At 48.6% G+C, this 142479-nt stretch overlaps 3 protein-coding genes across 4 annotated transcripts; 2 read left to right on the top strand and 1 right to left on the bottom strand.

Annotated features, from left to right (window-relative positions):
- The first annotated feature begins 24601 nt into the window (after window positions 1-24601).
- On the top strand, window positions 24602-57306 carry CD5 (CD5 molecule). The gene is made up of 11 exons (XM_043970941.1): window positions 24602-24743; window positions 39875-39913; window positions 40676-40939; window positions 41681-41743; window positions 42972-43307; window positions 47048-47317; window positions 48046-48171; window positions 49823-49876; window positions 50565-50684; window positions 54544-54635; window positions 57083-57306. The coding sequence occupies exons 1-10, from the start codon at window positions 24683-24685 to the stop codon at window positions 54630-54632; spliced, it is 1422 nt and encodes a 473-aa protein (XP_043826876.1). The 5' UTR covers window positions 24602-24682; the 3' UTR covers window positions 54633-54635; window positions 57083-57306.
- A 535-nt stretch (window positions 57307-57841) lies between these two features.
- VPS37C (VPS37C subunit of ESCRT-I) lies at window positions 57842-85543 on the bottom strand. Of its 2 annotated transcripts, none has more exons than XM_043970943.1 (5): window positions 85332-85543; window positions 68841-68949; window positions 66045-66216; window positions 62919-63001; window positions 57842-62666 (listed from the first exon to the last, which is right to left on the bottom strand). In XM_043970943.1, exons 2-5 carry the CDS (start codon window positions 68931-68933, stop codon window positions 61926-61928), a joined length of 1089 nt encoding a protein of 362 aa, XP_043826878.1. In that variant the 5' UTR covers window positions 68934-68949; window positions 85332-85543; the 3' UTR covers window positions 57842-61925. The 2 variants fall into 2 exon arrangements, with proteins under 2 accessions (XP_043826878.1, XP_043826879.1); XM_043970944.1 differs by lacking the exon at window positions 85332-85543 and adding an exon at window positions 82942-83084.
- Window positions 85544-108482: 22939 nt separating this feature from the next.
- PGA3 (pepsinogen A3) lies at window positions 108483-117670 on the top strand. The gene is made up of 10 exons (XM_043970945.1): window positions 108483-108534; window positions 108979-108985; window positions 109196-109355; window positions 110167-110284; window positions 110613-110731; window positions 111927-112126; window positions 114113-114229; window positions 115080-115224; window positions 115334-115429; window positions 117518-117670. Exons 1-10 carry the CDS (start codon window positions 108483-108485, stop codon window positions 117668-117670), a joined length of 1167 nt encoding a protein of 388 aa, XP_043826880.1.
- Window positions 117671-142479: the final 24809 nt, after the last annotated feature.

Below are 142479 nucleotides of genomic sequence, written 5' to 3'. Positions count from 1 at the left end.
TCTAATTATATAATGCTATTATTTGAGCTTGGGTCTTATCTCCACACTATACTATAAGCCCCATAGGTTTTATCTAAACTTTCTATCTCCTCCAGGGCCTAGCACACAGAATATCTGCTTCATAAACATTCTTTGAATGAGTGAACATTTCCTACTCTCTGTGTTTGCAGTATTTTCAGTAGGAAGGGACCTTCCAGAACACTTGGTCCAAAGGTTTAAGAACTTTTCCAAGTTTAAGAAGAATCTGGTATCAGGTTCATGATTCTTTTCCACTTTACCTCTCAGTTTCCCTCCCTGTTAAATGGGGATGGTGAGGATGGCCAGACTCCATTGTTGTTCTGTTGTGTCTGACCCTTTGTGACCCCATTTGGGGTTTTCTTGGCAGAGATCCTAGAGAGGTTTGCCATTTCCTTGTCCAGTTCATTTGACAGATGGAGAAACTGAGGCAAACAGGGTGAAGTGACTTGCCCAGGTTACACATCTACTAAGTGTCTGAGGCTAAACTTGAACTCAGGAAGAGAAGTCTTTCTGACTCCAAGCCCAGAGCTCTGTCCATTGTGCCACCTGCCTGCCCCTACCCAGACTAGATTAGGGGGTCCTTAACCACTGTTGTGTGCAGGACCCCATTGGCAGTCTGATGAAACCTATGAGCCCCCTGCTCAGAACTGTGGTTTTAAATGCATAAAACACATAGTTTTACGAAGGAAATCCATTATGACGAAATACAGAGATCTAAATGCTGCTAACAAACGTTCCCATAGCCCAGGTTAAGACCCCCGGGTACAGACCAATCTCTTCATTTTACCACTGGGGGGAATCAAGACCCTGGAGTTGTGACTTGCCCAGGGTCACACGGGCAGCAAACAGAAGCACCTGACTATTCCACAAACTGCCTGGACCTTCTGCTTCCTAGCAGAGATTGTGCTTGGGTCTCATCTTTCTGACCAGACCGTCAGCCCCTGGAGGCCAATGACAGCGTCCTTAGAGACTGAGAAATGCAGGGGCCGTCCGGAGCTCATTTGGTCAACTCTCTTCCCTTTGCACCAAGGAGGCCTCTTAAGCCCAGAGAGGTCAGGAGACACGGCAGGGCAGGGGAGGGGACCAGGAAACCCAGGATTCTTGACTTGCAAAGAACAGCTTCTCAATCCTCTGAGTTTCCGGGCAGACTTCACTGCCTCCCAGGACTTTGCCACCTTTGGTCCCCAGCAGGGCCTTTAGGACCCACCTTTTAAAGGAGCCCGACTCCCATATTCAGAACCAGGAGGACAGTTTACAGGAGCTAATGTTCAGAGTGTGGCCGATGTCTAACCTCTTCCTCTTTCCCCCAAGAGGGATGCGCAGGGGCCCTGTCCCAGTGCCCCAAGGTGTCTCTGCCTTTCTCTAGCTCTCAGCCAACTCCCCCTTTGACACCCACTTTCTCTGTACTCACAAAGGCTCCCCGCCCCCCCACTTCCACCCATACTCACCAGTGCTCCCCAAGGCCTCAGAAGCAGCAGGTTTTCAGGGAAGAGAAATGTTTGATATAAAAACAAAACCCCACATGCCACAATGAAGACTGGGACTTGGGTGGGGAGAGGCAGAATGAGATTCAGAAGACATGGGAGGATCGGTCTTGGTCCTGCCACTAACTTGTTCTATGACTTGGGGACAATTGGTTTGCCTTCCTCAGCCTCAGTTTCCCCATCTGTAAAATGGCAGTTGGAATAGATGGTCTTTAAGGCCCCTCCCAGCTCAGTCTATGATTTAGCAGCCTTCTACTACTTCATCTCATGGCCTCCTATGATTATTTGGTTTTTGTCTTTTTTTGTTTTGTAGGGCAATGAGGGTTAAGTGACTTGCCCACGGTCACGCAGCTAGTTAAGGTTCAAGTGTCTGAGGCTGGATTTGAACTCAGCTCCTCCTGAATCCAGGGCCAGTGCTTTATCCACGGTACCACCTAGCTGCCCCCTCCTATGATTATTTATAATCCTAATCTAACAAAGCCATGAAAAACTCAGGAAAGTCTATCTCCCAGGGAACATTAGATTAATTAATTCCCAAGTAAGAAACAATAAAAACAACAAAAGATTTCTCAATCGCAGAGCCCCTGATTGATCAGGAATATTTTTGTATTCATATTGCTTGAAATAAGTGGGCCTCCCATTAATTGATTGGGGAACAGCTGAAGACATTACAGTTTGTGGATAGAATGGAATATTATTTATTGTGCTGTTAGAAAATGAGGACAGTTTTGGAGAAACCCGGAAAGACTTGTACAAGTTGACACAGAGTGAAGTAAACAGAACCAGAAAAACAACCTATATAAAGAGTACATCCAAAAAAAAAAAAAGAGTACATCAGTGTAAATAGGGGAAAAAGAAACCAAACAGTGAATAATCATAATGATGAAGCTAGGTCTCAAAGAAGGGATGAAGAAATGCATTTCCTTCCCTCCACTGGAGAAATGAGGGTCCCAGAAAAAAAATATAATGATATCAGTAAAATATTAAATCATTTTAGGACAGTTAGGTGGCACAGTGGATAAAATGCTGGGTCTGGAGTCAGGAAGACAGGAGTTCAAATCCAGCCTCAAACAGTTACTAGATTGTGACCCTAGACAATTCACTTAACCCTGTTTGCCTCAGTTTTCTTATCTGTAAAAATGAGCTGGAGAAGGAAATGGCAAACCATTCCAAATATCTTTGCCGAGAAAACTCCAAACAGGATCACAAAGTGTTAGACACGACTACAAAATGACGGAACAACTCTTAGTAATTTAGACTCCTATCTGCCAGAAACAATTTTATTTAATTTCACATTTATTTATATTCCAGTCATTTTGAGCTTAGAGAGAGCTAGCCAAGCTGGCGTACTCCCCCATGCTCTCTAGCATGGCTCTCTGCTCCAAGATTTCCAGTAACATTTATAGGAATTTTGAACAAGGAAAAGATATCTTAAAATATAGTCTGAGTTGACACTCAAGGACAGCTGAATAATCAAGTTGCCTGGACTGCTCAAGTAAACAAAGAGACCTCCTTCCTTTCACAGATAAATAGTATAACCCTTTCTCTACAGAGAGGGTGGGTCCCAGGTCCAACTGCGTCTGGTTGGAAAGCAATGAACATGCACAGAATTAAATTTGCTTATCCTTTCAGATCCATTTCCCCCCCAAAAAAGCATTTTTTGTTCTCCATCTCATGCCCACCTTTCCAAGGATCTTGGAAAAGGCTTTTTAGAGCAGAGAAATAGTGTTTCTTAACATTTCTAGAACAGCTAGACAGGAGATCTTAAAATATATATATATATATATGTTGTTCAGTGAGGATCTGTATGTAGGTATAGAGGATGGCAGATGTGGTCAGCCTCAGTTGATATGTTGGTTAATTTTGCTAAAATAGTTTCTTTTTTCTTTCTTTTCTTCCTTTTTAAAAAAATTTCCTTACAAGGGTTGGCTCAGGGGCAAGAGAGGATATATTTAGAAATGAAGCTTTTTGTTGTTGTTTGTCCTTCATTATCAAAGAGGACCATGACATGTCATGACTTGCAGTGAATTGGATTGAAGTGAGGGAGGACTGTGCAAAGTCACCAGTCTCACTTCCTCCAGAGCCATCTGGGTCCAGTGGCAAGATATGTTATCAGGACAACTGGAGATGGCCCCGGATACAGTGGGAGACCTTGGCAAAAAAAAGAAACAAAGAGAGAGACAGAGAGACAGAGACAGAGACAGAAACAGAGACAGAAAGAGGTGATAGCAGAGGAAAGAGAATGTAATTCTCTTTTACAATTTACAGTAAAAATGTAATTTTAAAAAGATTTGCATCTCACAAAGGATTGGTGAGATTTTCATTGTTGTGCTACTTCTGAAACCAAGAAGAAGCAGAGAAAGAAAAAGTGGGGAGAACGAATAAAGAGAAGACTCTTCTGGGGAAGAGCATCTATTTGGGAAATGAAGAAGAAAAACTGATAGCAAATAGATTTGGAAAAGCTGGTGATGAAGAGGATAAGGAAATTACCCAGCCTCTTTGCCCTGCACGTTTTCTCTGCCCTTGGACATCTCACACTGAGAGTACAATTCCATCCCTGTGGCTTCTTCCACGATCGGCTGGTGCCTGCTAGAGCCGCCATTTTAAAGAAAGTTCTCAGGCTATGTCTTCATTCCTCGACAGGCTACAATCCTGCTTCTCTGTACTTTGTCTAATGTCTTGTCTCCCTCCACCCCTCTCTCCCCAACTACCTTTTGTGTGCTGTTTTTGCCAATCAGTGAGGGCAGGGATTCTCTTTCTACTTGTAATGATGGTGGTGGTGGTGGTGATGATGGGGTTGGTGAAGAAGATAGCTAACATATAGGACTTACTATGTGCCAGGCAATGAGCTAAGCACTTTACAATGATTATCTCATTTGATCCTCACAGCCACCCTGGGGGGAGGAGGGGGAAGTGCTATTATTATCCCCATTTAACAGATAAGAAAATGGAGGCAAATGGAGATGAAGTGACTTGCTTCCCTAGCTTGTATTTGCATTTCCAATGCTTAGCACAGCAAACACTTAATAAATGTTTGCTGAATTGACTTGACTCAGGAGCTCATGGTGAGACCTTGGGTAGATCTCTTTCCCCTTCTAGGCTTCAGGGTCCTCCACTTTAAAACGGGGGGAGTGCACCAGATTATGTCTCAGCCCTTGACCAGCCATAACTCCCCGGGAATCCAGGAGCATTTGTTGTACAGGATTTGTATCCAAGAGTTATCCTGGATAGGGGCGTCTGAAGTGAATTATGTGGCTATGTTAAGTTATGTATATTATCTGCACGTACGGATGTATGTCTAAAGATGGAGACCGACTTCCTGGCATCATAAATACAAGAAACTGTGTCTATAGTATATAAGCATACCACAAATAGGTATGGGCACAGATTTTCTATCTACTCCTGTGAGGCCTCATGCTGCTTGGAGGATAGCCCCTGGAAGGGCCCCTAAGCCTATCCCGATGGAACTTAGTTTCTACCAATGCTGGAAAGATTCAACTCCAGTCCAGGGATGGACTTCACGTCCCTCATCAGAGGACCAGCCAGGCTAGGCCATCTACAAAGGCAGAAAGAGGTTGTGCTCTGCATCACGGGGAGAGGAAGGACACTGACAGAATTGTGGTTCATTGAACTAATGTTTTTGCATGTCACAGAGGCCCCATGACTAAGTAGAAAGCATGCTGGGCTTGGGGGTCAGGAAGATTTGGGTTCAAATTCTACCTCTGAAACATTAGCTTTGTGACCCTGGACAAGTCATTTGCCTCTCTGAAACCACAAGCAATGCCCTAGGGCTTACTCACTTAAGTCACAGAAGGATTTTTATCTGCCTTGGTGGGGGAGTTCCCACACTGACAAAATTTATAGGTCATTCATATATTCAATCCAACCATCTATCCATTAACAAACACTTCTTAAGCACCTGCTATATGGGAGGCACTGGGAAAACAAAGGTATAAATGACAACAATTCCCTCACGCTCAAGAACTCATGTTTGATTGGGCGGATATAGCATCTAAACAGATAAAGACAAGACATACTCAAAATAAATATCCAGGGATTGGGAGCAACACAAGGGCTTGAGGGGATTAGGAAAGGCTGCTATGTACATCTGTGCATCCATTTGCCAACTCGTATTGACATAAGTTCGTGTGCACAGGCCCAAGTGTGCATGTTTCTATAACTATCTGGGTACTACATAGATGCAAGCAGGCCAGGTCGGGATGTGTGATTTCACTTGTGCAGAGAATTCTCTCCTCTTTCTGCAGCCCACCTTCCAGCCAAACTGCCCAGCTTGCTAATCTTCACACACAACACTCCATCTCCTGCTTCCGGGCCTTTGCCAAGGCTGTGCCTCGTGCCTGGAATGCTCCCCCTCCTTACCATCACTGTTCTTTCTCCCTGGTAGGCTGTAGCTCCAAGAGTTCAGGGATTATGTTGCTTTATCTTTTAATCCTCAGCGCCTAGCAGAACGCCTGGGCCCATGAAAGGTACCTAATACTTGTCTGTTAAATAGGCTGGTATGTGTGCCAGTTTATGCAAGCTTTATAAATGAGGGATGTTGGGGCAGCTAGGTGGCGCAGTGGATAGAGCACCAGCCCTGGAGTCAGGAGTACCTGAGTTCAAATCTGGCCTCAGACACTTAACACTTACTAGCTGTGTGACCCTGGGCAAGTCACTTAACCCCAATTGCCTCACTAAAAAGAAAAAAAAATAAATGAGGGATGTATATGTATTTATGTGTACACATATGTGTATATATGTGTATATGCAAAGAGATATCATAAAGACTAGACTTTCCCAGGAATTGGGGGAACAGTGCTGTCTAGCTTGTTCTTTAGCCCCGCTGCTCCCCCTCCGGTGCTGTCCTCATCCACCCATAGAGGTCCCACATCGTGACTGGGCAATGAACCAAAGTCATCCTGATGGATGCTGGAGAAGTCTACCTAAGGCACAACCTAGACAATAGGGGGATAGAGAGGAGAGCTGACAGGGCCTGAGCTCACACTTGCCCCTAGGCCAAGCTCTTAGGGTCCTGCTGCCTGGGCTCTGTCTGAGTAAGGAGCATCCTTTGATTCATCTGATGGATGATGGGTCATCTAGACCAGAGCTGCCTGTTGACCATCAGCCCCCAGGGAATGCAGCTGCCCAACAGGGCTGTGGGCCTTCAAAGGCAAGGCTGTCTGTGCAGCCAGCTCTGGGCCTGGCTCCATCTGAGGGAAGTAGAGGCCTTGCTCAGCCTGCATCTGTGCCCCCAGGGCCCCCAGCACCTAAGCCAGAGGGAGGAATGGGACTAGGGAAGACAAACAGGGCAGGGTCTAGTCCTGGGTGTCCTGAACTTAGACCATAATTGGAGCAGGGACGGTGGGGCTTTCCCCAAATATTTAAGGGGGCGCATTTTCTCCCTACAGCAGCTATCTGGACACTGCTAACCAAATGTTTCCGTTCCCTTCCCTCCAAGCCCCGAAGGGGTCGAGGAGGCAGCACAAGGAGAAGGGGAGGTGGCAGGTGAGGCCGGTTGGACTGTCTCCCAGCATCAATCTCCACCCCGACCCACCCCAAGTGCCAACAGCCTTACCTGTGCCTCTGCCTGGACCGCTGCTCCCCAATTCCTGATCCCTCCCCCACTCCAGCTCCAGTACTTAGCACCCCCCCCCCACCTCCTCCCTTGACCCAGGCACTAGAGAACTCCCAATCCCTATGATGCGCTACAATTTACAAAGTAATTTCCTTGCTGCAGTCCTGAGACAAAAGTCGAATGAGTAAAATATCCATTTTACAGACAGGAAGAAAGAAACTCAGAAAACGTAAATGACCCGGCTGGTAAGTATTGGAGCCAGCTCCTACCACCAGTCAGTCATTACGCATTTATTAAGCCCCGACTGTGTGCCGGGCACTATGCAGCGTGGTGGGGATGCAGTCCCTGCCCTCCGAGAGCTTCCAGTCTGAAGGGGGAGACAATGTGGAAACAACTATGGACCAACAAGATACAGACAGGGGAAACTGGAGACGAGCAACAGAAGGCAGGCACTAGAATGAAGGGGAGAGACTTTAGAAGGGGCTTGAAGACAGTCACAGAAGCCTGGAGGGAGAGCATTCCAGGCATGGAGGACTTCGAGGGACAACACCTGGGGTCTGGAGAAGAAGGAGTGCTTTGTGTGAGAAAGAGAAAGGGGGCCTATAACAGAGAATGTAGGGGAGGGGAGGGGAGGGTGAGCTATAAGGAGACTAGGAAAGGGGGAGGGATGGGGACAGGAAAGAACAGTTTTCGGTGCAGTAGGCTTTTATATTTGGTTCTGGAGAGCCACTGGAGTCTACTGAGTGCAGGTAGGGTGCGGGGCAGCTAGGTGGCTCAGTGGTTAGAGTTCTGGACCTGGAGTCAGGAATACTCATCTTCCTGAGTTCAAATCTGGCCTCAGACACTGACTAGCTGTGTGACCCTGGGCAAGTCCCTTTACCCTTTCTGCCAGTTTCCTCACCTGTAAAATGAGCTGGAGAGGAAAATAGCAAACCCTTCCAGCATCTGAAAAGAAAACCCCAAATAGGGTCACAGAATCAGACGCGACTGAAAAGCGACTGAACAATGCGGGGGGCAGGGGAAGGGGTAGACATGGTCAGAAATGCATGTTAGCAAGATCACTTTGGCAGCTGAGGACAGGATGCATTGGAGATGGAAGAGACTACCACAGAGCCCCATCCCTCAGACACCCCACAGGAGGCACTTAACCACTCACCGGAGGGATGAGGGCATTTTAAAATGCTTTCAACTGAGCAACTGAGGGCTGACGCAAAGCTGTGAATTCATTTCTTCAAATTTAATTTGATGTTTTTTCAATGAACAAAAATCTATTTACTCTTTCCCTCTATTCCCCTCCCGCCCTGAAAAGAGAGAGGAAAACCAAGCCCCGGTCACGAGCAGGCATTTTAAAAGCTGTTTCCTCAGCACGGAGGTTAGAAACCTCTCCACCTCCCAGCCCCACCTTGCATTCTTAGCCACTGGCAGTGGTTGGGAAGGATCTTGGGGAGAATCAGAAAGCCTTTGCCTTATGGCGTCTTCAGAGCTAGAATAGTTAAATAGAATCCCAGCACCAATAGCCGGGGCTAGAAAGGACTGCCAAAGCCAGCTAATCCAATCCCACCATTTCACAGAGGAGGAAACTTAGGCTGAGGAGGGTGTTCAATGACCTATAGGATCAAAAATATTGAGCTGGTAAGAATTGGAAATCAAAGGAATGCCCATCCATTGGGGAATGGCTAAACAAGCTGTGATATATGATGGTGATGGAATATTATTGTGCTATAAGAAATGACAAGCAGGACGATTTCAGAAAAGCCTGGAAAGACTTTTATGAACTGAAGTATATTGAAGTGAGCAGAACCAGGAGAACACTGTGCACAGGGAGAGCAATATTGTTTGATGAACTGTGAGAGACTTAAGTATTCTCAACAATACAATGATCCAAGACAATCCCAAAGGACTATTGATGAAACATACTATCCACCTCCAAAGAAAGAATTAATATTGATGGAACACAGACTGAAGCATGCTATTTTTCACTTTCTTTCATTTTTTCTTTTATTCAAGTTTTCTTGTACATAATGACAACTATGGTAATGTTTTACATAATTGTACATGTATAACCTACATCTGATTGCTTACTGCCTCAGTGAGGGGACAAGGGAGGGAGGGAAAGAGGGATAAAAATTGGAACCCCAAACTATAAATAAAAATGTTTATTACTTTTTTTAATGTTAAATAAATAAATAAAATAACAAATAACAAATCAATTAAAATGTAGAGCCAGGAGGTACCTCAGAAGTCATCTAAGCTGACCCCTTCATGTTATAAGTAAAGATACTGGGTCCCAGGGAAGGGGGGTGACAAGTAAGAAGGTAAGCCCAGTAGAGAGAGAGTGAACCTCAAGTCTGAAGACCTAAGCCCATATCCTGGCTCTGGGACTTTGGATCCGTTAGTCAGTCAACTAGCATTTATTAAGTACCCACTTAAATGTGCCAGGCACTGGGCTAGGCTCTGGGGAGACAAAGAAAGGCAATTAACAAACCCAACCCCCAACTTATTCTATTAGGGGAAATAAAATATAAGCCAAAGTGGGGGGGGGGCCTCCGGCAGCTGTTAGCTGTGTGGCCTTGGTTCATTTTCCTCCCTGGGCCTGTTTCCCCATCTGTAAAATGGGAAGGTTGGGCAAGCTGGCCCCTGAGGTCCCTTCCAGCTCTAAGTGTGCAATCCTCTCTGGTCATCTGGCTCGGGACCCAATACAGTATCCATTGCCCCACTATGACTTTAAACCAGTCACTTCTATCGCAAGCTTGGCTACCCCTTCTGTGAAATGAAGGACACCTTAAGGCTGTTCGAAGGGCCCTTCCTCCTCTGAGGTTCCACGGACATCTGACACTTCTCATGCAGAGACCTTCTCCTCCCCCACTCTCCATCCCACAGAGAGAAGGCTCCACTTGCTTGCTGGGAGGTGATGCGCCCACAAGGCATCCATTATGAGAGCCCATTAAACCATCAGTGTTGCAAGCAGCCCTTGCAAACCGGGTGTGCATACCAGAGGTTCATGCATGCAGGCTGCACGCCTGGGACATGCACCTCAGACTTTGGCAATGCCTCACCCCGAACCCTTGCTCAAATGACAAGTGCTGGGTCTCAGCCTGGGCTCAGTTTCATGTTGGAACCTAGTCCTACCATTCAGGAGACCACAGAATCATAGAGGTAGTCTTGGAAATTACCTTGCAGGTCATCTAGCTCAATTCTTATTTTACAGGTGAGGAAGCTAAGGTTCAGAGAGGTTGTGACTTGCCTAGGCACACACAGCAATAGTCAGAAGTCTGGAACCCACATCTTCCTGACTGCAGTGGCAGTACTCAATCCACTCTGCTAAGCTCTGCTAGGGGCTGGCGTAGAAAGATCGATTTCAATGAACTCACTTTCAATCTGGCAAAAACAACCCCATGAATTATGTCTAAAGGGCTAAGGTGGAGGAATGGTCTCTGGCAGCCTCTCACTTTCTGTTGCTCAGATCTCTCCTCTAGGGAGCTGGATCCACATCCAGTTCTTAAAGTTTTCTGTGAATGTGTCATTCAGTAAGGCCCTACTCTGTGGTGTGGTGGACAGACCTGAGATGTGAAGCTCCGGGACCTGGTTTTGAATGACACCTGTGCCACTGACTACCCGTATGACCTTCCTACCTACCTGAAGCAAGTCACCTAACCTCACTTCCCTACATTTTAACCCTCAAGTCCCCCAAATGGATAAAACTCTAGAGTGAATAGACCATATCTGCGGGATAGTACCTGAAATTACTGAAAGTTTAGAGAGACTTGGATTCTAGTCTCAGCTCTCCTCACTCACTGTGTGGCTCCCTGCCTCTCTATGGGTCTCAGTTTTCTTATTTCACACAGAAGTAACATCTGTTCTTCCTCCCTTAGCTCAGTTTTTATTATCTGTAGTAGAGGGTCCTAATCTTTTGAATAATACATTTGGCTGGATGTATATGATATCATTATTCTATTCTACTGATTTCTCCCTCTCTCAATACTAATTTTGGTCATTGTAATATATTTTAATACTGTAATACATTGTAACATATTGTACATTGTGATATATTTTGAAGTCTGAGAGCGCAATACCAGTTGGCTTATTTTTTTTTTAATTGTTACCCTCGATATTCTTGCTCATTTGTTTTCCCATCCAAATTTCAATATGATTTTATTCAGACTTATAGAGAAACCTTCTGATATTTTGATCGTTATTACATTAAATGTCAATTATTTGGGAATATATTGACATTTTACCCAGACTGATCCAACCTATCCATGAACATTGAATGTACCTTGAATGATTTGGCTTCTTCATTTTAGTATTAAAGTTTAATCATTGTATCTATACAAGTCATATGTAATTTTCGTTAATTGATTCACAAATATTTGATGAGCTCTGTTGCTTTTATAAATGGGGCTTCTTTTATCATTTTTTATCTTTATGGCTTACAATTAAGAAAGTAGATTTAGAGTGGGGAGTTAATCTTTGGGTCCTTTGACCTTGCTGAGTTCATTTGTTGTTACTATTAATTTTTTTTGGTGGAGACATTTGGATTTTTCAGATGTTTTGCTCTCTTGGGTTTTAAAAAATATTTTGATAACTGTATTTTAATATTATTGGTTTGCTTTATAATCCTATACATTTCATTTTATCCCTTTTAAAAACATGATTCTGAGAAGGGTTCTGTAGGTTTTACCAAACTGCCTGCCCAAGGGGTCCAAGACATAAAAGAGTTAAAAGATCCTGTTGTAATATATTTGTCCTGTTGTAATTGTAAGAATTTCTATATGTGTGGTGGCCATCTGTTTTAGTGGGTATTACTAGGGAAAAGAGGGCAGCGGGATGGCAAAATGGATGGAGCGCCAGGTCTGGAGGGAGGAATTTGCTGTCCAATCATTTTCAAGGCCAGATTTGAATAAAGGAAGATGAGTCTTCCTGACTTTTGTAAGTCAAGAAGATCTAAACTTAAACCTAATCTCAGACACTTACTAGCTGTGTGACCCCAGGCAAGTCCTTTAACCCTGTTTGCCTGTTTCCTCATCTGTAGAATGAGCTAGAGAAGGAAATGGCAAACTACTACAGTATTTTTGCCAAAACACACAAACAAACAAACAAACAACTCCAAATGGGAGCACAAAGAGTTGGACATGACTGAAGTGACTGAACAACAACAACAACAAATTAGGGGCAAAAGAGATATATTTGACTTCATTTTTTAAAAGCCTCTAAAATAAAAAATTGAAAAAAATAACAGATTGGAAAATATTTATGGCAGATGTAACAATTAAACTTTTCAACAATTATAATTAAGGCCTTGAGATCTAAAATATATAAAGAATTGCTCAAATTTACGACTTTTAGTTCCCATTGGGCAAATGGTCAAAGGATAGGAACAGGAAATTTTCAAAAAAGGAAATATAAATTGTTGAAAAATGGACTTGAAAAATACTTAACCTTACAAATTATCAACAAATTGCAAATTAAAACACTTGTGAATTGGCAAAAATAATTAAAAACAAGAAAATTCAGGGGACCGGAGGAAGAAACCATACACTCATTCATTGCTAGAGAAATTGCAAACAAATAATCTTTTTGGAGAACCATGTAGCATCTCATAATAAAAGTTTTAAAAAATCTTATATTTTACCCCAAAAATAACAGTTGGGAATATGACCTGATAAAGGCATTTTTTAAAAAGCTATCTGTTCATCTGATCAACACAATGATAAACCACAAGTCCAAAAGAATGAAGATGAAAGGGACCACTCAACTCTTGACAGAGAGATGGTAAACTCGAAATGCAGAGCGAGAAATGTTTTCAGAAACGGTTAATGGGGGAGTTTATTTTGCTAGACTATGCAATTATGTATTAAGGGTTCTATTTATCTTTTTAAAAATTTCTCATTGGGGGAGGGAGATCAATTTTTTAAACTATGCTTATTAATTAACAAAGAAAAAAGCTACCTTTCAGCGATTTTTAAAGCAATGTTATTTTATTATCCTTTAGATTGTGAGCTCCTTGAGGGTGAGAATTGACTTTTGCCTTTCTCTGCACTCCTAGTGCTTAACACAGTGCCTGGCACATACTAGTCACTTAATAAATATTTATTGAATTTTTTTAAATGAAAAAAATGGAAGAAATCTAGACGGCCAAAAATAGAGCACTGGTTATATAAACTGTGTTACACTAATCAAATAAAATTATATAATGCAATCAAGACAAACAAAAGAAAACAAAAGACAAAGAAAACAAAAAATCAGGAAAAATCTTCGTGAAATAAAGTAAAGTGAAAATCAGAGCCCAAAGAACCAAGATCCAACAGGAAAGGGGAGAGAGAAGGAAGAGACAAACAAATAATCTTAAGGGACACTTAGAGGGAAACTAATGAAAAGATCCATTTTATGTATGTAAATTAATTAATTTAATTACTGTTAGTGTAATAACTGCCAAGCAAGTTTTGTCAGTTGCTTTTATGTTTAAATGAAATTGGTTCATTTAAAAAAATTTTTTTTATGTTTTTGGGGTTTTTTTATGAGGCAATGAGGGTTAAGTGACTTGCTCAGGGTCACACAGCTAGCTAGTAAGTGTCAAGTGTCTGAGGCTGGATTTGAATTCAGGTTCTCCTGAATCCAGGGTCAATGCTTTATCCACTGTGCCACCTAGCTGCCCTGAAATTGGTTCATCTTTAACTTTGTCTGCCCGCTGCCCAGCATGAGGGCCTGGCATGTAACAGACACTTGGTAAATGCTTGCTGGTTGATTGACTTATAATAAATTAGCAAAGATAAGTAGGTCTCAGCAGCACATATAAAAATTCCATATTTAACCCCATTGTGTCTGTATCCCCTTCCCTTCATTTTCCACCTGGAGACTCTCTGGGAATGCAAACTAAATTCATTTAGTAAGGGAAGCCTTTTCCTTAAAAAATAAACTCCCAAATCCAGCACAGAAACACCCTTGCTCAAGCTAGCCCAACATCTATAGCTCCTGATGAGTTGGCAAGTTATCAGCTTAGAAAGGACACTGTTCCTATGATCACAGAATGTTCGAGTCAGTGATTTAATCCATTCTGTAGCTAGGAAAAAAAAAGGAAAAACAACCTTCACAACATGCTCAACAAGTGGTCATCCTATCACGTTTAAGACCCCTACTTATGAGGAATTCACTGCTGGCCAAAGCAGCCCACTCCTTTAGCCTTTGGGCCAGTTCTCTGAGTCAAGGCATTCTCTGACATCAAGTCTGCTACCCTAGGTTTGTGCTCTGAGACCAAAGGATGAGAAGCTCATCCTTCCTCCATTTGTGGGATAAATGCTGCCTTTAGAGGCAGAGAACAGGGGTTCGAATCCCAGTTCTGCCACTTACTATCTGGGTAGCCTTGGGCAAGTACCTGCCCCTCTGGACCTCAGTTTCCTCATCTGTAAAATGAGTACATTCAATTCAATGTCTTCTCTGAGGTCACAGTCGTTCAGTCATTTTTCAGTCATGTCTGACTCTTTATGACCCTGTTTGGGATTTTCTTGGCAAAGATACTGGAGTGATTTGCCCTTTTCTTTTCTAGTTCATTTTACAGATGGAGAAACTGAGGCAAACAGGGTTAGGCGACTTGCCAAGGGTCACACAGCTAGTAAGTGTCTGGAGCTGGGTCTGAACTCCAGAAGATGAGAGTCTTCCTGATTCCAAGCCCAGTGCTCTATCTACCATACCCAGTATCCAGCTGTCCTGAGGTCCATTCCAGTTCTAAATCTATGGTCTTAGGAAATTCTCAAAGGCAACAGTCATGTCATTTCTTGTGCTGCTTTGTTGTCTTGCATCAGTGCTCACGTAGCACAATCTTAAAGGCCTTCGCCATTGTGGTTACCCTCCTCCCCAGACTATCAGTGGCCCCTAGAACCAAAGTCTAGAAGTGGTCTAACCAGGGTAGAAGACAATGGGACCACCCACCACCTCCCTGGCTCTAGAAGTGAGCACCCCTTTCCCAAAGTATTCACTGTCAGATTACTGGTGCACTGAGACCCTCTGCTCATTTTTACTTGTTTGTTTATTCCTATTTTTAGTGACATCTTTGTTTCTCTTTGTGCATTTTAAAATTGGCTATAACTTAACCAAACCCATCACAGTTAATTCTTCAGAAACCCATCTATTGTGCAAATCAAGGCTCTCCTGTCATGCCTTAGAAAACCAAATATCAACAGTCTTTTGAATTGTCCGAGATTTGGGGTTGTCTGGGTCACTGCCCTCCCCTGGGTGAGTAACCACAAGTCACCAAAATAATGATAGCTGACATTTATACGGTACTTTATGATTACAAAGCAACTTTATGTAAAAGATACGATCAAGGAAAAGGAGGTGGGCTACTCAAGTAAGAAAAGATCAGCCAGGGGCCAGGGGGCCATTTATACTGGTATCCATGGACTACTGAGAGGCCCAGAAAAAGCCCCACTCCCCCACCCCCAGGGAGCTGCACCCTGGAGGTTTGACTGGAGGGCATGGTCAATGAGCTCAGGGGTCTATCAAAGTACTGATGTCCAGTGATCCCTTCCACACCACACCTTTCCCCATGCACTTTTGATATACTGTAAGTCCGCATAAGAAATTAAATGGGAGTTTTGTGGAAGCCTCAGACAATACACAAAGTCCACCAGATGACTCAGAAAAAGTTTAGAAACTCAGAAATACATAAAATATGTGCATCGTATTATATAATATCAACCAAAATTTTACAATAAAGTGCTGTAAACATGCCCATAAAAGAATAGGAAAAAATGCAGACTTTTTCTGTGGTAGAAGGGGGAGCCAAAAGATTTAATTTGGATTTCCCAGATCACAGGAGTGGCTCGCCCCTAACCCTCTCAGTGTGGAAGGGATAACTGCATATCTTTTTTGAGCATCACAATGAATAGAATCCCCATTTTCAAGAGGGAGAAAGTGAAGCCCAGAAAGATATAGCTTGCCAATGATCACACAGAATTACAGAATCATAGAAATACAGAGTTGGCAAGGCAACAAGTCTGACATAAGTCCCCAAAGAATCCTCAGCACAACATACCCAATAAGTGCTCATCCAGCCTCTCATTAAAGATCTCAACAAGGGGAAACTGACTACCCTCCTGAGGCCGACTATTCCACTGTTGGTTGGGAAGTTATTTGGTGACATGAGTCTAAATCTGCCTCTTTGTGACTTTCCTCCCTTGCTCCTATTTCTGTCCTTGGGACCAGACAGAACAAACCTAAATTCTCTTCCAAGTGGTGGGTGGACCTTTACTTAGAGCTCCCATATCCCCCTGAGTCTGCTCTTCTCCAGGCTGAACCCCTCCCCACCCCCCAGTCCCTTCAACCAATGCTCATAACATGGATTCTATGCCAGGTCCTCCCTTATCGATGCCCTTCCTAAAGTCTGACACCTAGAGCTGACTCCAATATTCCAGGTGTGGTCTGAGCAGGGCACTGAACAGCAATAATGTTTCCTCCTTATTCCTTACTCCTGAAAGCCTTGGGCGCTGTCCAAGGTCATCTCAGCTTTCTTGGGCCACCTTCTCATACTGTGGCCTCATACTGAACTCAAACTCCAGCAAGAGTCTCACAGCTGGTGAGCAAAGAGCCAGAACTGCAATTTAGGGTCTATGCACGGCTGAACCAGGACTCTGTTGACTCCCATGATGCCACGGCTGATCAAAGCCCAAGAACATACTATGAGGATCTGGGCTCCCCAGAAGCCAAGGGGCACTGAGCCCCCTGAGCTATGGTTCTAGGTGCCACTTCCCTACCCTCATCCCCAGGGCTAGGGCTGAAGGAAGTGGACTGGCCTACCTCAAATTCACACTCACAGAGTTCCTAAATCAAGCTCGACAGACCAGCTCTCTCCACCTGGGCAGTGAAATAAGAGGCCCAAGAAAAACAAAGGGAGATGGAGCAGCACTAGGTGTTCCACCCTGGAGACATACCAGACAGATGGAAGATTAGAAAAGGGACTGTATCAGGGGAAAACCAAAAGGAAGTTTAGAATAGTGACTGTCTGAGCTTCAAGAGGACTTAGGAAGTAGAATGGCAGAGCTGGATGGGAGCTTAGAACATAGATCTTAAGGTTGGGACTGAGAGAGAACTTAGAACTGAGAACAGAATGTAAGAGTTAAGTGGGAACTTAGAACATAAGAAAAATAAATGTTGGAGATGAGAGGGAGCTTAGAACAGGATTTTCAAAGTTGATGCTAAGAAGGTGCTTAGAACAGGGAACAGACTTCAAAAGCTAAGTGGGACATGTAAAAAATATTTACAGCTGCTCTTTTTGTGGTGGCAAGGAATTGGAAATGGAGGGGATGCCCATCAATTGGGGAATGGCTGAACAAGTTGTGGTATTTGAATGTAATGGAAAACTATTGTGCTGTAAGAAACGATGAGCTGGTGGATTTCAGAGAAACCTGGAAGGACTTATATGAACTGATGCTGAGTGAGAGGAGCAGAACCAGGAGAACATTGTACACAGTATCAACAGCATTGTGTATTGATCAACTGTGATAGACTTGACTCTTCTCAGCAATACAATGGTCCAAGGTAGTTCTAGGGGACTCATGATGGAAAATGCTCTCCAAATCCAGAAAAAAAAAAGGAACTGTGGAGTCTGGATGCAGATTGAACCATACTATCTCTGGGGTTTTTTTTTGTTTTTCTTTTTTGAGGTTTCTCCTTTTTGCTCTGATTCTTCTTGCATAGCATGACTAATGCAGAAATATGTTTAATGTGATTGTACATATATTATCTATATGGGATTATTAGCTATCTTGGGAAGGGGGAGGGAGGGAAGGGAGGGAGAAAAAAATTGAAACTAGAAATTTTATAAAAACAAATGTTGTGGGGGCAGCTAGGTGGCACAGTGGATAAAGCAGCAGCCCTGGATTCAGAAGGACCTGAGTTCAAATCCAGCATCAGACACTTGACACTTAGTAGCTGTGTGACCCTGAGCAACTCACTTAACCCTCATTGCCCCACAAAAATTTTTTTAAATGTTGCAAACTATCTCTACATGTAATTGGAAAATAATAAAATACTTTTATGGGGAAAAAAGGCTAAGTGGGAGCTTAGAACATAAAACTGAATGTAGCAGTTGAAAGGGAGCCTACAATATACATAGAACAGAATGCCAGAGCAAAGAAGGGACTTAGAATATAGAACAGACTGTTGGAACAGAGAAGAACCATCAAGCTTAGAACATAAGAGGAAAGGGGAGATGTTAGAACTCAGAATCATATAGTCCAACATCATCCTTTTATAAGTGGAAAAACAGTCCCAGAAGGGGAAGATGACCAGTCTTAGTGATCAAATGAATTAAAAACGTATAAAGTTCTTCACAAACAGTGAATTGGCGGCAGATCTGGTCCCCTGGGACCTGGGAAGCATCCTCGTGCTTTCTCTGCCTACACCAGCCATATACCTTCCTCCAAACCTGCAAACAAATCTGAACCCATAGCATGCCAGAGCTAGAAGAGGAAACTGAGGCCCAGAGAAGAGATAGTGACTAATCTCACAGCAGATTCATATTTCCGGATTCAGTAATCCCGTGCTCTTTGCACTAAACTAGGCCTATCACTGGGCATTCCCCCCCCCTCCCACCAAATACATACACACACACACACACACACACATACACACACACCCCTTCACCACTTTCCATTGGGACACAGTCCTGGCCTTTGAACAATGTAGGCTCCCCTCTGCCCTGCCCCCAAAGCCAGGAATGAGACTTCCCACACACTGCAAGTGAAAGATCAAAGATTCAATTCTGGAAAAGAGAGACGCCCCCACCTTTAAAACCATAGCAGGGAAGAAAAGTCATTCTCTCTATCTTGCCTTCCCCCCTCCCATCTTGTCCTTGGCCTCAGGCTCAGCTCCCAGAAACACTTTGTCCTTCTCCAGTAGGTACCGAAATGCCTCTTTACACACCAAGATGAGCTGGGACCTAGGGCTTTGGAACTTGCTAAATACCCTCTCTGAGCCTCAGTTTCCCCTTGTGTAAAAGGGGAAGGTTTGGTGGCGGTGGGCACTGGTTTAATTAAACTCACCAGAGGGCCTCAAACGTCCCTTCTGGCTCTGATATGATGATGCCCCTGCAATCCCACCCCTGCCCCAATGCACCAAACTCTGGGTTAATTTTAAGCCTCTCAGTAGAGTGATTTTGAAGAGCCTTGTTGGCCCAGTGGAGATAACTAGGTCCAGATGAGACTAATCAGAGCCACTTGACAGAGGTTTGAGAGGCTGGCTTGCACAGTGGCAGCGGCACATTGTGGGACGAGTTCCCCCCTCAATTTCTCTTGAGGAGCAAATTTGGGGTGTTGTCTGCGCCACTTAATAGCCGTGTGACCAGGCCCTCTCTGGGCCTCGTTTCCTGCCTTTAGAATAAAGTCGTCTTTAAAATGAGAGAGTTTCCCAGGCAACCTCCAGGCCTCCTTGCACTTCAATTCTAGCCCACTCCCAGCTCCCCAAAGGGCAGATGTTGCCATAAGCCACAGTCTGACAGCTCCAGAAGCCATCCCCTCTTCTCTGAGGCCCTTCTTCCCCTCCCCTCTCTTTTGATTCAGCTGCTCCTCCCCCAAACTGAGGTCCTCCCTCCCCCACCCCTCCAGCCACCCCCTCCACATCCAAATGGCAGAGGAGAAGGACAGAAATGAAGAGACTTGCTGATTACCTGGGGCGGGACAGCAGCCACTGTCAGTGAGACCAAAGGGAGATTCAGCACCTCTCCAGAGGCAGCCAAGGCGATCACTGACAGATGAACCCCCTGAGCTCCTTACTCCCTCACCCCTCACCCCACCCCAAGGGGCCTCCACCCCAGGGCTAAGGAGGTTCAAGGTCATGGAAAATCCATCTGACTTCCTCTTGTGTCATGGAAAGTCTCAAAGTACGGAGGGCAGGAAATGCCCAGGAGGGACATGGGGTCTGATGAGGCCCCGCTGCTGATTTGGGGCGAGAGTAGGGAACCAGGCCCCAGATGACAGAGAAGGAGGGGGGATGGTGTGTGTGTGAAAAAGTTTGAGGATGTGGAGACATCTGACATCCCACCTTCCCAGTCTCACCTCTGCTGCTAACTAACCATCTGCCCTAGGGCAAGTCCCTTCCCTTCCCTGGGCCTCAGTTTCCTGCTCTGTAAAGTGAAGGGTTTCCCTAGGTGCCTCCCAAATCCCTCTCAGTCTAAATCCTAAGCACTAAATCCTGTGAAGTGGAGGAAAAAGGAGACTACAGAAATAAAGGGAGGGAGGTAAGAGAGGAAAGGAAGAGAGATGGAAGGTAAAGATGGAGAGAGAGATCCTGGAAAAGCTGAAGAAAGGAGAAAACTTGGGGGATGGGAAATGATGAGGCACACCAGCTGCATGTCCTTAGACAAGTCCTTTGCCCATTCTGGCCTCAATGGTTTCTCCTGTAAAATGAGGGGACTAGACTCCCACCTAATCTTTTCAACTATAGTATAGGCCAGTTCCATGGTAAAATACTTTTTGTTTTGTTTTGATTTTGTTTTTTGGTGAGACAAAGTGACTTGCCCAGGGTCACACAGCTAGTAAGTGTCAAGTGTCTGAGGCTGGATTTGACCTCAGGTCTTCCTGAATCCAGGGCTGGTGCTTTATCCACTGTGCCACCTAGCTGCCCCTCCATGGTAAAATAAATAAATGAATGAATGAACAGATGGACGAATGAATGGATGGGTGGATAGATGAGATAGATAGATGATTGATAGATGATAGATAGATAGATAGATAGATAGATAGATAGATAGATAGATAGATAGATAGATAGATAGATAGATAGATGGATGGATGGATGGATGGATGGATGGATGGATGGATGGATGGATGGATGGATGGATGGATGGATAGATAGATAGATAGATAGATAGATAGATAGATAGATAGATAGATAGATAGATAGATAGATAGATAGATAGATAGATGGATAGATAGAAGCCTCCACCACTTTAGACCATGGGCTCTCTCCCTCCCAGTTATGAATTGTGAAAGGAGGCAGATTAGGGGACAATTAGTAGAGCAGAAGGACTGACTGGGAAGAGGGTCATTCTCTGAACTGTTCCTGTGCCTTAGAAGACTGGGGGGGGGGGCAGCTCGGTGGCACAGTGGATAGAGCACCGGTCCTGGAGTCAGGAGTACCTGAGTTCAAATCCAGCCTCAGACACTTAACACTTACCAGCTGTGTGACCCTGGGCAAGTCACTTAACCCCAATTGCCTCACTTAAAAAAAATTTTTTTAAAAAGAAGAAGAAGACTGTGGAGGACCAGGCCTCTCAAAGCTGCCCTCCAGCCTCTCTCTAGCTTCACCTGCGACCTGAAGCAGCCCTCCCTGGCTGCTTAGAGTCACTCTTGAACACAATGATGAGATAAAGATGATGATGACAAGTGATGATGGGGGTGATGACGATAGTGCTAGCCACAGTTTACACAGCACTTTGTGGTTTGTGAAGGACTTTATATAGTTTTAATTCATTTGATCACAATAACCCTGTGAGGTGGGTGCTATCATTACCCCATTTTACAGATGAGGAAACTGAGGCAAAGAGAGGCTAAATGACTGGCCCAGGATTCCACAGCTAGTGAACATCTGAGGCAGGATTCCTGACTCCAGGTTCTGAGCTCTATACACAGTAGTACCACCTAATCACCTTAATCAATGCTCATCGGTTGGTTGGTTGGTTGGTTGGTTGGTTGGTTGGTTGGTTGGTTGGTTGGATGTCAGAGCTGGAAGAGCCTTTAGAACGCAGAACACAGAACAGAGAATGTCAGAGCTAGAAAGGTTGTTAGAACATAGAACATGAAGTGTTCAAGCTGAAAATGTCCCTAGAGCGTAGAACATCAGAACAAGAAGGAACTGGGAGGCCGTGGGACCCAGTTCTCCCCTTCTCCCAGAGCTGGCTTCTAGGCACTGTTGAGTGTGGGCACCTGGGTCCCACTCTTGGCAATGGAATTGTTAGCAGTGTGACTTTGCTAGTGCGATTTCCTCCTCTGAGCCTCTTTACTCACCTGTAAAATAGAGATGTTAGTCCCCAGGGATCTCGTGTGAGTAAACTCCTTAAAGAACTAGAGTAATTAGAGTTAATCCATTGTCTCCCCAGCCCTGGAGCTCCACCAACAAGCTCAAGACGGTCTGAGTCTCTTCAACAAAAGCCCGTGGATTGGGGCAGCTAGGCAGTGAAGTGGATAAAACACCAGCCCTGGATTCAGGAAGACCTGGGTTCAAATCCAGCCTCAGACACTTGAAGCTTACTAGCTGTGTGACCCTGGGCAAGTCACTTAACCCTTCATTGCCCCGACAAAAAAAGCCCATGGATTATGGGGGGCGGGGTTTGAGGGCAGGGCATTGAGCCCTGCTGCTAGCCCCAGGGTCCTGTGTCTGCCACCCACATGTCCCTCTTTACAGCCAGGCCACCCCTTATCCCTGCATGACAGTGACCATTGGCAGACTATCTTCTGCTCCACCCACCCCCTCTGGCCACCAACTGTTTTTGCTCAAGGTAAAAAAAAATAAGAATTTAGCTACAGCTCAGGCAGAGCACCTACCCCAGGGAATGCTGACTCCTTTTTCCTGTCGTCACCTCTGCCCCGTGATCAGGGGATGGCCTGGTGTGGAAGAACCTGGGGTCAAATTCTGCTTTTGCTACTTACTTTGTGACCCCAAACAATCCCCTACTCTTTCTGGGCCCCAGTTTCTCCCTTTGAAAAGGGTCTCTTCTGGTCCTGAATCAATTATTATACTGTCCCAGGACCTAAATTTAATTCCTGGCTCCCTTCCTTACTATCTGTGTGGCACTGGATGTAGGTCTGACCCTGTCACTCTCCCACTTCACTAACCATGCCTGGCTCCCCATTCCCTACAGGATCAAGCACAAGATCTCTTTAGAGCCTTCCACCTCCTGGCCTATCTTCTGACTCCCAGTGCCCCTCCAGTCCTCTGTGGTTCACTGACTTTCCTACTGTGGCTCAAACGTGAGCAACTGCTTTGTGCCTTTTCACAGGCCGTCTCCCCGTGTCTGGAAAGCGCTCACTCATTTCTGCCTGTGAAGCAGCCTGGCTCCGTGTAAGACCACTCAGATCCCAACCTCTCTAGAGGCTTTCTTGGTCCCCCCCCACTATCTTCCCTCAGGGACTACTTTCCATTATACTGTATTACATGGTGTATATACATGGTTGTTGACCTGTTGTCTCCTCTATTAGAATGTAAGCTCCATGGGGCAGCTAGGTGGCTCAGTGTATAGAGCACCGGCCTTGGATTCAGGAGGACCTGAGTTCAAATCCGGCCTCGGACACTTAATAATTACTAGCTGTGTGACCCTAGGCAAGTCACTTAACCCCAATTGCCTCACCAAAAAAATTTTTTAAATTAAAAAAAAAAATTGGGGCAGCTAGGTGGCACAGTGGATAGAGCATCAGCCCTGGAATCAGGAGTACCTGAGTTCAAATCCGGCCTCAGACACTTGACACTTACTAGCTGTGTGACCCTGGGCAAGTCACTTAACCCCAATTGCCTCACCCCCCCCAAAAAGAAGAATGTAAGCTCCTTGAGGGTAGGCCCTGCTTAATAAATGATTGTTGACTGACAACCATCTCCTTTTACAGAGAAGGAAACTGAGGCCCAGAAAAGTCACATTTCTTGTCCAAGGGCCCAACTATGAGAGGCATGAATTTGAACTCAGGTCCTCTGAGTCTAAACAGGTTTCTCTTTCCCCTCCATTTCTGCCTTTACGGGGCTGGGGGCCCCAGCCCCTGTTCCAGGCTCCGGTCTGCCTCCTCCCTCCCCAGCTCTCCAATAGCCTGAGCCCCTGCCAGTTCTGCAGAGAACAAGGGGATTGTTTCCTGTTTCCCCCAAGGGCAAAAAGCCTCAAACACCAGCCCCGCGGGGGAGATAGGAAGTCAGCCTTGGAGGAAGGCCTGTGTGAACCTACCAGCAGTCACACAGTGTAAGCCACATCGTGTCACATTCCCCATGATGATGGAAACAATACAAACACAGGCTCTTCACACGCAAGGTGACCCCCAGCCCTCCCTAGGTGTGCAGGGAGTGGGACTGCCTGAGCCCCCCGGAAGTCACCCTGAGGTGGAGATGGGAGGACTCAGATGAAACCACCTCCTCAAAGCAGTGAAAACGAGGACAGCTGCCCACAGTGGCCCTCGCTGGCACCCCAGGACCTCGGCTGGCATGTCCCAAGTCCCTGGTCCTCTGGACACACCCCTGGGGGGCGGGACAAACAGGGACCCCAGTCAGGCTCAAGGATCCCGGAGCCCAAGCTGGTGTAGGGGTCCCCCAGCTCCTTCACCCCACTGCTCCCAGCCCAGGATGGAGCCTGAGCAAGGTCAAAGTTGGCATCCACCCCAGCTGAGAGAGCAGGCAGCCCCCAGGAACGGCCCCAGGAAAGGAAGGCAGCAGAGAGCATGCTGGTCTACTCCATCACCCAGTGCTGGGGAGGGTTGTTTTGTTTGGAGGAAGTTGGCAGTTCAGTCTTCAAATACAAGTGACGCAGAGCACCACGACACCACCACATCCCCAACCCTGTCCTCCTCCTTCCCCCGGGGGAACAGAGCTGCCAAGCACCAGACACCCTGCCCACCAGTCTGCCACAGGTGGGAGAAGCATGCTGCCCATGGGGCTGTGTTGGTCACCACTGACTCTGCTGTGCCTGCTAGGGATACTGGGTGAGTTTTCCCTTTGGGGGAGCCTCTGAGATGTGGGATACCTTGGGGAGACACGGCAGGGTTAGAAAGAGGCAGACCAATAGTTGTGGTTTGGCCCCGGGTTCTGGCGCTCGGTAGGTCATCCTTCCTTGGGGCCAGTGAATGTGGAGGCCTGGAGGGGGCATGTTCCAATGAATGGGGTGCAGTGAAAATGAGCTCAGATCCTGGCGGCGCTCCTCACTGTCTTATTTCTTCGACCTAGGGAAAGTCACTTATCCTTTGAGGGGGTCTCAGTTTCCCCATCTGTAAGATAAAGGGGCTACGCTCTAAACTCAATCACATCTCTTAATCCTGTGAAAAGGGGTGAAGCAAAGAGCAGGGAAATGGAGTGAGAGGACCTCACAAGCATCACGGCTCTGTCATTTACTACAGGTATAACTCGGGCACGTCATTCACGCCTCGAGGCCTCAGTTTCCCATATGTAAAATGAGGGGCTTGGATCCACTGGTTCCCTCCAGGTCTAAGCCTCTGATCATAGGGCCTCATGTGCTCCCCATCTCCTCTCTTGCCCCAGCCCCACCCCTACGTCTCTCCTAAAATCAGCACTTCCCATTCATGACGGCCACCTCCCAGACTCTCTTTAGCTATTTGTTATCTGTCTGTCCTCATGGGAAGAAGGCAGGTCCCTTCACTTACTGGACTCACCCCCTTTTCTCCTGGCGTTGGAGATGCCTGACTCCATTGCAGATGGATGGAGGCCTGGGGTGTGACTAGAACAGGATGGGTGCTCAGGAGACCAGAGGCCGTGCTTGCTGTTAGCAAACAGCAATGTCTACAGTGTCCCTCATTGCAAGCCAGGCCACCCACCAAGCACAGCTTCCCAGGACTTGGGGAAATGCAGAGCACACAGTAGGAGAGGCAGCGCACAGTAGGAGGAGAAAGCACAGAGCTTACATTGAAGTCAGAGGGCCCAGGGTTCAAATCCCAGCTCTGTCACTCAGTCTGAGTGAGTCGGGGCAAGCACTTCCTTCTCGGGGTCTCATCTCTAACATGAGGGGCTTGAACAAGATGACTTCTATCCAATGTCCCTTCCAACTCTGGAATCTGCCAGGATTCCAGCAGATGCCCAATTACCCCCTGGTGGGGAGGAAGAGGTGGTTAGGGTCCAAGCTGGTTCAGGGGCATCTACAGGGCATTAGCTGAGGGTGAAGGGTGAAGCAGAGCTCAGAGGACCTGACTCCAAATACCTCCAGAAACACCTCATACGAGGAAGGTCAGAATAATGTCTGGCCATGAAGCCAAGCACACTCCTCAAGCGCAAGACCACTGGACTGAGAGTCTAAGGGTTCAGGCTTCTCTCTCTGGTGACCCCCTCCCTCCCACATCAGCACAAAGCCCTCCTCCCCATCCCTAACAAGATGCCTTCAGGCAGATCTGGGAAGGGAGGTCCACTTAATCTAGGCACAGCATGGACTGGGCAAAAGACAAGCAGTGGGCAGCTAGGTGGCACAGTGGATAGAGCGCCGGCCCTGGATTCAGGAGGACCTGAGTTCAAATTTGGCCTCAGACACTTGACACTTACTAGCTGTGTGACCCTGGGCAAGTCACTTAACCCACTTTGCCCCGAAAAAAAAAAAAAAAGACAATCAGTATTCTAATGCTGGCCCTTTTACTAATCTGTTCTGTGACCTTGGACAAGTCACTGCCTCTCTCTAGGCCTCAGTTTCCTGCATTTGTAAAGTGAAAAGTTTAGACTAGATGGTCCTTAACTAGATGTTCTTTCTGGTCCTAACAATTGATGACCAGGCCAACAGCCTGGGATCTGGGGTCCTCTCTCTGGCGTCTTCTTTCCTGGGCTCTGATTCAGACGGGGCCCCTTAGGGTGAACTGGGACCCCCTGAGCTGCCTCAGAACCAGCCTTGCCCTCCACAAAAGGGTTAAGGGTGGTCCTTGAATGACCCCACACACACATAACTTTGGCTGATTGGCATGCAGCCTTCTTAATGTGAGTGTCCTCGGCTGATGGAAAAAGGGGGTGAAGGTAGGGAAGGGACAGAACCTGGCTTGGGGACCATTGGGAGGACTCCTTGAAAATATGACCCTGGATCCAAAAAAGGCAAGGATGGAGGCATGTGAGCATGTGTGTGTGTGTGTGTGTGTGTGTGTGTGAGGGGGGGGGGGAGAGAGGGAGGGAGGGAGGGAGAGAGAGAGAGAGAGGGAGAGAGAGGGAGGGAGAGAGAGAGAGAGAAAGAGAGAGAGAGAGAGAGAGAGAGAGAGAGAGAGAGAGAGAGAGAGAGAGAGAGAGAGAGAGAGAGAGAGAGAGAGAGGGTTGGGAAGGAAGCTACTCAGGTTCATAGGAAAATCTCCATCCAGGCCATGGAAACAAAGAGTCCCATCAACTGGGGAAAGTTTGAAGAAGCAACCAAACAAGAGAGAGTATCAGAGAGGATGCTATGCCCGAGGCCTGCTCTGCCAGGGCCATGAGATGGCACATCTAATAGCTTCAGCCTGGGAGAGGGAGAACTGAGGACTGAGGGGAGTGAGTGAATGAATGGACATCTTGCTCCATCCAATAAGAAAGCTTTCAAGTCACCCTGTGTCAGGCACAGCACAGGGCACAGGGGTTACAGAGAGAAATGGAGGAACCTGCCCCTGCCCTCAAGGGACTTACACTCTACAGCTTACCATGCTGAGATCTATGCAGAAGGTCACGCGTCCAGGGGGCAGTTGTGAGACTCTGCCATTGGCTCTCCATGGCTCCTTTGCTTCAAAGGAGACATTTGGTCAGTCTGGGCAGACAGTGGAAGCAGCTGGCTGGACCCCTGTGTGGTCAGAGTGATCGAGGACTCCTCCATCCCTCTGACCCATATTCCCTCTCCTACAGTCCTCAGGGTGGGTGAGGCTGGTGAAGATGGGGCAGACAGAGGTAGATCTGAAGGAGGACGAGGATTTACGGGTCTTCCCATTTCTTTGGGCTCATCCTTGCTCAAGAAGTAGAATTCTGAGCTAGAAGATCTCACCACCACCACCACCAATTTATAGAAGTAGCATGGTATAATACAAAGAGCACCAGATATAGAGTCATAGGACCTGGGTTCAAATTTTTATTTCACCACTTATGACCCATTTCCCCAATATTCAAGTGAAGGAACTGGACTAGGTGCCCAAGAAGGTCCCACCCAACCCCAGAACCTCTGGCTCCCAAGTCCTGTGCTCTCTCCACTTGGCCACCCTACCTCTGCCAAACAAGGGGCTTGGGGAAGATGATCTCCAAGACTCTTCGAGCTCCAAATTCTGTTTCTTGGGCCAAGCCAAGTCCAGAGAAATGGGAACAATTACAACCCCGAGTCCTCCCTGCAGCCTCTCTCCATTTATGCCCAGCCCCGCTGGATGCTCACCTGGATACAAGAGAGGGAACAGGGGCCAGATCCTGGGGACTGACCAGTGGGAAGAGCTGTAAGATCGTCCTTACCACCCTCCCCCTTAGGATCTCACAGACTGGTGCAACCCTTTACAATTTACAAGATGACACACGTTTATCTTGTTTGAGCCTCAGCAACCTCACAAGGCAAGGACCTACCTGGGCCTTTTGCCTATTTAACAGATGAGAAAACTGAGGTTGGGGGGGGGGGTTAAGTAGTTTGTCCATGGGCACACAGTAGGTGAGCATTGGAGGTGAGATCTGAACCCGGGTCTTTTTGACTCTCATCATCTCATCACTATTATACCCTGAAGCCTTGTAGTGTCTGCCAAGCTGAGAACGCAAGAGGCAGGGAGGAAATGAAGCTGCTCTCCACAAAGCACAATAGGAGGCCCTCTGCTGTTGCTGCTGCTGCCATCTCAAGCTCATGCCATTTCCTTGGCCTAAGTGAAGTGACACCAGGCCCTCTCCTAACCCTGGGGAACTGGGGCCCCCACAGTCATTCTCCTGCCCAGGGGCCTGAGAAGTTTCTAGGGTGATCCACAGCGACCTGCACCCCTCAGCCTCTGCCTGGTTACCCTATAACATGGATGTCCATGTGAGGGACAAGCGGGCACAGTGCGCACAGCATGGGAGGGGATCAATCAGGCCCCCCGAGATCTGAGGATACACTGAGTAAGTCAAACCAGAAAGAATGGAGCATTTGGGAAAGGGGCACCAGGCCACTCCTGGAGCAGAACTTTTCCCCTCCCAATGCACAGTGGCACCAGCACAGTAACTCAGTAAAAGTCTTGGAGAATCAATGGTTTGTGACTTGTCCAGGGTCATATAGCTAGCGAGTCACAGAGGCTCAGTCAGAGTCAGGAAGCCCTGGGTTCAAGGTCTGTGTCTCACACATTCTGGCTGTGTGTCCCCTGGGCAAAGTCACTGACCCTCTTTCAGTGCCCCAGGCGGTCCTTGGAGACTCTAAACTGTTGGGAAGGTGTCAGAATGGGAAATTGTTCCCCTGCCCCAAGGGATGCATGGGGTAGGAGTCTGGGAGTAGAAATGGGCCTTACCCCACCAAGCCTCCCCAGTCACTCTCTGAAATGTTTTATTTCGGCCTCTTTACATATTGTCCTCATCCAACAGAGTCCTCTCCATAACAAAAAGAGGTTGTGTAAGCAAAAGAAAAAGCACATGAACTGTATGTTACAGCATATACCTCATTCAGCACCTGTAGTCCACCACCTCTGTCTGCTTCATCAGCCCCTTGGAGTCTAGATCGGGCATGACATTCATTTGTCTTCCCCCCCCCCCAGACAGTCACAAATTATGGCGTGTTTCTGTGAGATACTCTCTCCATTTTATGGATGAGGTGCCCGAGGCTCAGAGGTAGGGGTGCCCCATCCCCGGGAGTCCTAGCTCCCCAACCTGGAATTATCAAACCTTAGGGGCCCTGCCTCTCTCATCCAATAAGAGATCTGAGGGGGAAAAAAAAAATCCTTCTCTGCCTCAGTTTCCCCCTGCATCTCCCTATCCACCTGTCTGGATCATGGGTTCATAGACTTAGGGCCAGAAGAGAACTTCAGAAGCCACTAACCCAATCCCCTCATTTTACAGATGAAGAAACTGAGGTCTATAGAGAAGGGAAGTGACTTGCCCCATCAGTATTTCCCTTGCACTTCGATCTTGCCACCTTCTTTCTATTCATTTTCTGATCACTTTTCCTGGATGATTTTCCAATTAAATATTATTATTCTGTCAACTAACAAAATGTATTTCTTCCTCCCACTGCCCCTCTTCCAACTTTGAGAAAAAGAGAAAAGCATGACCCTTGTAACCAACATGCATAGTCGAGCCAGAGGGTGGAACAAATTATGGCATCCCGTGGCCAGGATAAACACTCGCGTTATAAGAAATGATGGAAAGGGCAGTTTCAGAGAAGTCTGGGGAAGACTCGTACGAACTGATGTAGAGGGAAGTGAGTAGGTCTTGGGTGATATCTTAGGTGTCATTTCTTCTGTTCAAGTCATCATTGGCAATATGTTTCTTCCAGGATTTGAACCCAGGTCCAGTGATGCCAGGGAGAGTGAACTAGCTCTGGCCAACTGGTAAAGGGTGGTGGTTGTGTGCCTGAGGTGCAGGGGAGGGGAGAGTTCCCAGGTACAGAGCATGCTTCCTTGGCTTTATGAACCAATGGGAAGTTGCCACGGTCTTGGCTTGATTGTGGGCCCAGAGTATCTGAAGACCAGCATGTGGGAGCGAGATGTGCAGAGGGGAGAACCCTAGAGACGGTTAGAAGAGCTAGCTTAGCACCCCAGGCCTGCCACTGACCTGGAGCATGGCAGAGGACTCTTGCCTTAGCCTTGATTTTTGTTATTATGAAATGGGGAGAGTCATCCCAACCACCATCTCTATATCAGAAGATGTAAAGTAGTGATGTAAAGGGAACACGAAGGCTGTGTGTGTGCGTGTGTGCACGGGTGTTGGTAGGGTTCCATCTTAGGGTGCCTGCGTTCATTCACTGATACAGATTGCAACCCTTTCACTAACCACCAATCAAGCATTAATTGCCAACCATGTGCCTGAGGCTGTGCCAAGTGCAAGGAATAGGAAGATCTCAGGGAGCTCATATTCCTCTGGAGCCAAGGGCCTGTACACAGAGAAGTCTGTTGTTGTTGCTGTTGTTGTTGTGTCATCCGTCATGCCTGATTCTTTGTGACCGACCCCCATTTGGGGTTTTCTTGGCAAAGATACTAGAGAGGCTTTTCACATCCTTCTGCAGCTCACTCTATAGACGAGGAAACCGAGGCAAACCGAGTGGCATGACTTGCCCAAGGGCATACAACTAATACGTATCTTCAGTCTAATTAGAGCTCAGGTCCTCCTGACTCCAGGGCCAGCACTCTATTCACTGCACCCCCTCACTGCCCATATACATAAGTAGGTGACTAGGGGGACACAATCTGTCCCCAGGCAGGGGCCATGCTTTTGCCTTTTTTAGTGTCCTCAGGGCTTAGCACAAGGCCTGGCACCCAGAAAAGGGCTTAATGTTTGTTGACTTGACCAAGGCCCCTCCAGCTTGACAGCACTTGGTAGTTCCTGTGCTCTGTCGGCAGAGCCTTTGAGAAGCCAAGAGGTCCCCTCCCAGGGGCAGCTAGGTGGCGCAGTGGATAGAGCACCGGTCCTGGAGTCAGGAGGACCTGAGTTCAAATCCGGACTCAGACACTTAACACTTACTAGCTGTGTGACCCTGGGCAAGTCACTTAACCCCAATTGCCTCACCAAGAAAACTAAAAAAAAAACAAAACCCCAAAAAACAAAAACAAGAGGTCCCCTCCCAAGGGCCTGATGCGGCCAGCCTCGTAGCGTCGGGATGAGGACGATTTTACTTTATGGCCCCTGTTTGCTCTCAGATTAGATCAGGCAGTCAGTTAACAAACATTTATTAAGGGCCTGCCTACTGTGTACCAGGCACGGTGGTGGGTGTACCGAGAACAGGAAAGCCCTGCTCTCAAAGGGGTTCCCAGTCTAATGGGAAAGCCTAGGATAGTGGAGAGAGGGCTAAGCAGGAAGTGTGAATCCCAGGCTCCCATCATTACTAGCTGTGCCACCATGGACAAATTGTATCATCCTTCTAAGTCCTGTCAGAAGCATGTGTGTCCATGTGCATATATACATGTATATGTGTGTTCTTATATAGAATTGTGGATTGATCTAGACAAACCTATCTGTGTTTTTAGAGAGAGACCATATCTGTGTTGATATATAGAAACACGTGTGAATTTATATATACAAACACTTATGTATTTATATAGAGAAACACATATATGCATTTATGTATAAACCAAATGTGTATTCATACATTGAAATCTATGCATTTATATGGAAATGTGTGTGAATTTATACATAGAAACACGCATGTTTATATAGAGGAACACACGTGCATTTAGATATGGCTTTATATAGAGAAATCCAATGAACTTTCCTATAAAAACATGTGCATTTATATATAGAAATACACATGTGTATATGCAGAAATATATACATTTATTTATAGAAACATAGCATTTACATGTGGATTTATGTATAGAAATATATCTATGTTTATATAGACACATGTGTATGTATATATCAAATATATGTATTTATATATAAAACATACCTATATGAAACATGTGCATACTTTATAAATACATTTTTTTTTGGTGAGGCAATGAGGGTTAAGTGACTTGCCCAGGGTCACACAGCTAGTAGGTGTCAAGTGTCTGAGGCTGTATTTGAACTCAGGTCCTCCTGAATCCAGGGCCAGTGCTCTATCCACTGCGACACCTAGCTGCCCCAAATACATATATTTATGTATGTAATATACATACACACATATATACGTACAGTAATGCCCATAGTGCCTCCTCAATAGGATTTCGAAGGGAAAGTGACTGGATCAATCTGTGAGTTCATTGGCATAGAGAACTTCCAGATCAGGAAACTCCCTTCGCCAGCACAGGTTGCTCCCTCCTCTGCAATTTCACAGTCTTCAGTGCTTGGGAGACTGAGGTGTTAAATGACTAGCCCAAAGTCACGCTGCCAGTCGGCGTCAGATCAGTGCTTGAACCCACGTCCTCCAGGTTTGGGGGTGGTTCTCTATGCACTAGGGCTTGCTGCCTCTCTCCGTTGTTTCTCCTGGGGGGAGGCTTAATTTAAAAAGGCTTTGTAAAGTGCTCTGGGCATTTTAAAATCCTTTAGAAGTGGTGAACATTAGTATTATCGTCCTGAGTGAGGGGCAGGGGTCCTATCCCCAGCCACCCATTGAGTCAGCTCTGCCTTCTTCAATAGGCAGACACTGAGGGCGCACGTAGATCTTTGACAATCAAATCGTGGGCTTGCATTTATTAAGCACCTACTGCATGCTAAGACACAGGCGCTCCAAAGACAATGAGTGAAACCATCTCTGCTGGAAAGTCTCGTCTGTTCTATCAGCCAGAGAAGGCTCAGAGAAGGGAGTCTGCGGGTCAGCAACCATTTATTAACCGTTTGCGATGTGCCGGACACTGTGCTAAGAGCCGGGCATGCAAAGAAAGGCAAAAACACCGCCCTAAGAAGTTCTCCTCCTAGAGGGAGGCACCGTCAATCACTGGGCTCACCCCAGAGGGAGACGGAGTGGATGGGAAGGAGGGATGCTCTCAGGGAGCAGACTCCTGCAGAAGGTGGGACGGAGCCCAGGCTCTAGGGAAGCCAGGGGCAAAAGCCGGGCTGGCAGGAGCTCCTCCCAGGTAGGACTGTCCCTTAGCACCCAGCGGTGTCAGCTCCTATAGTGGAAGGACCTTGGGATTGAAATGATTGTGAAATGGTGGAACAACGGACCTGTAGCTGACGATATTGGGCCAATCACTTCACCCCTGAGCCTCAGTTTTGTCATCCATAAAACGAAGCTAATGATACCTGCAGCACTTCGTTCACAGAACTGCAAACTATCCGTCCACCTGCCGTGTGCCAAGCACTGGGGGGGGGGGGGGGGAGGGGGAGGGGGGGGAATATTACAAAAACTAAATAGTCACTAAACGTTTGCTTAGAGCCCGCTACGCGCCAAGCACTGGACTAAGTGCTGGGACTACAAATACGGAAAAATAAGTAGTCCCTGCCCTCAAGGAGCTTACAATCTAATTGGAAAGATAGCCCACAAAAGGGAGCTGCAAAGGGAGTGGGAGAAAGGGGGAGGCCGGGGACCCCTGGCCCAGGCGCAGAGAAGAAGCCAGAGAAGTTCCGAAGTGAGAAACTAGAACCGGCGCCTGCCCCCAAGGGGCTTACGTTCTCTCAACATTTAGATACGAAGTAAATACAAGTTAATTTGGGGGTGGAGAGAGGGCACGGGCAGCTGGGGTGGGAGGTGGGAAGAATCAGAAAAGGCTTCTTGTAGCAGGTGGTCCTCAGCTGAGTGTCGAGGGGAGGCTGGATCTCATTCCTGTCATGGGACGGCGTGGGGGGGGCGGGCAGCCTGGACGAAGGTCCAGAGATAGGGGATGGAGGGTCATGGAGACAGACACGCGCTGTTGTCTGTGAGGAGCAGCGGGAAGAGCAGATGGGCTTGGTCATAAAGTGCCTTAAGGAGGGTGTGAGGCTCACAGAGGTGATGGAGAGGCTGTCCCAACATTTTTCATGAAAGCTGATTCAGTTTAAAGCAACACTGAGACTCTTGGGAGTCTGTAAATGCAGCACCTTCTAACTTTGAGCCTAGCGGCTGTGCTGAGTTCTGTTATGATCATTGTTGTTGTAGCCCTTGACTCATTGAGGCTTTAGCATCCTCGGGTCCACAAGGAGAGATTAGGAGCCTGGGATCTCTTCCAGGTGTCATATCCTGTGGCTCTAGGCCATGCCCGACAGGACAGGGGTACATGTGATTCAGGAGGAATGCGGGGTCAGAGGGGAGGGGATGGAGAGCGGGACCCTCTTCTAGAATGTCAGGGCTAGAAGTGACTATGGTCTAACCCACTTGCTGATGAATTGGAGCCTAGACAGGGGCAGTGATTTATCCAAGTTCACACAGCTAGTGGCCAGGCTGCCAGGATCTCATCAGGCTGGCTTGTGTGTATTTGCACCCTTGACCACAGAGCACCAGGTTCTGACCACCAGAGCTATGGGGCCCAAAGTGGCTCTGCCAAAGACCCTGAGAGGTTGGCAGCACAGAGGGGGCATGGCAGAGGTAGACACAGGGCAGACTAGAGGGATAGGGGTGATGCATTGTTAGGGTGCTGGATGCTCAGTCAGAGAACATGGATTTGAATCCTACTTCCATGACCCTGGGAAAAGCCCTTCCCATCTCTGGGATTCAGATTCCCCATCTGGCTTTCTCAGAGGCTTTCTCAGAAAGGTCCTTTATAGCCAGGGGTACACTGAGAAGTGTTTAACAACTGGCTCCCTTCCCAAAAATATATCCATGACACACTCAAGTTTAATCATCATTATTAATATTTCTCCATCGATTTCTTAAATCTAGGTAATCAATAAAACAGATAAAACTCTGATTTGTAGCTCTCATTGAGTTTCTAGGTATAAATAAATACTCACACTGAGCATTTAACAATCAGCTCTCAAAAGCACCAGCACAACCCATTTCTAATTTTAAATCTTATAACTTTGGAGGGGGCCCTAGCCTTCTCTTTGGTGCTCAAACTATAGCTCTTTCCTGAGAGTTAGAGAATTAGGGGACTTGCTGAGCTACTTTTTGTTTAAGATGTATTTTATTTTTAAATTAAACTAAATTTGGGGGGTTACATTTTAAGTTCTTTTTTTTTAATTTTTTTTTTAGTGAGGCAATTGGGGTTAAGTGACTTGCCCAGGGTCACACAGCTAATAAGTGTTAAGTGTCTGAGGTCGGATTTGAACTCAGGTACTCCTGACTCCAGGGCCGGTGCTCTATCTACTGTGCCACCTAGCTGCCCCACATTTTAAGTTCTGAACTGTCTCCCTCCCTCCCTCGAGAACACCACCATTTGACAGATACACATATGTATGTGTGTGTGTGTGTGTTTGTAAAACCCATACTAGACATATTCCTATATATAAGTTCATTCTCTGGAGGTGTACAGCATCTTCCTTCATAGGTCTTTTGTAGTTTATTTGAATATTTATAATACTCAGAATAACTCGGTTGCTTAGAATTCTTCTTCAAATGATATTGTTGTTACTGTGTACAAAGTTCTCTTGGTTCTGATCACTCCACTTTTCTTTATTTCGTACAAATCTTTCCATGTTTTTCTAAAACCAACCGGCTCATCATTTCTTATAGCACAGTAGTATTTCCATCACAATTATATACCACAACTTCTTTAGCCCTTCCCCAAATGATGAGCATCCCCTCAATTTCCAGTTCTTTGCCAACACAAAGAGAGTTGCTATAAATAATTTAGAACACACAGGTTCTTTTCCTTTTTCCCTGATCACCTTGGGAAACAGATCTAATAGTGGTGTTGTTGGGTCAAAGGTTAAACACAGTTTTAGAACTGTTTGGACATAATTTCAGATTGCTCTCCAAAATGGTTGTATCGGGCAGCTAGGTGGCGAAGTGAATAACGCACTGGCCCTGGATTCAGGAGTACCTGACTTCAAATCCGGCCTCAGCCACTTAACACTTACTAGCTGTGTGACCCTGGGCAAGTCACTTAACACCTATTGCCCTGCCCAAAAAAAAAAAAAAATGGTTGGATCAGTTCACAGTTCCACCAACAGTATTTTAGTGTCCAAATTTTTCCACATCCCCTCCAACGTTTGTCTTTTTCCCTTTTATTATTTTAGCCAATCTGATAGGTGTAAAATGATATCTCAAGGTTGTTTGAATTTGTATTTCTCTAATCAATAATGATTTAGAGCATTTTTTCATTATGACTATAAATTGTTTTGATTTCTTCATCCAAAAACTGTCTGTTCATATGCTGTGACCATTTATCAATTGAGGAATGACTCACATTCTTATAAATTTGACAAAGTTCTTTATATATTTGGGATATGGGACCTTTATCCAAGAAACTATATACCCCCCATTTTCTGTCCTTCTAATCAGCCCTGAGCTCTTAAAGGCAGACCTGGGGTTAGGAGTCACTGCCAAGAAGTACCCCCAAGATGGGGCTGGCCATACAGCTGTGAGTGGTCTCAGTCAGGAGTCAGGGTTGGGGAGGCTCAGATTTCTGCTCTTGCCAATGGTGAGATTCTTCCAGACTTGGTGCAAACTTCTTAGAACCAGGCTGTGCATAGGTAATCATCAGAGCTGCCTTTGCCACAGGCTGGGCCAGGAGATCTCTTGAATCACAGGACACCTATCACTGGATCTTGAGATGGACGGATGTCAGAGATCACCTAGTCCCACCCTGTCATTTAACAGATGAAAAAGAGGCCTAGATTTAGAGGAAATTATTTGTCCAAGGTCGTTCAGCTGGTGCATTATCGTAGCTCCCATTTCTTCAGTTTTTGAGTTTTACAAAGCCTTTTCCTCACCATATAAATCAATCAATATAGATTAAGTACCTACTATGTGTGGGGCACTATGCTAACACCCCTGTGACGTAAGGTTTCCTTCAGAAGGTAGTGAGCTCCCCATCATCAGAGGTCTTCAAGCAGAAGCTGGATGATATCTGGTCAGGAATGTTGTCAAGACAAAGGTACGGGGCAGCTAGGTGGCGAAGTGGATAGAGCACCAGCCCTGGATTCAGAAGGACCTGAGTTCAAATCCGGCCTTAGACACTTAACACTTACTAGCTGTGTGACCCTGGGCAAGTCACTTAACCCTAATTGACACACACACACACACACACACACACACACAACAACAACAAGACAAAGGTACAAGTTGTGTTACATGGGCTCTGTGGTTCCTTCCAGGTGAATTTTAAAAGCTGACCAAAAACAAAAAACAAAAAAACAAAGATAGGTTGGGCTGGAATTATCAGTAGAGCATGAGGGAGAGTGTGCTGGATTTGCAATGAGAAGATCTGGGTTCAAATTCTGTCTCTGCGTGACCTTGGGCAAGTCAGCCTCTCTGGGTCTCAGTTTATACATGAGTACAATGAGGAGGTTAGACCAAATGATCTCTGGGGTCCCTTCCAGCTCTATGATGTATTCCCAGGGGCCTGCAGATCTGGGCATACAGTAGGCACTTAATAAATGCTTGCTGAATGATGGATTAGTCATTTTCTGACTCTGAGCAACAAAAGGAAGAGTCTGAACTGGTGATGTCTGAGACTCTTCTAATCTTGTTACCGCCATCCTATAAGGGAGTAACTGAGGCTCAAAGAAATGACTTTTCCAAGGTCACACAGGTGGTAAGAAGCAGAGGGAGGCCACCTCTCAGTCAGTCCAGGAAGGTCAAAAGTCGAGTCAAGTGAACAAGCATTTATTAAACACTTACTGTATGCCAAGAGCTTGAAATACAAACACACTCAGGGAGAAGGAAAGTCCCTGTCCTCGAGGGGCTCACGTTCTAATAGGAAGACACATAAAAGACAGCAGAAGGAGGAAGGATGAAGGAACCCCCAAAGGGGGATGGGGAACTTTAGGAGGGCGATAAAAGCAGCAAGGGGTGGGAAGAGGCAGCAGAGAGAGAGAGAGAGAGAGAGAGAGAGAGAGAGAGAGAGCTTTCCAAGCACGGGGACAGGCATCTAAGGTGGGAGGGTAAGTGACTTGTCCAAGGTCACAAAGGCCCTGTCAGAGCAGAGGATCTGAACCCAGGTCCTCTGACTGGAGAGCCAGTGCTCTGTCCACTTGTGTTATGAAGTCTTCCAGGTAATAGTGCTCAGTCCAGGCGCAATCTGGTAAGACAGCTGTCCTCATCACTAAGGAGGCCATGTTCCTCCACAGCAGTGAATCTCTACTGGGGGCAGCAAGCCAGGCCTTCAAAGTCTCTCTCTCTCAGTCTCTGTCTCTCTGTCTCTATCTTTCTGTCTCTCTCTATCTCTGTCTCTCTGTCTCTGTGTGTATGTCTCCCTCTCTCTCCCTCCCTCCCTTCTTCTCTGTCTCTGTTTCTCTTTCTGTCTCTCTCTGTCTCTTTGTCTCTCTCTGTCTCTGTGTGTGTCTCCCTCTCTCCCTCCCTCCCTTCTTCTCCGTCTCTGCCTCTCTCTCTGAAGGCCCTGGAATCAAGCTAGGTGGGAGAACAGAGATGGTCATGATTCTCCTTCATGGGAAGCAAACATTCAGAAGGAAAAGGACCCCCTGGGTGTCAGGTGCCCCTTTGACCGAAGGTGCCAGTCCTGGGGACGGCACAGGCTTGCGCGCCCAACCAGCCAACTTAGTCCTGTGACCTTGGATGGCTGCCTTCACTTGTCCGGGACTCAGCTTCCTTGTCTACAAAGGGGCTCAGAGGACTCCTGAGGTCTCCTCGAGCTCCGGAGTTGGGGGCCTAGAAAGAAGCATCTGCTAAGCACCTTGGCTGGTGGTTGTCCTTCATTCTCTGAGAGGACCCAGATAACGCCGCTCTGTTCGGGTCAAGGTCCGTGTGTCTGGCTGTGAGCTCAGAAGGCTCTGCATGGGTCGGGCACAAATAGTCCCTGGGAACATCTGGGGTGGATTTTCTCAGTCTGCGCCTCTCACATTTCTCCTGAGTCACCCCGGTTCTGCTCATCGAGCGCAGCGCCTTCTCCGAGGCAGGCGCGCCATGCTGCCCGCTCTGTGCCGGGGTCTCCCGTGCCTAGCGATCCATCCCCAAGTTCTTCAGAGAGACCTTGAGAGTGTCCTCGTGTCGCTTTCTCCTACCGCCCTACGAGCACTCACGCTCTGTGAGTTCTCCACAAAAGAGTCTTTTAGGCAAGCGTAGGTTTGGCATTCGAACAACTTGGCACCTACTATGTGCTGGGCATTATTCTGGGTGCTACAAGCCCAAAGACAGAAATGGAACCCTCCCTCAAGGGGCTTCCATTTTCCTCAGAAGTGCCTCACCTGAAGACCTTTGTTGCAGAATCCTAGACTTGCTTCCAATACAAAATTCCATCCCCTGCTGAGCCTCCGTTTCTCCATCTGTAAATTGAAGAGCCTGGACCAAATGATTCCCTCTCCAAAATCACCCACGCTCTGCTTGCATACAGTCAGTGACAGGGAACTCACTACCTTTTGAAACAACCCATTCTACTTTGGGACATCCCAATACATTGAATATCGGGAAACGTTTGGGAAGGTTTGGGGGGGGCAGGTGTGGGGGTTGTTATTTCAACTAAGTTTGCTTCTGCCTCCCTCCTCACCCTCCTTGACTCTGTTCTTTTCTCTGCAGTTTCTTCCTGTCATGGAGGACCAGAGCAGACTCCCTCAGGTGAGTAGTGTGGGATCTGTAGTCTTGAGAAACTTAGAGACTTGAAAGGAAATTTGGGAGTGGTCAGAGAGACATCCTGTACAGTGTCACCCACATGTCTACACGCATGCCCCTGAGGCACTCACACACACACATAGGCACACACTCACTGGCACACACTCACACTCACGGGCATACACCCCATCTACAAACAGCACACACATCCCAACATAAATACTAAAGTCTTGCTCACACAGAGGTCTCATAACCATACTCACACATTCACGCTGCGTGGGGGTGGAACGCTACCCATTTTTTTGTGAGATGCATTGGGAAAACCAGGTATTCCTCTGGAGGGCTGCCTTCTTTGTGCCTCAGTTTCCCTGTAAAATGAGGAGCCTAAACCTGGATCTGGCCCTTCCCAGCTGTGTGAGCTTAGATAAGAGTCTGTGTGTCTCTGGGTCTCGTGGGTTCCTCATTTGTGGGATGGGGTTGAGAACATCTGTCCTTCCCACTGTGCAGGGCTCTTAGCATGTTCTAAGGAGATATATTTGTCTGTTAGGACTCAGAGGCCCAGAGGAAGGAAGCGGTCAGCCCCAGGTCACACAAAGCACAGATTTAGGGGTGAAAGGGGCCTTGTAGGGCATCTGTCTCTGGTGCTTCAGCCACTCAGAGAACAAGGACCAGAGAGGGAGGAACAGGAGCCAGGACCAGCTGCTGGGGGGTCCCCAGGGCCCAGAGATTCTCCAGGTCCACCTTCTAACTTCTTCTGCACCTCCCTAGGGTCCCCCAGGGACATGACTGGCCCCCAATGTCAGGTGTACCTGGAGGTCAAGCTCAGTGGCACCAAGAGCACTTTGTGTCTGGACACCCAGAATCAGCAGGCTCTGCCCGAGCTGTACAGCAAGCTGGGCCTCAGTGCTGGGAAGGCTGGCCATATCCCTGACCAGATGCTCGCCGAAAAGATGGCCTGCTCCTTCCAGAATCGTTTCTCCCCCCGTGTGGGCACAAATGTCTCCAATCCAGAGCTGCATGTGATCTGTCAAGGTGAGTCCCCGGCCCTGGCCCGGTGCTTCCCCTTCCCTGGGGAGAGAATCATGGCCTCCCCAGTGTAAGAGTGACCGCCTCTGCCAACGCATAGCCAAGAGGAATCCCCCTAGAATAGACGCCGCCTTGCGCATTCATAAGCACATGTAGAATAAACACAAAATAAAGATAAGATACTGGGGGGCTAGCACCTGGGGGGAGGAGTCAAGGAAGGCTTCACGTGGCCCTTGAACAGAACTTTGTAGGAAACTGGGGACTCTAAGACTTGGAGGTGCAGGGGGAGTTCATGTAGGCACTGGGAGCATTGCATGCAAAGGCTGAGAGGTGGGAGATGTGTGGAGGACCAGCAGAAGGCCAGTTTGGCTGGACTTGGACCGCACAAGGCGTAGGGGAATGGATAATGAATTATAGAGCATGTGCAGGGAGTCACCCCAGCCTGGTGGGACCTGTCAGAAGACAAGGGTTTTGGAGGGTGGGCACACTGCCCCTCAGGGGAAATCGGTCCCAGTGGCTATGGGAGGGAAGCCTGCTCCCAGAAGGGGCCTCTGCAGGGGTGAAGGGGTGAAGGGCTGTGGGCCCGGTGTGTGCAGTGGGGGAACCCCAGCCCCTCCTTGGCTCTACCTGTCCCCAGATGACTTCTACAGCCTGGGCTGCCCATCCTCTCTGAGTCTCTGCCCAGCTGGCCTAGGGTCAAGCTCCAGCTTCATCCCACGACTCAACTAAGGTTTCCTCTCCTTTCAGAACCACCTCCCAAGGCCCCTCCAACCACCCAACGACCCCCTGTGACCACAGCCGAACCCACGGGTAAGAGCACAGGAGCCCCCCACCCCCATCCCCGGCCGGCCAGGTTCCCCGGGCACAATGAGGATTCCAACACAGGGACCCAGGGGTTAGGCCGGCCTCTCCTAGGAGTTCACAGACCACGGGGCAGCAGGGTCCCTACTAGTCCAGGCGGCTTCACGGGTGTCTCATTGAAAGCAGAAGTGGGCACTGGACCTGAGTGTGAGCAGGTCTGGGGTGGAATCATGCCAATGTCCCTGAATTCAGCTATGTGTCTCTGGGCAAGTCCCCCTGGCCCCCACACCCCACTGGGCCTCTGTTTCCTCGGATGTTCGTAGGACACGTGGGACACAATAATTACAGGGCTGTCCTGAGGCTCAAACAGGATGGATACACAGGCCCTTTGACCGAAAAGGTCGAGCCCAAATACCGGGTGGGGACCCAGGGCGCTTGCATCCTTTGATGGACAGCTAAATAGGCGGGAAGAACTCGGCATGAGTCCCATGTCTGCCACCCAACGGGTGCCACCTCTGACCAGTCCTTCCCTTCTCTGGGCCTCCAGTTCCTCATTTGTAAAGTGAGCAGTTTGGACTGGAAGACCCTAAGATCTCATGACTCATCCCTCTGGGCACCACCCACTTCCACCTTGGCGGGTGTGAGCAAGAAGGGGGAGGGGCTTATTTGGATTATCCCTCAACCTGGGTGGAGGTACCTCTAGAAAGGGGCACGCTCTGGGCCCCTTTGAGCTTCTGCTCTTCCAGAGGATCAGGGCGTGGGCCTCTGTCACCCCCATGAGGCACCACAGAGCCATAACTAGGGATTTATGAACCTGGGGTGAGAATCACGAGTCCTATTCAGTTATGGAGGAGAAGGTAAAGGAAGCCAAGACCCCCGGATGTTGCCTCTCCTCTCCCCGTGCTGCTCTGCCCCACACTGACCCGCAGCCAGAAGGTGCCTTAGAGAGCACAGGCAGAGCAGAGATCAGTGGGGACCAGGTGGAGGGAGAAAAGGGGACAACTTAAGGCAACACAGAAGGACAGGCATCAGTGAGGGGTGGGCCGAGAGGTTGCATAGTCCATCATCAGGTCCTCATAGGCCAAGCCTCGGTTAAATCGTTGAGAATCCCAGTCTGGAACCTGCCGACAACTTCCATCTCCCAGCCCCGGTTGTCTATCTCAACCTGAGGAAGGGCGCTCCTGCCTCTTCCCGGGTCCTTCATCTCTCCCCTTCTCTGTGTTTGCTTTCCTCCCAGGCCCTTTAAGGTTTCGCCTGGTGGAGGGGAAGGAGCAACTCCGCTGTGCGGGTGTGGTTGAGTTTTACAAAGGAAGCGCTGGGGGGAGCATCTGTTACAACCCCAGCAACTGGACCAAGTCCCTGGGAGATAAGATCTGCGAGACCCTGAACTGCGGCGCCTTCCTGGACCATCTGGACACAGCAGCAGAGAAGACAAACCCAGGGAACCTGAAGGAACTAAAGCCCTTGGAGATCCTCTGGGAGGTCAGGAATCCCAAGAATGGCTTCCTGGGCGAGGTCTTCCAGAAGCAGAGGGGCTGTGCACAAAACCGAACCCTTTCCATCATCTGCTCTGGTGAGTGAGCCCTGCCCAGGTCAGTTTCCTCTTCAGTGAAATGAATGCAGTAGTTCTTTCCTTCATCCAATAGTTATAAAGCATTTACTGTATGCAGAGCCCAGCACAGAAGGAGGTATAGGACCTCACAGTCTATCGAGGAGCTGAGGAACCAAAATAGAGAATGATGCTCAAAGGGTGCAAACCAAATGTGATATGAACTCTAAGGGGGAGGCCTTTGAGATCAGGGAAGAGTGATGGGGGAATGACTAAACTGGGTTAAAAGCTAAATAAGCAGCAGGCAGAGTGGGACGGAGGATATTCCAAGTGAACAGCATTAATAAAAGGCCATAGAGGAAAAAGGTCTAACTTGGGGGAGGGGAGAGAGCCAAGAGGAAGAGAACTTGGCCAGAACCCATGACCCATGTGAGATCCATCTAGATGAGACAGTGCTGAGAAGCAAACCAGGAAGAGCCAAAACAGAGAAAGAAAATTAGAGACCAATTTCCCTGATGAATATTGATACAAACATTTTAAATAAAGTATTAGCAAAGAGATCGGGCTGGACCACACATGGTGGTGCTGAACTCGGGTTTGATGGTCCATGACTCCAGCCTGCACAGGGGTGAGGAAGGAGCATGAGATGGGAAATCTGAGGACCTGAGTTCAAATATTGTCTCTGATGCTTAGGCTTAGAGGGACATAGAGTCAGAGGGGGAAGGGACCGTAGCGGTCATTGAGTCCAATCCCCATATTTTCTATTTTTACACTTTCCTTTTTTATTGATGTATTTTGTTTTTACATTGTAAACATTTACAGATTCTTCTCACTTCCTGAGAGGTCTCTTATAAAAAAGTAAAACTAATAATACAGTGACCTCATCTGAAAGTGAATGTAAAAGTTCACATTGGTAGCACCTCTATCTCTCTATTTTAATTGTTTTTTAATTAACATATATCTATTTTCTCTCCCACCCCCTATTCCATTTTTTAAAAAAAGAAAAGAAAAAAAGCAAATTTCTTATAACAAACATGAATGGATAAATCCATATTATATAATAGATATCATATTTCTTGCCTTCTCAATAGGTGGGGGGATATAAAGGTATAGAGATATCAATAGATAGAGAGAATTTAGAACTGAAAATAAAAATTTAAATGAAAAAACCCAGATATTCATAGTCAAGCAAGCCAAATTCCCCAGTGTCTATACATAAATATATGTGTGTGTGTACATACACAAATATATATGCAAAAGTGGATATATGGGTATACACACAAATAGATGATAGATAGATAGATAGATAGATAGATAGATAGATAGATAGATAGATAGATAGATAGATAGATAGATAGATAGATAGATGATAAAGTATATAGTGTTTGTCTCATTCTTACCCCTAAATCCATCACCTCTCTGTAATGATGGTATGTTTCTGGAATCATGAATGGTATTGTATTATATCTTTTTCTCCTGGTTCTGCTCATTTGAGTCTTCATCAGTTTATAAACGTCCTCAAAATTATTCGTCTTTATAATATTGATGTTACAGTATAAATTGTCCATCTGGTTCTTCTCACTTCACTCTGCATCAGTTCATAGAAGTATTTTCGCATTTCTTGAAATCATCTATTTTCTCCTTTCTCATAGAACAATAGAACTTCTTCACCTTCATATACCACAATTTATCCAGCCATTACTCAGTTAATGGGCATCCTTTTAGTTTCCAGTATTTTTACCACCACACACACTCACACACATACACACCCCTGCTATAATTACATACATTTCTACATAAAGGACTTTCCCTCGTTCTTTGGTCTCTCTTGGGTACAGGACTAACTGTAGTATAGCTCAGTCAAAGGGCATGCACTGTTTAATCACTTTTTGTTTATAACTCCACATTGTTTTCCAGAATGGCTGTACACATTCATAGTTCTACCAACAGCACATCACTGTGTCTGTTTTGCCATAGCCCCTCCTTCATTTCTTATTCTCCTGTTTTTGTCATCTATACCACTCAGATGGGCATGAGTTGAGATTTCAGAATTGCTTCAATTTGCATTTCTCTACTTAGTAGTGGAGAATTTTTCATATGTCTATTCATAACCTGGGTCTCTCTCTTGCTTGTTCATATAAACTGCCCGTTCAGATCCATTTATCAATTGGAAAATGGCTCTTTTTCTTTTTTTAATCATGAAAGTATTTTGTTATTTTCCAGTTACATATAAAGATCTTTTTCAACATTCGTTTTTATAAGATTTTGAGTTCCAAATTTTTCTCCCTTCCTCCCTTCCCTCCCCCCTCCCCAAGACAGAAAGCAATCCAATATAGGTTATATATGTGCAATCAATCATATTAAAGATATTTCTGTATTAGTCATGTTGTGAAAGAAGAATCAGAACAAAAGGGAAACAACTCAAAAAAACAAACAAACAAACAAAAAGTAGATACAGTATGGTTCAATTTGCATACAGATTCCACAGTTCTTTTTTCTGGATGTGGAGAGCATTTTCCATCATGAGTCCTTTGGAATTGTCTTGGATCATTGTACTGCTGAGAAGAGCTAAGTCCATCACAGTTGATCATCACTAAACGTTGCTGTTACTGTGTATAATGTTCTCCTGGTTCTACTCACTTCACTCAGCATCAGTCCACTTAAGTCTTTCCAGGTTTTTCTGAAGTCAAATGGCTCGTTTTCTTATAAATTCCTATCAGTTCCTTAAATATTTTGGAAATTATACCATTATCAGAGAAACTTGCTTCAAATATTTTCCCTTTTTTTGAAAAAAAATTTCCTTTTATTGGAAAAAATATTTTTCAATAATTGTTTCTTTTTTAATCTTAGATTTATTTGTGCAAAAACCTTTAATTTTATAAAATCAAATTTCTCTATTTTATCTTCTATGACCTTCTCTGTTCCTTGTTTGGCCCTGAACTTTTCTCTGGTCCATAGATCTGAGAGGTAGCTTTTCCATGTTTCTCTAATCTGTTTACATGTGACCCTTTACATCTAGGTCAAGTCCCCATTTAAAGCAGAAAAGGTAGAACTGTAGGTCTTCTTGATACCAATGTAACACATAGACTGCCAGTGCGAGCAAGGAAACTGAGACCTAGAAAGACAGTGGTCACAGAGACAACAAATGTGTGTCCTCAGTCCCACCGACTCCCGTCCGTGGTCTTTTCTCCATAGCACACTGCCTCCATTGGTGAAAGACGGACAAATGGGGATGCTGAAGTGGAGGAGGACCTAGGTGGAGGTGCTAATTGAGAACCCTGGGGCACCGGCTCCGGAGTGAGGAGGACCTGAGTTCAAATCCAGCCTCAGATACTTACTAGTTGTGTGACCCTGGGCAAGTCACTTAGCCATGATTGAGAGAGAGAGAGAGAGAGAGAGAGAGAGAGAGAGAGAGAGAGAGAGAGAGAGAGAGAGAGAGAGAGAGAGAGAGCCAGAGCCTAGGTTACTAGATATAGAGGTAGACAAGACCTCAGAGGCCGTATACCTGTGCAGGGAAGCCATTCCGACAAATAGAGCCCATTGTTGGAAGAGAGGAAGACTTCCTTTTTGGGTTGCTTCCATCTCTTTGATGTGGAATGAGCAAACTAAGCCGAAGAGCCAGTGCGTAGCAGGATGGGCTTGGGGAAATGGAGACAGGGCTGGACAGCCCAGGCCCAGGGCTGCAGACCCCTCCCCTCCTGAAGACATCAGCCAGGCATGATTCTTCCTTCACGTTCTCTCCTTCCCAATTCTCCTCATTTCAGATTTCCAGCCAAAGGTGAAAAGCCGACTGAGGGGTGGAAGCAGCCCCTGCAAGGGCAGGGTGGAAGTGTACTTTGAGGGTCAGTGGAAAGGCCTGTGTGGAACCAAGAGGAACTGGGAAGAGGTGTGCCACGCGCAGCACTGTGGGAGCCTGGTCTCCCAGGTGGACATGTCGGCAACAGACAGAATGCTCTTCTGCAAACGCGAGAACCTCTCCCATTGCTACACGTTCAGTCAAGGACACCCATCCTGCAAAGGCGTGATGATTGAGTGTAAGCTGGGAGATCCGCCGCTGGCCAAGGGTTGTGCCTCAGTCTGGGGAAGAGGGAAGGGGGATTGAGAGCTGGGATTGCTTCATCCCTTTGGTTTTTGTCTGTCTCTAGAGCTTAGCATAGAGCCTGGCACAGAGGGTGCCTCAATCCAGCTCAAGAGGGTGGTACAGAATAGAAACCAAAGTAGCAAGAGTCCTCGAATAGATAACAGATAAGGATCGGATGGATAGAAAAATAAACGTCAGAGATGACGTCTGACATCGCAGGCACAAAGAGACTAGTGATTTGGCACCCAGGAGAAATTTCTCCTGGGACACAGTCAGGGTGAAAGGTGAGATCTCAGGCAGGGACCTCAAACCTCAGAATGCAAGATCTCATGAGAGGAGAAGCCAGGACACCGTTCCATGGTAACAGACATGACCCCCCAGGTACCGGTTCCCATGGACAGGGACTGCTGAGATAGCCAGCACCAGGAAAGGGGAGCTGGATGGAGAACGCTTGGGGCACAGCTTACAAAGAGAAAGAAATGTTTTATCTAGTACCTTTCTGTTTTAACAAATCGCTCATGCCAAATCCTAGACTCAGTGGTTTTCTGTCTACTGGAGGGGTATATGTGGAACAGCCTTTAAATTTCAGCTCCCTGAGACAAAGACCCATTTGCCCTGCCCTAGTTACAACTCTACTCACTGAGATCCAGATTCAACACTAACACTGTTGCCTTCTCTTAGGCCAGGACCCAAATGCATCTGGGCCTGGGGCAGGCACTGTGATGAGCATCATTCTGACCTTGATCCTCCTGGCAATCCTGCTTGTGGTATGTGGGCCTGTGGTCTACAAGAAACTAGAGAAGAAATGTAAGTAGCAGATTCCCTAATCCCAGGCAGCTTCCTGTTTTCCTGAGAGAGAAAAAGAAAAAGATGAAGGAGAGAAAGGCTGAAGCTGAGACAGACAGAGACAAAGACTGAAACAGAGACAGAGAAACAAAGACAGAGACAGAGACAGTGAGACAGAGAGACAGAGATCGACCCCATTTCTGGCTTTCACTTTTCTCCTCTGTCCAGTGAATGAGACTGGACTAAATGACCTTTAGGGTCCCTTCCAGTGAGTCGCTTCTCTTTGGGCCTCAGTTTCCTTCTCTGTAAGATGATAATTTGATCTCTCGAGTGCCCAACAGGTGCTGACATTCTGTGCAGAAGCCTGCCATGCTATAGCGGTCTGGCATCGAGCCCTTGGGAAGAACTCCAGGCCTGGTCAGTTGGCCAATTAGTGGAAAAGCGTGTATGTAGTACGGGCTATATGCCAAGAACTATGCCAAGCACTAAGGATGCAAAGAAAGTGAATGAGCCAAAATAAAAATAAAAATAAATAAAACAAGGGGGCGGCTAGGTGGCGCAGTAGATAAAGCACCGGCCCTGGATTCAGGAGGACCTGAGTTCAAATCCAGCCTCAGACACTTGACACTTACTGGCTGTGTGACCCTGGGCAAGTCACTTAACCCTCATTGCCCCACAAAAATAAAAATAAATAAAAAGAAAAAAAGAAAGTGAACAAGCCAGGCCCTACCCTTAGGGGGTCCCATCCCAATGTCACCTGCCAGTGACCCAGGGCACACAGTCTCTGCAGAGCAGAGTGCATGGGAGGCCATCCCAGAGAGAAGGGGGGGAGCGTGAAGGCCACCTTCGGGGGGGGGGTGCTCAGGAAGGCCACCTGCAGGGGAGGGGGGCAGGAAGGCCACCTGCAAGGTGGGGGGGTCTGAGGCTTGGAGGAGGTCAGGGAAGCTGGGAGGGGCAGGCAGGGAAGGCACTCTAGGTGTGGGGCACAGCTAGGGAAAAGGCATGGAGGAGGGAGACTTGGGCAAGGAGCCACGGGCCCACTGTAGAGATTCTAAAGACTGTGAAGGGCTTCAGATGCCAAGCAGGGAGGTTTTCTATCTGGTCCTGGAGGAATGAGGGGGCCGCTGTCCTTCCCTGAGTTCAGGAGGGAACAAGGGCAAACTCACACTTGGGGAAGATGACTCTGGAGTGGAGAAAGTTCTGACAGTTACTGGGCTCCATCTGGGGCGGGCACATGTGACATCCCTACACTAAGGAGGAAGGAGGTGGTGCAGACTGGGAGAGCCCGAGGCCCCGAGGCTAACCCAGGCAGGAGTCCCACCCACTGCTGACTCCCAGAGATGCTGCTTATAAATGGGAGCCTTAAGGTGGAAGGGACCTTGGCAATCAGACAGTCCAGGCCCTCGTTTTACAAGCGAGGACACTGAGGTACTTGTCCAAGGTCAGGATTTGAACTCAGGTCCTCTGACTCCGAGCCAGCCACCAGGTACTATCAGTGATCCCTCTCTGCTGTGGAACCAACAGGTACAGGAAGAATCCTACAGCAAGGTCGGGAGCAGGATCCTGGGCCCCAGCCTGGCCCCCTCTCTGCTCCACAGAGTAGCCTCCTTTGGGAGGCCTGGATGCTCCCCAGCCTCCAGCCCCTAACCCCTTGTTTCTCTCTGTTGCTCAGTCCGTCAGAAGAAGCAGCGCCAGTGGATTGGTCCAACGGGAGTGAACCAGAATGGTAAGAGGCCCCTTCGAGCCAGCTCCCCCTGCTCTGCCCCTCCAAAGAAAGGACCATGAGGCCCTGAATGAGCTTCCCATTAAGGAGGAGGAGGAGGAGGAGGAGGAGGAGGAGGAGGAGGAGGGAGGAGGGAGGATGACTGCTCTCAGCATCTGCTCCATCCCTTCAATGGCCACCACTGCTGTGGTCTGCAGAGGCTGTAGAGGTTTTCTCACCTGGAGGAGAAAGGGGTCTCAGAGGCTTCCTGGCCAGGCGGGTGGTTAAGCAGCCTGTAGCTCTCACCACTGCCCCTTGTCTCCTCTCTGCTGTGGCCTTGGCTCCGGGCCTCTAGCACACCACAGCATCAGGCTGCTGAGGCTGAGGTCAGCTCTGGCCCCAGAAATGGTCCCAGCTGACCGGCTGCTGAAAGTTGTCAAGTCCATAGTCCAGGCTCACTAAGAGCCAGCCTCCTGACCCATCCCCGGGGATTCTAGCTTTCCCTAAGGCTTTGGCCCCACAGCTGAATGATTACCCATCCAAAGTCTCTATAGGAATTAGGGCTTCCCTAAATGTAACACAGACTGAAAGGGAGAGGGGATGAGGGGGGCCCCAGGGGAGATCACAAAAGGGGACCCACAAGGGAATAGCAAGAAGGGCCCTCCACCAGAGGTAAGTAGAGGCCTGACTCTTCCTGTCTATGATCATCCAGTGTCTTTCCATCGCAACCACACCGTGACTGTCCGGTCCCAAGCGGAGAACCCCAGGGCCTCAAATGTGGAGAATGAATACAGCCAGCCTCCCAGGCATTCCCGCCTCTCGGCTTATCCAGGTAAAGGGAAGCAGGATTCCTAGGAATAGGGGTAGCCAGGGATGGGATCATAGCTGAGAAATCCCCAGCTGGATCGACCTTCCCAAGGGAAGACACGGGGGCTCATATCGTGTCTGCCCCTCAACAACCCCAGTGAGGCTAGTGATGCAGGGGTCAGTGCCCTCAGCTTGCAGATGAGGGAACTGGGGTTCAGAGAGGGAGGGGAAGGAGCCTGTCCAGGGTCACAAGGAGGAGGTGTGGGATTCGTGACGGGGTCTCTTTGGCTATCAACAGTGTAGGGATCCATTTTATTTTGCTTTGTGTATCTGATGTAAAGGTTCCTTTCACTTTGGGGGAGGGAGGACAAGAGGGCTAGTGATGGGATTACCCAAAATTTTTTTAAAGGAATATTTTTTCCATATAAATATTTTATTATTTTCCATTTACATGTAGAGATAGTTTTCAACATTTGTTTTTATAAGATTTCTAGTTTCAAATTTTTCTCCCTCCCTCCCCTCCCTCCCCCCTCCCCAAGACAGCAAGTAATCTGATATAGGTTTATATATATATATATATATATATATATATATATAATCACATTAAACATATTTCTGCATTAGTCATGTTATGAGAGAAGAATTAGAACAAAAAGGAAAAACCTCAAAAAAGAAAAACAACAAAAAACAATAGAAATAGTATGGTTTGATCTGCATCCAGATTCCACAGTTGTTGGTTTTTTTCTGGATTTGGAGAGCATTTAAAGGGAAATATTTTTTTAAAGTGAGACATTGAAGCATTTTCTGATGCAAAGAAGAAAACAGCGCAAAGGTCAGTAGAAATCAGACAACCAGAAGAGTTTTGAAAAGAATATGTTGAATTCATTATGTCCTTTAAAAGAAGGATTTGGGGGCGGCTAGGTGGCGCAATGGATAAAGCACCGGCCCTGGATTCAGGAGTTCCTGAGTTCAAATCCAGCCTCAGACACTTGACACTTACTAGGTGTGTGACCTTGGGCAAGTCACTTAACCCCCATTGCCCCGCGGAAAAAAAGAAAAGAAAAGAAGGATTTCTAGGGAAATTTCAAGGGATTCCTAATAGATTCCCAGCTTTATTTACCCCCCCCCCCATTTAATATTGCCTCAAAAGAAAAAAATATACTGTTTATAAGAGAGATTTACAGTTTATATGCAATTCTTTTTTCTGTTATACTTTGCATATGGAAATGCTCGTTTACTTGGTGTTTGTTTACAAATATTTTCAAATTAATAAAATCAGGTGGCCTAGAATTCCAGATCTAGAACAGGCCAGGAACTCAGAAAGTATCTATCTAGTCCCAGCCCCTGCTGCTACAAATGAGGAAAGGGAAATGGAAAGAGGTTTGCTCCGAGTCATAGCGCTAGTCAGTTTTAGGGCAGGACTGGAACTCAGGTCTCCCTGATTCTAAGTCCAGGACTCTACCTACACTTCACCCCCTACCCCGACTCTAACAAAGAAAGGGGGTGGGGGCACGGGGAGCACCCCCTCCGCCGACCTCCCCCCATGCCCACGGACATCCCAACAGTACTAGAGGGTGTTTTTGCTGGACCAATGGCAGAACCTCGCGTGGTCTGATCAGCCACGGCAGCCACACTGTACCTTGTCCCCAACAAGGTGATGTCGTTCTGGTCCTCTTCCAGAATACAGAAGCGCATTTGTGGGAGGCAGGCACGGAAGTAGGCACAGCCCCAGACAACGAGGTGCCCCCGGGGAGACAGAGGCCTGGGCAGCCCCCAGAGAGACAACCTCACTTACTGTGGTAATGCATCCTGAGGCCATTACCATCACCCGGACATCAGGGCCAGCTGCTCCCCGAGACCCCAGGCCAGCCCTGAGTGCCCACTGCTGCTTTGGCCTCTGTCTCCTGGGCCTCTTTGCAGATACTTAGGAAGGCACCACCCGTCTTCCAGACTAGTTGGGGACCGTATAGTGGCTGCAGAAGTGACAGGCAGACTGGGGAGGGACAGGGAGCAGAGCAAAGCCCAGCAGCTTTAGAACTTGATGCTTTGTTGTATTCAGAATGTCCTGAGCACTTGTCCATCACAGGCCCACACGCCAGACGCGAGATTTAGAGCAGGAAGTGATGTTAGAAGCCATTGAGACCAACCCCCTTCACTGATCAGAGAAGAAAACAGAGGTCAGGTGTGGAAGGTGAGGTTCAGTAACTTACTCAGGCAGGCAGTAAGTGGCAGAGTTGACCAGATCACTGGACTCCAAGTCTAGCTTTCTTTCCTCCTCCTCAAATTATCATGTGGATATTTTGCTGCCCCCTCCCCTTCTATAATATAATCTTGAGGGAAAAGACTATTTTTTTCAATTTTGTCTTTGTACCCCCAGCTCCTAAAATAACGCCTCGAATATAATGGTGCTTAATGAAAGTTTATTAGGTTGGATGGGAGTTTAAGCTGAGTATAAACAGATATATCTCAAAGATGGGGAAAGCAAAAATTAAAAAAAAAAAAACAAAGATGGGGAAAGCACTCTGTTAAGCTCCTTTTATAAAGCAAATATAGGTCCAATACCTAAACCAGGGAAGGATAAAACAGAGAAGGAAATCTATAGAGGAAGATCATCAACAAAAATGTTGAAGAAAATCCTGGCAAATAAGAGCATGCATCTGAGCCAGGACTGGACAATGAGGATTCACCACCTGCCCACAACACCTCTTGCTTCCCCATTCTAGCCCTCTGCCTATCCTGTCAGAGACCTAGTTGATGCTCAGGGCTTTTCTCATTCCCAGATTCTTTTTTTGCCCCACCGCTGCCCATTTCTAGATGTTTGGGCATCTGGAAAACAATATTCAGATCTTATCTTGCTCCTCTCTTTACCTCACACTCCCAAAATCGTAATGGACTTGGGAGGCAATTTGGAAATAAAAATTGTGGGGTAAGTAAAAGAAAAAAAAAACAACTATATTGCATTCTACCCTGTCCTCATTGAAGAAGACAAAAGGCTCCTCTTTCTAAGAAAAGGATGAGGAAATAAATAAATAAATAAATAAATAAGTGAGTGAGTAAATAAATAAATAAATAAATAAATAAATAAATAAATAAATAAATAAATAAATAAATAAATAAATAAATGAATGAATGAATGAATAAATAAATAAATAAATAAATAAATAAGATGAGGAAACTGAGACCCCGAGATGGGACATGTCTTGCCCATATTCCTACAGGTCAGAAGTGGCAAAGCCAGGATTTGAATGCAGGTCTCCTGAATCCAAGGCCCCCTTTCACTAAAACACACTGTCTTGCATTAAAGGATTTTTATCCACACCTAAGATGAGCCACTAGGTGGCGCCATAGTGCACAGAATGCCAGGCCTGAAGTCAGGATGATTCACTTTCTCCAGTCTAAATCTGGCCTCAAGACACTCACTAGCTGTGTGACCCTGGGCAAGTCACTTAACTCTTCTTGCTTCAGTTTCTTCCTCTGTAAAATTAGCTGGAGAGGGGCAGCTAGGTGGTGCAGTGGATTAAGCACCGGCCCTGGATTCAGGAGGACCTGAGTTCAAATCCGGCTTCAGACACTTGACACTTACTAGCTGTGTGACCCTGGGCAAGTCACTTAACCCCCATTGCCCCCCCAAAAAAATTAGCTAGAGGAAGAAATGGCCAACCAGTCCAGTGTTTCTGCCAAGGAAACTCCAAATGGGGTCCCAGAGGGTTGGACAGGGCTGACAACAACTGAACAGCCACCCATTAGGAGCCAGTCAGGACAGAGGCATCCACCTCTTCCAACTGGTCTGAGCTCTGGGTTTAGGAAGAGTGTGGCCTGGGGCTCCCCGACAAGCTCTGCCCTCTCTAGGTCACTGAGAAGCAGCCTCTGCTTTCTCTCTCCAGCTCTGGAAGGAGCCCTGAATCGGTCTTCCAACCCGCCAGATAACTCCTCTGACAGCGACTATGACCTGCACGGGGCCCAGAGGCTGTGACAGGTGAGTCCAGGGGCCGCCCAATTCCCCAGAGAACTGAGGATGCCAGCCTTGCTCTCCTGCCAGCCCGGAGAGCCTGGCACCGTGGCAGACACAGGGGACAAGCATTCTGCCCGCAGAGCCTTGTTATACACCAGGAACACAAAGAAGGGTGAAGGATACCCTGTGTTCCCAAGGAGCTCCACGTGTAACGAGGGAGCCCACCTGGCATCCACTGTGTACAGACCAGAACTCCCGGGCATAAAGTGGGGATGATCCAGAGGCAAGGCACCAGCAGGAAGGGGGCTTGGGCAAGGCTGCTCCTGAACATGGAGTTTTAGCTGGGACTAAGGGCACGGGGAGCCACAGCTCCTGGAGGGAGGGAGCCGGCTCTCTCCTGGGGACCAGCCCCCACAGAGGAAGTGGTTTCACTGATGACGAATCATGCAAATGTGGCCGCAGCCTCGAACAGTGGAAAGAAGGGACCAGGGCAGGGACTTGGTCTGGATCCCAATCCTGCCTCAGGCACTTACCACCGAGGAGACCGCACCAAGTCACTTCACCTCCCCGGCCTCTGTAAAATGACAGAGTTGGACTGGACAGCGTCCGAGGTCCCTTCCCATTTTCCTGGGTCTCTGGCCTACAGCTTATGAGTCAGAGGGGGCAGACATCAGAGATGATAACACTGGGGACCGACCCGTCTATACCAATCTGGGGTCTGCAAAGCACTTGGTGTTTATTGTCTCATTTGATCCCAGCTCCCGTCTGTGAGGTGGGTCCCCCAGCATCATCACCCCGACTTTATGGATGAGGGCACCGACTTGGCCTGCAGAGAGGCCCATACTTAGAGATCTCCCCGTGACAGGGAGGTGGCCCTCTCTAAGCCAGCCACATAGCAAAGTGGAAAGGCTTGAGTGAAGTCTGGCTACTGCAACAGAAGGGCCACCAGACAGCCACCTGGTGGGGTGTTTAAGGTTTTCAAAGCCCCTTATGAATCTCTCATTTGATCCTCACTACACCCCGTCATCTCCATTTTATAGATGAGGAAACTGAGACGGAGAAGTCTAGTGACTTGCCCAGGGTTCAACTGAGCTAGCATTCAAACCCGGGTCTCCTTCCTCCAAGTCCAGTGCTCTTTCTACCCCATCTTGACTCTCAAAGGGGAAGTGATTCAGTTGCTCAAGGTCACACAAATACAAGCGTCAAAGACAGTATTTGAACCCAGATTTTGTAACTGGGGGGTCAAACATTCCCATTTCTTCTTCTTCTTCTTCTTCTTCTTCTTCTTTTTAGTGAGGCAATTGGGGTTAAGTGACTTGCCCAGGGTCACACAGCTAGTAAGTGTCAAGTGTCTGAGGTTGGATTTGAACTCAGGTCCTCCTGAATCCAGGGCTGGTGCTTTATCCACTGCGCCACCTAGCTGCCCCTACGTCTGCTTTTTTTTTTTTTTTTCCCTGACAATGCCACTCGTGGACACTGTGTCTTGATTCTCCTCCTCTCCTCCCTGCCTCCTTGGCACCTTCCACCATCTCCCTGTCCTCCAGAGCAGGGGCTGGAGAAGGGGTCACAAGCCTGAGCACTAACGGGCTCTCAGGGCCCGGCTCTCCCATTTTACACAGGAGGACAGAGTCCCAGAAGCAGAGGCAGCAGATCTGGTTCCGAAGACGGCATTTTTTCTATCCCAAAGGGGCGCTGACCAGCCCCAGCAGCTCACACCGAGGTCTCGGGGCATCTCGGCAGTTTAAAACTGCCCAGAGGCTTTGGTTTACAAAGAGCTGTCCGCCCTTTAGATGGAGACAGTGCAGCAGCTAGGTGGTGCGGGTGGATAGAGCACGGGCCCTGGATTCAGGAGGACCTGAGTTCAAATACGACCTCAGACACTTGACACTTACTAGCTGTGTGACCCTGGGCAAGTCACTTAACCCTCATTGCCCCCCCCCCCCAAAAGAATGCTTCTTGATTGACTGGTTTAAATAATTGCAGAGAGAGGATGCAGGCGTGGGGAGAGAGACCGGGTTCAGCATGGAGAGAAGATGACTGGGTGGGGTTGAGGCAGCTTGGGGAATAGATTTGATGTCTGAATGTTTAAAAGGCTATTATCATGGGGGAGAGAAATCAAAATTTTTCTCCATCTCAGACCAATGAGTAGAAACCACAGAGGTGCTGATTGGGCTATCTCAGTAGGTAGTGAGTTCCCTGTCAGTGGAGGTCAGCAAGCAGAGACTATGGCTGGGCTTGGTATCGTGGGAATCTGTGCTTCAGCTAAGGCTGGGTCCCTTCCAGCCCTGAGGTTACGGGGACCCATGGAGGGCTGAAGGAGCCGGGGGCATTGCCTCCGGGTGGAGTCTCCTTCTGTTCTCCTTGGATTGACTGTCATTTACTCGATCCTGCTCCCAGCTCACACCCGGCCTCTCTGGCCCAAGCCGATGATGTGATGCTTCCTGTTAATGCCTTGTTTTCTTATCGTCCAGGCTGACCTGTGAATAAGCCGTGTCTCTAGGCACAAGACGTCTTCCTGAGAACCTTCTGAAGTCCTAACTCATGATTTCCCGATTCTACTTCCAGCTGTGAAGGGGCAGAAGTAAAGTCACCACTACCATGTCTCATTGCCCTCCTTCCCCTGCAGGAGTGGCTCCATCCCTGCCTCCCCCCAACCCAGGGAACGCCTCCCCAACCCCCCCTCCCCCAGTCCTTCCCTTCCCATCCTTCCCATCTCTGTGAAATGCAAGGCCCTGCCTGCAGAACACAGGCTTCCCCTGGGAAAGGGCCAGGGGCTCCCAGAGCCACATCCCCTGGCCACAGGGCCCACAGCTGCCTCCTGACCCCCCCCGGGGCCCACGGCCACAGTGTCGCTGGAAAGGGCCGGCCTTCCCTGCTCCAGGCCTCCAACTCCAGACCCTTCCTCTAATGAGGAGCAGGAAAGAATTCACACTGGTATCTTTGGATGAGAATGTTTTTAATGTTTTGTGTAAATAATGCTTTCTATACAACCTGAGAAGTCTGAACATTCCCTGAGATTTCATTCCAGAGCTCCCGAGACAAGAAGGGATGCAAACGTGAGCAGGCTTGCCACGTGTGTGCGTGTACGTGTGCAGGTATGTGTGTGTCTGTGTTTGAGAGACAGAGATGGGGACGGAGATGGGGACAGGGTGAGACAGAGAGCCAGAAACTAGCCCCAGGACATTGGCTCCAGAGCCCGCTTGATCCCCCCACCCCTCTCCAGACCCATAAGCCAGCTGCTCTTTCCTCTCCTGAGATCTCAGGGCAGTGAGTGAGGACCATCAGCCAAAGGACCGCACCCCCACCCCCCACCCCGGATGAGTCCATCCAGGGCCAGCGTTTACTTTGATCTTGCTCCCAAAGAAGTTTGTAAAGCCCTGGCCCTGGTTTGGGGGCCCAACCCACTGGTACCAAACTGGAAGCCCTGCTCATGGGTCACCAGAGAGTGGGTCAGCAGCCTACGGCTGGAATGCCTCATCTGGCCAGACTTCTCAATTTCTTAGGCCTTGATTCTGTCCCTCAGATTCCTCTGGGAAGCTCCTCATGTCCAGATGCTCAGTCCAGCAGCCCTGGGGGCTGTTTGACTGGCAGAGGACTGGCCTCCTCAAGCCCTTTCCTGGGTCCATTTTTGCCCAAGGGCTTATGGGCATTCTTGGACCTTTCCCAGGCAAAGAAAGCTCACACAGTCACCCAGCTGGCATCTCTGGCCCTCACATTCTCAGTAACCAGGGAACATGCCAGAAAGAGCCGGCCGAACCTCAAGTCTAAATTATTATCCCAAAAGTAACGCTTTGGGCACCAGGCTCTCCCACAGCTGTATCATTTCCTGGCCTTCAGAACGGTGACATCACCACCATCTCATGAAGATAATGCGCGGTAAAGGCAAACCACAGAAAAGGGTTCCATGGAGCGTGTGCTCAGCAGGCCAGAGGAGGAAGCAAAGCAGAATGGGGCGCTCAAGCTCCAAAGCACCCAAGGGGTCCCGTCTCCCAACTCCTTATCTGGCAAGAGGCAAAAATGAGGCTGAGACATTGACTCAGCCCGAGTCCCTCGAGACAGTTCTGGGTTGGTCCCGGTTCAGCCTTCCTGGAGCGATACACTAAGTCCCCATCCCTCAAGGCATATGGGACCATCCCGACTGCTTGGCAGCTGAAAATGAAGCAGACACGCTTTGCCCACTGGGTAGAATCCCTCTTCCCAGATGGAAAATTTTCTCTTCAGTTAGAAATCACGATGCTGCAGGGTGGGCTGACTATGCTGTGAATAGCTTGGCTATCTATGTGGCAAGAGCCCTTGGGCATGTGCCCAAGGTGTCTCTAGAAGCGAGTGAGCATCTGGCATCTGAGAGGTAGCTGTCGGGGATGGGGCAAGCATCGTGTGAATATATGTGACTTTGTCGGAGCATAAGGAGGGGAAAGAGAAGTGAGCTTGCAGGTAAAGCGAGACGCACTAAGAAGTCTCTAAATAAAACCCTTTCCTGGTAGTATGTTAACATCTTATAAAAACAGACCACGTCGGCACCGATCCAAAGGACCACCTAATTCTGCTACCTACGGGGACGTTGGGACCTGCTTCCTCCAAAGCCGTCGTTTGTTCGATCCCCCTGGGTCTGGCCAGTTTTGTGTCTGCCTACCTCAAGTGCCCAGTAAATGTACCATGTAAGCTCATTATATTGAGAAATGTAGCCAAATCTCCTTGACTTCGCTGAATTTCTCATCGTAATGAGCTTGGATGGTGCATTTGCAGGCAGGCATCTGGAAATCTGCTTAGCCCCTCCAACTTTACTCTCAGTCAAGGGGTCAACGTGCTCCCTCATTTACAAGTTGCTCAGGGCTCTTTGAATGCACCCTGTACCTAGACAGCCCTGAGAGATAACAAGTTTATCAATTCATTATCTCACAGAGTATCACTGACTGCCTGCTTGTCACTGGGCTGGTGACATTCTGAGGTTAGCAAAGGACTTGCAACGGAGAGTTCAAATCCAAATTTGCTGCTAGACTAGGAGTTTCTGTTTCTGAGCCTCTATTTCCTTCCCTAAAAAATTAGGGGGGGTTCTCAGTGGCACTTGGGGTCCCTTACAGTCTACCTTTGACCTTGATGGTGGATAGTTCTAGCCCTTTGAAGCTACCCCTGAGAGGTAGGTGTTATCCCAATTTACAGATGAGAAAACCAGGGTTCAGAAAAGGGCACTGGCCAGCTTGTTAGTGTAAGGGTTGGAATTCAAACCTTTGCCTCTTCTGAGCCCAAGCTCTTCCCAAGCTGCCTTTCTCTGGGCTCCCATTAAGAATAGCTCACAGAAAACTTCCCCCTCATCCCAAGGGACAGGGGCCCTAGAACAGTGGGAGAAGCTAAGGAGTTCACCTAGGGAACAGCTCTCACACTCACGTATGATATGCCAACAGCTTTGAATGCCAATCAGTGCTTCAAAGTGGGGGGTGCCAGGGCAGGCCACATTCTTGTGTCACTCCAGCTGGTGGCAGGGTCACTTAGCAGCTAAACAGAGATGGATGGATGGGGCTGCTTGTGGGCTGTCGGGCCCTCATTGCTTACAAAATGGTGAGTTGAACCCAGGCATGGCCCAGAGTGCTTGGACAACAGAAAAGTATGGTCCAGCAGAGATTATAAGGGAAATATGAACGGTGAAGAAAGGAAACCAAGTCTGGGTGGTTAAAAGGAAATGAAGGCCTTACCAATGAGGCCCCAGAGACCTGGCCAAAGATCTGAGGGCAGGAGATGGATGGCTGAGGACAGGGCTTTATTGTTAAAGATGAAAGGAAGCATTTCCAGTGGGCAATGCTGCCCAAGATCGATCACACCTTCCAAGCAGACAACCCACCATAGCCGGGACACTGCACAAAGCGCATCTGGTTTTATTGTAGTGATTAATCATAGATGAGGGACATCATCCATCTAATCCAGAAGCATTCAAACCAGTAGAGCCCATTAGCAATTTCTCTTTATAAATAACTTATGGGAAAGCAAGCAGAATTTGGCAACATGTTGAGAAAGCAATCTGGCGTTTCCAACCCTTCATTTGGGGCACCAGAAATCAAAAGTGATACATTCCCCTCATCATTCAAGTTCTGCCAGAGGGTTAGCAATTCAGTCTTGGACAGTTCAAGGTACATTCAACTTTTACACAGACAGCAGCTCCAGCGTCTGACCGAGTGACCTCATTTCAGAAAGACCCCATTAATGCTCCACCCATCAAACCCCACTATGGTCTGTTCTTACCCCACCCCTTATTACTTAACAGGTCTCGTGCAACCACGATCTAATGGATGCGGCCAATAACGAAAACAAGGGATAGCGTAGGTCCCAAGAACAAATGGAGGATGCAGGAGAGATCAAATGACATATTAGTGTTGGGAAAGCACCATTTGGGGATGACTTTGTTTGCTAAGAGAAACAAGGAAAAGGAACAATGGAGAGGGAATGAGGCTACCAAGGTCAAAGGCACTGAAGGGCAAGGGGGTGGCTCAGAAGGAACCCAGGGCAACGTAATGAGGGCGACTGCCTCTATGAGCCCCAACTTCTACTGCAGCGGCTCACTCCCCACCCCAGTCTCTGCCAGAGGGCCCAGCATCTGCCCCAACTTCTCAGAGCTTCTGGTGCTTGGCCTGTCCCACCCACCGCCTCTGTAACCATCCAACGGTGCCAGTATCTGACTTCTGCCTACTAGTGTTTTATCATTTGTTATCTAAGTAAAAGATCTGGGAAAATATTAGTAAGTGCCCTGTGAATAACCTAACCCTGTGGGGAAGCCCAGGGCAGGCTCTCCTAGAGCAGAGATAGCCAGCTCCAATGGCTGTGTTATCTGAAGATTGGCCAGTGTCTGCAACAGCCAGTCCCCTGAGAGGGTGTTAACAGAGAACCACAGCAGGGGGGAAAGGGAGGAGCAGAGGTGAGGTTGTGTCACCCAGAATTCTTTGGGGTTTGGTTTCAATGTCTGTGTGTACCCAAATAGCTTCCACATCTTCCCCCCTTATTTGGCTAGCGCTTGACCAGCTGGTAGACCAGAAGACCATCACTGCAATAGAAATTCACACTGCGGGTCACTGTTAGCTACAGGTCTGCAGGGGTGACCTTATCCCTTCGTGTGTGAGCCAGGCCTTGGTTCTGAAAACACCCCTGCATGCCACCACAGCCACACCGTCCCCGGTTTATCAGGTGCCTGCATGGGCCAAACCTCCTTCCAAAGTCCAGGGGCAGGGCCAACAGCTCTTTAACCCGAATCGTAGGCAGCAGCAGTGGTGGGACCAATGTCTGTGGCACAGGTGGAAGTGAGGGGAGGCAAATGTGTGAGGATTGTGTCTAATACCCAGGCCAGACAGGCCCCTGGGGTGTGGGAAACCCATAGGGAAGACTGGGGCCTGTTGGGTAGGGGGCTCGCTGAGGCCCTGAGGGTCTAGGCTGCCTTGGAAAATTAGGCACTGGGGCCTGGGTTGGGTAGGGGGGGGCCTGGGTTGGGTAGGGGGGTCGTCCTCCTGCCGGGAAATAAGACTGCTGAGGGTACCCTGGATTAGGAGTTGGGCCTCGGGCCACGGGATATACTGGTCCAGAAGATGAGCTCCCAGGCTGAGACGAAGGGTATCCCGGTCCAGGAGATGAGTGTGGAGACCAGGGGCGCCCAGGGGCGGTCCCTCCAGGCTGGGCTGGTGGATAACCAGGGCCAGAAGGCACGTGGTAGGGGAAAGAGGGTTGGGAGGTGATGGGGAACGAGCCTGGCTGCAGAACCCCTTGGGCCGTGGGACCCACGGGTAAGCTCGGAGAGGGGCTGTAGGGGAGTGGATAGGGGGGGCCCGCTGCAGGCGGGGCAGGTGGGGCAGGCAGGGAGGGCGGGGCATCTGCCACAGCAGTGGTGGTCTCGATAGGTGGGCGAGGTGGGAGCGCGGGCCTGGCTGGCGGCTCTTTGGAAGCCCTAGGCTTCCGCACCAACTCCTGGAGCTTCTCAACTCGAACTCGGCGCAGATGGGACAGCATCCTCATGGAGGCGAAGCGCTCGAGAAACGTATCCAAGGGCACCTCCCCCTCCAGGAACTTCTCCGCCATGGCCTGCAAAGCAAGCAGATGAGTTCCCCGTGGTGGCCGTGGTCGCTATGGCAGCCGGTTCCCAGCCCACACGTGCCCCCAGCCACCGGTTGCCCTCCCATCCCAGGCCAGAGCAGGGCTGACAGTCTTTCCAAGGTCACTGCCTCCGCAGTGAGGACGTCACAGGAGGACATCCTCCCAACCCGGCCCCTGCCCCGGGCAGGCGGGCGCAAGGGTGGTAACCAGCTCCTCCCTGCTGGAAGAGACTCCCCCTACCTCCGACTCCTCTTCGATTTTCATGCCTTCCACCTGCAGAAGGTCCAGCAGGGTTCCTGGCTGCAGCCCCACGGAGAACTTCTCTGCCAAGAAAGGAGAAACGATCCTCCTATTCATTACCTCTCTACCCCAGTGGAGGAGTGAAGCCTTCAGGGAGCACTCACAACGGTAGAGCACGGTGCTGAGCCTCGGGATACGGCAAACACCCCCCATTAGAGTTCGAGCTCCTGAGGGCAGGGACTCTGGCTTATCTCTAAGCTCCAGCACTGAGCCTGGTGCTGGGAACACAGCAGGCACTTAATAAATGCCTGCCACCTGCCTGCCATAGGTGAGCTTCACAACCCCTGATCTCATTCCCATTCTACAGATGAAGAACCAAGGCCCAGAGAGGTCAGCACAGCTACAAAGTCTCAGAGCAAGGATCGGCACTGGAGCTGGCCACTGCCACCATCTCCCTGCCCACAGCACAGGCCCTGAGCACCCCGGGAAGAGCAGGAGGTGACTCCAGGACACTAGTCCTGCCTGCTTCCACCATAAAGTCCAATGACCCCCCCCCACCACCACCACGCTGCTACCACCACCGACCAGCTGAAGCCCAGAGGCCGGCAGCGCCTTTGACCACCAGCTCTCCTTCCAACCTGGTCCAACAACCATCATCCAGACAAGCAAATCCCACAGAAAGGTGCCCCCGGCCCGCCCCACATGCTAACCAATGGGACAGACACTCATGTTTCTACACTGTGCCAGGCCCTGTGCTGTGGATTCTACAAAGATCATCATGATCACCATTTTACAGATAAAAAAACTGAGGCAGACAGAGAAGAAGTGACTTGCCCAGGGTCACAGATTTGAACACAGGTGTTCCTAGCTCCAGGCCAGGTGAGTCAAATCACCACCACCTTCCCTTAGACCATAGGGGAGACAGCCCAGGACCCCAATTCCAGCATTTCTGAGAATAGAGTGACCATCAGGCCCCAAGTCCTGCTTCCAGCCCAGACCTCAGAGATGTTAAGGCCCAAGGCAGACAGCAGTTTTCTTAAATGTCACTTCCATCAAAATTCCTCTGCCTGGGGTCCCCCCCATTGGAAATCAAGTTCCTTGGACTCGGGGCTTGCCTGGCTTTTCTCTTTGTGGTCCCCCGGGCTTTGTACAGGAAGTGCTCAATAAAGGCGTCTTCATCCGCTCATGGACTTCTCCCTAGTTAGGAGGACAACCCCTCACTCTATAGTCTTCACTCAATCAACAAGCATCTATTAAATCTCTACTGCATACAGTCCCTGTCAGTGTTGCACATGGTTCCCATAGGACAGCTGAGTCTCCAGGCCAATGCCCTGTGCAGTCTGGTCCCCAAAGTCGGGGCCACTGGTCAGGGTGCAGGCTTCCTCAGTTAGCCGGGGTCCTGGCAGCCAGCAGGGCACAGAAAACTCCCGCCCTGTCTCTGGACTCTCCTTTCTCCAGTCTGTCCTCCCCAGCCTCTGTACCCCCTCCTCTAAAGTCTTCAGCCACCCCCCTTAGTAGGAGGTACCTCAGGACCACCACACCCTGACCCCAGCAGCCTCCAGGGCCTCGTTCCCAGTACTCTCTGTTCCAGCCTCGCTGTGCGCTCACCCCCCCATCACCAGCTGCCCCAGAGGCTGCCTCTTCTGCCCAACGGTCAAAGCTCAGCCCAGGGATCGTCACCCCTCCCCCACTCCAGCGCTGGGGCTCAGCATCACTTCTCCCTCCAATCCCTTCACAACCACCATGTCACAGCCCGCCTTGCAGCATCCTTATGTACACATGCTTGGAGGACACTAGGGGGCACAGTGGGCAGAGTGCTGGGCTGAAAGGGGGGAAGAGCTGAGTTCAAATCTTGGGGAAGTCACGTCACCTCTGTCTACCTCAGTGTCCTCATCATTAGAACAGAGACAGCACCTGCTTCCCAGGGCTGTTGCGAGGATCCCAGGAGCTGAGATAAGGATTCCATCTCCCCAGTTAAAACGCAAGCTCCCTGAAGGCAGGGCCCCTCCTGCTTGTTGGGATTGGTCTCCCCAGGGAGAGTTTGGCACGGGCACAGAACAAGCGCACCCTAAATGCTCTCTCTGGCCCTCTGCCCGCCCACCTGAAGCACCTGCAGACCTGCCAGGAAGCCTCTGTCTCCCTACAGCACACACATGTGTCTGTACACGTATGTGCGTGTGCACAAGTATACACATGTGTGTGTGCACGCAGGCCCAGGCAGGCCAGTCCCAATGAAGCCCTAAGAGACCCTCGAGGGGACTGGAGGCAGCTCAGGGACAAGTCAAAACGCCCCCAAGCCCCTCGACTTGACATGGCTCTCCCCTCAGACCCACCCGATGGAGACAGCCCAGGACCGAGCCCCAGAGCCCCCCAACCGCCGCACCTGCTTCTGGGCCATCCGCGCTGTCTTCACTAAGGGAGAAATGACCTACCTTCCTCATCCCCACCAGCACAACTGGGGACCAACTGCCACCACTGGCAGTTAGTCCAGGGGCCCTCACAGCTGTCAATCACCACTCATCATGGGGGGAGGGGGCCTCACCTGGCCATCCCCCAACTGCCAACCAACCGCCACTCCCTGAGCCACGCGGCAAGAGAGGGATGGGGAGAGCCCCAAGGCAGCACGTCCCAGGTGGTCCGACCACCTCGGCCACCGCGCCCAGGGGTCATCGGGCTGGCCCTGAGGAGCGACCCCGGGATGATGCTTGTCACAAGCTCAGAGGGTTTTGTCGGTGGCCATGACATTAAAGGGGCCTGACCGCCGGCTTGGACCCGGGACCTTTCTGGCTGACCCGTAGCCAAAACCTTCCCCATGGGGTCATTTCGGCCATGAGAATGGGAGCCCTTCTATGTGTATCCCCAGGGCCTAGTGCACACAGTAAGCACTCAATAAATGCTCGGCGCGCTCTTTCTCTTATCTAAGGGTTAGCAGTGGCCGGTGTTATCTGAGGACCCATTGGGTTCCCTAGGTCCACCACAGCCTCCCTGGGGACCATCAGGAGTTCAGCAGCTGTTTCTCCACCCCCCAGCCCCAAGCCTCGCACGGGGCACTCAGTTACTGGGGGCCAGGAGGGGGCTCATTTCTGGGGCACCGCCAGCCCCCCGGGAAGGGCTCCCTGAGCTCACCCAGTTGGGCCTTCTGCTCCCGGCACTTCTCCACCAGCTTCTGGAGTTCTTGGTACTTGTCCAAGAGGTTCGAGCGGCTGATCTCTAGGGGGGACTGGAACTCAAGGTTTTGCTCAGCTAAGCTCCGGTTGGTGGCGAGCGCCATTTCCCGCTCCAGCTGCAGGTCCTGGACCTAGGAAGAATGGGGTCCTAGTAACAGGGGCTACATCTCCCAAGCACTTGGAGGTGTGCTCGGGGCCACTCCCACAACCAGCAAGGAGGGGGGTACACCCTGCATTGATACAGAGGAGGAAGCCAAAGGGGAAATGACTTGCCCAGGGTCACACAGCTCCTAAGTGTCAGAGGAAGGATTTGAACTCAGCTCTCCTGACTCCAAACCCAGCACTGCTGTCCCCCAGGCTGTGCCGCCTCTCCTGGGAAAGGAAAGAAGCCAAGCATCGCCACTGCTGGGGGGGACTGAGGGCCATCCAGCGCAGCCTTCTGCCCGGCCCCCGGAATGACAGGGTGCGCTCGTGCCCGGTCGTGAACCTCCCAGGTGAACAGCTTCCCTTCTTTGGCCTCAGTGGCCTGTGAGGGCCCTCTCAGGAATGAGCTTAGTGGCTCTTGCCACACAATGGCCCATGGCCACGGCCCTGAGGAATGGACACGTGGCTGCCCCTGTCAGATCACGGCTGGAAACAGGGGTGCCCTAAGGCAGCTGCTCCCTTGGGTCGGAACTGAAAGCACAACGTCCCCCCACTGGGCCTAGGTCTTCTAAGCCCGTTTTCCCCTTCTGTGGGGCCGCCCCTCAATGCTCAGCCTTGAGGCCACCTCCTTAGAGCTTAGAATCCAAGGTAAAAGAGATAGGCCCCTGACCTTGTAGCCAAGCTGGCGTCAAGACCCTCTGAAGTCCTTCCAGTGTGGAAGAGCCTCCCTGCTCATACGGTCCCCGGGGGCCAGGCCCACCACTCTGGGATGCTATTGGACAACAGATTCACAGATACTACGGACCACCCACTCCCCCCACCCCTGACCACTCCAGCCAGTTCCTGGCCTCTGGTAGCCTGGTCTCCAGCCCATCCCCTTCAGGATGGGCTCCAGTGTGTCAGTGGTGCCCTCCTGGGCTCTGCCCATCCATTAATGCCACCCTGATCTCAGTTCTCCTGGCAGCTGAGGCCTGTTGCTGACTCCTGTGGGATTTATTTATAGCCAGCGTAAGCCTGCTGAGGATTTCTTGCCTAGGATCCTGACAAAGGCCTTCCCACAGCTGCCCTGGGGCCTGCACAGGACCCCAGAGCCCGAGCTCCCTCGGACCCCGCCGAGATCGCCCCCACTGCTGCCCTTTGGGGGCCCTGGTCAGTTTCTTGTTGGCACTGGTGACAGTTAAGTCTCCCTCCTGCGCTTCCTGTCAGGCACAAGACCAGGGGCACACGGAAGCATCGCACTCCTTTCCTCTCACCAGGACTGGGCCAGAGACTGGCCTTTGTTCTTCTTCCCTCTCTCCACAGTGACCTGCTCCCTGTTGGCACCATAGTGAAGTCCACCCGCAGCTGTGCCTTTTCCCAGGCCTCACTGGGGCAGGGCACCGAGGCCCGAGGAGCTGGGTTCAAATCCCACCTGGGATGCACACTTCCTTTGTGACACCAGCCTTCCCATAAGCCCTCTGAGCCTCAGCTTCCTCATGTCTGAGGCAGAGACAGTGACCCTTGACTTCCAAGGCCCGGGTGAGCCTCCACAGCACCCTGAGAAACTGGAGGCGAGCGGGAAGCGTCAGCGACTCATGGAAATGCCCAGACACAAATAGCAGAAGTCGTCGGTCGGGGCCAGCCCTGAAGCCCAGAACTTACTCCCAGTGGCCATCACAGCCTGGGGCAAATCTCCAGGCCCTGCGGGTCCTTCCCAGCTGGTCAGCCTCATTCACAAAGATCCAAGGGTCCTCCGCAGCCGTCCTGGCCAGCCTGCCCGGGCACCAGCGTCCTCTTGGGGAAGCCTCCACTTCCAGACCTCCAAAGCCAGGGTGGCGGGGAGATGCCCATCCTGCCCCCTGACCCAGGCAGCCCACTCTACTGCAGAATTCCCACGGGGAGCTAGTAAGGGCCTCCTCGGCCTCTGTGCCGCCCCCAGGGCTCCGCAAGCCCCTCCTCCAGGAGCAGAGCTTCAGATGCTTGAAGAAGCCCCCCAACCCAAACCCCTCCAGGCTTCTCTTTTCCAGGCTAGACCGTCCTCCTGTAGCCATTGTCGTGTGCCAGGGATGCAAGGCCTTGAGCCTGGCCCACAAGGCTTTGGGGCCTCGCCGGGAGGTCAGCAGGTATCCGGATCTCCCTAGAGGAGACCCAAGATCAGGAGAGGCCCAGACACTGCTGTGTCCCTGGGAAGGCCCCTGAGGCAGGTCTAGAGCCCTACTCCCCACATCCACATTTACACCCCCAAAACATCCCTTGGCTGGGGAAGGGTGGGAGAGAACATCAAAAGGCCTTTCTGCTCCTGCCAAGGTACAGGGGGAGGGTACGATGTGGTGACAGGCATCGAGTACTCTGTGAACCCTAAAGCACCACATAAATGCCAGGTATCGTTGCTGCTGCTGTGGCTGCTGATGCCGTTACAGTCATCTTTGCTCTGGGACTTAGAGTCAAGACAACCTGAATTCAAATTCTGCTTCAGACAGCCGTGTGACCCTGGGCAAGTCACTTCACTTCTGCCTGCCTCAGTTTCCTCATCTATAAGCTAGAGATAATAACAGCCCTCCCTCTCATTCAGGGTTGTCATGGGAAGTGCTTAGCACACCTAGAAACTCCACCCACATGGGACTCATTTTACCTCAGGGGACTCCATGACCAGACGGTCAATCTCCTCAGGGTCGTCCTGCAACTTCTCCAGCTCCTCCACCGACCGGTCTTTCAGTTCTTCCATCTTCCTTGGGGAACAACTGCAGAAGAAGAAGAGAAAGGGCTGAGAGGCGGCACTGCGGGGAGAGGGCTTCCCACGGAGCCCGAGTCCTGTCGGTCGGCCCTTCTCACGGCCATGTCTGCTTCCGCCAGGGAAGAGGAAGGGGAAGGCGTCTGAGTCGATGGAGGGGATCCCTCTAGCTCAGCCCTGGAGGCTCTGCCATGCACAGGAGGCGAATTTTACAGAGAGGGAAACCGAGGCAGGGGGTTAATTTGCTCGGGACCACACTAATACAAAGCAGGCCCGTCGTCCAAACCCAGGTCATCTCACCCAGCCGGCAGACAGACAAAGTCTCCCATCTCCTGAAAGCCCAGCTGACTGGGGTCACTGCAGGAGAGGAGGCAGCAGGGGGTCTGGGTGGACAAGCAGCAGCTTGTCCCACAGGTCCCAGACGTCCTCGGGGCCCTCACCCCCTGCACCCTCTGTGCCCTCATCCAGGCAGATGCTATTCCTGTCCTGGCCAGAAATCCTCTGACCATTCCCACCCAGAGGCATTTCTTGGCCTCGATCCCGGAGCCTCGGGCGGCTGTTCTGTTATATTTAGTCACAAACGCCACAGGTTTTCCCCAGGTATTCTTCTGGGCCTCACTGAGAGCCCCAGAAACAGTCGTGCTGCCAAATCGGAATTCTTTGCTGGGCTGTCTGGTGAGAGAAGCAGGCCCTGAAATGACGCCGGGGCAGTAAAGACGTGGCTCCTGCCACCCCAGATATGACTGTGGAGCTGGGGAAGGGCAGCCAGCCACATCTTCTGGGCCATGTTCCCTCTTAGGTCACCTGGCTTTGAAGAACATCGAAGCTCAGTGTGGCCCAGCTGGTCCAGGTCCAAGGAGGGGTGGCCAGGGAGAACAAGAAAGAGGGAGGAAAGGCCATCCCCCTTTGAAAGCCCAGCCTGAGGTCCGGTGGCCGGCGGGGGCAGGAGCAGAGCTCGGCCGGGTGGGTGACTCGTGCTGATGTGTTGGTGGCTTCGTGAGGGAGGCTGGGGAAGTGAAGACCAAGACAGCCCCAAGTGAAACAACCTCCCTGGGAAACGTGGCAGCCTCTGGGGCAGGGGAACAAAGCCGGCCAATTGTCCTGGGACCCAGCCGGTCTCCCAGGAAACCCTGGCCTAGGAAAACAATGAGCCCTCTTACCAATAATCCATTCCTCAGGATCTGGTGCCTCACAAGCTGAAGGGCAAAAGTGCCCATTCCAGAGGGCTTGGAACCCACCTCCAGGCTGCGGCTGCCAGCAGGGCCCAGGCTGCCACCTGGAAGGGGTTAATACTGGCCCTGGCATTGCAGGCTGACCAGAAAGCACTGCAACGTGCAAAAGCTACTACAAAGGTGACGGGCTCAGCTCTTCTCAGCAGTGCAATGGGCCAAGACAACTCCAAAGGACTCGTGGTGGAGGATGCTCTCCACATCCAGAAAAAGAAGCGTGGAGTCTGAACCAGACTATTTCTACTTTTTCTTTGTTTTTCTTTTTTGTTCTGATTCTTCTTCACAACATGACTAATGAGATATGTGTAATGTGATTGTACATATATAACCTCTATCGGATTGCTGCTGTCTTGGGGAGGGGGGACGGAGGGGAGGGAGAAAAACCTGGAACTCAAAATCTTATAAAAACAAATGCTGAGAACCATCTTTACATGTAACTAGAAAATAAAAAATACTTTTATGATTTAAAAATAAAATATATTTTTTTAAAGGAAAGGCAGGTTGGGGCCGGTGGTGACAGGTCTGCCATGCTGACCAGGGGAGCCAGGACATCCCGTGATTTGGGCCATCATGGGAGGATAGAATGGACACAGGGCAGGGCACATGGTGGGCAGCAGGAGAACCAGGAAGAGAAGCCCAGCTTCTGGAATCCCAGCCCTGAGCGGTCTCAGCTAGAGCTCCCGGCTGGCTTCCTCCTCTGTCACTTCTGTGCTGAACAAGGCAGACAGTTCCATTCTCCCGGAGGCTGGGTGCCATGGGAAATCTATTTAGCTACCTGAATAACCCCATGTTTCGACGCACAAATCAAGAATTAACCGACAAGCCAAAGTATGAAGGAAACTGCATTTCTAACCACATCGTGGTTCCTTAAAGACAGACTAACCACGAGACTCCGCTACCCAACTCATGCCAGGGGCGTCCTCCTAGGACAAAATATAAACTCTTCTGTTTGGCCCCCACCTACCCTTCCAGCCTCACTGAAGCCCACCCTTCAGTGAAGCCAGGCTGACCTTCCCTCTCTCCCTCACTCTCCTATCTCCACACCTTTGTGCTGACCAGTCCCCATGCCTGGCATTTCCTCTCTCCTTCCTTCAGGGAAGCCCTCTTGTCCTTTAAGATGTGGTAACACCTCACACCTAGCCAATTGGCTAATATGACAAAAACAGACAATGATAAATGTTGGAGATGTGGGAAAATTGGAACACTAATACACTGTTGGTGGAGTTGTGAACTGATCCAGCCATTCTGGAGAGTAATTTGGAACCATGCCCAAAAGACTATAAAACCATGCATACCCTTTGACCCAGCAATAGCACTACTAGGTATCTCTCGTCTTGGGGTAACCTCTGATCCAGAGCCCGGGCACTTGGCTCAGCTGGTGAGGAAACGTGGGAAGCTAAGAACTGCAGCCCAGGGATCCTCTCTGAGCCAATAGCATTTATTAGGCCCCTTACGGTGTGCCAGGCACTGCGCTAAGTGCTGGGAAGACAAACGGAAGCATCAAGACAGCCCATGCTCTCTAACAGGAGCGGAAACGTCCCCTAAAAGGGAGGAGCAGAAAAGCTGAGGGTGCAGAAGGCAGTTCAGAGGGTCAGGAGTCCAGGAGATCAAAAGCAGAGCTTGGAGAGGCCTGAAGGAACAAGGAGGGCTGGGGGGCGGGGCGGGTACTGGGAGGAAGTGACCAGGGTGGGCACAGGGCAGAGGAGGTGAGGAGCAGGAAGATGATCTGAGGTCCCTCCAGTTCTGACACTGAGCATTGGGGACGGTCATTCAGAGGAGGGCACTGTGAGTCCTTGCAAGCTCTGATGACGGGCAAGCCATCTGCAAGGCTCTGCAGGGCTGTTGTGGGGACAGGAAAGATTCCCGCTCCGCTGGGCCCCAGGAAGCAGCACGCCAGCACTGGGACCTCAATGGGAGGAAAAACTCTGTGACGAATCAAGCAGCCAAAAAGCAGCAGAGGCTGCCTGCCTCTGAAGGGCCTGTTGTGGCAGCAGTGGTGATGGTGACGGCGGTGGTGACAGTGGTGGTGACAGCAGTGGCAGTGGGCTCCTCTTCGAGGAAGGCTTCCTAGTGAAGCCGAATGACCACTCAGGCATGGGAGGAAAGGGATTCCTGACCCGATGGCCCACTCTGGGCTTCAACAGTCTACGGCTCCTCCCAGCTAAAATATTCCAAGAAAAGGATGAGGATGACTGACGTTTTACAGCATGTGAAGATTTTCAAAGCACTGGACAGACGTCATCTCATCCGATGCCCATAAGAGCCCCGAGAGCTAAGAAGCAATCACAGGTCTGTCACCCCCTTAACAGGCTCCTCTTCTCCACAGAATGGTCTATTTACAGATGGGCGGTTAGGTGACCCACCTGTGCTCACGTGGCCAGGACCCAAACGCAGGCTCTCCTGCCTTCTGTGTTCTAGGGTACCTGAACACTTCCCACAAGGCACCACCCCAGCTGAGCTCGGGAGGTCCCCGGGGATCTTTACACGAAGGCCAGATGGCCACCGGTCAGGAAAATCCAGAGAGGATTGCTTGGGGTTGGAGTCGATGGCTCTGGGATCTTTCCACAATGGCCAGATGGCCACTGGTCAGGAAAATCCAGAGGGGATTGCTTGGGGTTGGAGTCGATGGCCCTGGGGATCTTTCCACGAAGGCCAGATGGCCACTGGTCAGGAAAATCCAGAGGGGATCGCTTGGGGTTGGAGTTGATGGCTCTGGGATCTTTCCAACCCTGAGAGAGACTGATGGCCTTCAGTTACCCGGTAGGAATTTGGAGTCGACAAAAGGAGCTAAATCTTCAGCGCCACTGACTGAAAAGAAAGCGGCCGAGGACAGTCTTGGTGCTTATTTTGATAAATACCTTTTCTGTTCCCCAGCTGGGAAAGAAAATGAGTACGACAGCAAATCCAGAAGGAAACGCTTTTTAAAAATCTGGCAAAACAAGGCTGCCTCCCTGACATCTACTTCATTTCAGGCTCCCCAAAGGACCCACGTGCGTTTCAAATAATCCAAGGATGTCTCTCTACGGGTCAAGCCTCAGCAGAGTGACCTTCAAAGGTGTGAGACAAGACACTTAACCTCTCTCCAGCCTGCTTTCTCATCTATAGAATAGGAATAATAACAGTACCTAAGGTGGCTGTGAGGATGGAGTGAAATAATATATGCAGGGTGTTTTGTAAGCCTTAAAGCGCTTTATAGAGGTTAGTGTTGTTAGTAATAGTAGTAGTATCATAATTCAAAACCCTACAGTACCAGGCCCATGTCCTCTCAGGGCTAGTACAAAGGCCCTTCCTCTCTGGTTCCTGCAGATTCAGACCCAGGCCAGAGCCCCAATGGGGCCAACCTGCTACCTCATGGGCCCATTGCCTTGGGCCAAACACTTCCCTGGCTAAAAGCAGGGACACCATCCCCTTACTAGAGACCCTAATGCTCCTTTCCTCCAAGAGCAAAGCTCTTTGTAAATTCTCCCACAAATCCACATCCTCTTTGAGGAAAGGAGGGGAGGTGACTGAACTCTGCAGAGCAGATGTCTGCATAGCCCTTGGCGGGCTACAAACAGCCTCCCACCAGGGATTATCCCTACTAGATGGGGAAACTGAGCAAGTATCAAGGGATGGATTCAGGACTGGGGATAAGGCTGCCATTGGCCTGTGATATCACCGACACCCTTAGGGAAACTCCCTTTACCAAAGTCGGTCAGCACCTTCTTTTCAGCTCAGCGTTTCAGAGTTCTCTACAGTGGTGAGAGGAAAAGTCATTTACCCAGAATCACAGAGGAGGGAGAGAGACAGAGACAGAGACAGGGGGAGAGAGACAGCAGAGGAGAGAGAGAAAAAGGAGAGGAGAAGGAAAGAGAAAGAGGGGGAACAGAGAGAAGGGAAGAAGAAAAAAGAGAAGGAAAGGGGAGAGACAGACAGAAACAAAGAGGAGACAGAGAGGAGACAGAGAAAGAAAAAGAAGAGGGGGGGCGGCTAGGTGACACAGTGGATAAAGCACTGGCCTTGGATTCAGGAGGACCTGAGTTCAAATCCAGCCTCAGACACTTGCCACTTAACTAGCTGTGTGACCCTGGGCAAGTCACTTAACCCTCATTGCCCCACCCAAAAAAAGAGAGAGAGAGAGAGAGGGAGAGGAAAAGAAGAGAGGAGAGGGGAGGGAGAGGAGGGGAGAGGAAGGGAGGGCAGGAGAAAGGAGGGCATCCAAATGGTCTGGACACTAACTAATGTGTGCTACTGTATTCACAGGGTGTGGTCAAGATGGAGCCAGCATTTCCAAAGCATTCGGAAATGCTCACAGGGCAAACCCTGACCCCACTCCACATACACCCTTATTAACCTGGTTCTTCCTGTGGTTAATTCTGCCTCCCTGTGATGTGTCACCACCCAGAACCCACAGCAAGGCCAATCAGGCACCATGAGCTCGGCCACCCTCCCATCTCTAGGTTCCCAGTCTCTTTCAAGAAGTTCTGGCCTCCTATAGCTCTCTCCTCCCTGCCCACAACACAGGGCACTGAAGTTGGAGTTTGTTTTTTTTCCTATTTCACAAACTGCCAGGTGAGGATCATGGGAATTCAGTTGTCCAAGATCACATAGCAAGTCCTTACGATTCCAAAAAACTCATGATGGAAAATGTTCTCCACATCCAGAAAAAAGAACTGTGGATTCTGAATATAGATTGAACCAGACTGTTCCTACTTTTTGGTTGTTTTTCTTTTATTTTTTGAGGTTTTTTCCCCTTTGTTCTGATTCTTCTTTCACAACATGACTAATGCAGAAATTTGTTTAATGGGATTGTACACATATAATGTATATCAGATTGCTTTCTGTCTTGGGGAGGGGAAAGGGAAGGGGAGAGAAAAAATTTGGAACTAAAAATCTTATGAAAACACATGCTGAAAACTATCTTTACATGTAACTGGAAAATAATAAAAAACAAACAAAGCAAGTCATTAGTCATTGGAGAAGCCCCATCTGAAATCCACATTCTCCGATTGTTTCCCTTCTGTTACCTTGGTGATGGGTGAATCTCCCTTCTCAAAATTAGCCAATGGTGAGCTAAGTGGTTTGATCTGTAACCTGACTTAGGTGATTCTGATTCTGATGTGAAATATCTTATGGATTTGGCTTATAGAGAAGTGATCATGATGGAGTGGGCTGCCCCTCCCCCATGAATCAAAACGGGGGAAGTTGAGGGGATGAGGACAGCAAGTGGTTAACTGTGGGAAGTGAGTGAACCACACTGTCTCCATCTTGTGACTCAATTCTGGAGCCAGCTCAGTTCCCTTTCTGTTCAATTATGGGTCTAGTCCAATTTCTGTCTTGTGAGAAAATTTTATTCAATTGTGAAAATTGGGAAAAAACCTCATTGCATTGTTCAAGCTAGGCCTGTGAGGCTGGGGAGTTGGTCCAAGGACCTGGGTTGTGCCGATCAGAAACCAGTCAGATCCAAAGGTGGATGCAAGGAGTTTTCTCACAATTATACATCACAAGGAACCCATATGTCTTATTTAAAAACTGGCCCCAAGATGGTCAATCACTTGCTGTTCCCATGTTCCTCTGATTGTTCACAGCCACTCGGGGGGAGAGGGATGCTTCTTTTTCTGAATTGAGGGAATTGCATCTGTTCGCTCTCCCCATCTCAACTTGGAAAGTCCCTAATCCTTCCTCCAGTTAGAAATTAGATTGCCTAATGTTGTACTGTTTCCTTTTAATCAATTGGCTTCATTTGATTGTTTTTGATGTACACAAGTCTGTCTCCCCCTGCACTCAGGGTCCAGGCCTAAGCTGAGAAGGTTTGGCCCTAGTTTGTTAGGCAATTGCCACCTATATGTTCAGAAGATCAAACCTTTGTTTCCTCAGTCATAGCATCTTTCCACTGGACAAGCCCATTACCATCACAATAGGTCGCACTATGCATTGTTCCAGGACCTGCCCTAAGTGCTTGCAGGTTGCTTGGTCACATAACACAAACTCTAAAACCACGTGTGTCACCGTGAGCCACAACCTCTGAGGACGTCACACAGTGGATCGCAGCCAACAGTCACCACCAACTCTTCTTCTCAGGAGATGCTGACAGGCCACAGGCATCTGACCAGGCCCTTCACCTTGGTCACATTAGTATCAGTCAAGGAGGTGAAGGGCCCTCCAAGGCCATGAAGCACCCCTCCACCGTTCTACAGACAGGGGTTCTGCCTCTGCCTTCTCAGAGAAGTCAAAGTGCTGTGATGGGTGTGTGTATGTGCATGCGTGCGTGCGTGCGTGTGTGTGTGTGCGTGTGTGTGTGTGTGTGTGTGTGTGTGTGTGTACACAAGTGAGATGAGACACTGACGGGTTGACAAGGCTTCCAAATGACGCACCTGAGCCAAGGGGATGGTACCTAGACAGCGGCTCTTTGGGATCCTTACAGCTGTCCTGGGGGTGGCGAGAGGGAGAGCCTGGCTCCTCAGGAACCCTTGCTATCTAGAACAATCAGCCCAGCCCTTCTTATCTCTGCTGAAATGCTCCCACACGGCCTGAAAAAGGAGGGACAAGATCTCACAGCAGATACGGAGGCACAAGGGCTGATTACCAGTCCAAGTGCCAAGGACATTTAGGAGACTGTTGATGCCAATTCTCTCGATACCCGAGCAAGCGAGGCAAGGAAGACGGGGTGTGAAGCACCCGACAGACGGTCTGAAGCGGCAAACAGTCCCAGATAAACTACACTCCGGGCGGTCTGCCAGCTCAGCCCCTGATGTGCTTTTGGAGCAGGCAGCTTCTCCCCACCCCCAGCTCTTCCTCCGAGGGGCTCAGAAGGCCCAGTCTAGCACTGCCACTGCCACTCCAGGGCCATGTGGTGCTGAAGACGGTGGGGGCCTCTTGCCTTCTCGGCCCTCAAAACCTGCCTCTCCAAGGCCTAGGCCAAAGGCTCATAAAGCAAGACGAAAACAAGAGCCGCCATTTTCTATCAGTGACTCGGTCTGATCACAGACTAGACTCCAAGAGACCTGTTAGTAATGTGAGGGTGGGGCCTACACCAGCCCCACTTCCTGGGAAAAGCAGAGGACCACGAAGCAGAGTGAAGCCCCCAGGAAGGACGCAATATGAACTGAAGCATGATGCCTACCATCATGCAAGCGTGGCCCTAAGTTGGGGGACCTCTATGCTAGAGATAGGGCCTCACATGCGATCAATCACCTAGTTAAGGTTCATGCATGGACTGCCCAAAGGCAGCCTAGGACTCCCACAACGTGAAAGGACCTAGGGAAAGGGTACAGGAAGGGGAAGCATGCACAGGTTGGCAGCAGCACCAACAGTAGCTGAAGTATTCAAATACCTAGGGAGCTCAGATCATCACTGCTTTATGAGAGGGGTTGAGAAATAGCTACAGTGAATGGAAAGATATGGTACCCGGACCAGCACTGTGATCACACAAAAGAAAGTCACTTAACCTTCAGGGGCCTCACTTTCTGATCCACAAAATGGGAATAAAGAATACTTATACTGGGGCAGCTAGGTGGCACAGTAGATAAAGCACCGGCCCTGGATTCAGGACCTGAGTTCAAATCCAGCCTCAGACACTTGACACTTACTAGCTGTGTGACCCTGGGCAAGTCACTTAACCCTCATTGCACTGCCAAAAAAAAAAAAAAAGAATACTTATACTACCTATTACACAATGTTGCTTTGGGATTCAAATGAAATGTGCCCATGTAAAGTGCTCTGGCCAGCTGGCTGGCCCAGTGGATGAAGCCCCAGGCTTGGATACTTCCTAGCTGGGTGACCCTGGACAAGTCACTTCACCCTGTTTAATCTCAGTTTCCTCATCTGTCAAATGAGCTGGAGAAGGCAACGGCCATCCACACCAGCATCTCTGCCAAGAAAACCCCAAATGGGGTTACCAAGAGTCGGACACGATTAAAATGACTGAACAAAGCAGTGCTCTATCAATGTCGGCCACTGTGAGTGAGCAGCAAGGATCCAGCTGCACCCCCCAGAGACCATGGTTTGAATTCTCTCTGCTGAAGCCTGCAGCAGCATCCCTAGCCTTCATCTTCCAACAGCCACTGACAAAGGGGATACTTTTCATCTAAAATCCCACTGGAGAACCGGAAAGTCTCTCTTAGATTCCCAGCTCTGACCTGGGATTTCAGAAAAAGCTGCTGCTGTCCTAGCTTGTCAAGGCAAGCTGCTGCCCTTGCCTGGCCCTCCTCAGCCCTCCTGGTGACATCACAAAGACCTGGGGTTGCCCTGGAAACCTCCCTAAACCTCACTCCTTGAAGCTGAAGCGTCCTCACTTCCAGGTAGGCTCCAGGCCTGCACCCGGCTATCAAAATGCTGAACCACTTGATTTCCCCATGGAGCTAATAAATGGGCATGATCCTAATGAGGCTGGGGCCCAGCCTCCATGCCATGCCCTCTGGGCCCCTCCCTCTTCCCTTGAGCTGTCCGAGCCTCCCCCTTTCACGTCCCCCTTCCATGTAGCTTCCTTGTTTGGGGATGCCCGGGACCCCTTTATTAAGCACTTTTATCTAAAATGTTTTCTCCATCATCACGGCTCCTGAGAATCAATAGAATCAGCATTTCTTCCTCTGCACTCACCGCCCATTACAGAGACACACTGCAAACCATCGGGCTCTCATTTCAAGCCACATATTTGATGCTAATTTACTATCTGGAGTGAGGGTACGGCCCTTGAGAGTGCTAGGATTTCGATAGGCTTTGAGTAACAACTCAACAGGCACCGATGGCCAAACCAAACCCTACTAGGAGAGTGTCTGCAGGTGCACAAAGTCCTCTCCTCCCCACCCTTTGGCAGGTAGGCCAGGCATAAAACCACGTATGGGTAAAGACAGCCAGGCTTTGCTCAGAGCCACACCTGCTCTGAGCAGGCTCACCTGCTTCTAAAGCCAGTACTGATCCCCAAAAGCTGGTCCTAGCCTGAGGAGAGGAGGGAGGGGGTGGCTCCCAGACCCAACCAAAAGACCTTCAAATACCTCCCAGTGCATGCAGGAAGGGAGCAGGCAGGGCAAGTGAGAGACAGGAAGGCGTCCGGCCCATCTTACAGGAAGCTTCACAAACCCAGTATAACAGGTGGGCAACCTCCAATCCTTCTGGCGTGAAAGTTCCAGGCTGCCCCTCGACAAGAGCAGGGGGCTTTTCAGAATGGAGGGAAGGAAGACTGTGGCTGAGAAGCAGCGGCCCAAGGGACCGGGCACTGCCACCCAACTTCCTGGCCAGGAGGAAATTGAGAGGCACCAGGCGGCCTTCGACAATTTAGTTATCCTTCCCCATGGGCCAAACGACCCTCTGCGGGGAGGTGAAATAATGGCGTCACCTCTGATTTATAAACATTACCAGAAATGCAGACGGCTGGATGCCCCTCAGGGCTGCACGGTCTGGTCTCTGCAGACTCTCAGTCCATTCTCTCCAGTCCTATCACTTCCATCTGCCCCCAGTAAGTCACTGCAAACTCCACATGTGTGAAGTCAGGCCCCTCATCTCCCCCCCCCCCCAGAAAAAGCGGCTCTTCTCTGCCCTCAGGGGTCTCATCACTGCCTCACTTGGCCAGGCTCAAACCTCCAAGTCAGGGCAGACCCTGCTTCACCTACAGCCACAATGTCCAGTCACTGAACACTACGGTCTTCATTTCAGTTTGCTCTCCTCTCCACCCCTTCTTTCTATTTTCTATCTCGGTCACCTACAGTACGTGACCTCATCGATTCACACTGACTGGTGGAGCAACCTCCAAAGTGGTCTCCCTGACTCCAGCCTCTCCCCTTCTCACCCTGCATTATAGATGTCACATGGCCCAGAGGACAGAGTGCCAGGCCTGGAGTCAGAAGCCTCACCTCCCTGAGTTCAAATCTGGCCTCTGAGACTCACCGGCTGTGTCACCTGGGCAGGTCACTCCCCCCTGCTGGCCTCAGTTTCCTCACCTGCCACATGAGCTGGAGAAGGAAGTGGCCACCCACTCACGTACCTCTGCCAAGAAAAACCTAAATGGGGTCACAGAGAGTCAGACGCAACTGAAACGACTCCATAATCACCACAAATAATGGAAGGAGCCTAGATTTGGGATAAGATCCCACGGCACTGTCACTTAGTTATACTAACGATTCATACTTAACCAGACCCATACTTTCCTTAGCTATAAAATGGGAATGACAGCACCCGATAGTGTCATGGGAAAGGACGGCTGGGGGGGCGGGGGTCTCTCAAGCAGGCGCTCAATCCTCGCTAAATGAGGCGTCCAACACAAGCACCGAGTCCACCTTCGGAACTCCCCATCACTTGGAAGACTGCCGGCTCTCCTCTCTAGGCTGTGTCCATCAGCAGGGCACAGAGCCTCTGACCCTCAGAGGAGGCCCTAATCAGCTTCCAGAGGACAAAGGAAATGAGGACAAGTTTAGTACAATCCAAGCCAGGAATGCCCTGATGGCTCCTCTCCCATCGGCCAGACCAATAGCTCCCGCCTTCAGGCCCCAGCATTCCTCATCTCAGCTCATTTTAGGATCCACTCGTGTTCCGTCCCCTGGCGCTCTCTCCCGTCTCCACTCATCTGGCCAATTGCTCTTTCTCAGCATCCTCTAAGTCACATCCACTAAGCACAAAGTGGCCCCAAGGCTCTGGGCCCTCTTCTCACTCAATGCTCTTGCACACAGTGATCTCATGAGCTCCTGTGGGATCCCTCAGGATCACTCTGCAGATGATCCTCCATCTATGTTGTCATCCCCAGACTCTCTCCTGAGGCACAGTCACACCTCTCTAACTGCTACAACTAGATGCCCAGTAGGCATCTCCAACTGGACACGCCTAAAATAATTCATTATCCTTATTCCCAGGGGCATCAAGGTGGCTCAGTGGATAAAGCACCTGCCCTGGACTCAAGAGGACCCGAGTTCAAATCCAGCCTCAGACACTTAACACTTACTAGCTGTGTGACCCTGGGCAAGTCACTTAACCCCAATTGCCTCACAAAAAAAAAAAGAAGAAGAAAGGGGCAGCTAGGTGGCGCAGTGGATAAAGCACCTGCTCTGGATTCAGGAGGACCTGAGTTCAAATCTGGCCTCAGACACTTGACACTTACCAGCTGTGTGACCCTGGGCAAGTCACTTAACCCTCACTGCCCCACAAAAAAATAAACCAAAATTATCCTTATTTCCAAACCCCCCCCCCCACTCTCCCAGACTTCCTTGTCACTGCCGAGGGCACCACCATCTTCCCAATCAGTCAGATTCACAACCTCGGTGTCCTCCGAAACACCTTCCTCTCCCATGTATCCAACCCACCACCAAATCTGGTCTTTATGACCTCTCTCCAGTCACACAACTGCTACCTTAGTTGAGACCCTTATCACCTCCCATCTGAACTATTTCTCTCTGCTTTGAGGCTCCTAGGTGGCACAATGGATAGAGCACTGACCCTAGATTCAGGAAGATCTGAGTTCAAGTCTTAGCCTCAGACATTTATAGCCGTGTGACCCTGGGGCAAGTGCCCTAACCTTTCTGTGCCTCAGTTTCCTCATCTGTAAAATGGGGATAACAATGGCACTCCCCGCCCAGCTGTGAGGATGCGGCACTTTGCAAACCTTAATGGGCCACACGGGGCTGCTGCCATCATCCACTCTACCCTCCATCTGTTTGCCAAGGTGATGGCTCTAAAAAATGTGCTGACCAAATCGCCCTGCCCCATGAGCGAGGGGCTCCCTACACCTGCGGGCGGCAGGGGAGCTTTCCTTGGCCATTCTGGTTCTGTTGGAATTACAATAGGCAAAGGGTGTGGTGAAGCATGGGGGAGGGGCAGGGCAGGGAGGGAGAGGTCAGATCTCCCCTGACTCCGGCCAAGTGGCCTGGCCTGTGGACCCCGGGCCTCAGTGTCCCCATCTGTGACATGGGGAGGATAAACTGTCTGCACTCACAGCCTCACTGGCAGAGCCCCTTGTAGGCAGATGTGACTGAGAGCGTGATGATGCCTCCCGGGCCTCAGCTGTCAGGGTGGGGCCCCGCCCCCACCCCCACCCCCTGTGCACCTGCCCTTCAGCCAAGCACAGCAGGACCCACCCCTGTCTGAGGCCGGCTGCTCTGTCCCGAGGCCTGGGCAAAGACAGGGCAGCACCGGGGCTGAACCGCGTTTCTGGGGCCTCTGGCCACACTGGAGCCGTCAGGGAAGCGTTTCTCGCCAACGTCCTGCAAAGCTCCCATCCTCCCTGCAGGCTCCCGTCTGGAGTCTGCGGCCGCTGCTTCACTGCCCTGCTTCTCTCAGCCTGCAAGCTCCCTACTGACGGTGACCAGCACTGTCAGGGCAGCGAGTCGCCACCTGTGTCCGGGTGGTACCAGCCCCTGGCTGAGCAGGTGCCCACAGCAGGCATTCCGAATGGCAGATGGGGCATCCCCCCAACAGTCCCACCCTGCCCAGCCCATCAGACTGCCCCTGTGCACAACAGGGAAAGTGAGCCAAAACAGAAGCCCGGGAGGGGGGAGACCAGCGTGAAGGACAGACGGCAAAGGCCACCAGATGGGTCAGCTGGGGCTCAGGCCGAGACTCAAGAATGGGGAGAAAGGGGCCACTGGGCCCTCAGGCACCTCCAGAATCTCATTCATGAGCTGAGTGACCCTGGGTAAGTCACTGAACCCATCAACTATAAAGGAGGAATCATCCCAGCACCTACCTCCTGGGCTGTTGGGATGATCACACAAAGAGCTATGCAAACCTCAAGAGGCTACAGAACCACTGGCTACCATGACGGTCATCCCGTGCACCGCCATCCCCCCAGTTGTCCGGCGCAGAGGCCATACCTGTCCAGAGTCGGAAGCTTTGGACAGCAGCCCAGGAAAAGGCAGTCCCCGGCATGGTCCCTTTCTCCCCATCCCCAGCTCTGGGCTCCACGGGTCCAAGGAGAGGTGGCCAGGGTCTCGGACAGGAAGGGGGCCAAGGGGGGCAGCCGAGGAAGGGGGCCAAGGGGGGCAGCCGGGGAAGGGAGAAGAGCAGAGCTTTGGCCTGGGCAAGGAGCACCAGCAGAGGCTGCTAGGGCGGGGGTTCGGGGCCGGTGCCTAGGACCGAGCTCTGCATCCTAAGAAGCTTTTGTCCCCTGGGGATGACAGAGACGGGACCGCAGCAGCTCGGGATCCGTGCCAGGCACCTCAGCGAGCTGGCAAACACAACTGAGAGCGAGGGTGGCCCCGGCCCCCCCATCATCCGCTCCAATGCCCCCGTTTTCAGATAAGGCACCCGAGTGACTGGGTGAGGGGCAATAACACCCCTGGCTCACGGTATAAAAGGCAGAAAGATTGACAAAGCATTTTTCCTTCAAACCCTGGGAAATGCGCCCTTCTTCCCACTTTGCAGAGGCGGGCACTGAGGCCAGAAAGGAAAAGTGAGTTCGCCCCAGGTCCTGCCAGCTGCAGGACAGCACGCAGGGGCCCCCACCGGAGCGGCCTCCAGCCCCACCTGGCTCACTGGCTGCAGACCCAAGGCAACACCGTCCCCTGGGCAAGTGGGCGCTCCTCCCAAGGGATGCAAGGAGAGAATCCCTCCAGGATTTCTAAGCTCCCTCCAAGCTCTGGCTTTCTAGGTTCCCACCCAGTCATTCGGTCAGTCAACAAGCATTTATCAAGCACCTACTGCATGCCAGGTCCTGTGCTAAGCTCCAAGGACACAAAGAAAGGCTCCCAGTCTAATGGAGGAGAGACATTGGAAATCATCGGCAGCAGAGGAGCGAAGAATTAAAGGGGGCCCAGAAAAGCTTCTTGTGGGAAGTAGGATCGGGAAATGAGTGGAGGTGAGGACCTGGAGCACTGGGGGGGGGGGGAGGGGGGGCACTCTGAGGGGGTAACGCCCTGGCAGGGAGGACAGCCAGGCCCCAGCTGTGCTGGACGCCTTCAAGCCTCAGCTGAAATCTCTGGGCTACAGGAGGGCCTGGCCCCACTCCCCCAGGTCCCCTCCAAGTTACACCTGAGGGCCTTTCTATGGATCCCCAGCTTCAATACAGTGACTGGAATACAGCAAGCACTTAATTGATGTTCACTGAATGAGGGCTGACTGAGATTCCATGTCCTAAGGCCTTTTCTAGCTCTGTTCCAAGGCCCCTCCCAGCCCTGACATCCCCTATTCTAAGGTCTCTCCCAGCCCTGGCATTCCCTGTTCTAAAGCCTCTCTTACCCCTGACATTCCCTGTTCTAGGGCCCCTCCCAGCTCTGACATCCCCTGTTCTAAGTTCCCTCCCAGCAATGACATTCCCTGTTCTAAGACCCCTCCCAGCCCTGACATTCCCTGTTCTGAGGTCCCTCCCAGCCCTGACATTCCCCTCCCAGCTCTGACATCCCCTGTTTTAAGTTCCCTCCCAACAATGACACCCCCTGTTCTGAGGTCCCTTCCAGCCCTGACATCCCCTGTTCTAAGGTCTCTCCCAGTTCTGACATCCCCTGTTCCGAGGTCCCTCCCAGCTCTGACATCCCACTTCCCTCCTGAGGAACACCTTCCACCTAGCCAGCCCCCTTCCCACGGGTGAGCTCCTTGGGGGGATTGGGGGAATGGGCCCAGCCTTCTTTCAGGCTTGCTTAGAATGTAAGCTTCTTGAGGGCAGGGCCCCAGTCTTTTTCCTGTATGTTTCCCAGGCACCCGCAGCCCTAAGCCAAGGCTCCGCCCACCCGGGAAGGGCTCTGCCCCAAGGCCCTCCCGGGTCTGCATCCTCTGCCCAGGGAGCTTCCAGGTGCACAGGGATCCCCACAATCCCCCCCATCGGAGGGTCTGCCCTCTAGGGCCCAGGTTCCTCCCAGCCCTAACCGTCTATGCCCCACGATCTGGGTGTCCCCCCAACCCCGAGGTTTCTATGTCCTCTGTTCTAGAACCCTGGGTCAGTTTGACGTCCCACATTCTAGGCGTCTCCCAGCTCAGAGGCTTCTATACCATTTTGCACAACTGCTAGGGAGGGGGGGGCTGTCACGTGCGCGGGGCGAGGGGAAGGAGGGGTGGAGGTCACGTGCTCCCCTCGCCTCTCTTCCCCCCACCCCACCCCGGACTCCAGGCAACAGCGCCGGCGTGAGTCACGCGCCCCCTCCGCCCAATCACGGCGCTCCGCCAGGACGAGGCTGGCAGTGGAGGAGCTTTGCCCGCGCCCCCCCCAGACCCTCTCCCCAGTCCCACCCCCCCGCACGCAGCCCCCGGACCCGCCTCCCCGGCCACTCACCTGCGAGTCCGCGCAGCTGCTGCCACCGCCGCCCTCTGCTTAAACCGCACGCTTCCGGACCGGGGGTGGGGTGGGGAGAGCCTAGCCCCACCCACCGGATGTGACGTCGCTCAGACCCTGTGTCTCTCTCAGCTCTTCCCACTTGGTCCAGTTTCTGGTTTTCATTCTCTTTAGTCGCTATCACCCCACTCCCATATTGGTACGGTCCAAGGGTCCAGAACCGGCCCCCCCTCCCGCCCGAGGTGGTGCCGCCAGCCCCGCCCCCTCTCTGGGCCCGGCGAGGAGGCTCCGCCCCCCGAGGCAAGGTGAAGCGGAACTACGCCTGCGCAAACCAGCCCATCTCCGCCCCGGAGACCTCGCTCTACTCCTGCCCAGAGGAAGGCGGGGGCTGGGGCAGGGCCAAGGGCGGGGTCCAGGCTGAAGAGGACACTGGGTCGGGCACGGGCTGGTGATTCTCCCCCACCATGCCTGCCTGTGTGCCCAGGGCTACACCCGAGTTGTTGAAACTGCCGGGCCCAGCTGGGCTTCGGGTCACGGTGGCCAGGCCCCCTAATGGCTGAGGCTGTCTAGGCAGGCATTTATTAAGCGCCTACTGTGTATGTGACAGGCATCGAGTGCATCGCGCGGTGGCCAAGAAAAGATGGGTCCCTCTGCAAGTCACACCCTATGTGGGCTGCATTCTGGCCGCAAGTATTTATGAAGCGCTTTCTGTGTGCCCAGTGACACCCTGTCTGCACGATAGGCAGGCAGCAAGCATTTATGAGATGCTCACTGTGTACCCGGTGACACCTTCTCTGGGCTGTAGTCTGGCAGCAAGTATTTATGAAGCACTTCCTGTGTGCCCAGTGACACTCTGGTTAGCAGGCAGGCAGCACACATTTATGTGATGTTTACTGTATACCCGGTGACACCCTCTCTGGGCTGCAGTCAGGCAGCAAGCATTTAGAAGTGCTTACTGTGTGCTGCTCACCTGACTTCTCAGCACTGTGAGGCACAGAGATGAATGTGAACACAGTCCATGCTCTCAGAGGCAGACAAAACAGATTCAGAGATGGAGAGTCTTCTCAGAGGGAAGGCAGGAATGGTGGGGGAGCTGATATGAGCTGAGTCTGGAAAGAAGCCACGGAAACCTGGAGGTGGAGGAAGAGACTTCAGACATTTCTAGGGCCTGTAGAAGAGGGATCAGACACCTCCTGCTTGGCCCCAAAGGGCAGAAACAATGTATGGAGGTTCCCAACTCCAATCAACATACATTAGGTGCCTACTGTGTGCAAGGAACCCGGCTAGGGGCCAGAAATATGAAAACACGCCCTCAAAGAGCTTGCATTCTTCTGGGCACTAAGTATAAGGATTTGGGGTAGGGGTGAGGAAGAGGCTGATTTCACTCTCTGTGAAGCAAGACTTTAAGATCTGTCTCAACATTTAACCGTCTGTCATGGAGGGAGGGAGTTCCCCATCACTGGGGGTCTTCAAGTGGAGTGGAGAGGGCTCCTTGTCAGGACATTGGAGAGAAGCTTCTGCCCGGGAATGGGCCGGCTGGCCCTCCCGCCTCTAGACCCCGAGAAGCAGAATGATGTGATGGAAAAGGCTGGATTTTGAATTCACATCTTGACTCGACAGTCGTTAAGTGACCGGGTCGCAGCACTTCCCCTTTCCGAGGTCCGCAGGATCCATCCCCGGATTGTCACGAGGGCCGCCAAGGGGCTGAGTCAGAGGAGCCCGGCCTGGCTGCGGCCTCAGGCTCTTGCCCTCTCCTACCCCTCTGGACATCTCAGAGGAGGCCCATCAGGAGAGATGGACATCGCCCGTCCCGGCCGCCTGATTGGAGAGAGGAGTCACAGGAAGCGGGAGCGTCTGCCTGAAAAACCCCAGCAGATTCAGTGGGGAGTGCGGCCGGGAGTGGCCGGCACGAGGTCCAGGCGCTAGGGGAGGAGGCCCCTGGGAAGGAGGCTGTGTGTGGCCACCAGGGGAGCTCTGCTTCCCACAGGGGCCAGCCACATTTACATCCGTGTAAGTGGGTGGGACACGGTGGTTCTTTGATGTGGTCCCCATTAGACTGGAAGCTCCCTGAGGTCAGGGACTGTTCGCCTTTTTTCGAATTCCCTTCACACAGCAGACACTTAATAGATCTGATTGGTCAATTGGCTGACCGGGCTGTGGCGACAGCTGCGGGCAGAAGGGATCTTGATTCTCTTGGGACTCACAGGAAATTTTCCGGTTAAATAGACAAGTAAATAAAGCTCAGGCTCTGTGAGCCTGAGCGCTTGGTGGTAAGTGGGGCTGGAGGTCATCCTTGGGGGGGGGGGGCTCAATCCCGGTCGAGTTGGGGCAGCGACATAGAGAAGGGGGAGGCCCCCAAAGTCTGCCCAGTAGTTCCTAATGGGAGAGTACCAGGTGTAAATTCTGTCTGCCCAGAAGTGAGGGAGGCTGGCTGGTGCAGCGGATGCAGGCAGGAGGACCCATCTTCCTGAGTTGAAATCCAGCTTCAGACACTTAATAGCTTTGTGGCCCAGAGCAAGTCACTTAACTGCTGTCGGCCTTAGTTTTCTCATCTGTAAAATGGGGGTAAGACCAGCCCTACTTCCCAGGATCAGATGAAACAAGTGTACATAGGTGCATAGCACAGTGCCTGGCACAAAGTGGAGTGCTTAAGAAACGCTTCTTTCCTGCCTACATCGGGATGGGGCCATCGCAATGATTATAAAGGACCTTCAACCTGAATGGCTCCCCCAGTGCCAAGAGAGGGAATAGAGGGGCACCAGGAGGCGGAGCAAGGTAGAAATGGACAGGAGATGGAAGGAAAGGCCAGCTGGGTGAGGGAGGGGGCAGGAAGAGGAGCCTACTGCCTCAATTCCTTCTCTTGAGCACACTTCTCTATACACACACACAGAACAAACCACAGAAGCAGGCGACTGCCAAGGGGCAGCCACACAATGGACCCCCAGAAGAGATCTGCCCCCTACCCCAGCCTGCAGCAGCACTTGCAGCACCAAGAGAATCAGGGCTTTGGGGCCTGAAGGCTGTACTGTGTCTGAATGTCCAGAACATACATCACTTTGAGCATCTCTGATATACAAGGCACAATGCATGACGGTTCTCACATTGCAAGCACTCAAATGATTATTAAATAAGGGCAACACAGCTGGGAACTCCAGAAGACTTATCAACATTGTCCCAACCAGGATTGGATAGTCAATCAACTAGCACTTATTAAGCACCTATTGTGTCAGACTACAGGTTATAGACACTGGGGGGGGGGGCAGGAAGAGAGGAAGGAGGGAGGAAGGAAGGAAGAGAAAAAGAATGAATGAAAGAAAAGAAGGAAGGAAGGAAAAGAAGGGAGGGAAAGAAAGAAAGGAAGAAAGGAAGGAAGGAAGGAAGAAAGGGAGGAAGGGAGGAAGGAAGAAAGAGAAAGAAAGAGAAAAGAATGAATGAATGAAAAGAGAAAAAGAAAGGAAAGGAAGGAAAGAAAGAAAGAAAAAAGAAAAAGAAGGAAAGAAAGCATCCCTGCTCTCAGGAGCTTCCTCCCCTGGGGGAGGCAATATGTGCAACCTACCTGTAAGTACCTGCAGCATAAACAGGAGCAGAACAAATCTAAGATGAATACTAGGAGGGAGGGTGGACAGGCAGAAAGCTCCCCTGGGGCACGGGGTCAGTCCTTTCTGGGCTCCGTCCTTACAGCAGGTCCTTGGCTCCTGACGCCCACCCTGCTGTCAGAGGTCCCCGAGGAGAATGCTAGGGTGCAGAGGAGAAGACAAGAGCCCCCACGCCCTCCAGGCCCCTCTGAGCCTGCAGGTCCTCCGGCTGAGAGCAGTGAGGTGGGAAGGAGGCCTGGCTGAGGCCCAGAAGAAGCCTCCCCTTTCCCGGTGCTGCAAAGCCAATCTCTCTAATGGCCTCGGTTCTCCAGAACGCTAATTTATAGACCACCCTTGGGGCCTGGCCAAGTTTCTTGTACAATGTTACTACATTCAAAGCACTTTTCCACACTAAGTCTGAGGCCCACGATATCAACTGGTTGGGCATCTTATCAATTCATTTAAGTGGGGTGGGAGATGTGTAAATCAATCATCCAATTCTTACATTTTGAGGCAGAAAGACATAGGTTCAAATCCTGCCTCAGTCACTTGATAGCTGTGTGACCCTGATCAAGTCACTTCACTTCTCTCAGCCTCAGTTTCCTCATTTGTAAAACGGGAATGATAATAGCACTTATCTCACAAGGTGGTTGTGAGGATCAAACAAGATCGTATCCATAAAGCACTTAATAAACCTTAGTGAACCATGTAAATACTGGCTATTTTTGCTTACCTGCAGTACCCCTCTCCCAGGGTTCTTGGGAAGAACAAATGCAATGTGGTGCAGTGGAAAGTGCCCTGGACTAGGAGTCAGTCAATCAATCTGTAAATATCGATTGAGTGCCTACTATGTGCCAAGAGGGAAGAAGGAGGAATTCCTGTGGAATGGCCTGCCGAGGCCCTGGGTTCAAATCCTAGATCCTCTTCTCTCTTTTTTTTTTTTAGTGAGGCAATTGGGGTTAAGTGACTTGCCCAAGGTCACACAGCTAATAAGTGTTAAGTGTCTGAGGCTGGATTTGAACTCAGGTACTCCTGATTCCAGGACCGGTGCCCTATCTACTTCGCCACCTAGCTGCCCCTCTAGCTCCTCTTCTTATGACCATGGTGATGTGGGGCAAGTCCCCTGACCTCCTAGTTCTCAGTTTCCTCATCAGTAAAATGAGGGGGTCAGGCGAGATGACCTCTGCATTGCCCTCAGGAGCGTTGTGACTGTGCCTCAGCAGCTGAATCTCCCTGGGGGCACCTCACCCTCTCTACCAACCCTGAAGCCCCCTCTGCCATGCCAGTCCCCTTGCCCACTGGTGAGTTCTTCTCGCAGCCACCATTTGAGAAGGGGCCAAGGCCTGCCAGCTTTCATTCCTCTCCCGGCTCTACATGTCCCCATACAGAGACCCCCGCTCCCTTTCAGCAGTGCCTGACAGGTAATATATGAAGGCTAGTTGTTGTTATTATTGCTACTTTTATTATTTTACATGTTATCTTCCCATAATCGAATGCAAACTCCTTGAAGGCAAAAACTGTCTTTCCTTTGGCTTGCATTTTGTATGCTCACAAGGAATTGCAGACATCATTGCTGGGGTCCTGACCAATGGCTTCTCCCCATTCTACAACTTAGACAGTCGTATCATTACAGAGAAGAAAGCTAAGGCCCAGAGAGTTGAAGGGCTTTGCCCCGTGTCAGGAAGATGAGAAGGGCCAGAGCTCCAGGATCCCAGACAGCTCTCTCCTGAATTCCCTCACCACCAAGCCAGGCTGCCTCTTCAAGGGACTTGGCTAAGGTCATACCTGTCATAGATAGCAAAGTCAGGATTTGAACATGGGTCCTCTGGGATCCAGTGTTCTTGCCTCTCCAGCACAGGAGGCAGAAGAAGAATGATTTTTCTTCCCTATCCCCCATGGCGTGGGCCAGCACAGGGGAACCCTGTGAATTACCGTTCAATGATTTGGTTTATTGATAGCAGGCACTGGTGGAAGACAAGGAGATCCATCAATGTATGGCCAGGTCGAGTGCCCTGGTGCCCTGGCCAAAGTCAACAACAGCATTCCCAGCATCACCCATGTAGCCAATGACGGCCTTTGCTTCTGGGGCCCAGTTCTTGCTCAGTCGTCCAGCTGTGTCTGACTCTTCATGACCCTGTGGTCATAGTGCGCCAATGATGTCCATGAGGTTTTCTTGGCAGAGATACTGGAGCGGTTTGCTATTTCCTTCTCCAGTGGATTAAGGCAAACAGAGGTTAAGTGATGTGCCCAGGGTCACACACAGCTAGTAAGTGTCTGAGGCCGTATTTGACTCAGGTCTTCCTGACCCCAGGCCTGCTCTATCCCCTGAGCTGCCCAGCTGCCTCCTCTGGGACCAAGGCTATGACAATTCACACTGGATCCTTCCCAGTTCCCACCATGTCAGGAAGCACAGAACCAATGAGAAGTGGAGATTAGCTGATGCTTAAGGTGGTCCTGGAGCTATTATTTCATTGGTAAAGGTAACTTCCAGTGAGCAAACTCCCTCTACCATGATCTCATAGAAAGCATACAAATCAATTTAAAATGTCTCCAAGTGGAAACAGCAAGGAGTCATGGTGCACACGATTTCTGTCCACAGTGACGAAGGATTTTATCTGCTATTGTCAGAGTAACTGGTACAACAATTGGCAACTTCAGAGTCAGGAAGACTCAAGGTCAAGACTCACCACTCCCACATATCAGCTACATGATCCTGGGCAGTCATTTGCCCTCTCAGTGCCCCATGGGACTTCTCTAAAGCTGAAAGTTGTAGGGCAGGTACCACTCTACATTGTTAAAGAAAGTTCCTCACCCAAACTCCTACATGGATGAAATCAACAGTCTAGAAATGAGGAAAGGAGGAAAAAGGAAAGAAGAGAGGAGAAGAAAGAGGAGAGGAGAGGAAAGAAAAAAGGAAGGAAGAAAAGAAAAAAGGAAAAGAGAAAAAGAAGAAAAGGGAAAAGGAAAGAGAAAAGTAGAAAAGGGAAAAGGAGAGAGGGGAGAGGTAAAAGAGAAGGAAAGAAAAAAGAGAAAAAGTAGAAGAGAAAAAAGAAAAAGGAAAAGGAAAGAAGAGAAGAGAAAAGAAAGGAGGGAAGGAAAGGGGAAGGGAAGGGAAGGGAAGGGAGAGAAAAGAATAGTCACAGATGAATTTTATCAACTATTTAAAATACTATCAATTGTGACCTTCATAAACTCTGGGAGTCCTTATACCAATTCACACTCACTCTGGCAAGTGGGATCCTCAGAGGGGAACCCCATCTCCCCCTTAAGGGTCTGGGAGCACCTCTGAGGAGAGATGAGGCTTTCACTAATGCTATCATCTCAAATGCCCATTCCAGTGCATTCTCCCCAATATCAGTCACCAGCTATAGTTGGTATCTACACTAAGTCATCGATTGACCCAGAAAGCAGTGCCACGATAACATCTAGTCCAAAGCTTCTTAAACTGTGGGTCACAACCCCATAGGGGATCACCTAACTGAATGTGGGGGTCGTGAAAAATTTGGCAGTAAATGTTCAATTTGCATACCTATTTTATATACCCATATACCTGGGGTCACATAAAAATTTCTCAGGTGAAAAGGAATCGCAAGTGTAAAAAGTTTAAGAAGCTCTGATCTCACCAATTCACTTTAGGTAGAGTTCACAAAGGGCTACTTACTTAGAAGAAATTGCAAGAACCAAAGAACACAAGCATTCCCCTCGAAGTGGAGGCATCAGTCAGTCAATAAATATTTATTAAGCTCTTACTATGTGCTGGGCACTGTGCTCAGCACTCAGATCCTAAAGAAAGGCCAAAGATAGCCCTGCCTTCAAGGAGCTCACAGTCTAAGAGGGAGATGCTATACAAACAACTATGTACAAGCAAGCTATGACCCACAGAGGGATGGCACTCACATTAAGGAAGAACAGGGAAGGCCTCTTGTAAAGAGTAAAATTTAAGCTGAGACTTGAAGAAGTCAGGGAAGCCAGGAGGGAGAGGGAGAGAGAGCGAGGAGAAGAAGAAGAAGAAGAAGAAGAAGAAGAAGAAGAAGAAGAAGAAGAAGAAGAAGAAGAAGAAGAAGAAGAAGAAGAAGAAGAAGAAGAAGAAGAAGAAGAAGAAGAAGAAGAAGAAGAAGAAGAAGAAGAAGAAGAAGTCGTCTCGGCATAAGGAATGGCCAGGGGAAGTGGGGCATCTTGTTGAATTAGCAAGGAGACCAGTGTCACTGGATCAAAGGAAACTGGAAAGGTGTAGGGGGGACAGGCACAGGGGAGAGTATAGCAGCTTGTAAAGAGCTTGGAATGCCAAACAGAGGATCTTCTATTTGCTTCTGGAAGCAGTGGGGAGCTCCATGAATTTGAGTCGGGGGTGGGGGGGGGTAACATGGTCAGACATGCACTTTGAGGGAATCACTGACCGCTGAGTGGAGGATGCGCTGGAGGGGAAAGAGGCCTGTGGACCAGTCATCGGGCGAGGAGCCTCGGACCAGAGCAATGCCATCATCAGGGGAAAGAAGGGGGCACCTTCAAGAGGTGTTACAAAGGTCAAATCGTCGGGCTTTCACAATAGATCAGAAATGGGGAGAATCGGGTGAGAGTGAGGAGTCCAAGATGACGTCTAAGTCAAGAGCCTGAGTCACTGGGAGGACGGCGGTGCTCTCAACAGTCCCAGGGACATTTGTAGGAGGGGAGGGTGAGGGCAGGTCGAAATGAGCTCAAATGGTGAACTCAAGGTGTCTATGGGACATCCAGGATGAGATGCCAGGCTAGAGGTCAGCGGCTGGGGCTGGATCAGTAGAACTGAGAGCCCAATCCTCATAGAGACAATCCCAGAATCCACAGAATCTGCATTTCACCAAGTGAAACCGTATAGAGGGAGAAAAGAAGATCCCGGTCAGAGCCCTGCTGGACACTCACGGTTAGCAGGAATGACCTGGAGGAGGATCCAGCAAAGGAAACTGAGATGGAATGTCCAGAGAGGGGGCGCGGGAGGGAGACCCAGCAGAGAGCAGTGTCATAAAAGCCTGGAGAAAGGAGAGTATCAGGGAAGAGACTGACAATGATAAAGGCTTTATTCAGAGAGGTCAAGAAGGATGTGCATTCAGATTTGACAATTAAGAGAGTAGTTTCAGTTGAATGAGGAGATCAAAAGTCAGACTGCAGAGAGTTGTAGCTCTTGCCAATTTTAGGAGTGTAAATGGGTCGCCACGAAAATTTAATAATCAGCTCATGAGCCAGTTCAAGCCGGCTCTGACACACCCCTGACTCAAAGCAGTCACTACAAACACTTTACCCAATCAGGTTCACTTCTGAATGTGGCTCAGCCGCCCAACAAGTTACTCCCTGGCTGCAGGACATGGAGACGGTGGTGTCTACCCACTGTTGGGCTGGGTCAAACAGGTTTTCTCAGAGCTGTGCAGGTGCACTAAATTTGGCTTCCAGCAAACTCTGGCTTGAAGTCCAGTTCCTGGCTTGCTCTGATGATCTTTTGAAGCTCACAGGGCCATAGCCAAGCCCATTCTGATTCCAATAAACCTTCATCTAAGAGCCAGAAAGAAAAGTTGTTCCACAGTTGGAACAGCAGCAGCAGCAGGGCTAAATGTTCAAAGCAGTCAGATGGCTGTTGAAGTAGGGAGATAAAGTGGAGACCTCTTTATTTTCCCATCCAGAGGATTATTTGTATGCCTCATTCAGATGAAGTCAAGAAAAGAGATCCAATCAGCTAGTTAGTCACTTTCCTAAGCAAGTCACTCAGTCACTCTGGCTCAGCAGTGAAATAGAATTTTTCTTCACCACATAGTAAGCAAACAGAAAACAGTCAGAAAATACCTGTGTGTATACTAAAGTCAGAAGACAGACTCTCCCATTCCACATCATCATAAACTTCCAGAAGTCGGATCACCAAATAAACTTCTTTTATGTGATATTATATTTAATACAATGCCAAAAGACTTATGGTGGAAAATGCTCTCCACATTCAGAAAAAGAATTATGGAGTATGAATACAGACCAAAACATACTATTTTCACTTTTGTTAGGGGCAGCTAGATGGCGCAGTGGATAGAGCACCAGCCCTGGAGTCAAGAGTACCTGAGTTCAAATCTGGCCTCAGACACTTAACACTTACTAGCTGTGTGACCCTGGGCAAGTCACTTAACCCCAATTGCCTCACTTAAAAAAATAAAATAAAATATTTTCACTTTTGTTGTTGCTTTTTTGTTATTGTTCTTGTTTATACTTTCTTGCATTTTGTTCCTTTTGTTCTGATTAATGGGGAAATTTGTTTAACATGATAGTAATGTATAACCTATATCAAAATGCTTTCTGGCCTTGGGAGCAGGGAGGGAAGAGAGGGTGGGAGAAAAAATCGGAACTCAGAAGATATCTTTACATATAACTGAAAAAAATTTTTTAAATTAAAATTAAAAAAAGAAAAAGAAAAAAGATATTAGATCTAATACCCAAACTCGGAAAGGATAAAACAAAGAGAATTGTAGACTAATATCACTGATGAATATTGATACAAAACTTTGAAATGAAATTATAGCAAAGAGAAACCAAACATTATAGCAATATATTCAAAAAAGTATTCGCTACTAACAAGTTGAATTTATACAAGAGATAAAAGGATGGTTCAACATTAGGAAAACAGTTATAATAACAGGACTAAAAAGCATTGTGGAAAAAAATCTAGATTCAACTTTCACTCAGAAAAAGTGCTGACATGTATAACCTATATCTGATTGCTTATCGCCTTAGGGAGGTGAGAGGGGAAGTAGAAAGTGAGAGATTTTGGAACTCAAAACTTTAAATAAAAATGTATATTAAAAAAATAAAGGCAAACTGTCACTTACTGGAAAAAAGAAAAAGAAAAAGTACTGAATTTCCAGTGAAAGTGACTTTATGACCTTGTATCTCTCTGGACCTCAATTTTCTCCTCTGCAAAATGAGGAGATTGGACTTCAGGAGTGTCAAGCTCCCAGGCAATGCCCCCAACCAGATTAAAATGTAGTTAGGGAATGTTTAACAAAGTACATAAAATTACAATACAACAAAGATAATGTTACTCTGTCGTATTATGAATTCATTGACCTCAAGTTCTGTGTCCAATTCACATACCCAATGGGAGACCTTATATTTCAATATTTTAAGGAATCAGTGAATTCTTCTACATGCATACTTATCCAGACAATAACCTGTCTACTATTTGACAGATGGTCCTCCAGAGTGCCTGTGTCCCCAACATTCATCGTCCTGCATCCAACCTGGAGACAAGCCCCAGACGAGAGTCGTCCAATCGTTTTGTTACTGGACTAATAATTGAGGACTTGCAGACCTTGCACTCCAGAGGCCCCACTTGCCCTCCTTAGCACAGTGAATCATTAGCATTCTGTGATCCTTGAGATTCATGAGCTCCATACCTCCAAACAAGCCAAACTAGACTACTCCCTGTTCTCTAAAATCACCCTGCCATCTCCCTCCATGACTGATCCACATTCCTGGGATGTTCTTCCTTCTCTCTCTCTCTCTTTTTTTTTTTTTAGTGAGGCAATTGGGGTTAAGTGACTTGCCCAAGGTCACACAGCTAGTAAGTGTTAAGTGTCTGAGGCTGGATTTGAACTCAGGTACTCCTGACTCCAGGGTCGGTGCTCTATCCACTGCGCCACCTAGCTGCCCCGATGTTCTTCCTTCTCATCCTGCCTCCTGCCTTCCTTTAAGTCTCAGCTAAAAATCCCACTATCTATAGGAAGCTTCCCCCAACCCTTCTTAATTCCAGTGCCTCCCCTCTGGGGATCATCTCCACTTATCCTGTCTGTAGCTTGTTTGTACACCTCCTCTCAGAATCCCTAACGTCAGTTAAGGCTCAGCTCAGCTCGGCTGCCATCTTGTTCAAGAAGCCTTTCTTTACTCCCCCCAAAGTGTTGGTGTTTTCTCATTGGATTATCTTGTATTTACGTGTCCATTCACATGTGGCTCTCTCACAAGACCAAGGTGTTTGAGGGGCATTTTATCTTTGTATCACTAACTCTATGTCTCGCATGTCATAAGAGCTCAATAAATGGTGACTTTAGTAGGTGGGTGATAAGTGTTTGATAAATGGGAGCTCCAGAACTGGGCTGGGGGGTGGGGCAGCATGGATATGGTAGTAATGATGCTCTATCCTGCTCCCAGAGCATCGGACCAGATGTCTCTGAACTCCTGCCAACACTAGATCAATGATTCTACGATCCCAGGAACCTTTGGACCTGCCTCTAGTGCCTCAGCCTTGGCACAGCCCTGCCCTCTGGTATCCAGTTGGCATCCTTGAGGTCTTGCAGCCATCCAGCAGATGTTGTGATGTTGACTCTGACCTCCAACATTCCTTCGTCTGAGCATCTTCTCCTCCACTGATTCATTCATTCATTCATTCAATAAACATTAAGTGTTTACTGATGTTCAATGCCATGTGGCAGGAGCTGCCCCCACCCGAAGGGGCTCCCAGCCGAATATGGGTCAGATCAGGATAAGAGTCTGGGGGCCAAAACAGCCAATGGGAAAGAAACAGATGGACAGAGACAAAGAGATAGAGATTGGGAAGGAGAGAGAAAGAGGGAGGGAGGGAGGAGGGTGGAAGGAGGAAGACTAACAGAGAGACATGGAGAGACATAGGAGGAGAGACAGAGCCAGAGACAGGGACAGAGAAAGGGTCAGAGACACGGATGGGGACAGGGATAGAGACAGAGACAGAGATGGAGATGGAGATGGAGACAGGGACAGAGACAGAAACAGGGACAGACAGAGACAGACACAGGGACAGGGATAGAGACAGAGACTGAGACAAAAACAGGGACAGAGCCAGAGCCAGGGACAGAGACAGGGACAGAGACAGAGACAGAGACAGAAACAGGACAGAGACAGGAATGGGGACAGAGATAGAGACAGAGACAGAGACGGAGACAGAGATGGAGATGGAAACGGGGACAGACACAGACACAGACACAGGGACAGGGACAGGGACAGAGATAGAGGCAGGGACAGAGCCAGGGACAGGGACAGAGACAGAGACAGAGACAGAAACAGGACAGAGAAAGGAATGGGGACAGAGATAGAGACAGAGACAGAGACGGAGACAGAGATGGAGATGGAGACGGGGACAGAGACAGACACAGGGACAGGGACAGGGACAGGGACAGAGATAGAGGCAGGGACAGAGCCAGAGCCAGAGAGAGCACTTCCAGTTGGGTGATCAGGAAGACTTCTTGGAAGAGGCAGCTGAATCTCACCTAGAAGACTGGTTAGGATGTCATCAGGAAATGGGGAAGGGGGAGGGTTGACGAAGTAGACTGTCATAGGACCCAGGTTGAAATCCTGGCTCTGCCAAGTGATTTCCCTTCTCAGTCTCTTCATCTGCAAAATGTGGCCTGATTTCTAAGGTTCTCTCCACATCGGATGACCCTATGAAGGACATTCGAGGGATAGCAGATAGCAAAAAAAACCTGTAGGTCAGTGAGTAAATCAAAGGGGAAAATCAACAGACATAGTGGAGATAGAAGTTCTTGCTAGTGATTTGTCAAGTAGATTTTTTTTACTTGAGATGTAAAGGCGAGAAGGGAATTCCCAGCGCCAGGTAGAGCAGAGTATCCTAGAAGGGGAGCTGGAAGGGACCTTGGGGGGCTTTCTGGTCTAAGGCCCTCATTTTACCTCTATACCCAAAGTCACAGAGGTTGTTATGAGAGGTGGGAGGTGAACCCAGGTGTCTTGAGCCCAGGGCCAACACCATTTTTACTGTACCTCACTGAATCCTCTCCTGGGGTAATGAGGGACAGAGGGGGCTGCTACTGCACACCTGGAGAGCACATTCTTGCTGATAGCCGTGACCAGGAGTCCCACTTGACTTTAGAAAAGTTCCCAGGGCACTATCTGATCCCTTATAGAATTCTCCACTCCCAGCCAAGAAGGATGCAGACAATAATGATCGGTGTTCATAAGCTGGTGACCTCCAGGTAGTTCACCTAAAAGTCATCTCTGCTTTCCGCCTGAAGGTTTAGATGCCATCAGGGCTATTCTCGGAAACTTCTTAAGAATGTGTGTTCTCATGGGATTTCAGGAACACCTCGTGTGTGAGCCGTGATAAGGTGGAGGGTGTTCAAACAGTTCAGGCTCGGACCAGTGCCAGCAGGTTCACAAGCCTCTGAGAAGGCAGAGAGCCCCGGAGGGTATCCACTTCCCCTCCTACAATGAGGAGCTCTAGAGCACATCAGCCACCATTTAGCCCAGTCCCAACCTGAGCAAGAATTCTCCCTGCGGCTCAACCGGCAAGTGGTGGCCCAATTCGGCTCCAAGACAAGAATGAGTCTGAGCCCTCACCCCGGTGGCAATCTTTTAGGGATTTAAGGATGTTGTCTTCTGACTCAGCCTTCTTTTTCTCCAGGTTAAAATCTGTCGTTCTTTCTATCATTTCGCCAGGTAGATAGTGCAGTAGATAGAGTGGTGGACCTGAGTTAGGAAGATCTGTGTTCAAATCCTGCCTCGGACACTTACTATCTGATATTGGGCAAATTATTGTATCTTGACTTCAGTTTCCTCATCTCTAAAATGGGGGTGATAATAATAACATCTAACTCCCAGGTTTGTTGTAAGGATCAAATGAGAGAACATATTTGAAGTATATTGTAAGCTTTCACTGGATAAATGCTTCTTATCTATAGTGAGCTTGTAGCATGGGGGGGTGTCATCGTGTGGCTCTAAGGGAGGCAGTTAGATCTCCCCAGACTCTTCTCCCCCCACCTTTCTCCAGGGGACACTTTGTTGTTGTCATTGTTGTTTGTGCCTCATTCTCAAAGAGGATCATGTCATCAGGAAGGTGATATCATGACTTGCAAGTGAATTGGGTTTAAGTGAGGCAGGGCTGAGCAAAGTCACCAGCCTCACTCTCTCCTCCAGAGCCTATGGGTCCGGTGGCTTCTCCCCAGAGGAAACAGAAGCTTGGAGTTAGAAGCTTGGCCCTCTGCTCGCTCTCCCTTCTTTTCTCCCTCTGTCTCTATCTCTGTCTCTCTCCCTCCCTCCCCCTTCTCCCTCCCTTCCCCCACCCCTCTCTCCCTCTCTGTTTCTCTGTCTCTGTCTCTGCTCTTCTCTCTCTCTCTCTCTCTCTCTCTCTGTGTCTCTCTGTCTTTCCCCTACCCCCCCCCACCCCCGACCTCAGTGACGGCCTTTGTAAAATTAACTGAGGGGCAGCGAGGTGGTGCAGTGGATAAAGCACCAGCCCTGGATTCAGGAGGACCTGAGTTCAAATCCAACCTCAGACACTTGACACTTACTAGCTGTGTGACCCTGGGCAAGTCACTTAACCCTCATTGCCCCGCAAAAAAAAAAAAAAAAATCAACTGAGACGTGGTCTCGGGACCCTTCCGGCTCTGAAGCTTCAACCAGCCTTTTCCGAGTGCCTATTCTGTGCAAGACCCTGAGCTTGGGGTCTCCCAGAGACGATGGGCTCCCACCACTCATTCCCTCTCACCCTCTAATCTTGTCTAACACTGATTATCATGGAGCCCCCAGACCATCAGCCACTCATCCATTCACCCAGCAAGCAATCGCTAAGCATTTGTGATTTAGCAGGAACAAAGACAAATGATTCGGGCCTCCCTCGCAGGAACTTGCATCCTCCTGGAGGGAGGCTCAGTCAAGACCTCTAGGGGCCGTCTGTGATGGCCAGGAGGACTGAGCGGTCCTCAGTCAAAGCCATACTGTGCATCCTCTCCTGGGAACACCTGGGACATGGATTACGTGCAGCTTTCACACCCAATATCAGGGAGGTGCATACATTGTGGGGCCAGCCCCATTTGGCTAAGTCACTTATCACTTATTCCTGCACTGTATGTGCCAGGTTCCTTGACCAGCTAGCTACCCCAGAAGGCTGGCCCCCTATGTTTGCGTGTTCTCTCTGGGGTAACCCCCACCCCCAGCCCAGAGCCCAACGATCAGGCTAAGTAAACGCCCTTGTCTAATCTACCAGCCTGGCCTGTGGCTTGAACAGGAGCCGCTACTTCCCAGGCCTCCCCTGTTCCCCTAAGTATCAGAAGGACGCCAGTCGTGTAGTAACAGTCTGACAATGGGACCCGAGCCCACAACCTACTAAGACCTAGGCAACCTTTTACCTACTGTGTCTTCCAGGTCCTCCTGCCTCTGCCCAGGGCTCCATTTGCCCAGCCTGGGGAACTCCACTGGGGTTATGTTGGGCACCCCCCACCCCAAGGTTATGAGACCAAGTGGCCGATTCTTCATCTCTGGGCCTCATCTGCACAATGAGCTTATAACTACACCGGCTGTGTCCCAACCTCACTGGGGAGAAAGCACTTTGAAAATAATGTGAAGAGAAGCCCAATCACCCCCTGGGCCACGCTGTAGCATGAACGGTGTGTCCTGGAAGCAGCGCTACACTTTAAGGAGTAAAAAGCCAAGAAACAGTAAGCCAGGATGAGTAAGCAGAGAAAGCAGAAGACCATTGAAAACTTCTTTGGGGGTAAGGTAGACCACATTACAACCTCAGAAACAGAAGATAATAACAGTGTCAAAGCTCCAACATCCAAAGCTTCCAAGAAAAATATGAACTGGTCTCAGGCCATGGAAGCTCTCAAAAGGGACTTTGAAGAGAAAGTAGGAGAAATAGAAAGAAGATGTAGAGAAAAGGAGGAAAGAATGGGAAGGGAAATGAGAGCAATGCAGGAGAATCATGAGAAAAAAGTCAACAGTTTGAAAAGCCAAATGGAAAAGGAGATTAAAAAACTGTCTGCTGAAAATAATTGCCTAAGAATTAGGATTGAACAAATGGAAGCTAGTGACCTTATGAGAAACCAAGACACAGTAAAGCAAATCCAATTGAATGAAAAAATAGAGGGCAATGTGAAATATCTCCTTGGAAAAACAGCTGACCTAGAAAATAAATCTAGGAGAGATAATTTGAAAATCATTGGACTACCTGAAAACCATGACCAAAACAAGAGCTTAGACACCATCCTCCAAGAGATTGTAAGAGAAAATTGCCCTGATATTCTAGAAGCAGAAGCTAAAATAGAAATTGAAAGAATCCACCAATCACCTCCTGAAAGAAATACCAAAAGGAAAACCTCCAGGAATATTATAGCCAAATTCCAGAACTCCCAGGTCAAGGAGAAAATATTGCAAGCAGCTAGAAAAAAGGAATTTAAATACTGTGGAGCTCCAATAAGGATAAAGCAAGATCTAGCAGCTTCTACATTAAAGGACCAGAGGGCATGGAATATGATATTCCAGAGGGCAAAGGAACTGGGACTACAGCCAAAAATCACGTACCCAGCAAAACTAAGCATCATCTTTCAGAGGCAAACATGGAACTTCAAGGAGAAAGAATACTTTCAGGCATTTGTTATGAAAAGACCTGAACTGAATAGAAAATTTGACTTTCAAATACAAGACCCTGGAGAAGCATAAAAAGATAAACAGGAAAAAGACTTCATGAGGGATATTAAAAGATCAAGTTATTTATATTCCTACATGGGAAGATAATACTTCAAACTCATAAGAACTATATCAGTAAGGATTTAATAGAGGACACAGGTCTGAACTGAATACGAAGGGATGTTATGTTTTGTTCTGTGTGGGGTGTCTTATGTCTGGGGCCGGATTTGGGCTTGGGGCCTCCTGGGTCCAGCGCTGGTGCATTGTCCACTGTGCCACCTAACTAACCCATAATGACATCCTTAAAACAGGGTTGAGGTGTAGGAGAAATAGACTGGGGGAAGGGGAAGGGGAGAGATGGTCTGGGGAGAGGTTGTTCACATGAAGGAAACAAGAAAAAAGCTTATGGAGGGGAGGGGAAGAGGGGGAAGGAATTGGGGAGTGAACCTTAATATCATCAGAATTGACTCAAAGAAGGACTGACATACATACTCAAGTAGGTATAGTAATATATTTTTGCCCTGAGGGAGGGGAGGGAGATGGGGGGGGGAGGAGGGAAGGGCAGATTCGGGGAGAGAGTAGTAAAAAGCAAAATACTTTCAAGGAAGGTAAAGATGTTCTGCATAACAGCACAAGTATGAAATATTGAATTGCTTGATTTCATAGGGAGGGTTGAGGAGAGAGGGAGGAAGAAAATTTGGAACATAGAATTAGCTCAAAGACCTTAAATTCATCAGAGTTGGCTCATGGAGGGAATAACATTCACACCCAGTTGGGAGGAGTAATCTATTTAACCCTAAAGGAAAGTATGAGGGGAAGAGGATAAGGAAGGAAGGGTGAAAAAAAAAGGGAGTGCAGAGTAGGGGAGGGGACAGTCAGAAGTAAAATACTTTTGAGGAGGAATAGTTTAAAAGAAGATGGAAAATAGAGTAAATATCATGGGAAGGGAATAGTATGGAGGGAAATAGTTATGATGACTTTGCTTTGTCAAGTTTAAGGTACTTTATTTAGGTTATGATGAACAGGATACTATCAGAAAAACCTGGAAAGACCTACATGAACTGAAGCAGAGTGAAATGCACTGTATACAAAATAACAGCAATAGTGTAAGATGATCTGCTGGGAAGCATGTGGTTATTTTCAGCAAGGCAATGGTCCAATATAACCCTGAAGGACTTATGAAAATGGCAACCCATCTACAGAGAAAGAAGGGATAGTATCTGAAAATAGATGGAAACACATTTTTTTTCTTTTCTCTTTTTTTCTTTTTTGGTGAGGCAATTGGGTGGCTTGCCCAGGGTCATGCAGCGGGTGGGTGTTGGGTGTCTGGGGCCGGATTTGGGCTCAGGTGCTCCTGGTTCCAGGGCCGGTGCTCTGTCCACTGCACCACCTAGCTGCCCCTGGAAACACATTTAAAAAAAAAAAAATTTTTTCTCTTTGACAATTCCTCAGTCTGAAGTTTTGGGAGTTTTTTGACTGTTTTCTCTCACAACCTAGCTAATGTGGGAATGTTTTCCATGACTACTCATGTATAACTTATTTTGAAATGCTTGAGTTCTAGTGGGTGGGGGTTGGGAGTGGAGGAGGAAGAGAAGTTGGAACCATTTTTTTTTAATTGATGTTAAAATTTGTTTTTACATATATTTTGGAAAATAAAATTCTATTCAAAAAATGTAAAAAAATAAAAGAATGTGAAAACTTTAGAAGAGGGAAACCTGCATCATGATGATAATGTCCCAGCTCACTCATCCGCATCACGGAATTTCTTTTTATCTGATCCTGCTTTCAAGGTGTCACACTGACTGGGCTAGATGATCAGCTGGACAATGACCGGGACCAAGCAAGAGGACAAAGGTTTGAACTGTCAAATAAAGAACAAGAACCTTCTTTTTCACAAATTCCCAATTTCAAACATTCGTCACAGTCTGTGCCAACACCTTCATCATTCAGGTCGATGATCGCAGTAAATAAAGAGATTTATACAAAACCTAAATCATGAGTTTAAGCCATAAATCACAGGTTAGTTTTTGGTGAATGAGACTAGGAGGTGGGGGGCACTCCTGCCATTGTGGATCACGTAATAACAGCCAGCCCACATTTGCCCTTTCTGGTTCTGGGTGGACCAAATGGAAGCTTTGGTGCTTGCTTCTGAATACTTGGTGGCCCAGTGCTAAAAGGACTTGGTGTTTAAGTATGACATGCAAACTCCCAGTGGTCCCTTGGCCCTCTCCTGCCCCATGGCAGGGTCTCTGGTGTATGGGGCTGTGTTAGTTAAAAGAAGAGCCAACGGCAGAACCAAGAGAACATTGTACACAGTAGCAACAACATTATGGGATGATCAATTATGATAGACTTAACTCTTCTCAGCAATACAATGATCCAAGACAATGCTAAAAGACTTATGGTGGAAAATGCTCTCCACATTCAGAAAAAGAACTATGAAGTCTGAATGCAGACCAAAACATACTATTTTCACTTTGGTTGCTGCTTCTTATTGTTCTTGGGGGGTTTTTTGTTCTGATTAATGGGGAAATATGTTTAACGTGATAGTAATGTATAACCTATATCAAATTGCTTGCTGGCCTTGGGAGTAGAGGGGGAAGGGAATGTGGGAGAAAAAACTGGAACTCAAAAAATATCTTTACATATCATTGGAAAAAATTAAAAATTAAAATAAAAAAAGAAGAGCCAACATCCAAATGGTGCTCTCCCCCTTTCAATCTCCCAAGGGCATCATGTACCTGTAAGACTTTCAGGGACGGGTGTGGAAGGGCTTCATGGTGATGTCCCATGCAGGAACTACTAGAACCGGGGCAGGGAGGACAGTGGCTCAACTAGATAAGCTGGCATCTGGACCCTTGGATGCTATTCTTGGCTTTTGAGTTTGTTTTTTCATTCCCAATCTTAGGTGATTGAGCATCTATCCTGAGATGGACATGTCTGGACTTGGAGGGGACCTTGTGAATTTAATAAATCCCAAAGTCTTGGGTTCCACTGGGTCAGAGCTAAATAGAGACAGGAAACAAGTCCCCAACAATCAGCTGTCATGTACAAAAATCCACCATGATGCAAACTCTGAGCATGCTCCAGAGGTTGGCACTTGTTTCAACTCTCACAGGCTACTGGATTGGATTCAAAAAATTATTGGAGCTGGTCAGGACCTTAGAGATCACTGAATCCAACTCTCATTTTACAGATGACTAGAATGATGCCCAGAGAGGGAAATGATCCCACAGCCAGAAGGTCTCAGCTCTATTTTGATGGCTGGCCCCTCCTAGGTCATGGTTACCGATTGTTACTCCCATTGCACAAAGGTTCCATCTCACTTGCTCATCACTGTTGACCCCACAAGAATGACCAAGGTGCCTGTGGTCATGATTAGGCATTCAAGGAAAGGACACAGAGCTGCCATCACCAATGTTCTGCCGCCTCCTACAAGATGCTTTGAGTTGAGGTCAGAGGTGTGAGAACCAATGAGGGCTGTGGCCACTGACACACCAAGCAACTAATATCGAGTTTGTGGGGATCACACCTTGGAAGAAGAACATGGATGAGCTGGGGAGTATCTGGAAGAGGAATGTTGGGATGGTTAGAATGCAAGAGCCCATAAGACACGAGGATGAGTCAAAGGCCCTGGGGATGGTTAGCCTGGAAAAGAGAGGCCTGAGGGGGAAGATGGGAGCTTTCTGCAAGGGCTGACCAATGGAGAGGAGTAAAACTTGGTCTGCCCATCGGCCGAAGACAGACCCAAGAACAATGAGGTGAAGACAGAAGGAAGCAAATGTCTGCTCAATGTGAGGGAAGATGTCCTGACAATTCAAGCTAGCAATGGTGGAATGAACGGCCTGCCCCAGGAAAAAGAGGGAACCCCCTCATCTGAGGTCTTCAAGTAAGAGAGCATCATGGGAAAGCAGAAAGAATGCCAGATTTGGCCTTTGCCTTCCTGTGCCTCGGTTTCCCCATCTGTAAAGTAAGGGGCTTGGACTAGATGAACTTTAAGGCCCTTTCCATTTCTAAGTCTATAATCCTACAGACCTGTTAGGATCCAAACCCACTTCTCTCACGTCTTCATTCCTGACTCCCTGGACTTTTCCATCTCTCCCCTAACAGCCTTGCTACCCCCACCCCACCCCTACCCCCCCAGCTCTCGTACATGTGTTGTCTTCCCAAGGGTAGGGACTGGTCTCTTTTATTTGGTATAGCACCTAAGTATATAGTAGGTGTTTAATAAATGCTTTGTCTAGCTCTCTTACTATTGGGTGGACTGTCTGGAGGCCACAGATGAGGGTCCCACAGACTGTCAACTGTGTGACTGGAGGGATCCTCAACATCAATGAGCCTATGGATACAGTGGGTTCTGTTCCACCATTACAAGTAACTGGGTGTCTCCATTTCCTTTCCTTCCCTTCTAAAATCCCCACCTGATGCCCTTCCTTTTTTTTTTTTTTTTTTTTTTTTTTTAGTGAGGCAATCGGGGTTAAGTGACTTGCCCAGGGTCACACAGCTGGTAAGTGTTAAGTGTCTGAGGTCGGATTTGAACTCAGGTACTCCTGACTCCAGGGCCGGTGCTCTATCCACTGCGCCACCTAGCTGCCCCATGATGCCCTTCCTTAACCTCTTGCCCGCCCTTCCTCTGACAGTAGGACAAAGCGTGGAAGAGTTCTGGGGGAAAGCGGACTTGGATACACATACACTCATTCTCACTCTTCCAGCTTCTCCACCTGCAGACCGAATAGCATTCTCAGTTAGCAGTCCTGTCTTCCTTTAATTCACTATTTCTTTACCCCTGGCTAGCCCTCATACCCCCCTGGATCTTTTCTTCTTTCCCTTGGACTCCACACCAAGTACAGAGTAGGCCTGGTAATGCTATCCAATTAGACTGAATCGAATTGACTCCTTTCTCAGGATCCAGAGAGAAACCACAAAGGAAGCTACTTAGGAAAGGCTGAGTCCTGGCCAGAGCCAGGAGATCTGGGGCTACTTCAGGACTTGGTCACTGCTTGGCTGTGCCATCTGGCAGATGCTCTTTTCCTAGGTCTCTTCCCTTGAAAAATAAGTCTTGGAGGGGCAGCTAGGTGGCGCAGTGGATAGAGCACTGGCCCTGGAGTCAGGAGGACCTGAGTTCAAATCTGACCTCAGACACTTGACACTAGCTGTGTGACCCTGGGCAAGTCACTTAACCCCAATTGCCTCCAAAAAAAAAAAAGTCTTGGCTAATGCAGAAATATGTTTGATGTGATTGTACACATATAACCTAGATCAGATTGCTTTCTGTCTTGGGGAGGGGGAAGGGAAGGGAGGGAGGGAGAAAAATTTGGAACTAAAAATCTTATGAAAATAAATGTCGATAACTATCTTTACATGTAACCGGAAAATGATAAAATACTTTTATGATAAAAAAAGAAAAAGAAGTCTTGGGCTCTAAATTTGGAAACCAAGTCTCCTTTGAGAACCTGTCAAGAGTAGCCACCCAAGCCCTTTGGAAGAAATAGGTGTAAAGCAAGTGTCAAGAATCATATGTGGGGGCAGTTAGGTGGCGCAGTGGATAGAGCGTCGGCCCTGGAGTCAGGAGTACCTGAGTTCAAATCCGGCCTCAGACACGTAACACACACTTACTAGCTGTGTGACCCTGGGCAAGTCACTTAACCCCAATTGCCTCACTAAAAAAAAAAAAAAAAAGAATCATATGTGATTATCAGCTCCCAGCCCCGCCACCGGGAGTTGATATCCCATGAGACGCCCCCTTGCCCCTTGCACCAGAGAGCTGGCCCCCTCCACGGCCAGAGGAGGACATCCCATCACTTTTCTCCATACTCACGTTTAGTTCCCCCACCTCTACGTCCACCCTGGCTCTGATCTAGTTAGCAATCATTTCCTGTGCTCTAGGTGAGCCACGGGGCTTTCCAGGAAAAACACAAAGAACAAAACTCTAGTTAAAAAAAAACAAACCCAGCACTCTGTATTTGGAGAAATCCCTAATCGCTTTTGCTGAGGATAACAGGGAGAGGAGTGTCCCCCAGGGAAGGTTTGCATTTCTTATCGAGTCTCCCTCACGGGCCTCCCAGGGGTCCAAGTGCAATGATGGGAAGTATATATAGGAAGCAGTTTTGAGCCGGCTGCCGGAATTCCTTCCTTGCTTCATCTTTCTTATCCCTCCCAAGGGGTTGTAGCACGGGCAAAAAGCATGAGGTGGCTCTTCTTCCTGGGGCTGGTGATCGTCTCCGAAGGCCTCATCAGTTGAGCTCTGTCCTTCTAAACTCTCCTAACCAGAGCCGTAACTAGACTGGGACAGCTGGCTGCTTACCCAGAGGTGCCAAAATTGAGAAGGTTCTGATGCATTCGCTCTCCTTCCGTAGCACAGAAATCTTGAGCTTAGTGAGCAAGGATGGTCAGTTAAAATTGGAAGCTGCTTTCCTCATCTGTAAAATCATAGGCTCCCTACACAGCCTCTCCCAATGACCACTGAGGGCTTTAGTTTCCTCATCTATAAAGTGCGTATAAAAACCCATAGGACCAGGGGGCAGCTAGGTGGGGCAGTGGATAAAATGCCGGCCCTGGATTCAGGAGGACCTGACACTTGACATTTACTAGCTGTGTGACCCTGGGCAAGTCACTTAGCCCTCATTGCCCCACAAACAAACAAAAAACCATAGGACCCATGTCAGAGGATGATTGTGAAGTTCACAGGTCTAGAAGGAGCTCTCTATGTTGTTCACTATTATTTTTGTTTCTTTTAACTATTGCCGGGAGGATACTGGGAGACAATGAATGGAGACAGGGCTTTGGAAAGCCCAGAGAGGAATATCAATTGTAAGGTCATGAGTGTCCTGTATCAGATGATCTGAGCAGCCCCCTACCTATTTCTCTGCCCTTCTTGACTGTCGTCTTTTCCAAAAGGATCCCCCTGAAGAAAGGGAAGTCACTAAGACACAACCTCCGAGAACAGGGTCTGCTGAAGGATTTCCTGAAGAGACACCCCCGGAATCACGCAACCAAGTACTTCTCTAGCTCTGTGGTCACTGAGGAATCTGGGGAACCCCTGACCAACTACATGGACGTGAGTGTGTTAGAAAGGCCAGGTTGATCCAGAGCCTCGCCCTGGCTGTGGTGTCAGCTGGGTGCTGAGGGCACGCAAGGCTGCTGTCAGACTCAGGATGGTCATGGTCGGAAAGAGTGCGCAATCCTGGCCTTGCTCCCAGTGTATAAAGAAGGCCCTGAGCCTAAGGCTATGTTTCCCCTACTCATTTATTTTCTTTTTATAGGAAGTGGTTAAAATAGATTCGGGTTAGTCAAGTCAATAAGCATTTATTAAGCACTTAAATAATGTTTATTGAACAAATGACTGACAGGCCCTGTGCTAAGCACAAGGAATACAAAAAAAGCAAAAGACAGTGCCTGAGGGGACAGCTCAGTGGTGCAGTGGATAAAAGCACCGGCCCTGGATTCAGGAGAACCTGAGTTCAAATACGGCCTCAGTCACTTGACACTTACTAGCTGTGTTATCCTGGGCAAGTCACTTAACCTTCATTGCCCCGTCCCCCCTCCCCAAAATTGTCTAAGTTTGAGATACTGGGGGCAGTACGTGGTTAATTGGCAAGTGGCATCAAGCAGGAGAGAGCTCTCTGTGCGTTGGAGAGGACAAGGAAGACTCATGGAGGTGCAGAGACCTGAGCTGGGCCTCGAAGGGTGGGTAGAATTGGGATGGGCAGAGTAATTGGGAGGGCATTTGGGGAGGAGGGAATGGTGTGAGCAAAGGCGGTGGGATAGCACAAGACATGTTTGAATGAGGACAATGCAGTTTACCCGATGCCGTAAAGAAGAGGTTGGTGAGCATTTGCAGTCACTGGCCATCTCTCCCGGTCTGGCAGGTTGCGTACTTTGGGACCATCAGGATCGGGAACCCCCCACAAGAGTTCACTGTCCTCTTTGATACCGGATCCTCCAACCTGTGGGTCCCTTCCATCTACTGCTCCAGCCCCGCCTGCTGTAAGTTGCCTGCTTCCTTCAGGGCCCAAGGGCTCTTGTCATGATTGTGGTCCCCTGGGTGGCCGGGCACTCCCATACGTTTGAGGGCTGGTGAGGGCACCAAGGACTTCCATGGTTCCACAGTTTCCGCCTTAGAACAGATGTTCATTTCCTCATTGAGACACCAAGTTCTTCCTTCTTCCCTGGTCCTTTCTGCCCCTGCCCCCGCCTCCAAAGAGCCGTCTCATTTATTTCCTTTGTTCCTCCCCACTGCTTCGCGCAGGATGGGTGGACACTCCATGAAGCCTGGCCACAAGGCGGCTGACCATCAGCCTTTTGGTGTTTGCAGCCAACCACAACCTGTTTGACCCTCTGAAGTCCTTCAGCTTCCAGCCCACTGGCCGGACCATGGCCATCCAGTATGGCTCTGGCAGCATGACTGGGTTTCTCGCCTATGATACTGTCCAGGTAACCCCAGCATCCCACACAGGCCACAGCTAAAAGGCAGGGCTGGCCTCGGGAGTAAGAAGGAGGGAAAAAAGGAAGCACCTATGATGTACCGGGCACTGTGCTAAGTGCTTTACAAATATGATCTCATTTGGTTCTCCCAGCAGCCCTGGGAGGCGGATGCTATTATGATGTTCATTTTTTTTTTTTAACTTTTTTTTTTTTTTTTTTTAGTGAGGCAATTGGGGTTAAGTGACTTGCCCAGGGTCACACAGCTAGTAAGTGTTAAGTGTCTGAGGCCGGATTTGAACTCAGGTAGTCCTGACTCCAGGGCCGGTGCTCTATCCACTGTGCCATCTAGCTGCCCTATGATGTTCATTTTTCAGTTGACAAAACTGAGGCAGACTAAGGTTAAGTGCCTTGCCTAGCTGGTGAGTGTGTGAGCTGGGATTTGAACTCAGTTCTTCCTGACTCCAGGCCCAGTGTTCTATCGACTCCATCACCTCAGGGGCACACGGGGAAGGCTTCATTCCTAAAGGTAGAACTAGCTGTTTTGACCCAGAGCTAGAAGTCAAAATTAGTATTCCAGAGCAGCCCCACTAAATATGCCCTCACATTAGCTACTTAGGGGTGAAAAGGCAGAGACTCTAGGACACCCAAGAAAACTTCTGGGTGGGCTGCTTGCTGGGAGGAGCAGAGTGAGGCAGAGAGCTCCTATGGTATACATTGTGAGGTAGCTGAGGTACATAACAGGTAAGAGGACTGGGGTAGAGTTCAAATCCTGCCTCTGACACTTTCTAGGTGCTGGGCAATTTGCTTAATCTCCCTCAGTTTCCCAATCTGCAAAAAGAGGATCATCATCACACCTACCTCACAGAATTATTGTGAGGAGCCTTGAAGTGCTAGATAAATGCTAGTTGTTATTGCTGAATTTTTGTACCTCCAAATGTTGTTACCCCAGAAAAAGCCCGGATCACCGCACCCTAGTTATGGTTCTGCCCATGGTCCTGAACATCTTTCTCTGAGTCCTTCTTTGATTTTTGAAATTCTGCCTTCAGCAATTTATTCCTTTGGGCTTAAAAAATGTTTTGAAGCTATCAGTTATTGCTCCGATCGCAAACCAGTTTCCACATTCCCTCTGTGCATCAAAGCTGCTTGTCTACCATTTCTGCGTACATCTATTCTTTAAACACTTTTCATTCTCTCTTGTACTGAGATTGGAGATATTCTAGATTCTAACCAAGCCTTTGGTCTGAGCGTCTCTGAGCCTGGGAGTGCCCTGTCCTATACGCCTTTCAATGGGATCCTGGGGCTGGCTTACCCCTCCATTGTTGTCTCCGACGCTACCCCAGTTTTCGACAACATGTGGGACCAAGGTCTGCTTTCCCAAGATGTCTTTGCTGTCTACCTGAGCTCGTAAGTAAGGGTAGGAAACGCCCTCCGCTGGCAGATCGGTGAACTGTCTGCCATCATGAATTGAATGGAGAGTCTGGGTGGAGAGATTGCTGGGCTCGGATGCAGGAAGAACTGGCTTGATCCCAGCTCTGACACTTTACAACCCAACTATGCCACGAGTCACTTAACCTCTCTGAGACACAGGGACCTCCCTCATGGCCTGTGTTAGTTAAGGAAACTCCCGTACCCACAAAGTCATAGATATCTGATGCATCGTGCCTTCGCATATGCTATTACCTGACACTAGCCAACATTTGGAAGCATCACAAAAGAACTTCAATCCACTTTAAGAGATTCCCAGCAGTGAGGAGCCTTACCCTCAGTTTTCTTATTTGTATAAGGAGGGGATTAGACTAAATGACCTCTAAGACCCCTTCCAAGTCAGAATTTATAATCCTATGACCTTATAAATGTCAGACCGAGAGATCATTTTGTCCACTCCCACCCCGGGCCCCATTTTATAGGGGGCCGTGTCATAGAGAAGGGAAAGGAATTCTACCAGGCCACACAACAACAGAGCTGGATATTCAAATACAAATTCTGTGGCTCTAAATCTCACATTGTTGTTTTTTGCCTGGATCATAAATCATAGGTTTCGAGCTAGGAGATCATCTAGTCTAGCCCTGCCATTTTTCTTTCTTTCTTTCTTTCTTTTTTTTTTTTTTGGTGAGGCAATTGGGGTCAAGTGACTTGCCCAGGGTCACACAGCTAGTAAGTGTCAAGGGTCTGAGGCCAGATTTGAACTCAGGTCCTCCTGAATCCAGGGCCGGTGCTCTATCCACTGCACCACCTAGCTGCCCCATCGCCACTTAGCTGCCCCCCTGCCATTTTACAGACAAGATCCTTGAGGTCCAGAGAAGTTCAGATGCCCTACGACTGAAAGTCTCTTTCAGAAGATTCATGAGCTCCCAGGGTAGGCTCCTGCCTCTGCCTCACAGCTGCCTCCCAAGTCAGAGAGTGCCCAGAGGCAACGGCAAGAGGCAAGACAGAAGGAGGCAAAGCTATCCTGTGCCCAGATCCAGGGTGCCTCCCAGCTATGAGTGCACTGACAAATTCCACATGTATTGAGTGCCAACTATATGCAGAGTACTAGGTACCAGGAGAGCCCTTAAAATAAAGGAGGCAAGGAGATGCCTTCAAAGAACTCCCAGTCTAGTGGGGAGACTTGACTCTTCAACTTTTCTCTCTCTCAGGTTCCCCTCCCACTCCCAACACACAATCATTCACCCATAGCCCAGTGTCTGCAGTTATCTAAAGGGCTCACTCTGAAGAGAGGAGCCATTTTGAAGGCCTCCAGGAAGCCCTTAAGGGCCCAAAGTTCTAGGGGCTCAGAAGAAAAATTGATTGGTTTAGCTTGCATTCTGTTTTTTTTTGGGGGGGGGGGCAGGACAATGAGGGTTAAGTGACTTGCCCAGGGTCACACAGCTAGTATGTGTCAAGTGTCTGAGGCCAGATCTGAACTCAGGTCTTCCTGAATCCGAGGTCAGTGCTTTACCTACTGCACCACCAGCTGCCCCCGTTCCCTAAGGTGAAACTGTGAAATGAGAGGGTTGGGTCGGATAACTTCTGAAGCCTTAGTTTTGACATCCAATGTTCTGTGTTCTTTTTTTTGTCATAAAAGTATTTTATTATTTTCCAGTTACATGTAAAGACAGTTTTCAACATTTGTTTTCATAAGATTTTTAGTTCCAAATTTTTCTCCTTCCCTCCCCCCTCCCCAAGACAGAAAACAATCAGGAGAAGGTTATAGATGTACAAGCACATTAAACATATCTCATTAAACATTAGTCATGCTGTGAAAGGACCAATGTTCTGTGTTCTAAGGGCCTTCCAGTTTTGTCATTCTAAGTTCCGCATCCCAAGGTGGGCTCCAGTTCTAGCAGAGTCTTTACCAAGAATCCCCTGAGCTCCCAGTGACTCCTGCCTTTCCTCCCCTTTCCCCGTCAGGGATGAGCAGAAGGGCAGCATGGTGATGTTCGGGGGTGTGGACCCTTCTTATTACCAAGGAAACCTCAACTGGGTACCTGTCTCTGATCCCAGGTATTGGCAAATCTCTCTGGACAGGTAATACCATCTGCTTCTAGTCCAATCTGCCTCCTAGGCTGATATTCTAGTCTTTCTTCTGGGTCTTGGAAGCCAGATCTTGATGCAAGGACTTGGGCGGGAGGGGGGGTGGGGCGGGATTCAAGACTATACTGAGTAGGAGAATGGAAGGACCAACAGTCTAGGAGGGGCAATGACCATTTTAGGGGAGAGGGGAGGGGTGGGGGATATTGCAGTAATATTGAAACCCCAAGTCCTGAGAAGGAGAAGAAAGCAGAACAGCAGCATTCGATAATGGAGACATAGAAACAAAAACATTCACTGGAGAGGAGAAATGAGAGAAGACTCCTTCCGGCTCAGAACAAAGTCGTAGAACAGGTGATGGAGGATTCCCAAATTAGGAAGAGCTGAGGCTGATGGAGAAGGGAACCTTCTGGACTTTGGCAGGAGGACCTGCAAAGTGTGGGGAATGGGCCAGAGAAAACAGGCACGTCTTGGGTGCCATGTTCAAATCAATCCATCAATAATCCCCTTTCTAAGAATGGGGGTGTTGATTACTGTGCCCAGAGCAAGAGGTGCAAAGGGAACGAGGCAGGGGCCTGCCCTCAGAGCTGCGTGGTATGAGAGCGAGCACATGGCCAGGAAGCAGCAGCAGGGAGGGTCCGGGTTGGGCTAGTTATGGTGAATGCACCAGTGAAAACCAAGGAGCCCAGGGAAAGGCTGGTGAGCTGATCTGGAGGCTGCAAATTCATCCATCCCCCCCAAAGCCAATCTGATGCCGAGCCTTCACCTGCATCCTCCACTGACACCTTGAGGTTATGCATGAGGGTAGAGTGACTCGGCTAGGGCCCTACATCTCCCCATTTCCTAGCATCACAATGAATGGGGAGATTATCGGCTGTGAAGGTGGCTGCCCGGGCATTGTGGACACAGGGACCTCTCTGCTGACTGGCCCACCCAGCTTCATCACCAGCATCCAGAGCCACATTGGGGCCAGCCAGGACTCCAACGGGGAGGTAAGACCGCTGTCTTCTGTGGCTCACTCTGTGGCTCTCCTTGGAAGGGCAGGGAAGCCGTGTCCAATGCCTCAGCCCCCTTCTTCCTTTCTACCCTCGCTACATGCAGTATGTGGTCAGCTGTGACTCCATCGACATCTTGCCTGACATCATCTATGTTATCAATGGTATCGAGTACCCTATACCTGCCGGTGCCTATATCCAGGTAAGGGAGCAACCTGAGAGTTTCATTAGGACTTGGAATGGAAGGATTCACAACCAGATGACCAGAGGGGAGGGGGCTGGGGGAGCTGTTTAGCCCAGGGACTGGCACATCGTATGTCATCGATCTATGCTTGTTGGCCTGACGTGAGGGCAAGCAACCAGGAGGCTCCTTCCAGCCTCTTCCAAGGGACCTTCCAAGCAATTCAATGAGACCAAGGTCCCAGAAGGGAGGGCCCCACCCAGGGCATGGTCCTATGAATCCTGCAAAAGCTCCACCCCCTCTCCAGAGCAGACATGCTTCCTGAAAGAACAGCGGGGGAGCAGAGTGGACAATTCCACCCAGAGTCAGAATTTCCCAGATAACTCTACTCAAAGGGGCTGGCCACATTTAGGTGCTGGGACTCAGCCAGCCAACTCTTACCTAGACCCAGGTCTGCTGACAGATGGGGAGGACCCAGGAATATAGCAGGAAATAGAGACCACTTTATACGAGCACTGTGAGGAGATTCAAAAAGGTGTAGTTCAATTCAATTAATTCAACAAGTCAAGTCCACAAACATTTATTATTTCATGCCAGGCACCATGCTAAGGGCCAGGATAGCTTTGACAAAAATGGAAGTGTCAACACCCAAAGAGCTCAGGGTCAGAGAACGTGAAGGGACCTCTGAGACCATCTGGGTTTACAGCTGAGGAAACTGAGGCCCATGAAGGTCATCAAGTGGCACGGCCAAGGTCTCACACACACACAGATAGCATCAGAAGTGGGGTTTGAACACAGGTCCTCTGGCTTCCGGGTTCTTTCTCCAATACCACATTGCATCCAAGGCATTCAGCACATCTGCACGTAAACAAGAGTCCATACAAAGTCACTTCACAAGAGATATCATGCTGCTAAGGGGCAGGGGAGATGGACACTCAGGAGAGGGATTGGGTAGCGTGTGTGGCTACCAAGAAGGTCAGCCAGCCAATGAACACTCATCACGCACTTTTCTATGTTAGGGATTCTACAAGGTGGAGGTCAGAATGGAGTTCATAAAGCAAAGAGGCGGAAGGTCATGGATGAGAAACAGGCAGGCAGGCTTGATTGGAATGGAAAATGTGTGAAGAAGGAGATGAAATTAGACTGGAAAGCTGGGTGGGAGCCAGATGGTGGAAAACCTTATGCAGCAGGCTGCCGGACAACGATTCTGCTCCAGGATCTTACATGCCCATTGGAGAGGCAAGACTTACATACAAGAAACAATAACTAACACAAGAGAGCATAGGATCAAAGATGACTAAGGGGGAAAGAAAGGAGCCATCTCTCATCCATTAGGTCATTCCAGGCCTGAATCAGGCTCATAGGAGGGGCAGCACGGGGTAATGGAAAAAAACCTGGATTGAAGGGCAGGCGCCCTGGTTTCAAATTCTAAACCTCACTATTTTTTATCCATGTCACCTTGGGCAAGTCCCTTCTCCCCCCCTGTGCCCCAGTTTCTTCACCTGTAAAATGAAGGAGGTGGGTGGAATGATTCAAAAGTCCCCCCCCAGCTCTAGCCCCCATGATTTCATGAAAATGATGATGGTGGTGGTGGTGGTGGTGATGATGATAGAAGAGAACTTAGTATAATCCCCTATTTTAAAGATCAAGAAGCTGAGACCAGAGAAGTGGCTTGCCCAAAGGCATCTAGTCAACAGACAGCAAAGCCAAGACTTAAATCGAATTTCCTTCACGTTGATTGTCTACAACATGTAGTTAGCACAGTGGGGTGGAAAGAGTGTTGGATTGGAAGTCAGAGGGCCTGGGTTCTAATCTTCTTTGAGTGACTTTACTCAAATCATTCTATATCTATATCTATTCTATATTTCCTTCTCTGAAAAATAAGCCAGTTGGACTGGGTAACTACCTATGTGATCTTGAGAGAGTCACTCAATCTCCCCTGTGCCTCAGTTTTCTCTTCTGTCTGAAGAAGGGTTTGGTTTCTGAGGTCTCTGCCAAGCCTTATGTGCTGGGCTTCTGGGAACCAGGTGAAGGGAGGGGAACCCCAGGGATGGCAGGTAGAGGAGGCAAGGGAGCAAACTACCCATGACCAGTCTGAACCTCCTTCAGCATGCCCAGGACACGTGCTTCAGTGGCTTTGAGCCCATGGCCCTCCCCTCGGCCAGAGAGGAAGTCTGGATCCTCAGAGACGTCTTCCTACACCTCTATTTTGCTGTTTTTGACCGAGCCAACAACCAGGTCGGCCTGGCACCCACAGCGTAAGGCTTGGACACTCCAATGTCTCCCCTGGGAATTCCCAGGCCCTTTGTCGAGAGATGATTCCAGAGGTGGCTCACCCCTCCCCAGAGGGTGCGGATAAACCTTCTCACTCAGGGGCTCTGGGAGATACGTGAATAAAGAAGTAGGTTTTAATGATGCACTGGATCATTATTTGAATGGGTGAATTAACATTTATAGAGCACTTGACATACATCAGGCTTGAGGTTTGGACTTGGAGTCCAGAAGAGCTGAGTTCCGATCCTGTTGCTGACACTGACCAGCTTTGTGATCTTTAACGAGTCATTTAACTAAAGGTCGGATGGAATGATCTCTCAGTCCCTTCTGGATCTAGGCCCTCTGATTTCAGGCCCCTTGACAATCCAGGACCGAGGCTTAAGCTCACCTAACTGCAGCCCACAATACCAGCTACCATGTGGGCAAGAGAACCATGCTCCCAGGATGGAGAAGGGCCCAGCCTTGCCCAGCTCTCCTCAGAGTCACATCAGACCACATGCAGCTAGAAGCCACCTCCCCCTAGAAGCCTCTGATCAAGAATTCCTCCAGCCAATAAGGGGGCTCCTCTTCATCTCAAAACACGGGCCCCAGGAGGCGGCTAGGTAGCACAGTGGATAAAGCACCGGCCCTGGATTCAGGAGGACCTGAGTTCAAATCTGGCCTCAGACACTTGACAATTACTAGCTGTGTGACCCTGGGCAAGTCACTTAAGCCCCATCGCCCCGCAAAAACGAAAAAACAAACAAACAACAACAACAACAAAAAAAAAAACCACGGGCCCCAAAGCTCCTGTGTGGTTGGCTGGAACCAGGAGGAAGGGGAATGGTGGGCTAGTCATGTAACAAAACCAAGCACACCTTGATGGGCAGCTGGTATCCACGCACCATCAATAGATTTATAGTCAGCTTGACGGCTCCATATTTTTAAATGATAGTCCATGATTTTTAAATACCCACAGGAAATGCTCCATTTCAGTTAGAGGTGACTGGAAATAAACACAATCGGGTTCCTTTTCTTCACCCACCCAAATTCATGGGTACCTTTGGGGGTCTCTGGGCCCCAGGTTAAGAAGCCTAGGCCTAGACCCGTCTTAGGAGGGAATGCTTGGGTATTTTCTGAAACAGATTGATTCAGGGAGAAGGGCAGCCCATAAGAAAACTCTCTGTGGGTTAACCTCTTGTGGCAAAAGTGGAAAGCACATCTGGGGAACTGAAGGCTGGAAAGAAAGTTTTGGTCCTGAGACTTTTAAAGAGGGGAAAAAATCTTCCAAAGCACGGAGCTTACTGTAGCCCTCCTTCCCAAATCTTCAGTGGCTCCCTACACCCTTAACGAGGGAATACCAACTATTCAGCCTGGCATCTCGGGCCCTCCCTAATCTGGCTCTAATCTGCCTTTCACTCCTTATTCCACAAGGCTCTCTTTATTCGCTCAATATCCCACACCGACTGGCCCACCAGCAGCTCCCTGTACTTAGCATTCCCTCTCTCACCTCCACGCCTTTTTGCAGGCTGTGCCAATGACTAGTGCCCTCTTTCCTCATCCCCTTCAAGGCCCAGATGACTTGTTCCATCCTCCATGAAGCATTCCAGTTTTCTCCCCGGTTGTTCTCTCTCCTAATTTATGGTGCCACCAAAGCAAAGAGGCTTAGAATGGTGTCCACATGTACTCACTGAGTCAAGGGCTGGGGTTCAGCTGATCGGAGTCAGCGTCCAGCCCCGTCTCCAAGGAAGCCTGTCTCTTCTGCAAACTTGCTGCATTTCCCTGGCCCCTGACCCAATAAATTCAACTCCCCCACAGGAACAGACCAAGCATGTTTAGATATTGGATCCGGCATCTCCATCTGGGCGTGGAATCAATAAAGGCGATGAAAGCAAACACCATAAATCACCTGCCACATGACCTCACATCTGTCGCGTCTCCCAGCCCAGGCAGCCCCGCACGGCACTCCTAGGAAACATGCACATTAGGTTGTTTGGCCTGCCTGACTGCGGGGTCTGCAAATGACATTCAATTCGTGTCAGTCTCTAAGTCACAGATTCAAAGAGTGGCCTCCACACAGGGGACCCCACAAGATCACAGATTCAAAGTGAAGGGGCAGCTAGGTGGCACAGTGGATAGAGCACCGGCCCTGGATTCAGGAGAACTTGAGTTCAAATGCGACCTCAGACACTTAACACTTAACTAGCTGTGTGACCCTGGGCAAGTCACTTAACCCCAATTGCCTCAAGAAAAATAAAATAAAAAACAAAATGAGGGAGGACCTTAGGGGTCATCTAGGTCAATCCCCTCAGTCTTCAGGTAAGGAAACCGAGGCCCAAGAAGTGAATTGACTTGTCCATAGTCACCTAGGTCGTGTTGGAGATAGGATTTAAACCCAGGCCCTCCTGCTATGAAGAATTAAAGTCTAGATTTGAACACAGATCCCTAGGCTCCAGGCTCTCACCCTTTCCACTAATTGAATCAGGTGGTCACTCCACCCCAGTACCTGAGGTACTAGACTATCCAAATGAAGGGCAAGAACCTTGCTAAGAACAGGGCCGGCCATCCCCTGCCCCCACCCCACCCCCCACAGCGAACCTCTCTAGGCTCTTATAAATCCAGCATCCACCTCTTTGCCTTCTCTGAGAGTCCGGGCTAATTTCTTGGCCCCTCTCCAGGCTTGTGGAAGTTTTCAACATCACCCATAAATGACTCAGTAATTCCACCAGCCATTTCCCTTAACCCAGAGCCACAGGTGTTCACATTTTCCAAATATTTTCTTACCTGATCTCAGCTAACGCCCGTTTTTCTAACTCCTGCCCCATGCTGCTGCTTCAGTTCCATCTTAGCGAACTCAGGCAGACACTTTCAGGGGCTCCGTCAGGCCCCCCAACTCAGGTAGTTTGGCAGAAAGCTGGGCCCTGCTCATCCCTCTCCTCTGCGTCTGACACACTTCTAAAGGGCCTCTTTGCCCTCTCTGACTTCCCCCCAAGTCAGCATCCTCTTGTGTCTGCCTTCAGGCCTCCCCCAAAGGTGCAGCTCACCCTGCAGGAGCTCCTCTCTATTAGGGGCCCTGGACCCCTTGGGTAAGAAGTCTGAGCCTCTGTTTCCTTGTCTGTAAAATAAAATTTGGGGGTTGGAAAAATTTCAAAAGTCTTATCCATACAATGATCAGTCTTCCTCTGGCTCATGGGAGTCTCTTAGTAGATGGTGAAATGGCAGGGAAGCACGAGCTTATGGTCTGGGGCGCCAAGCTGGATCCCATGCCAAAGCTCAGTGGAGCCCTTGGGGGATTGGTGCCCACGTTAGGCTGGTATCCAGGCTTAAGGTGACAAAACCCAAGGGCAGGTCTCCGCTGAGTGGTGCAAAGCCAACTGCTTCTCTGAGATACTTTCCAACTCTTAAATTCTGTGATTCTGAGAAAGAGAAAACTTTGGGGGTCTTAATGGAAAGTCAGTTCAATAAGAGTTAGCAGCCAAGAAAGCTAGAGCCATATTTGGTTGGACTTGATGAGGTCTGGGGTTTAGAAGGAGAGGGAACAGTTCCCAGGGCTCACTTCCGGGCTCCACATTTTAAGAAGCCGCACGCCCACTGGACCAAGGGAAGGAGTTTTGGGGACAACAACAGGACAAGCACAGAGGAGACGGAGGGTCCCACTTCTGACCCTGCCTGAGGGCCGTTAGATAAGTCCCCGCCTTTCCTGGGACTCAGTTTCCTCGTCTGTAAAATGAGGGTTTGGACCAGACAAGACCCTTCTGGTTCTAGATCTGGGGGTTAGATAGGTTCAGTGGGTTAGATTTGTTCGGTTGGGCCCAGCAGGGTAGAGCCCGGAGCCATGCGGGGAAATTACAAAGGGGCAGATGTTGGAGAGATGGCAAGAATAGCTTCCTATCCACTAGAACTGGGGTCTGGGCTGCCTGCCCAGGTAGTGAGCTTCCCATACTTGGAGCTCTTCAAGCAGAGCCTGAATGACCTCTCATCTCAGATGTTGCTGAGGGGTTGTTTTGGTTCAAGTACTTGGACTGGATCATCTCGATGGTACCTGTGTCGGAGAAGGGACTAAGCATTTTTTTTTTTTTTTTGCGGGGCAGTGGGGATTAAGTGACTTGCCCAGGGTCACACAGTGAGTAAGTGTCAAATGTCTGAGGCTGAATTTGAACTCAGGTCCTCCTGAATCCAGGGCCAGTGCTTTATCCACTGCGCTACCTAGCTGCCCCCAAGGGACTAAGCATTTATTAAGCACCTACTGTGTACTAGGCACTGTTCTGAACTCTTTACAGATATTATCCCATTTGGTCCTCACAACAGTGCTGGGAGGTAGGTGTCATCATTATCCCCATTTCACAATTGAGGAAACTGAGACAGAGAGCAGTTAAGTGACTTGCCCAGGGTCCCTCAGCTATTGAGTGTCTGAGGCTGGATTCCAGACCCAGGACTAGGTACACTCTGGCATTCCCTGGTGGCCTCAGCTGTGAGTCACTCAATTCCACCTCTGCAAAGTGTTTTGACTTCTAAGTCCCATATAAACGTGAGCTGAAATTATCTGTCCCAGATCCTGCCAACTCTGTTTTGAGAGGCAGTGTGTTAGAATGGAAAGAGCCTTGTATTTGAGGTCAGGGGACCTGGGTTCAAATTCCAGTTCTGCTACTTGCTGCCTGTGTGCTCCTGGGCAAATCACTTCACCTCTCTGGGCCTTGATTTCCCCATCTGTAAAGTGGGGAGAGTTGACCTCAATGACTTCTGAGGTCCCTTCCATCTCTACATCAACCATCCTACAAAAAGAGACCTAACCTACCACCTGATACCTATCAGATTGGCTAATATGACAAAAAAGGAAAATAATAAATGTTGGAGAAGCTGTGGAAAAATTGGAACACTAATGCATTGTTGGTGGAGCTGTGAACTGATCCAATCATTCTGGAGAGCAGTTTGGAATTATGCCCAAAGGACTATAAAGCTGTGCATTCCCTTTGACCCAGCAATACCACTTTGGGGTCTTTTTCCCAAAGAGATCATGGAAAAGGGAAAAGGACCCACATGTACAAAAAATATTTATAGCTGCTCTTTTTGTGGTGGCAAGGAATTGGAAATTGAGGGGTTGCCCATCCATTGGAGAATGGCTGAACAAGTTGTGGTATATGAATGTAATGGAATTCTATTGTGCTGTAAGAAACGATGAGCAGGAGGCCAGTCAGCCAGAGGATCCTAATGACATCCTGCCCAGGGTTCTGCACCAGGCAGCAGGGTTATCCAAGAGAATGTAAGCTCCTTGACAGCAACATCCCCATGGTGCACACTGTGACTGGAACATAGTAGGTCCTTAATAATTGCTTGAGGAATGAATGGTTTCAACTGGAAATCAAACTGTCTGGGAGGAATTTTAATCCCCTGATAATCAATGCTCTAAGGTCCCTTCCAGCCCAAGCTGCACAGTCCAAGGTCACAAACATAGGAAGTGGATGAGTCAGGACCAGAACTCACCATAGACCCTAGAGCTGGGAGGAAAAATTAGAGCTCATTGAGGCAACCCCTTCATTTAAAAAAAAAAAGTCTTATTAATGTTCTTTTTAAAGAAAAAGTTATTACTTCTCAAAGACTCTCTCTACTCCCAAAAAAACCCTCTCCTCCAACACACACACACAGAATCACACTAAACAATTCAACACAACGTCCATGTCTGAAAATGTATGCCTCATTCTGCATCCATAGTCCACCACTTCTACTCTGAGAGGTAGAACACATGATTCACTAACAATTCTATGGAGTCTTGGTTGGCCACTGCATTGAGAACTCCGAAGTCTTTCAATCCCAGCACCCCATTTTACAGAAGAAGAAACTGAGATCCAAAAAGGGGGGAACAACTTGCCCAAATCACCCGCAGTAGTAAAGAGCCATAGCTTGAATATGAACACAAAGGGGGGCAGATCCTATCCATAGTGTTCCTCCCACTTCACCGGTCCTCTGTCCATAAGGAGCTTACATTGTCAAAGGGTAGAACAAGGAAGAGAGAGTTCCAGGAGGAGGGGGCAAGTGCCCAAGCTAAAAGGGAGCTGCAAGAGACCTGGCCAGCATGGGGGAGCATCTGACTATATGGAGAATACATATTAGCAAAGGTATTCTGGTAAATGTTTAACAACCAGATCCCTGGTAAAATGTACACATGACCCTTTCACATTTAAAGCTACTTTATTAACATTTGTTATTGTTTGAGTGTGTCCAATTCTTCATGACCCCATTGGGGTTCCTTCTCCAGCTCATTTTACAGATGAGAAAACTGAGGCAAATAAGGTGAAGTGACTTGCCCAGGGTCACAGAGGTAGGAAGTGTCTGAGGCCAGATTTGAACTCAGGTCTTTCTGACTCCAGGCCTGGCACTGTATCCACTATACCACTTAACTGCCCTGTATTATCAACATGTTTCCCATCGATTTCTTAGATTTAGACAATCAACAAAACAACAAATTATGGCTTGATTTGTACATTTACTGATTGCCAAGGCATTGTCACTGCCCTGAAAATTTAACAATTGGCTTTCATTAGTGAGTTCAAGCTGGCTCCAGCACATCCCGACATCGAAGGGTATGCAGCTGGACAGATGCTTTCATTTAAGAATTCAAAGTGAATACAGATTGTTTTAAGTGTGGAAAACCCTTCATCTTCCCCCACTTCCCCCCCATGTCTGGAAAGCTCCTTGAACGCCCATCTTCCTACAAAATGTAAATCTCTCAAAGGAGAAGTTACCCTTCTGAGCTACCAGTCACTGACTCTTGGGGATCAGTGAGGGGTCTGGTAGTGGCCGGAACAAGGAGAGAGCCTCGTAACACTGGAGATGAAGGAGGAGGTGGAGACAGAGGCCCCCCTCCAGGGAAGATGTCCCCCATAGGAACACTCAAAGTGTCAGGGGGTGCATCTCGCTCTGGTAGAAAAGAAGCCTCTAATCTAGCCCTTCTCCCCGATAGATCTAAGCCCCCCTGGTTAGCTGTGCCAATTTTTGATACAACGTTGGATTATTGATTTGTACAATACTAGACCAATGAAGGGAGCTGGGGAGCTGAACACGGACTGCTGGAGCTGGGAGGAAATGTAGGGATCATCCAGCAGAATCGCTTCATTCTCCAGATGAAGAAACTGAGGCCCCAAGAGAGGAAGCGGTTTGCCTCCAGAGCCATGGCTAGCTAGTGATCATCGGGAGTCTCCTTAATGTCCGGTGTCCTTTCAAGACTGGGCTCAGACTTCACCTTCTTCAGGAGACCTTTCTCCATCTCTTCAGTCCCCTCTCTATGTAGGGATCTTGTGCGGACATAGCTATCTGCATGGCATCTCTCCAATTAGACTGGAAACTCCCTAAGGGCAAGGACTGTTTTTGCCTTTCTTTGTATGCCCAGAACTTAGCACGGTGCCCTGCCTGGAGTAGGCCCTGAATAGGTGCTTGCTGTCCATCTCTTCTCCTTATTTCTCCAAAAGTCCAACCCCCTCTCCAACAGGGATGGGGGATGACATGTCCACCGGGTCAAGAACACCCTCCCTCCCTCCTTGACTCTGCCTTAGTTTCCCTCAGAAGCCATGTCCTACAGGAAGCTTTTCTTTCTCCCCAACCCCCCCCAGTTCCCCAGATGACTTAAATGAGGGAGAAAGCCCCCCAGCACTGGTGTCCTCTCCCCTTCGCCTCTTTTCTCTCTCTTCTAAAAACCCTTCAACCAGGCCACTAAAGCTGCTCTCTCCACAGTTACCAATGACCTCTTCACTACCAGATCCGCTGGCCTCTTTGGGATCCTCATTCTTCCCGACTTCTCTGTGGCTTTGGCACTTGCCCCCTCTTCCTGGAGACTCCCTCCTCCCGGGGTCTTTTAGGACCCCATCTTCTAGGCCCTGCTCCTATCTGCCCAACATCTCCACCCAAGCCCCTCCCACTAACTGTCGGTGTTCCCCCGGCTCTGTCCTGGGCCCTCCTCTCTTCTCCCTCTCTCTCCTCTCAGTGATCTCATCAGCTCCCATGGGCTCAATTAGCATCTCTGCAGATGAATCCCAGATCTATTTATCCAAGCAGAGCCTCTCTCTTGCCAATCCCACATCACTAACCGCCCGCCCGTTGGACATTTCAAACCAGATGTCCCATAAGCATCAACAATGCAGCATATCCAAAGCAGAATTGTTATCTTTCCGCCCAAACCCTCCCTCTTCCAGACTTCTTGCTGGGAAGGGCACCATGATCCCAGGTTCATTGCCACACTGCCATCTTCACCTTTTCCTCCCCCTTCCCCACATATCCCATCAGCGGATAAGTCTTATTAATGTCTTTCTCTACAACATATCTCAGTAATTTCCCCTTCTCTCCACTCATGCAGAAGCTCCCTAGCTAAGGCCCTCATCCCCCCTCACCCGGAATATCCCAACACCTTCCTGATTGGTCTTCCTGCCTCCAGCTTCTCCCCACTCCAAGCCATCCTTCCTTGAGTGATTGCCTGGTTATGTACATTTCTGAGTAAAAATCAAGCGGGTGTGTGTGCATGTGTGTGCTCGTGTGTGTGTGTGTGTGTGTGTGTGTGTGTGTGTGTGTATGTTCTTCCTCCTTCTCAACCCAGCCTTAAACTTTCTCAAATCCATGAACCAATACTTATAGTGTCTTTTACTGAGCAAGAAGATCCATTGCCAGATACCATGGCCAATGAGAATGGAGATGAGAGAACATCTCTTCTCCTTCTCCCCAATGCCCTTTATCCTTTGGGGTAGTCACAGTGGTTACACTACACCAAGCCACTAGACATAGCTAAAGGGGGAGAGTTGGGCTTGGAGTCAGGGAGACTTGAGTTCAAATCTGGCCTAAGACACTTTCTAGCTGTGTGACCTTGGGCGAGTCACTTAACCTCTGTCTGCTTCAGTTTTCTCAACTTTAAAATGAGGATCATAATAGTGTCTGAGTCACAGGGTCATCATGAGGATCAAATGAAATGATATTTGTAAAGTGCTCAGGTGCTACATAAATGCTTATTCCCTTTCCCCTTCCTGTGCACGATCTGGATTCTCTCAAACTCCATCAACTCTTCTTAGGGGCACCTATGGGGATGGCTAATCATTACTCCTTTCCTAATTCAATCACAGGACTTGTTTGCAGGTAATAAAGGGAGGAGGCATGGCTGCACTTTTAGAGTCAGTGAAATATCTGCCCCTTACTTTCCGTCACTAGATCCTGGACCTTCATAGGCTAACTCCCTTATACATCATTCAAGGAACTTTGTGTGATTTTTAACATAAGCGCCTGTAGGGAGTTGCTTTTTCCCAGATCTAATCATAGAAAAAAGGACCAGATAATCAGGTGTTAAAGTAACTATAAAAAGGAAGCCATATCAGATGATCTCTTCATGTTGTCATTCAGTCATTTTTAGTCTTGTTCAACTCTTTATTGCCCCCTGAGGGCTTTTCTTGGGAAATATACTGGAGTAGTCTGCCATTTCTTTCTCCAGCTCATTTTACAGATCAGGAAACTGAGACAAACAGGGTAAAGTGACTTTCCCAGGGTTGCAATCTAATAGGCACCTGAGGCCAGGTTTGAACTCATGTCCTCCTAACTCCAGAGTCAACACTCTATCCACTGTACCACAAAGCTTCTTAAACTCTTTGGGAGATGTTTTATGAGTTGCTTTTTGGAAATGATAGGGCCACACTGCTGAATGACCCTTAAAAGTCAGTTCAATACATCCAAGAAGCCTTTTTGATAAGAAACACAGCTCCTGACCTCCTGAGCAGAAGATACCAGACCTGGAAGAAGGAAAGTCCAGGCATACTTGACCACCATAAAGAAAGGGGGCAGGACTCCAAGAGAAAAGCTGCTTAGGCTGGTCAAGCACTAAGTGTGTTAGGACAGAAGCCCTATTGCTGAAACTCCTCCCTCTACCCTCCATATTAGAGGTCCCAAAGCAATCATTCTATATCTCCTTCATGGGAGCCTAAAATCTTTTTCTCTGGCCATAGGAAAAGCTGTTGTGTTTACTTTGTTTTTATAAACAGTGTAAAACACCAAGATTAGCTAGTCTGAGAGTACTTGTTGGGAATAGAGTTGGGAGAAGGCAAATGAGGGGGGAAACATCTCCCAAAAAGAAATAGAAAGAGACCTAATGCTGAAGTGTTTTATCATCAATGTTATCTCTGGTTGGGAGCTCGGAGCTAGCAAAAAAGATTGGGAGAGTTACAGATCCTTTATACCAGAAAATCCATCTGAGTAATGAGTTAATAATATGGGGAGGGGCAAATATCACCACATCATCCCCTTAACTTTGCTACACATGAGAGACAACTTGTTGAAAGAGAATCTTAAAGCTACCATTCACCCTTTCAAATTTAATGCTTTTCTGGAGCCAAACAATAAGCAGAATGGGATCTTGTACTCTCTGAACATTTCGATCAGTTATATAACTGTAAATATATGATCAGCTATCATTTTTTCCAGAAGGCTTCCTGTTCTCATATCATTATCAAGGATGTTCTTAGCACATGTACAAGTTATTCTTATGTAGGTTTTTTTAGAGATAGGGAAGTAGACATGTGGGTCAATAGTTATTACCGTTTCCAAAATCACCTATTTTGTATCATCATAAAGGAAAAAAGCAAGAGACCAAAAAAAAGGATAATTTTGATTCCATAAAAATTAAAAGCTTTTGCAAAAACAAAAGAAATGCACTGGGGGGCAGCTAGGTGGCACAGTGGATAAAGCACCAACCCTGGATTCAGGAGTACCTGAGTTCAAATCCAGCCTCAGACCCTTGACACTTACTAGCTGTGTGACCCTGGGCAAGTCACTTAACCCCAACTGCCTCACCAAAAAAAAAAAAAAAAAGTAAAGAATGAACAAAAAGAAATAAAAATAAAAGCCATTCTCCAATATAGACATATCTATTCATAATTATTTTCATATCTGTGAATATATGTGAACAAGCATTTCTTGAATAAACCCAAACCATCAGCAACCACTTTTTTAAAAAAGGACAAAAATCAGAGAAATTTAGTTTGATATAACTTTGGGGAATTGCCCTAGCCTGTGAAGCTGGAAAAGGAGCTAAAATCCAAGACTGGCAAGGGTGTAGGAAAGCAGGCATGCTAATTCATTGTTAGGATCACTTGAATTGGTTCCAACGTTATAGAAAATAATATGGAATTATTCAATAAATGTTACAAAAATATTCCTACCCTTTGACCCAGAGATCCCAGTACTGAGAATATACTCCCACGAATATAAATGACAAGAAGTTCCCACATATGCCAAAATATATATAGCAACTTTTTTTTTTTTGGTGGTAGCAATAAGCTGGAAACAAATTGTACATCCATTGATTAAGGGATTGGGAACTTGGTGGCACCGAGGATAGAATGCTAGAATTGGAGTCAGAAAGACTGGAGTTCAAAACTGATCACAGATACTATGTGACATTGGACCTCTTAATCTGTAACCCACCATCCCGGGTTGTGGTGGGGATCAAGTGAGATACTTGCAACATGCTTTGCAAACCTTTAAGTTTCTCTGTAAATGCTAGCTAGCATTCACGGAACAAACTGGTTATAAACATAAAGGAAAAGTCAGAGAAATTGATACACTGCAAAGAAAACAGAAGCAGGAAAATAGCATACACTTAATGACTTGTAATTATGTAAGTGAAGAAAACCAGAGTTAGATTCTGGAAGTAAGCCCCAAACATTATCAGTTAATGTTTAGAGAAAGAAACAGAAAGAACGAGGGACAGACAGAAACAGACAGAGAGGAGACATCGGAGGGGGAGCAGTTCACTCATCCAAAAGCCAGTTGTATCCATTAAAATCACGCAGCTGGGGAATCTCGAGGTAATTCTTTCTATCTTGTTCTACAAATATCTAGGGGATCCTGGAGATGATTTGTCATCTTGTGCACTGCAACATTCCCACAAACCAATGTTTGGCCCAAAGGAAGCCCTGGAGAAATGTTAAGCATACATAAGTTATCTTATCTTGTCGGATTCTCAGAGTTCTGAAGGCTGCAGAGCCTGAGAAAACCCCAAGGGAACTATTTGTAAATAAAGAAATGGGACTGCGAAGGATCCTATCAAACACAAAAACTTCGACAAGATCAAATACAACATCCCAGAAATGGTGAATGGCAAGAACAGAATGTTGCATATTCTATCAGATATATATTCCAAAGAACAGATGATTTTGCTTACCTTAAAAAAAAAAAAAAAGGTTCTACAGCTAAGGGAGAGGGTTGTTGCAACTATTGTATCAAAATATATTTGTTAAAAGCAAATAAACTTAATAAATAAATAAATGAATGAATGAATGAATGAATGGATGAATAATTAATTAATTAATTAACCCATGTGGAGATATGTGGTAGCTAGGTAACACAGTGGATAGAGTGCCAAGCCTGGAGTCAGAAAGACCTGAGTTCAAATCCAACCTCAGACACTAGTTGTGTGACCTTGGGCGAGTCACTTAACCCTGTTTGCCTCAGTTCTTCATCTGTAAAATTACGTAGAGAAGGAAATGTTAAACAACATTAGAATCTCTGCCAAGAAAATCCCAACATGGGGTCATGAAGAGTTGGACATGACTGAAAAATTACTGAATAATGATATAATCAAAGCCACCTATAGTCATATGAAATTCTGGGTACTACTTCATACCTATTGGATTGGATAATAGGACAGCAGAGGAAAATGACAAATGTTGTGGGGAATATGGGGAAAATGAGACATTAATACACTCTTGGTAAAGTTGTAAACTGATTCAAACATTCTGTAGAGCAATTTGGAAATATGGCCAAAGGGCTATAAAACCATGCATACTCTTCAACCTAGCAATACCACTACTAGGTTGGTATCCTAAAAGAGATTTTTTAAAGAGTTGAATTCGAAATGGGGGTGATGCCCATTAATTGCAGAATGGCTGAACAAATTGTGGGATGAGATTAGGATGGAACACTACTGTGCTGTAAGAAATGATAAGCAGGATGCTATCAGAAGGACTTACGAAAAATGAAATCCATCTACAGAGAAAGAACTGATAGTATCTGAATACAGATTGAAGTATAATTTTTTGTTATTTCCTCTTTCTAAAGTTTTTTTGTCTGTTTTCTTTCACAACCTGACTAATATGGAAATGTTTTGCATGACTGCACATGTATAACATATTGAATTTCTTGAGTTCTTAAGAGGGGGGAGGGAGGGAGGAAGAGAATTTGGAACACAAAGTTTTAAAAATCGATGTGAAAATTTGTTTATACATGTAACTTGGGGGAAATTCTAAATATATAAATAAATTTTTGAAAAATGAAAAATTACTGAATAACAAAATATGGAAATAAGGATACAGATTTTCTGTTGGTTAGATTAGCTACTACACTAATTATGTTTAAAAATTTTTGTGATACTCACCAAATACCACATGGGGCAAAATGGTTACATGATTTACACATAAAAGGTGATACCATAAGCAAATTAGGAAAGCACAGAATAGTTTACCTGTCAGATCTATGGATAAGTAAAGAATTTAAGGACAAATAAGATATAGCGAGTATTATAAAATAGATAATTTTGGTTATATAAAATTAAAAAGGTTTTGCACGAACAAAACCAATGTAACTAAAATTAGAAGGAAAGCAGAAAACTGGGGGAAATTTTTTGAAGCAAGTATTTCTGATAAAGGCCTCATTTCTCAAATATATAGAGAACTGAGTCAAATTTGTAAAAATGCAAGTAATTCCCCCCATTTACATATGGTCAAAGGATATGAACAGGAAGTTTTCAAAGAAATCAAAGTTATCTATAACCATAAGAAAAAATGCTCTGAATCACTATAGATTAGAGAAATACAAATTAAAACAATTCTGAGGTACTACCTCACACCTATCAGAGTAGCTAATATGACAAAAAAGGAAAATGATAAATGTTGGAGGGGATATGGGAAAAGTGGAATGCTAATACACTGTTGGTAAAGCTGTGAATGAATCTAGCCATTTTAGAGAGCAATTTGGAACTGTGCCTTCCAGAGAAAGAACTGATATTGCCTGAATACAAACTGAATCATACTGTTTTTCTCTTTCTTTCTTTCTTTTCTTTCTGTCTTTTTCCTTCCTTCCTTCTTTTTTTTGAGGGGGGGGGGGCAATGAGGGCTAAGTGACTTGCCCAGGGTCACACATTTTTAAAGACCTTGTTTTTTGTTCTTATGTTTTATTGTTGGGGGGGTTGTTTTGTTTTGTTTTAGCAAGGCAATGAGGGTTAAGTGACTTGCCCAGGGTCACACAGCTAGTAAGTGTCAAGTGTCTGGGACCAGATTTTAACTCAGGTCCTCCTGAATCCAGGGCCGGTGCTTTATCCACTGTGCCACCTAGCTGCCCCCTTCCTTTCTTTCTTGTTCAAGTCTTCTTGTACAAAATTACTAATATAGAAATGTTTTGCGTGACTTCACATGTATAACCTATATTAGATTGCTTGCCATCTCAGGGGAAGGAGGGAGGAAAGGATAGAATTTGGAACTCAAAATTTTAAAAAATGTTAACAATTATTTTTGGTTTTGTTTTGGTTTTTTTGAGTTTTTTGGTGAGGCAATTGGGGTTAAGTGACTTGCTCAGGGTCACACAGCTAGTAAATGTCAAGGGTCTGAGGCCAGATTTGAACTCAGGTACTCCTGAGTCCAGGGCTGGTGCTCTATCCACTGCACCACCTAGCTGCCCCTGTTAACAATTATTTTCACTTAACACTTATTAGCTGTGTGACCCTGGGCAAGTCACTTAACCCCAATTGCCTCACTAAAAAAAAGGAAAAAAACCAAAACCAAGAGGAATTGGGAAAGTCATCCATTAGGAGGTAGGATTTTATCTGGGACTTGAAGGAAGCCAGGGAAACCAGAAATTGAAGATGGGGAGTATTCCAGGCACAGAGGCAGCCATTGAAAATGCACCAAGTCAGAGATGAAGTATCTCATGCAAGGAATAGCAAGGATCTCAACGTTGCTATATTGTAGTTTGTAGAAGGGAGTCAGGGGTGAGAAGACTGGAAAAACAGGAAGGGGCCAGGTTGTGAAAGGCTTTAAAAGTCACACAGAGAATTTTATATTTTATCCTTGGGCATAAGAGAGCCACTGGGGTTAAGTGAATAAGGGAATGACATGGGAAGATCGTTCTGATAGCTGAATGGAAGATTATAAGGGGGCAGATTATCTTGCCAACTACACCAAATGTAAGGAGGCAGTTCTATCATGCCAACTGTAAGGTGTCACACTCTCTGAGAGAATGCTGAGATACTGAAGAAAGAGGAGCTAATACCAGCTGGGTTATTAATAGGTTTTATTAGGATTAATTAGGCTGATTGGGTTATTGAAGGGAGTTTACTCACAAGAGGCTAGTCATCCTGCATACTGTTGTCAAGTATTGTATAGAAACAGAAAGAGGGCATAGTACAGGATGGCCCAAGGTCATATGCAAAAGTTCTCATTGGATAGTTGGAGTTTCTTTTGCTGTTTACATTGACTCAAGGCTACGTTCCCAGTCTCTAGCCAGCATTTAGCACAACCAGGGGAAAAGTGGACTCAAGCTTAGAGAACAAAGGTTTTAAGGTACATCTATAGGGAACACATATGGCAAAGGAGTCACATACCTCCTGGTACAAAAGTCTTTTCTCCCTAGGCAGAGTCCTCACACTTTTAGATGTGACTTTTTACTGGACACTTCTCTTGGTTACAAGTGTCCACACTCCCTAGATGAGGCTGCTCTCTTGGGTGACTTGTCTTTCTATATCAGTCTGCCCTCAATATGTCTCTCTGCTCCCGATGCAGCACTTCTTTGGCCATCAGCCACCACCACTCCAGCAAATGCCAACCTGCTACTGGATACCATAGCCACTGCCATGCCAGTGGACAACGTCGCCATCACAGCTTCAGACCTCTAGAACCTTCAAGACGCACAAAGTCACTCAGACACTTCCATTTCTGGACATTCAATGGTCTAAGATCAGGAAGGCAAACCACAAAGAGACAAAGGCAATCTGCCATGTAGATGCCAATCTGGACAGAGACTAGCTGTCCCCTCCCCCCACCCAACTCTTGAGATTAACTTAAAATAGTCTGTGCATTTCACAGCTGGAAAGATTTTCTTTAAAAACTCCCAAGAGCCCAGTAGCTTGCTTTTGTATAACCCCTGAGTCACCGGTTCTTCTGTCCCGGCAGCCAATTAGGGAATTCTGTCATCGTGGCTGAAAGTGGCACCTCCCCCTCCCCCAAGCTTCCATTTAGGGGAGGTGAATCAGACAGGAAATATCTGCATCTGTCCACTCCAAGGAGTGGCCAATAGGCGAGGGTGTGTTGGTAAATGTTTAACAATCAGCACTCCAAAGTAGGAGCCACACACTTTTAAGTTTAATCGGCATTTGTCAACATTTTCTCCATCACTTTCTCAAGTTTGGGGTATCAACAAAAGGGCCAGTCTAGCCCTGAATAGTAACATTTGTTGGTGTTCAAGTTGTAAAAGCTCATCCTGAAAAACAAATGATTCGTTCTCTCGGGCCAATATAAGCTGGCTCCAGCACAGACCCACTTATATTGGACATTTGGCCCTGTTAACACCTCCCTCCAACCCAGCAATCATACAAACACGCATACACATCCATCTGTTTATTTTTATTTGTTTTGTTTGTTTATTCGTTTAATCACAGACATGCAGGACTAATGGATAACAAGTGGACCCAGAGCTGAACAGGTAAAGGAGAGTGAGTTGACTGACCTTTGGGAGATTGCTAAATTCTTCCCTGCCTTGACCTCCCTCCTGTGCCCCACCCCAAGCTTCTTCCTGAAACAAAGCCTCACATTTTTAACCTCAATATGGCTGTGAGTCATAGAATGCCCCAGAAATTAAGTAGAGGCTCCCCCAAGGGGCATTGGAGATGTGCATAGTGGGTATGAGCCCACTACAATGTAATCCTTGAAAGGAATTAGGTAGAATAGGCTTTACAAAGGAGGTCATCAAAGAAATGTATGGTCGAAAAATAGGAAGGGCCAATTGTTTGGAGAGAGTGAAAGAGAAAAATAAGCTCCTTGAGGACAGGGACTGTCTTTTGCCCCTTTTTGTATTCCCAGCACTTAGCACAGCGCCTGACATAAATGTCTAGTGATGGATTGCTGGGCCCCAGTGTTCCACTGGTGGACTCCCAGTGTCAGGAGGCTGCTATGAAAGCCCACAGCACGTGCTGGGTGTTCGGCCTGTGGGGAGCTCCTTGGAGATCCTGGGTGGCAGTCAGACTAGACAGGCAGGCCCGGATGGGTTGGGATCGGCACCGCCGGAGGATTGATGCACACAGAGCGATGAGATCACAGATCTGTTGGCTCCTAGCTTTGGTTTTGCTCTGTTTATTCTGTGACTGGGAATTTGTGATTTTATCCCTGTCATTGATCATGCTGAGCACTTTCTTTCTTGGGTTCACATTCATTTGTTTGTCCTTTGTGTCTGTCACTTGAAGTCAAAGCCAAACTTAATCCAGGAAAAATAAACCTTAAAAAGGAGGGCATGAGACTGACTGACCTCTAAGGCCCCTTTGAACTCTAAGCCCCTTGATTCAAGCAGAATCACTTGCTCCCACCCCTCCTTCCCAAGGCCAAACATCCCCATTTCCTTCAGCCAGTTTTTATACAGCAGGGTCTCAGATGCTCCGCCATCTTGGTTTCCCTTGCCTGGATCTCTTCCAGTTGTCCACATCTTTTCTACAGGGCACTGCTCAGCACTGACCATGGCAACCCAAATGTGCGCTGAGCAGGGCAAGCGGGGCAGAATCGTCACCTCCCTATTGCAGACATCACGCCACACCTTGTTCAGCGCAGCCTTTTTTAGCTCCTCTCCATGCTAGGTCACACTGTTGACTCATGCTGACCTTGCCCTTCATTAACTGGAAAATACCAGTTGGCCTTCATTGACCTTCGAGCTCAGTCTGCCCTTACCCTTCCTGTCTGGCAGTGAAAGTGTCTCTGAGGACTCCCTCCTGGAACTAGTGTAGCCTTCCTCGATCACGCTGATTGCCTCCTCCCAGAGGTTTTCCCTGCTAAGATATTCCTTCATCTCTCTAGGGGACAGACTTCTGGGCTTTGGGGTTTACTTTGTTTGGGGTTGTTTTTTCCATTTCATTTGGCCAAGAAGAAGTCATAGCCCGATCTGGGCCAGCATCTTCCCCAAGGAGTCATCTACCCAGGCCTCCTCTCCTTGACCGTGGGCCATCAACAGTTCATGTGTGGGGATGAGATCTTGTTCTGGGCTCAATTGTTCCAGAACATTTAGAGGCAGAAAGTGCTTCAGGATCCTTCATCCGACTCCCCATTTTCAGCTGAGGAGAACTGAGTCTCATAAGGGAGGCAGAGACAGAATTGGAACTCAGGGCCCTGGGGCATTTCACATAACTTCATGTTGCCTCACATCCCTTTCATAGGATTTGGAAATAAAAGGTCATCATCTGTTTCAGGCCTCTCATTTTACAGAGAGAAAACAGAGGCTCAGAACAAAGAAGTCCAGGGTCACACAGGAGGTTAAACCCCTTAACAGGAGGCCCAGCACCTGGTACATAGTAAGCACTTAATAAGTGTTTGTTGACCAACTAACTGACAGAGCTAGAAGAAATCTTCATTTTACAAATGGAGAAAGTGGGTGGCGGAGTGGGGATCCAAACCCCTCTGTACCCCAACATCCTCTGAGCCACATTCCAGGGCTCTTCCCCTCCCCCCTTTCCTATTCCACAAACAAACAAATATAAGCTTGTATGTTGGCTGGCACCTTGACTAATAAGGAAGGTTTTTATAGCGCTTTGGGCGCTAGGTAGCGCCATGGTGCATAGAGCACCGGCCATGGAATCAATTTCATAAGTTCAAATCCAGCCTCAGATGCTAGCTGTGTGACCCTGGACAAGTCACTTAAACCCATTTGCCTGCGCTCCCCATCTGTAGAATGAGCTGGGGAAGGAAATGACAAGTCGCTCCAGTATCTCTGCCAAGAAAACCCCAAATAGGGTCACAAAAAGCTGCACGTGACTGAAACGACTGAACGACCACAAGAACACAGCACTTTAAGGTCTGCAAAGTGCTTTGCATATATTATCTCTTTTGCTCCATGCAGCCATTGTAAGGGGTGGGGACTATTATTGTCCCCATTTGACAGATGATAAAACTGAGCCAGAGAAAAGTGAAATGACTTGCCCAAGGTCACACAAATAGTGGCTAAGGCAGGATTCAAACACAGATGTTCCTGTCTCCAGATGCAGGGGACTATCTGCTATGCACCCCAGCTCTGCAGGTGACCATTTCTTTCCTGGTATGGTGTTTTGGCTTTTGTTATTAAATGCATCTTCTTTTCTTGTTCTGCATTCCATCTGCATCCACCCCAAGCAGCCCTGGGTATTCATCCAGTCCCCCCTCTCCAAAAGAAAGCCAAAAGGAAAGCCTGTGAGGCTCCAGTTTTGGGGTGACTCCAAGTTGGAGGGAGGGCCGTGGGCACAGGTCCAGGATGGGAAAGGGTCGGGATAAGTGAACTCTTCACAAAATGACCCAACTTGTTTCCCTCTCGAGGGGAAAGACCAGGAGACCTATGATGAGGGAATGGAAAATATGTCCTCAATGTTATGGAAAGTTTGCTGCCCAAAGTGTGTGTGGGGGAGCAGGGGGAAGGGGAGGGAGGGAACCTTAATGGAAATGCTTTGGGGGCATTGACTACAGAGCTGCGATGGGCTCAACCTGCAGAGTTTCTCCCTCAGCAAGGGTCTTCCCAGTCTCTCTTTGAATGAATGAACAAATGAATGAATGAATGAACAAATGAATGGATGGATGAATGAACAAATGAATAAATGAACAAATGAATGAATGAATGAATGAATGAATGAATGAATGAATGAATGAACAAATGAATGAAAGTACCTACTATGTGCCAGGCCCTGTGTGTGTGTATCCCTGGGGATACAAGTACGAAAGAGAGACATTCCCTGCTCTAGGGAAGCTCATGTTCTAACAGGGGAAGATGATGCACACAGAAAAGCTCAAGATGGTAAAGTGGGGCTGCTGGCATATGATGGCCCAGAAGTCCCACTGAGACCTGGTCAAAGGTCACCTACCAGAGCCCAGGGGTCTGCTGAGAAGCAGAGGTTTGAAGATATCCCCAGAGTAGCTCAGTGACCTGGATGAGAGCCAGTGGCATGTCTGACTTCCCACTTCCCTCCCACAAAGGCAATGAGATGGTGCCGGGGATATGGAGCTAGGTATGAAATCAGGAAGACCTGAGTTCAAATCCAGTCTCAGATATTTACTAGCTGTGTGATTCTCTCTGCTTCAGTTTCCTCAACTGTAAAACCTACCTCATTAGAGTTGCTGGGAGGATCAAACGAGATGGTTTTTGTAGAGCACTTAGCACAGTGTTTGGCACATAGTAGGTACTTAATAAATGTTCCTTTCCTTATCCCCTCCCTCTCTTCCTTCCTTTCTTCTAGTATTTGGTTGGATCTATTTTTGAAAGCTTCCTTCCTTCTTTCTTTCTCTCTTTCCTTCTTTCCTCTCTCCCTCTTCCTTTCCTTCTTCCTCCCTCCCTTCCTTCCTTCCTTCCTCCTTTACTTTCTCTCCCTTCCTCCTTCTTTTTCCCCTTCCTTCTTCCCTCTCTCCCTCTCTCTTAGTACTTGCTTTCATCTGTTTTCAAAAGTTTCTGAACATGGGGACAGCTAGATGGCTCAGTGGATAAAACACCAGCCCTGGATTCAGGAGGACCTGAGTTCAAATCTGGATTCAGACACTTGACACTAGCTGTGCAACCCTGGCCAAGTCACTTAACCCTCATTGCCCCCCCCAAAAGTTTCTGAACATCCTGCCTTTACCTCTTACTACCTGGGTGACCTTGACCAAGTCACTTCCTCCCCTGTGGCCTCAGTTTCCTCCTATGTAAAATAAAGGAGTTAATCTGACATGGGCTCTTCCAACTCTAGGTCTATGATCCAAGATCTGAAACTCTGGGAAACAATGTCCCTGCCTGAGAGGAGCTGCCCTCCTCCGGGAGCCCTGGGGCAGAGAGCCAGGGAATAATGCTGATGTTAAGTTCAGCGTTAGTATCTCATCTCTCATCCTGGCTAGCTATCTAAGCTCAATATCCTTGAGCCGGAGATCCTATGAAGTCCAAACCCAAGAGGATTAAAGGCTTCCCAATTTTGCTGTAGTCGCCATTGTGTCAGCCTTTGGTGGAAAACTTGGATTCTCTTCCCCACTAAACCCATCCCTCCTCCCAACTTCCCAGTTTCTTGGAGAGCATCATCGTCCTTCCAGCCACCCAGATTAACCTCAGAAATTTCCCCAACTTTCTTTTCTCCCTCATCCCAGAGAGCCAAGTAGTCGCCCAGACCTGCTGACTCTATGTTCCAGGTATCTCTCATCCACCTCCTCTCCCCATTCCCTCCTTCCCTCTCTGGTTCAGGCCTTCATCTCCTCTCACTCGGATCCTTGGCGAGCCTCCCAACTGGCTTCCTTGGCTCCATGCTCTCCCCCCTCCAATCTCTCCTGCACACAACAACCAAAGTGACCGACCCCATCACTGCCCTTCTTAGAGATCTCTAGGGACCCTGTTTCCTCTAGAATGAAATGCAAACTCCTCTGACACTGCAAACCCTACCCAAGCTTGCTCCAGCCCAACATTCAGGCTTCCTTCTCCTTCCTCCCTTTCACATATTCTCTTTTCCAGCCAATCTGGAACCAAGGATTCTAAGAGGCCAAGATGAGAAGAGAGCACAGTCTAAGGATGGGAGACATCCAGAAGAGAGGCACAAAGTCAAGAGATGGAGTATCTTTTGTGGGGAAGGGAGAGAACAGCCAGTTTGGTTGGACTGTAGAATATCTGAAGTGACTCAATGCATAACAAACCCAGAAAGGTAGGAGGGTGCCTGGATGGGAAGGGCTGCGTGTCAGACAGTTCTCATTTGATGCTAAAGGCAGTAGAGAACCATGTGGAGTTGAGGGGTGACGTGGTCAGACCTGCCTTTTAGGAAAATCACGTTGGCAGCTGTGTGGAGAGGGAAGAGACTTGGCTAAGGGAGACCAACTAGGGGACCACTGTGGTTGTCTGGGAGAGAGGTAATAAAGGCCTGAATGAAAGTGGTGCCTATGTGTTGGTAGAGGACGAGACGGACTATTATGGGAAGTAGAAACTATAAAATTTAGCAAATGATTCAGATATGTGGGACGAGTGAGAAGTAGAAGTATCATTTTGATGAGGAAGATGAGTTATAGAAATGTTCAGTTAGACAATATCTCTATCAATCAGTTGATTAATAAGCATTAATTAAGTACCTACTATGTGCCAGGCACTGTGCTAGGTGCTGTAGATAAGACAGAAAAAAATGAAATAATACCTATTTTCAGGGAGCTTTAAGCCCCACCAAGGATGGGATAAAAAAACCACTGCTATGTGGTGAGTTCTCTCCACTCCCACACCCATCCAGGGACACTCTTGTTTTAGGGCAGGGGGGTAGCACATGAACAGAACACAGACATTGGAACCAGAAAGACTCATCTTCTTGAGTTTAAATATGGCCTGAGACACTTACTTGTGACCCTGTGCAAGTCACTTCACCCTTTTGTCTCAGTTGTTCATCTATAAAATGAACTGGAGAAGGAAATGGCAAACCACTCCAGTGCTTCTGCCAAGAAAACCTCAGTTGGGGTCCCAGAGAGTTGGATATGACTGAAAAACGACTGAAAGATATTATCTACCCTCTCTAATATAGCCTGGGAGTTTCCATCGGGGCCATTTCTCACTCATTTTTCAGACCACAATACTCATAACTCTTGAATGACCCTCACTTGCCTTGCCCAGCAGATATCAGCTGTACCTTAAGGTCTATTTTGTTGACCTCTTGCTCCCCAACCGACCCCATGTTTCTTGAACGCTTTCATTATCTGCTCCATCTCAGTATGCACCCTGGGTTTCAACAGCTCTCCCCCACCTCAGGGCCTTTGCTCAAGCTATCAACCCTCCCATCAAACTTCATTCCACCGCACTGTTATATGCTCAACTCAATGTACCTCCTCAAGAAAGCCAACCACCATTGAGGTGAACCCAGCCAACCACCCCCCACCTCCCCTGCCCTGTCCTACCCTGATGGGGGTTCTCTGAAGTGAATGTGGGCTTTTGTCTCCATGTTCTTCATGCTTATTATTCCTATTGACTACACATTCACCTATCTTATCTCCTTTAAAAAGAGCAATGAGTAGAAATTGCACACACCCCCCCAAAAAAAATTAGGTTGATTTCAGTCTAGTGTTGGGGATAACTTAACAATGGGAGCAGTCCCAAAGGAGAATGGGTTGCCTGGGAAGTGGTGAGATCACCCTCCCAGGGGTCTTCAAGCAGATAATGGATGACTGTTTGCTAGTATATGCTTGACATAGTGCATAGAAAGGTGGATCTCAAGTCAGGACAATCTAACTTTGAATCTCTAGACATTCTCTAACTAGGAAACTCTGGGGAACTCGGGAAGATGAGTCATCCCCACTCCTAGCCTAGCACTCTACCCAATTTTGCCACCTAGCTGCCCCTGAAAACCATATAGAGTTCTCTAAACATTGGCTGTTCTTATTCCTCCATTGTAGAGGACCTAGCTCCTCTCCCAGGTATATTGTGGACTCAGTGGGCACTGAGATGCCTTCCGATGATGAGAGTCCCTGATTCTGTGAATGATGGAGTCAGGACAATACAGCTTTTGACCTGCCCCATCCCAATGCTCCAAGGGCCCCAGGTTTCCTGGCTAGGGACTATGATAATAGCCACAATCATTCTCATTGATGTAGCACTTTTAAGCTTCACAGAGCACTGTAAACACGGTCTCTCATTTGAGTTTTGGCCCCCTGAGGTAGCTAGAAAGAGAGATAGAGGAGTCAAGTGATTTGCCCAGGGTGACACGGCTAGGGTCTGAAGCAGCACTTGAGCCAGGTCTTCCTGATGAAATGTCCAGCAGTCTAACCACTGCCCCATACTGCCTTTTTGATATGGCTGGAATGGTAGCCTCCTCACCTCCAACTCTTGGAGCCCCTGGCTTCCTTGAAGACACAACCCAAGCATCTGCTTCTGCCGAAGGGCTTTCTTGGACTCCCCGTCCTCCCAGTTGATACTACTGAGCTCCCAAGGTTACTTTGTATTTCTTTGTACTATCTATACCTAGACATAATGGCTTCCCATTTAGAATGTAAAGCTTTTGATGACAGGAAGTGTTTGAAGCCTGGCTGATTGAAGAGGAGTCTTCCTGACACCAAGCCCGGCACTGCTTGTACTATGACACCACCTGGCTGAGCAGCAGGAGGCCAGAACTGTTTTGAGGTTACTCTTTGTATACGCAGTGCCTAGAACAGAGCCTGGTGATGGTGGCCAAAAGCATCATCCCCCTGCAGCCAGTCACAGGGAGAGCCTCTCCCCAAAGTGACAGGGACCAATCGCTGGGCTCCCGGCCACAGAAAGAGTCCATCACCCGGCCCGTCCTTGAGGCCCATCTGGCTGGGTTAGAGATGCTGACACTTATACTCTGCCAGCCCGGGTGGAGAAAGCCCCAGGTCACATCTGCACCAAGACTGCAGGGATTAGGGGAGGACACCAGGAGGTTACATCAAGCCTGAACAGTGAAAATCACCGGAACGCTGAGCAGGCACTCAGCAAGGATTCAAGGAAGACTAGGGGGTCACCTTGATGATGACCTCATTCGTAGGGTCCAAGAGGACTCTACTCGACACCATCATTCATTCCCCATACCCCAAGTCAGGAGTCCTGCCAACCATCCCATCCTGCTGTCCTGCATTACTCTCGTGTAACAT

This window comes from Dromiciops gliroides, chromosome 6, assembly GCF_019393635.1.
Source record: "Dromiciops gliroides isolate mDroGli1 chromosome 6, mDroGli1.pri, whole genome shotgun sequence".
NCBI classification, from domain to species: domain Eukaryota; kingdom Metazoa; phylum Chordata; class Mammalia; order Microbiotheria; family Microbiotheriidae; genus Dromiciops; species Dromiciops gliroides.
This window is presented reverse-complemented; position numbering and strand designations above follow the sequence as displayed.

What these genes read in the sequence shown, in the direction of transcription:
- CD5 (XM_043970941.1), top strand. Translation starts at nt 24,683, where the DNA reads ATGCTGCCCATGGGGCTGTGTTGGTCACCACTGACTCTGCTGTGCCTG. An exon ending in CAAAGGCGTGATGATTGAGT is followed by an intron (nt 47,318 to 48,045) that starts GTAAGCTGGGAG and finishes GCCTTCTCTTAG; the next exon opens with GCCAGGACCCAAATGCATCT. An exon ending in CCGCCTCTCGGCTTATCCAG is followed by an intron (nt 50,685 to 54,543) that starts GTAAAGGGAAGC and finishes TTCTCTCTCCAG; the next exon opens with CTCTGGAAGGAGCCCTGAAT.
- VPS37C (XM_043970943.1), bottom strand. Translation starts at nt 68,933, where the DNA reads ATGGAAGAACTGAAAGACCGGTCGGTGGAGGAGCTGGAGAAGTTGCAG. An exon ending in TGGTCATGGAGTCCCCTGAG is followed by an intron (nt 66,217 to 68,840) that starts GTAAAATGAGTC and finishes CATTCTTCCTAG; the next exon opens with GTCCAGGACCTGCAGCTGGA. An exon ending in AAATCGAAGAGGAGTCGGAG is followed by an intron (nt 62,667 to 62,918) that starts GTAGGGGGAGTC and finishes CTTGCTTTGCAG; the next exon opens with GCCATGGCGGAGAAGTTCCT.
- PGA3 (XM_043970945.1), top strand. Translation starts at nt 108,483, where the DNA reads ATGAGGTGGCTCTTCTTCCTGGGGCTGGTGATCGTCTCCGAAGGCCTC. An exon ending in TCGCCTATGATACTGTCCAG is followed by an intron (nt 110,732 to 111,926) that starts GTAACCCCAGCA and finishes TCTTGTACTGAG; the next exon opens with ATTGGAGATATTCTAGATTC. An exon ending in CTGCCGGTGCCTATATCCAG is followed by an intron (nt 115,430 to 117,517) that starts GTAAGGGAGCAA and finishes AACCTCCTTCAG; the next exon opens with CATGCCCAGGACACGTGCTT.